General features: G+C 43.6%; 5 protein-coding genes across 24 annotated transcripts in view; 4 read left to right on the top strand and 1 right to left on the bottom strand.

The window, feature by feature from the left end:
* Positions 1-3,522, top strand: part of ZNF84 (zinc finger protein 84) — a 49,665-nt gene extending 46,143 nt beyond the window's left edge. Inside the window, exon 11 of the mRNA XM_046641010.1 lies at positions 1-3,522. This exon is cut by the window's left edge and continues 1,705 nt beyond it. Coding sequence (XP_046496966.1) covers positions 1-280 — 280 coding nt within the window. The 3' untranslated portion in view covers positions 281-3,522.
* Positions 3,523-12,442: 8,920 nt separating this feature from the next.
* ZNF140 (zinc finger protein 140) lies at positions 12,443-30,699 on the top strand. 6 transcript variants are annotated; one of them, XM_046639125.1, is made up of 6 exons: positions 12,443-12,851; positions 14,132-14,258; positions 14,498-14,596; positions 24,596-25,614; positions 27,912-27,960; positions 30,362-30,699. In XM_046639125.1, the coding sequence occupies exons 1-5, from the start codon at positions 12,843-12,845 to the stop codon at positions 27,954-27,956; spliced, it is 1,299 nt and encodes a 432-aa protein (XP_046495081.1). In that variant the 5' UTR covers positions 12,443-12,842; the 3' UTR covers positions 27,957-27,960; positions 30,362-30,699. The 6 variants fall into 6 exon arrangements, with proteins under 6 accessions (XP_046495081.1, XP_046495080.1, XP_046495082.1 ...); XM_046639124.1 differs by having other exon boundaries at positions 27,908-27,960; XM_046639126.1 differs by lacking the exon at positions 27,912-27,960.
* On the bottom strand, positions 17,910-48,633 carry ZNF891 (zinc finger protein 891). Of its 5 annotated transcripts, none has more exons than XR_006885233.1 (4): positions 48,421-48,633; positions 46,650-46,771; positions 34,349-40,410; positions 17,910-19,001 (listed from the first exon to the last, which is right to left on the bottom strand). XR_006885233.1 is itself a non-coding variant. In XM_046639117.1 (3 exons), exon 3 carries the CDS (start codon positions 40,293-40,295, stop codon positions 38,409-38,411), a length of 1,887 nt encoding a protein of 628 aa, XP_046495073.1. In that variant the 5' UTR covers positions 40,296-40,410; positions 46,650-46,771; positions 48,421-48,633; the 3' UTR covers positions 32,234-38,408. The 5 variants fall into 5 exon arrangements, 1 of the variants encoding a protein (XP_046495073.1); XR_006885235.1 differs by having other exon boundaries at positions 34,349-34,410; positions 48,421-48,614; XR_006885232.1 differs by lacking the exon at positions 17,910-19,001 and adding an exon at positions 31,238-31,918.
* A 106-nt stretch (positions 48,634-48,739) lies between these two features.
* Positions 48,740-70,946, top strand: ZNF10 (zinc finger protein 10). Of its 3 annotated transcripts, XM_046639120.1 has the most exons (6): positions 54,877-54,910; positions 55,297-55,336; positions 58,511-58,599; positions 60,376-60,502; positions 60,852-60,947; positions 64,601-70,946. In XM_046639120.1, the coding sequence occupies exons 3-6, from the start codon at positions 58,567-58,569 to the stop codon at positions 66,064-66,066; spliced, it is 1,722 nt and encodes a 573-aa protein (XP_046495076.1). In that variant the 5' UTR covers positions 54,877-54,910; positions 55,297-55,336; positions 58,511-58,566; the 3' UTR covers positions 66,067-70,946. The 3 variants fall into 3 exon arrangements, with proteins under 3 accessions (XP_046495074.1, XP_046495076.1, XP_046495075.1); XM_046639118.1 differs by lacking the exons at positions 54,877-54,910; positions 55,297-55,336 and adding an exon at positions 48,740-48,922; XM_046639119.1 differs by lacking the exons at positions 54,877-54,910; positions 55,297-55,336 and adding an exon at positions 55,376-55,830.
* Positions 70,947-82,793: 11,847 nt separating this feature from the next.
* On the top strand, positions 82,794-141,907 carry ZNF268 (zinc finger protein 268). 9 transcript variants are annotated; one of them, XM_046639099.1, is made up of 10 exons: positions 83,270-83,379; positions 127,893-128,162; positions 130,459-130,586; positions 132,653-132,776; positions 133,949-134,162; positions 134,587-134,707; positions 135,849-136,141; positions 139,567-139,714; positions 141,469-141,553; positions 141,821-141,907. In XM_046639099.1, exons 2-10 carry the CDS (start codon positions 127,914-127,916, stop codon positions 141,905-141,907), a joined length of 1,449 nt encoding a protein of 482 aa, XP_046495055.1. In that variant the 5' UTR covers positions 83,270-83,379; positions 127,893-127,913. The 9 variants fall into 9 exon arrangements, with proteins under 9 accessions (XP_046495048.1, XP_046495049.1, XP_046495046.1 ...); XM_046639092.1 differs by lacking the exons at positions 127,893-128,162; positions 130,459-130,586; positions 132,653-132,776; ... (4 more) ...; positions 141,469-141,553; positions 141,821-141,907 and adding exons at positions 82,794-83,069; positions 94,886-95,086; positions 99,987-100,113; positions 100,647-100,742; positions 107,530-111,494 and having other exon boundaries at positions 83,298-83,379; XM_046639094.1 differs by lacking the exons at positions 127,893-128,162; positions 130,459-130,586; positions 132,653-132,776; ... (4 more) ...; positions 141,469-141,553; positions 141,821-141,907 and adding exons at positions 86,100-86,243; positions 94,886-95,086; positions 99,987-100,113; positions 100,647-100,742; positions 107,530-111,494 and having other exon boundaries at positions 83,267-83,379.
* The last annotated feature ends 782 nt before the right edge of the window (positions 141,908-142,689 follow it).

Genomic DNA, 142,689 nt, shown 5'->3' with positions numbered 1-142,689 from the left:
GAGAACACACACAGGAGAGAAGCCCTTCGAATGCAGGGAGTGTGGCAAGGCATTCTCTCGGAAATCACACCTCATCCCACATCAGAGGACACACACAGGAGAGAAGCCCTACGGGTGCAGCGAGTGTAGGAAGGCCTTCTCTCAGAAGTCACAGCTTGTCAATCATCAGAGAATTCACACCGGAGAGAAGCCTTATCAATGCACCGAATGTGGGAAGGCCTTTTCCCAGAAGTCACAGCTCATTAACCATCAGAGAACTCACACAGGAAAGAAGTCCTAGGCATGGAGTTAACATGAGTCTCTGAGGGAGATCTTGCCTCATTGTGCCTGAGAAAAGGCAGTTGTGCTAAGTCAGATGACAGTCATATCTCCCTGTCTGTCTGGGGACGTTACGGTAGGAACTCTGAGTGAGGTTCTGTAGGGAACGCTTACAGCAGATGTTTGTACCTGTTTGTATCAGAATTCATAGAGTAGAATGAGCCTATGAAATGCAGTGGATTTCAGAAACCTCTCCAACCTTATACAGTAGAAAATGAACAGCAAAGAGGCACTGTGGACTATGGACATCAGAAAGCCTTCCAGCAGTCAGGGCTCATTAGCTTTTGGAGATATTCCCACTGGAGGTAAACCCTAGTCCAGTGAGGGAAGAAAACCCATGAATGCAGCAAGTGACATGTTTTCATCCAGAAATGACAGTTCATTGTACGTAAGAAAATGCCCTCAGGAATGAAACGCTATGAACATACTAAATATGGGACAATCTTTAGCAAGTAATTCAACTGTATTAGATTTTGGAGAATTCGTATTGTGGGTAAACCTAATTTAATGTCATTGGAAATATGTGTCCCTAGAAATAATGCTACAAAGGGAAGGCATACAGTTTTTATAAACATGGGTACCAAGATATCCTATTTAAATGGTTGATGGATGTTCACTTTGAAGTATGAAGTTTTTAAAATATGTGAATAAATTGAATCATTGAAACATCTAAATAAGAAATTTCTCAGTGGTATTTATGGCTTGTTTTCCTGTGTCACATAATGTGTATTTTGGAATTGTATATGATGATGTAATTGGGAGCATGAAATGTATGTGGCCTTGTAGTGCCCCTGATGTCTGTGAAGACACAACACATGCAGCCGGTTTTTCTATTATAATGATACTATAAAAATGGCAACTGATATAACATGTCTTATTGCTAAATGAGTAGCTTAAGTAATAACACCACATCTCTTTTTTCCTTACGGTTTGTTGGCATATAAAAGGGGTCTGTTGTTACTTTCTCTTCAGTAACAAAAGCCAAGCTTGTGTAAAGTCTTGTGCATCCTCAGAGTCTGAGAAACAGTTTCTATAAAACCTAGTTAACAAGTATTCAAAGCAGGAGCCACACAACAGCACTCTGCCCTGACACACTGAGTGAGCCGAAGGAGGCGGGCGAGAACTGTGACTTGGCACTCAGGCCACACCGAGGCAGCGCCGGGCGCAGCCTGTCCCCCAAGAAGGCCTCCATGCTGCACGCCAGGTGCAGTGCTGTGTAACGCGAGTGCAGCTTAGACTGCAGTGCACTGTGACAGAATGTCGTGCGTGCTGAGTGCTGCTGCTGCATGTTTGATATTTCATAAAATACCTTGTAAAAAATTAGATGGAGAAACCAATTATTTAACAGTCACTCTTCAGAAAGTGTAAAATATAGAGAATTTTGTGGTGAGGAATATATTTTTGATGTATTCAAGGAAGCCTGTTTTGCCTTCCAGCAAATTTCTGTGACTACTGGACGAGTATTAGGAAACGGGAGTTTCATTATTTCATCATTTGAAATATTTGTGTCTCCTTCCTTCACAGTTGCATCATCCACACGAGAGACAAACAAACAGTTACAGGGTGATATTTTACTTTGTGTTTTTTCCCCTTTTTTTCTTGCCATCTATCATGATTCTCTTCCCTAGTCCCAGAGATTGATTAATTAGGTCTTGGACTGAGCTCAGGAGTCTGGTCTAAAAGTTTCCTAATTTTGCTCACTCCAGTTCTAGATTATTCCATTAACCAGTTAAACCTAGTATTTTCTTCACTGGATAATGGAACTTCGGCACTAGCCTATTGATTGAATACCCTAGAGCAGGATCTTTTTCTAAGGGTCGGCTGTTAGTCATGGGGAGGGCTGACACTCCAGCTGAGGTCCAGTTTATCAGAAGGCCTGACGAGGAGACCCAGGCATGTGTAGGACTCACTGGGAGCATTCTGTTCTGAAGTGTCATGAGAGGACTCTGATTCTGAAATTAGAGATTTTTAGTGTCCGTTTTTTAAATTACCTTGGTAAATCCCCCAAAATGTGTCCCCACATTTCCCCTCTTGATTCCTACCACAAACCCCACATCAAGAAGAAAACTAGTTTTAAAGTTAGGCCGGATTTACATACGGTTTCCTGGAGCCCGTGGGGTGCGCTGAGGGAGAGCACTCAAGGAGACAGAGACGAGTCCCCACCTTTGCTTTCCTCTCAGTACCCAGGGCCTTCCACTCTCCCGGAGACAGTTCAACAGGGACAGTTTCTGCTGTGTTCTTTGACTAAGCAGTGGGTTTTTTGGAGGTGCAGTCTGAATTTTGGGGCCTGTCCCAGGAGTGCCTTCCGTTCAGCTTTTCTCTGTGGGCTTTGATATCTTCTGACATAGTTATGTCTGTATGGATCCATGTGTTCCTGGTATTTTGGTTTCGGGAACATCACTTGTCAATGCTGAGATGAAGTGAACCCAGAGAATACCAGATTTATCTCACAATGTCTGCGTTAAATAGCAAAATGTGGATCAATAGGCATTTGGAATCTACACTTGAGACCTCAGCCATCTGGTCATTCATTCCAGCAGTCGGTGCCAGGGTGTCAGTTTCAGGGGGCTTGTTAGTCCTCAAGTACGGCCCCAATCAGCCTTCAGACACTCAGCACCTTGTCCAGCCTGAGAGCTGGCGACCGAGCTCAGCCGTGACCCTGCAGCTGTGTGCACACTTTTTGCACCTTGCCTTCATTCTTTCTTAGTCCATTTTTCACACTTACACATAGTAGTTATTTTAAGATGCAATTCTGATTCCAAACCTGTGTGTTGAAATAATTGTGGACTTAAGAAAGTGTGGTATCATGGTATTGAGGACTTTCATACAAATCCATGCCTCTCCATCATTTCTGAATACTTTAACTTTCCTCCCACACATTTTTTTGGCCTTCTTGAACTACTCACAGTTCTTTGAGATTTCTACAATCTCTCATCTTATGCTTTTTGCAAATCTATGGAAATGCCCTTTTTCCTTGTTAATGCCTACCCAACCTGTATGAACCTGTACATGTGTTTGTGACTGTGATAATATAATCATTTCATGTTTTATCTTTTCCACTAGAAAGCTTCTGGGAAGCTGGGACTGTCTTGTTTGTCTATATAATTTTAACAATTGAAGCTGAAATACATACATGTGGGGGCTATCAGTGGCTGTGTTTTCTACCACTTGGAGAAGCAGAGTCTGCACTGGGAGAGAAGAATGAAGCCTTCACAGAAGCAAAGTCAAAGGACAGTCCTGACTGAGTCCCAGTTTCTGGTTTTTCTTGTCTTGCTGTCCAGATTCATCTCTGCCCTCTCCATGCCTTGATTGTTGGGTTCTTCTGTGAGATATCGCACATATCCTAATAAAGTTCCATGTTTGCTCCGTCTGGTTCAAGTTGTGTTTGTTACTTACAACCTGATACCCCTCACTAACAGAGCAAGTCCGGCTGTGTCGTAAATTGGGTTCTCTGGAAGCAGATACTGAGATGAAGTTTGGGGTGCAGGAGGTTTATTGAGGATCAGCGGCTGTGATGTGATGGGAGAAAAATTAGGAAAGGGTTGCTCAGAGGAAGAAGTCAGACTCCGTTGTGGGTTGTTGAGACCTTAGCCACACCGTGAGGAGCTCTGCAGCAAGGATTGCTCGTGGAGCGTCTCCTGTCAGGCCCAGCCGGTCAGGCCTCCACAGCCGTGAGTTGCTCCGTCAACAGAGGCGGGCGAGCGGCCTTGGGAGGGGAGTGAGCGCAGGTGCAGCAGCTCTTCAGCTGGAAAGGCTGACACTGGAGGTGGTCTGCTGACCCTCTGCCTGCAAAGTGTGTCCTTGAAGAGGGCCTGGGTGACACATGGAGACTACACAGTCCATCCCTTCCACTGTTTAGATCCATTTTCCCAATATTAGGTCTCTCTGAGGACAGACTACAGCCCCTACTGTTGGACTTGTTTTCCCTCACCTAATATCCATTCCAGGTTTTCCTCACACAGTTACCCCCTCTGCTGGCATCCATGGCTCTCTTTTTTCATTTTGTTTTGTTTCTTTCTTTTTTTTTTTAATTTTTACTGGGTTAATGATAGGTTACAATCTTGTGAAATTTCAGTTGTACATTATTGTTTGTCAGTCGTGTTGTAGGTGCACCCCTTCACCCTTTGTGTCCACCCCCCACCCGACCTTTCCCCTGATAGCCACTAATCTGTTCTCTTTGTCTACATTTTTAAATTCCTCATATGAGTGGAGTCATACAGAGATTGTCCCTCTCTATCTGGCTTATTTCACTTAACATAATTCCCTCAAGCTCCATCCATGTTGTTGCAAATGGGACGATTTTGTTTTTTTTTACTGCTGAGTAGTAGTCTATTGTATATATATATATACCACATCTTCTTTATCCAATCATCTGCTGATGGGCATTTAGGTTGCTTCCACGTCTTGGCTGTTGTAAATATGCTGCAGTGAACATTGGGGTGCATAGGACTTTTCATTGTGGCTCTCTTGATGGCATTATGCAGACTCTCATTCCTGAGGACATCAGCCCTGGTCACCATACCCTTCAGACTTGAGTTGATGTAATTCCATTACCATCACAGCTGGTCAAGGACGTCCCAAGGAGCACCTCAGTGGATCACCCGAATCCACTCCTGTGCCTCCCCCACCCTGTTGTGTAACAGCTGCCCTGCTTGCTCCTCCTCATGTGTCAAATGCCCTGCAAGGACAGTGACACCTCCCCTGACCTGCTGGCCCCTAGACACGGGGAGCACAGTTCCCATGTCCTATCTGTAGCTTACAATTAAGTCCCTTGGTGAAAAGTGTGTCCCCTTTGGGGATGAAGACCTCTAACTCCACTGAGCCCACAGTTGTGGATACAGGAAGCACACAATGCCATGGAGGGTCATTGGTAATGGCGGTTGGTGACGCCATTCCTGCTTCCACACAGTGGTCCCTAGACCCGTGTATCCTTCCATCTTGGGGACACAGCACCATGTAAAGGTCTTTCATCTAGTACATATGCTGCATCTGAAAGATGGCACCCTTTTCTGAGGACGTTGCTTCTGAGCTGGGGCTTCAGCTGTGCCGTCACTAGGCCATTCCAATGCTCTCTTGCACCAGCAGCTGCTGTAAGGTGAGGCGTGTGAAATTCCCAGTGCGCCCTTTTGTACTGGGCGTATTCCTGCATCCGCTTTGCTGCAAAGACCCCCTCTGGTCTGATGCAGTATGTGTGGGCTCCCATACCGGTTGATGAGACATTTTTAAGCCTTTGGATAGTGGTGCTTGCTGAGGCCCTGTGGACAGGAGAGAAAACCCATACCTGGAATACGTGTTTGTTGTTTCCTGTGAGAGCAAACACTAGCCTTTTCAAGGCCAAAATAGTCAAATTGACACCAAGTGCCAGTTGGTCTTCTCAAGGAATGATGCCATGTTGGGGCTCAGCCTCCATCTCTTGTTATGGACATTTGGTGGTGGCAGTAGCCAGATCAGCCCTGGAGAGAGATTCTGTGCTGCTGGACGGGATCGACGTTCTGGGCAGTCAGTCACCTCTGCGTCAGATCACTGGTCTTTGGTTAAGGGCCACCATAGTGGGGAAGGCTAGATGGAAGGCTCTGCAACTTACCCCCCAGGTAAGATAGTAAATAAAAGACAATACTCCATTCAGGGGAGGGGAGTGAGGGAGGGAGGCGGAGATTCGTGCTATTCCTACAAGATGCAGTGGTGGTGGTCCTACCACAGCCCTGTTTCATTCAGGAGTAAAGACCTTGTAGAAGCCCAACGACTCCTGGTGAATGATTCTAGACCAGACACAAGCTCAGCCAATAGTAGCTTCACTTGCAGACATAGCATTGTTTCTAAAGCAGATTTATATGCCCTCGGGTACATGGTATGCAGCATTCCTTTTGACAAATGCATTCTTTTTATCCGACTCAGGAAAAAAGATCAGAGAAGGTTTGCATTAACACGGAGCAGACATTATACTCTCACAGTTTTACCCAAGGGCTGTCGTGATACAGTCTGAAGAGATACAGACTATCGGACCTTCCACCGAACATCACAGTGACCCATCACAGCAGTGAAATCACTCTGGTCAAGCAGGATGAGCAAGAGGTGGCTGGCATGTTGGAGACCCTGACACCCTACATGTGTTCCAGGGGATGGGCAACAAGCCCTGTAAAGGTTTAGCAACTTACCACAAGAGGTAGCACATGGTTCCGATTTTTGCATTATATATTTCCTTTATATATTATTTAGGAAGTTTTGGTAGGCTGTTTCTCTAGTTATTTATATATTTATTGACTTCAAATTATACATGTTTTCTTATTAATTTTGGAATATTTTCTGTATCTAGTTATGTTGAATTTTTCATTATAATATTTATTGGTACATTCTGTTTTATTCTTTCATCTTGGCAGAAGTTTGTCTATTAGCTTTTACAGTGAACAGGATGATGATTTTGTTGATCTGTCAGTATCATTGTTTGTTTAGTTGATTAGCTGAAAGCTGGACTTGACAGAAGCCGATACTAAGATGTCAGAAATTCCTTGGTATAATATAGAAATTTAAGGAAATATGATTGTTGATATAGATTTGTCATGAGTAATCCACTCACCAATTCCCTCAATTTTGACCTCCAATGGGGGCCAGAAGACACTTCTTTTACCAGGGCATTGAGAAATTCCTGGGTGAGGGGATCACCAGCATCCTGTAAAAATGTGCTTATGGGGGCTGGCCCTGTGGTACGGTGGTTAAGTTCCGTGCACTCTGCTTCGGAGGCCTGGGTTCACAGGTTCAGATCCCAGATGCAGACCTACACCACTCGTCAGCCATGCTGTGGAGGTGTCCCACGTACAAAGTCAAGGAAGACTGGCACAGATGTTAGCTCAGGGCAAATCTTCCTCACACATGTACAAAAAATACAGGAACTGGATCTTCTTGAGGATAGACCCTGTAATTGGCTCACTACTGTAAAACTTAGGAACCACCCACAGGCCATTTTACCACTCTGTCAGGCTGACTGCTTCTGAGTAAGCAAATAAATGTTAATACCAGTGGTCTTAACCACGATCACGATCCCATTGTTACGCTTTCTTTGCCTTAAAATGGGTCATTGGACCTGAAGCTAGCTGACACGCATGGGATGACTCGCACTGTCCTCCGTGTGCTTTCCCTCCTCTTCTCGGTGTTACTGTGAGACGTGAGAGTCCACGCACTTTATGTCCACCACCAACATACAGAGTTCAACCACATCACCTTCTCCTCAAACTTCCTTGTCCCTGATGTTCCAGTTTTGTTCCCATCAGGAGCCTAACAAGCAGCCAAGTCAGTTACCTATGTCAAGTTAGTGTCTATTCACATTTCCAGCCATCCCAGCTTCCATATGAAGTAAATTTCCAAGGGTACCTAGCTGTGACCACTGGGAAAGTTTCCCTCTGACTGTCCTTTAGGGTCTTCACAAAATGAGGGGCTAACATGTATCAGCGGTCCTTTCCGGATGGCTCTGATGCCTCTGTGAACTGGGCCTGAGTTGTTTCCTGTGCTGCCGGGTGGTTGTAGGGAAGCCCAGGAGGCCTAACTGCCTGCTGAAGGGAAGGCTGCACGCATCTGGACTCCCGTTCACGCCTTCACTCAGGCTCTCTGGGCTTTCCAAGGCCTGATCCCAGAACAGGGAGTCGCAGCAGCAGTCAGTGAGCCTGATGATGTCTCGTGACAGCTCACAGCAGCCACGTGCCACGTGGTGGGCCAGTGTTCCGTGTCTGAGGGGCCTGCAGTGTGCCAGAATCCATTTTTCAAATGTGTCCTCTGCCACAGAAGCCAGGGCCTCACTACAGAATCCCAGAACCCTCTAGCTCTCCCAGCGGTTGAAGTGGACTCCACGCGGCATCCTTACCTGCCTCAGAGGCGTCTCCCTCAGCCGTCTGCTGCACCGTGTGGCCTTGCGTGTGGGATATCCTGCACGCGCCCTGAGCCTGCTGCAGAGCCCAAAACTGGAAGCCTTCCAAGCTACCCAAGAAATTGGTCAGAGAGGAATTTCCATACTGTGTGTTCCATACTGCCTTCCAAATGCAGAGAGGTCCACCAAGCCGTGTACCTCTTTCTGGTGTGGGGTGTGAATTTTAATAACTTGTCCCTTACCTTGGAGGGATGTCCTAGCATTCCTTAGTTCACTAAACTTCTAAAAACGTCACTGTTACGAGGCCCCTAAATTTTGGTGGGGTTCACCTCGCACCTTCTGGCACATGTGTGTGTTATCCTGGTGCTTGCTGCTGCTTGCACAGAAGTTACAGACCCGCCCTCCACAGGGCCCAGGCCCCAGGCCAGCATCTCTGACCAATTTCTGCCTGCTATGGGGTTATGCCTGCTGGTGACAGATTCTTACTTTTCCTTCATCTGAAGGTCATCATCGGGACGTCTCTGTTTCTCCTTCATTTCTGAAGAGTATTTTTGCTAGATAGAGAATTAAGCATTTACAGGTTTTTTTTCAGCACTTGGAAAATGTGTCACCTCATTCTGGCCTCCATGGTTTCAGATGAGAAATCCACTGTCACTTAATTGTTCCCCTATAGGGAATGTATTGTTTCTCTCTTCAAATCGAACAGTCACAATTGAATTTCTAATGAATTTTGTATAGGGAATTTGACAGTATTATTCTAAAATTTATCTAGAAAGGCAAACTCATAAGAATAACCTAGAAAAATTAGAGAAGGAAGAATAAGAGGGGTCATGCCCTACCAGAAAGCTATAGTAATTAAAACAGTGTGATACTGGTACATGGATAGATCAGATTAGTGGGACAAAACAGAGGACACTGAAAGAGACCCCAATCTAAGGGAATTTAGTATTAGAAAAGTATAGGATACATTTTAAAACTTGGTATGTGGATACCCTCTCTAAACAAGAGAAGTTCAAAAGCCAAATGGGAAAAGACTGATAGATTTGACCGAATAAAAATTTCAAAGCACACACCTGCACCACTGCACTGCATACAAAAGGAAAATACATTCCGAGGGAAAAAATGACTTGTGAGAATATGCTGTATCTGCAACAGTTATATTTATAGAGACAGAAAATCCCACCACACAAAGAGCCCCTTCAAATCACTCATAAAGATACAGGGATCCTAATAGGAAAATGAGCAAAGGGTATGAACAGGTATTTCACAGAAGATAAATAAGAACTAGTCAATAAGCAAAGTTACTTATTCTCACACAAAGTAAGTTGAACCAAGTTTTTTAACTCACCATATGACAAAAATTAAATTTTGATACTATCCATTGGTCATTCAGTGAATAAATTCGTTGAACCCTTGCTCTGTGTCAAGCATATGCTAGTTAAGGGCATAATGACAAGCAGAACAGTCAGTCTCTGGACTCAGTGCTTTTAGTCTAGTGAGGGTGACAATTACTAACAAAATACACAGATGCCCATATATAATTACAAACATAATTGCAAATTATGTAAACACTAGAGAGAATTAAGCATAGAAATCAGTGAGAGTGCACAATCAAATGGACCTTACTCAGAGATCGCAATGGGATCAGCGAACACTGCTCTGAGGAAGAGTTGTCTGAGATGAAATATAAAGGATGAAATCAAATGAACGAATGAAATTATGGTGTGAAGGGACCGATAGCCTTTTCAGGTAGAGCAAATTAACATGCTCAAAGGTCCTGAGATGTGTGGCTTTTGGGGAAAGGAGGTTAGCACAGTCAGAGGAGGAGAGTAATGTAAGAGCTTGAACAGACAGATGCAGCGTTGTGGACCATGTTAAGGACTTTGCCTTTACTTCAGGGCAATCAAAGGCCATCAAATTGTGTTAAGCAGAGGAATATGTTTGTAAGTGGTTTTATAAACATCAGGCTGAATTGCGTGTGAATAAAAGATTTGGGGAAATGGATGTGGTGAAGTTATAGCAAGATTCCAAGTGAGAAAAAAATAGTTTGAACAAGATTAGTAGTTGAGATTAAACAGGATACATGTCAATCTCATCATGTCCCAAAATAAACTCGTTTCTTCTCTCCTAAATTTTTTTGTGTTTCCCTGTCTTCATCATCTTAGTGATTTTTTAAAGTGATGTTCCAAAAGATATGGGCAAGTTGTCTGTGGTATAAGTGGAAGTTGAAGTCATGAGAGTGGCTAATATAGTGCTCCAAGAGGTTTTAAAGAATGAACCTCTAGAAACATTTCACCCAAGCAAGAAACCTAGCTCCTCCTTCTCTCCCATCTACCATATCCATGTCATTACTTAGATTCTTCCTTTAAATTGTTTCTTGAATCGGTCTCCCCTAACCCCCATGCACTAGTTCTGATCAGTCTCCAGAAGACAGAGCTACTATTTCACCTTCATTGGCCTTCCTGGCTCAAGTCCTCCTTCTCTTCAATTTACCCTTAACACCGGGCACTAGAACGCAAATATGACTATATCTTACCCCTCCTTACGACTTCAATGTCTGCTCATTGCACAACATGCCAAGTCTTTCACAAGGCCTTGCTTGCTTTTTCAGTTTTATCTCTTTTTGCACTAATACCAGCTCAGCACCAGGTTGACATAAGGGAAACCATATTGTAGAAAAGAAACCATATTGTAAGTGTGAATGACTGCTGATTGACTAACCCAGCTGGATACCACCCTCCCCTCTGGGAGATCCACCTGCTCTGTAGATTTTATGGCCCCTCCCAGCTGTGATGAGTTGGTAACTTTGTTCTGAGTTCCTTAGGAATGTGATGACCCCAGGCAGAGTCTATGCTGACAGCCATCATCAATGACAACTGAAAGATCTGGTGTGGTGACTCTGGCAATTCTTTATAATTAAATTGGGGATCAAGAGTGTCTAAACTGTATGCATCAGTGACTCAACAGCCCCCTCTCCAGAGTCATGGGGGCAAAACAGAAGTGACTCTGATTCATTCCATGGTCCCCCTCCGTGAACCCCATTCAGCAGGAAGTAGCCAGACAAGACGACCCTATTCTCCTTAACAGCAGATGATTATGCTAGGTTACAACTGACAGTGGGGAGTCATTGGTGCCACTCACGTAGACAGTAATCTTTACTATACATATTAAAGATTTTATTATTATCTTTAAATCAGGGTATAGGGCATTGCTCTGATCTTTGATGCATATCCAGTGAAACAAAAGATTATCAGGAACTAAGAACGGATGTTTGCCCCATCCGGAGACCTGCCCCTATCTAAGTGGCCCGTAGTCTTTGTCGTGTAAGACATTCTTGCAGACATCAGCTATCTTCTCGCTTGCTAGCATCTGTAATCAAGCCCTTACTACCACCTGGCCTCTCCACTGCTGCGTCTTGAGGCGGGCATACGACTCCCCTTGGGCGGTGACACCATCTCTTCCTTGCCTTCTTTCCACCAGGCCAGTGAATTTCTTTCTTTTTACCGTCTTCCAGTTTTTACAATGGGCCATTTTTCTTTCCTGCCTCCAAGTCCTGTTCTCGCAAACTGTTCCCTCCACCTGGAGTAATCTTCCCTGATTGAGTGGGCCGACTCTTTCCTAACCGCTTCGTTTCAGTACAAGCTTTGTCGCCCCGCCTCCCGCCCACTCAGACTCCGAGCTCTCCGCCGGCAGGGAGGGGTCCTACTCGCTCCCCAGACCCCCGCCGTGTCCCGGGACAGCGTCCCGCGCACCAAGGCGAAAGGCGCCCTCGGGTCACTCGTCGCGCAGCCGTTCTAGCTGCTCTTTCCGCAGGGCTTCAGGGCGGGTCAGAGCCCGGGAGCGTGAGGAGCCGGGGCTGCCCTCGGGGCTGTGTTCCCTCAGCCCGAGGGTCTGCGACAACTGCATCTCGTTAGGACAATTGTCGGAGGCTGCGGGTGTCCGATGGAAGTGCCACGGCCGCAGTCGGTCCTGGGAATTGTAGTTGTTTGAGGGTGGACCTCTTGGTCTCAGGCTGAGGGGCGTTCTGGGAGTTGTAGTTACCTGAGGTCAATGGCCTTTGTCTCAAGGCGTCATGAGCTCCGGCGCGGGGCATTTTGGGAGTTGTAGTGTGTGTGGGGGGGGGGCGGGGGGGGGGGTGGGGGGGGGGAAGCACTTCCTTCCCGCGCAAGCCGCAGGGGATCCGGCAAGTGCAGCGTCTGAGCCGGCGGTCGCCGTCTCGCGCCGTGGCACGGCGTGGGCGCGGGGCGTTCTGGGAATTGCAGTGTCTACGTGGGGAGCCCTTCCTTCCCTGCGGAGGCCGCAGTGGGTCCTGGGAAGTGCAGCGTCTGAGCCCGGCGGTCGCTGTCTCGGGCACCGTGGGCGTGGGCGTGGGGCGTTCTGGGAATTGTAGTGTGTGTGAGGGGAGTCCTTCCTTCCCCGCGGAGGCCGCGGTGGGTCCGGGAAGTGTAGGCTCTGAGGCCTGCGGCCGGGTACACGGGTCGGTCCTTGCGGCTCCGGAAGGCGCGGTTTGCGCGACGCGAGCGGCAGATCCGCAGACGCAGAGCCGAGTCGGGTTAGGGAGCGCCGAGGGCCGGAGGCGGCGGGCCCGGCGCCCGGAGCGCTCGGCGGGCGTTCTGCGGGGAGGGAGCCCCTGCGCCGAGGCCGTCTCCCCCACCGCCCTCCGGGCGCCATGTCTCAGGTAAGCGGCCCGGCCCGCTTTCTCGCGCGCCACCGCGTCTGCGGACGTGGGGACGCCGGCCGTCCGCCCGCAGGCTCGCGGGGGCCGAGGCTGACCGACGACCAGGGAGGCCGGGGCGCCCTCGTGGAGGACGGGGCTCGCTGGGCCTGCCCGGCCGCGCCTGTTGTTTTCCCGGCGTCCGCGTGCGGCGCCTCCGTCGTGGCCTCAGGCGCGACCCGAGACCAGCGGCCCAGGCGTCGCCTGAGGACCTGCCGGCAGGGGGCTCCCGGCCCGCGGTGTCCGCCCGCGGCCCTCTGGGTGGCTCGCGCCCACACAGGACGGCGCCCTCGGCGGGGAGGCTCGGGCTCGGCGCAGTCGTGGGCCCGGCGGCGGCGCGAGGCCGGCCGCCCGCCAGTGCCTGCGGTTAGGTCCGCGTCTCGCTCCCGCGCTTGCCCTGCTGGTCTTGAAGCTCCGAGGCTCTCCGGCTCTTGCTGGGGCGTCTGTTCCACCTGTGCTGCAGATCCCACTGTTTACGAGACAGCTTCCTTTATTAGTCAATAGTCTTTATTAAAAAAATTTAAACTGTAAAATAAGACTCTGCCCTACGTGTGGTCTGGGACCTTCTAAAATTCATGGCCATGTCTAGCGTGCTGTGGATCATTCAAGTGGTGCAAAACCCGGCTGCAGAGCAGCGGCTTATTATCCGCGTAACCTTGCGGGGAAAGCTTAGGCTCCGTCCCGGGGGGCGCTCGCCCCTTTTGGAGAGCGCCTGGGACTGCGCTGTTGCTGCGGTTGCCGCTAAGTGTCCCAGTTCTGCCTACAGCAATGGGGACGGGGGCGATCAACTCGAGCGCGGAGCTGCCGTTATCTGCTACAGCCAGTTGTTACCGTGAAAAATTCTTGCCAAGTCGTATTAAAACAGGCTAGTATTCAGAAAAATATACATCGTCTGTTAAACATGAATGGTCTTTACTATTCATAAAGTATTCTAATATCTTAAGAATTTTTACAACCAAAGCCAGAAATCCATGTTGTTCACATGTATGATCCTTTATCTTTCACAAAATTGTAAGTTATCTCAGGACAAATCACGTGTTTTCTCCTTTTCTCCAGCTGTACAACAAAACCAAACAGCTAGGCTCTTAGTAATACTCTCAATAATTACTCAGAATTCTGAAAACTCCCATTGCCACTGCTGACATACCACTGTCCACCCTCCACAGTGGGCCTCGTCTCACCCCTTGGTCAGGGCCTTTGGGAGCGCGGGTGCTGGTTGTGCAGATGTCTGCATGTTCTCCCAGGGGTCGGTGACATTCGGAGATGTGGCCATAGACTTCTCCCGGGAGGAGTGGGAGTGGCTTCAGCCTGCTCAGAGAGATCTGTACAGGATTGTCATGCTGGAGAACTACGGCCACCTGGTCTCCCTGGGTAAGTACTCATCTCCCCTCAGTCAGAATCTGACCCTTAGGGTGGCTGTTGTGAATCTTGATTATCAGGCTGAATATTCCCAAGGGAGGTGTGTTTTTGTTTTTTTAGTTTTTAAGATGGAGATTACAACTTCACCTGATCTTTAGACATCTTTCATACTTGCATCTGGCATTTCTTTTAATGGCCCCCTTTTCTGAGGATTTAAGGACTGATTTTGAATTTATTTCATTTTCTGTAAGCAGGTCTTAACATTTCTAAGCCAGATGTGGTTTCCTTATTGGAGCAAGGGAAAGAGCCTTGGTTGGGGAATGGAGATGTGAGAAGAGATCTCTTTTCAGGTGAGTGAGTTAGATGCTGGTGGGGAAGATTTTTAAAATAACAACTAGTCAATGAGAAAGCAATATTTTTTTATATGTTGGTTGGAAAGTTTTCCCTTAAAGATACTAGAGATACAGGGACTGTGAAGTCTTGCCCACAGCTCCTAAGGGACCACTTCACACCCACTTGCCAGTCTGCCTTCAGTTCTCATCTTATCCTTTCCCCACTTTCTCACAGACAGATGTGTCCTTTCTTTGCATTGTTAGCTCTGTCTGGGTGCTGAACTTCATTTCTTTTTGATTTCTCCTTTCTTAAAATTGATGTATGTTTCTATTGCCTAAATTAAAAGGTATATTGTTTTTTTATATTGCTGTTCTATTTAATCATCTTGGAAAGGTTAATCCAATACCCTTTGATTAACCGATGGCTTCATTCATTCATTCATATATTCACTTAACAATACTTATTGAAATTTTAATCTCGTCAAGACTTTTTCTTAGGTGCTACAGAGACTATAAGTCATACAAAAGTGTAATAACTGTCAAGGAAGTTATGGCCTAGTGAGATAAAATGGGTCTGTAAATGACTTTGTTAGAGTTGGCAGTTCAGCAGTGAGAAAAAAAGAATTTCCAAGTGGTGTTTTAGGCCTGGATAATTTGGATAGGGATTATAGTAACAGAAACACAAGAGATGGGAACAGGGTTGGTTTTGTAGAAAAGGTGATGAATTAGTTTGAGATATGCTTGATGTGAGTAGAGGATGATATTCCCAAGTTAAGATGTGCAACACACTGTTGGAATATATCTTAGAAAAAATGCAAATTAAAGATGTAGGTGTGGGAATCTTATATTAAGAAGCAAAAATTGAAGCCATGAGGTTGAGAAGTGCTCTGAAAGCCTTTTTCACCTTAGGTGGACAATAGAATTGCTGGTGAAGCTCTTTAAAAATAAATATGGCCACCCCCCCACCCTTGCAGATTTTGACATGGAAGATCTCTGGAATTTATATGTATTTATGAAAAGTTCCAAAAGTTCTATAGTTGCTTCTGAAGCAAACTTCCAGCGGAGGCATCCTGGCCTCTAGTGGTCCTGTTGAAACAGCAGGAGGAAAGCTTACAGGGAAGCAGCAGCCTGGAAGGCCTGCTGAGGGACCAGGAGAAGGTGCCACGAAAACTGAGCGCTGGCTTTAAGGGGAGACCTGCAGGAGGACACAGCAGAGGACGTGGAAGGAAAGGACTGATGGGGGCTGAAGTCACGAGGGGGAACGAGGGCAGGGAGACTTCATTTAATGTTTGAGTGGAAGAAAAATGTCCTTTTCTCAATGTTTTTAAAATAATAAAACCAATAAAACTATGTACAGAGGAAGTGAGGTAAAGGACAAATGGAAAAATTGTTTCTAATTCTATGACTGTAATACAGCTCTCGCAGTCTGTATTCCTTCCAGTACTGTTTTTGGAAGGTGAAATGTCATACAAATATTGCATAAAACATAAATGTGCAGCTTTCAAAATTATTAACAGACACCTATGTAACTGCCACTCAGGTCAGTAAACAGAACACTGCCAGGTCCCTAAGAGCTTTCTGTGTGTCCTCGCCAGTCATCACTCCCCCCCGGCCCAAAGGGCATGGTCTCCTTACTTTAATGCTAGTAACTTCCTTGGTTTTCTTTAGAGCTTTATCAGCTGTTTGTATATCTGATCACTACAGTTTGGATTTGTATGTTTGTGAACTTTATATAGAGGGGCTTATAATGTATCTATTGTGATTTGCTTCTCAAGATTATTTTAAGATTTATGCATTTTGCATATTGCTCTAGCAGTTTGGTTCATTGTACAAGTACACCCCAATTTACCCATTCTATTATTGAAGGCTTTCTTGGTTTGTTTGCAATTTCGGGCTGTTTGCAAGCAGTGTTGCTGTTGTCCCTGTATCCTGGCACATACCGGCACAGGTTTCTAGGACTGGAATTGCTGGGTCAGAGGCTCATGCACCTCTTCCCCATCATTAGGATAATGCTGAAATGTTTCCAAAGTGCTTTTACTGACTTACACTCCCACAAGCACAGGAAGTGCGCTCCCCACACTCACACTGTGCAGTACTGTCAGGCACTGTTTATTCACCTCTCAGAAGAGTGTGCAGTGCCGGCTTATTGTGGTTTTAACTTGAATTTTTCTGACTACTGATGAGGTTGAGCACCTCTTCATGTGTTTATTGGACATTGAGACACCCTCATTTGTGTAGCACCTCTTGAAGGTTTTGCTCATTTATCTACTGGATTCTCTTGTCTTCTCTTATTTGTAGGAGTTACATATTTTGGATACAAATCCTTTGTTGATTATATTCATTGAAAATATCTTCTCTCATATGTGGCTTACTTTTCCCCTTAATACTGTCGTTTGATGAACCAAAATTCTTTAGTATAGTCAGATTTATGAGTCTTTCTCTTTATGATTAGTATTTTTTGACCTGTTTAAGAAATTTTTCCCTACCGTGAAGTCATGATGAAAACATTTTCCTAGATTTTCTCTTTAAAAAGCCTAGTCATTTTGCCATTCACATTTAGACCCATGGTCCACTTGCAATTTATTTTTGTTTGTCATGTGAGTTAGTGGTCAATTTTGATCTCTTCTGTGTAGAGATCCAGTTATCATGGCACCATTTATTGACATGCCTGTCCTTTCCCTCACTGTTTTAAGTTTGTTTTATGAGTTAAACGTCAATTTTTGTGTCTTTCTGGGTTCTGTATTCATTTTTGTCTGTTTTTCTATCTTTGCATAAATTTGCACAGTCTTAGCTATGGATTTAATAATGGATAATATTTTACAGTATTTGCCTCACCCCACTCCTTTTTTTGCTGAGTAATTTAAAGTGAATTACAGATATCTTGATATTTCACTGCACAGTGCTTCACTATCATGTATAAAGTGTAGGGTCATTTTCTACCTATCGAAATACCATTTTCATACTAAAAGAACAGTTTTGCCTAGTATTTTTTTAATGCACTGTCCATATATACACGCTTCATAAATCTGTTTTATATAGCTGGATAGTCTTTTTCCTGTGGGGTGATGAAATTTTCCTGTTTCTCTGTATGTCCTATAACTTTGGACTGTAATCTATTCATTTTGATACTTTAAGACTTTGCTTCTTGTTTAAATCCTGTTGAGATGTTAACTTTATTTAAGCAGGCTGTTGATATGGACAAGTTGAGGCCACAAGTTCTAACCTGTCTTTTACCAAAGCCTTTGTATGCCGGAGTCCTGCTCCAGCCGAGTCCAGGTTCCTGAGGGAGGGACGGAGTCGGCGCAGTGAAGGAAGAGACGTGAGACTTGAGTCGGTGTAATCAAGTCTGTCTTTACTGTGCACAAGTGTCGTTTTTATATTTTTCAGGATTAGTACAGAAATAGCTCTACAAATATTCTCAGAGAGATAAGGAGATACAAAGCGAGCACAAGAATATTTATTAGCATTCCATTCTATAGAGCGTAAGGTTAATGATCGTCTTCTCTGCGATTAACTATTGTTTATTTTCTCTAAACGAAAAGAGATAGGTACCTTGACATCTGTTGTAATTCATGGTAAAGTTAAAGAGAGACGGTCCAGACCTGTGGTCAGGACAGCATTGCGTCTGTTCACGTCCTGGGGGAGCTACCCCTGCCTCCATCAATCGTCCACGCCATTAGTCTAGATGGTTAATGGGAACAAAAGGCAATTCCCAGGGCTACATGCGTTCTCAGCGGGTAGTTAAAAATTCTTTACATTACCCTTATTTACCCTTTATTATTACCCCATTATTTACCCTTAGGGGGTGAAAGCATTCCTTTGTCTTTCAAGGGGTAGGGCTAATTGTCCTTTGAGCACACTGCCCGGAGAAAATATCATTTTGCTAGTAAGGCTGAAAAGCTAAGTTAAACTATATATATATCTTCAAGAATAAAAAGCAGAAACAAGTATAGTCATAACCTTGATAGAAAGCATGTATACATTTCAGAAAATATCAGGGGTGTTGGCCGGCCATTCTTCACCGAGGGGCGTCCCCGCGCCCCTCGGCCCTTCTCAGCCCGGGCCCTGTCAGACGGCTGTATAGGCGTTGGTAACACGGCTCCCGGCATTTGTAGGTCTACTGTATTTGTCCCACACATGCACCTCCTAGTGGTCTTCCTGGAACTTGGGCAGTGGGTCCCCCTGTGATTCAGTTCTCACAGCTTTTATTATGTTATTTAGGGTCAGATCCATGCATGCTCAACTCAGGGATGAGCTCAGGATTTCATACACAACTTTATGGGATCACCTTCTTGAGCGCCTTTCTTCACAATCTCCCCTACCCTTTTTGGCTCCCAGGGTCCCTTTTTCTTCAAGTCGTCTGGATAGAAAGCCAGACCTTTAGTTTCTCCTCTGCTTTGTACTTCTGCAACTGTGTCTCCCTCTGCAGCCAAGCAACAAGCAACAAGGGGACAGGGGGAAAGAAAAAAAAAAAAGGTTATTACCCCTGTGCTCTTGGGACCCTACATTTTTCTGCTAAGAGAAAGGTTACTCTGCCTTAGAGTTTTAATTGTCTGTGTGGCCACGACTGCTGCAGGATGCCTTGGGGTTGGGCAGGAGAGAATGGGAAATGAACAAACAAAAAATAAGGTTTCTCTGACCAGTATAGACCCTCTTCCCCATTCCTCAGACCAGAAAAAGAGGCTTCTCTTGGAGCTCTTTCTCCTCACACCTGCTGCACAGTTCTTGCTTTCAGGCTGCCTTTGGATTTAGGCCTGGAGAGACTGGAGGGGGCAAAAAACCCAAGAAAATCACCACCAGTCAGTGTTAGAGTTCTGGTTTCCTTCCCCAGTCAGCTTGCTACCACTGTTCAGTCCTCAGATAGCTGCTCTACGCGTTCTGTCCACGGTTTTTACTTGCATTCAGTGGGACAGAGCGGTAGGTGTGTACTTACTCCATCTTTGTAGGACTAGAACAACTCATCCTGTATTCTATAAGTGAAAAACACAAAATTACAGCATGTACAAAGATCACGCTGATAAAATGAAAATATAAGGTTCAGTATAGAGTGAGCAAAAGTATAACATGTAAGGAGGAGATGGTGGGAATTCAAGACAGTTATGGAAAGCACTGGCAGATCATGCAAGCACTTTACAAGTCACGCTAATGAACTCAGAGTTCATCCCTAGGCTAATAGGGAGTCATTAAAAGATTTTAGGCAGGTGAGCATTTTGTAAGGTCATTCTGGCTTCTAGGAGTTTTATAGTTTTGTGTTTTACATTTAGGTCTATGATCCATTTTGAATTAATTTTTGTGAAGAGTGTAAAGTCTGTGTCTAGATTCGTTTTTATGCATGTGGATGTCCAGTTGTTCCAGTACCATTTGTTGAAAAGACTATCTTTGCTCCCTTTTGTTGTCTGCTCCTTTGTCAAAGATCACTTGCCTTTAATTATGCAGGTGTATTTCTGAGTTCTCTACTCTGTTCCATTGATCTACTGTCTAGTCTTTCAACAATACCACACTGTCTTGATTAATGTAGCTTTACAGTATAGTCTTGAAGTCAGGTATCAATCCCCTGACTTTGTTCATCTCCTTTAGTATTGTGTTAGATAATCTAGGTCTTTTGCTTCTCCATATAAACCTTAGAATCAGTTTGTTGAGATGTATAAAATAACGTGCTGGGATTTTGATTGGAAATTTGTTGAATCTATAGATCAAGTTGGGAAGAATTGACATCTTGACAATGTTGAGTCTTGCTAACCATGAACATGGCATATCTCTCCATTTAGTTCTTCCTTGATATCTTTCATCAGAGTTTTGTAGTTTTCCTCATATAAATCTTGTATGTTTTGTTAGGTATATACCTAAGTATTTCATTTTTGGGGGGTGCTAATGTAAATGGTAATGTGTGTTTAATTTCAACATCCATTTATATAGGAAAGTGATTGACTTTTTGTACATTAACTGTGTATCCTGCAGTCTTGCTATAATCACTTATTAGTTCTAGGAATTCTGTAAATTTTTTTGGATTCTCTGCATAGACAATCTGTCATCTGCAAACAGAAAGTTTTATTTCTTCCTTGCAAGTCTGTATACCTTTTACTTCCTTTTCTTGTCTTATTGCATTAGCTAAGAATTACAGTAGGATAGTGAAAAGCATTGGTGAGAAGGGACATCCTTCCCTTGTTCTCAGTCTTAGTGGGAGAGCTTCAAATCTCTCACCATTAAGTATGATGTTAGTTGTAGGTTTTTTGTAGATGTTCTTTACAAGTTGAGGGAGTTTCACTCTATTCCTTGTTTGTTGAGTTTTTTTCATGAATGGCTGTTGGATCTTGCAAGGCAGATATACTGGTAACAAGTTTCCTCAATTTTTGTTAGAGAAAACCTTTATTTCTCCTTTACTTTTGAAGGATAATTTCTCAGGGTAGAGAATTCTAGGTTGGTGGTTTTTTTCTCTCAATATTTTAAGTTTTTCACTTCACTCTCTTGTGTGGTTTCGGAGAAGTCAAATTGAATTCTTTGCTCACATATAGGTAAAGTGTTTTTTTCCTCTGGCTTCTTTCAGGATTTTTTCTTTACCTTTGGTTTTCTGAAATTTGATTATGATATGTCTAGTTGTAGTTTTTTTTTGGTGTTTGTCTTACTTGGTATGCTGTGAGCTTCCTGGATCTGTGGTTTGGTGTCTGATATTAATTTGGGGAAATTCTCAGTCATTATTGCTTCAAATACTGCTTCTGTTTCTTTCTCTCTTCTCCTGGTATTCCCATTATGTGTATGTTACACCTTTTGTAGTTACCTCACAGTTTTTGGATATTTGTTCTGCTTTTTTTTTAGTCTTTTTTCCTTTGCTTTCTAGTTTTGCAAGTTTTCATTGACATATTGTCTGCCTCAGAGATTCCTTCCTTAGATGAGTCCAGACTACTGAGCCCATCAAAGACATTCTTCACTTCTGTTACAGAGTTTTTGGTCTCTAGCATTTTTTTTAATTGTGACATTATTTTTTAGAGCAGGTTCATTGCAAAATTGAATGGTACAAAGATTTCCCATATATCCCCGACCCCTACACATGCACAGCCTCTCCCATTATCAACATCCCCCACCAGAGTGGTACATTCATTACAACTGATGAACTACATTGACATCATAAACAAAGTCCATAGTTTACATTAGCATTTCTTTGACTCTTTCTTAGAATTTTCTTCTCTCTGCTCATATTATTCATTTATTCTTGCATGTTATCGACTTTTTCCATTAAAGCCCTTAGCATATTAATCATAGCTTTTAAAAATTCCTGATCTGATAATCCCAACATTCCTGCCATATCTAACTCTGGTTCTGATACTTGTTCAGTCTCTTCAGACTTTTTTTTCTTTTAATATGCTTTGTAATTTTTGTTTAAAGGTGGACGTGAGGTACTGGGTAAACAGGCCTTTAGCAATGTAGTGGTGAGTTGTGGGGGGCGGGGAAGCGATCTGTAGCTCTCTGATTAAGTCTCAGTTTGTGGTGAGCCTATGCACTGTGACCTTCACTAGTGCTTCTCAGTTTTTCCCACGTAGGTGGGGCAGGATGACTAGCAGGAGCCAGAGCTGAGTTCTTCTCTTCTCCCAGGCTCTGGTAAAGTAGTTTCTCCTGAGAGCACCTCGTTAATGAGAACAGAGTGCTCTGGCATACCTCAGGATGGCTCCTTTTCTCCTCCTCTGCTGGAAGCATGAGGGGCTTTTTCTTCAACATTCACTATGAAGACCTGGTAGAACTACTGAAGGTAAAACAAAAGTGTGATGGGGGCCTCTGTGACTGGGTCCCCCTGGAGTTTTTAACTCACAGACTTATCAGTAGTGAGCCTCTAGCTGTGCGTCAGTAACAGTTCTGGTTTTCCTGTCCTGGCACTGGTTCCTCCAGGGGCTTCTGCTCTAGTAAGTTGTGACTCTCTGTATCCTCCTATCTGTTTCTCCAATCTTGGGGGCAGCAGTTTGCCCTGTGACCTCACTTGTCTGACGGATCTAAGGAGGGTTGTTGGTCTCTCAGTTCAGCTTTTTCCTTGTTGTTAGGACAGAGTGGAGTGGCGACTTACAAGCTTCTTACACGCAGGACCAGAAACCAGAAGTCTCTCTGTAAGGATTTCTAAAATCTTGTTTTCCAAAATTTGTTTTCTTCTTGTATTTCTACTATAGTAAGTACTTCTCACTGACCTTAATACTGGTGATAGAGGATATTTTTGTTTTTTCATAAGAGTGTAAACATCTAAAAATTTTGCTTTGCGTATATTAGTTGGTGATTTATCGTAGGAATCCTTTGTTACATAAGAATGAGTCCTTGTATCCCTGTAGGCTTTTGATAAGGATAAGTGCCAAGTTTTCTCAAATCCATTTGGCATCTACCAAAAAGAGTATCAGCATAGTAGGCGATGGGAGGAGGTGAGGTGACTTTGAGGGAGGGAAGAGGGGTTTTGGATTTATAATTAGCATTCTACTCATATCTTGAACCTGGTTTTCTTGGTTGTGCTTTTTACTCTCACTGGTTTGGGAAATCATACGGCAAATAGTATAGTAATCTAGGCAGCTAACTCCAGCAGCTCTTTCTAATAGCAGTAAATGTCCAGAACCACCTGGTGTATGCCATACTGTGTTTCAGTTTCCAACTACTTTCCTCAGTGAGGCCTTTCTAGATGAAGCCTTTCTTTATCTGTTGTAGTGAATTTTTATGTCTTGTCTCTGAGCCTTTATACAATTTTTACTCTAAGTATAATGAACTTACTCTCATTTCTTATATCATTGTTTTTTCCTGTGTCCTCTTTATCTCCCTATTTATATTCTCAGCTCCTGAAGAGAATTATTGAGTTTATCCCCAGGGCTCTTACTGAGGTGCTCAGTAGGTATGGAACTGGTTTATAGAAGAGTCAGGAGAGTAATTTAATGTTTTCTCTTTACTGAGATCATCATTTTCTTAACAGCTATTTCACTGCCTCCCCATCCTAATCTTTCATTTTTATTTGCCTATCTCTCGATTCATTCCTTAGATATGTGTTAAAGAAATATGAGGTCTATTTACTTTTCCCTAGAAGCTTACAGTCAGTGGTAATAAAAGATAGCATTTCCCCCAAACAAAATAAATGTCAAAGTGTGTTTTATGAAAAATGCATTTTTTAATGTATTTGGAAGGAATTTTAAACTTCCAAAAAAGTTGCAGGAATCGTACAAAGAATACCCATATGCCCTTTACTCACATCTACCTATTGCTAACATTTTGCCCCATTTGCTTTATCATTTGCTATGTAGTTTTTTTCCTGAAACATGTGAGAATGAGTCTTATACATCATGGCCTTTTACCCCTATTTCCTAAGAACAAGGATATAAGAATATGTTTTTAAAAAACCTTCATATTATCATAAAATTCTGTTCCCCAATACATGATAAAGTCCCTTCCTAAAATTTAGCCTAGAGAAAAATCAGGGCCTGTGTTTATCTATCAAAAGCCTTTGATGGAAAGAGGCTGTATACCAAAGTTGAGCTTCAGATACCAGTTTGGAAAGTAGAGTTAGAGTGAGGAGCTTAGAAGACAGCTTTCAGACAAGCCTTTATTTATTTATTTAGAATAAGTTACTGTAAGATGTTCCAAAGGCATAAGTGAATAGAGTCTGGTGTCTTTGCAGGACCTTGAGGAACACTTGTAGTTTATTAGCAGCATTATGAAATTGCCATTTTCAAGTCATTCTGGCAGTAAATAAAGTTTAAATGGAGGTGAGGAAGACTGGCAACCTATGCTGCTCAAATATGTATCTTCCTTATAGTTCAATTTTACCCTCACCTTCAGTTACTTATATTTAGTCTTTCTCCCTATCCACTTACATCTCTCCTCTGTCTGATGTCTTCTGAATTTCTGGGCATACTGCTCAGATTTTAGAGTCATATATGACAACAATGAAAGCCATGCAATACTAAGATTTTTTTTTTCCCATTCAGTTCTCTCATTTATAAAAGGAGGAGTGGCTTATATTTTACTCAATACATAAAAAAAGAAACATTTGCTTTGTCTTTTCAGTTTCAGAGTCAAATGGTGAGATCAAAGTGTTGTCTCCAAAAAAAGTCATATACGAAGATGACTCATCTCAGTATTTGATAATGGAAAGAATTCTAAGCCAAGGCCCTGAGTCTTCTCGTTTTAAAGGGGGCTGGAAATATGAGGATGCTACTGAGATGCTGCAAGGAAATCAAGGATGTATTAGGCGAGTGACAGTCTCTCATCAAGAAGCCCTGTCTCAACACATGAGTATCAATACTGTGGAGAGGCCCCATGGATGCCATGAATGTGGAAAAACTTTCAGTCGGCGCTTTTCCCTTGTGTTACATCAGAGAACTCATACTGGAGAGAAACCATATGTGTGTAAGGAATGTGGCAAAACCTTTAGCCAGATCTCAAACCTTGTGAAACATCAAATGATACATACTGGAAAGAAACCCCATGAGTGTAAGGACTGTAATAAAACATTTAGTTACCTTTCATTTCTCATTGAACACCAGAGGACACATACTGGGGAGAAACCATATGAATGCACTGAATGTGGAAAGGCCTTTAGCCGTGCCTCAAACCTCACTCGACATCAGAGAATTCACATAGGAAAGAAACAATATATATGTAGGAAATGTGGGAAGGCCTTTAGCAGTGGCTCAGAACTCATTCGTCATCAGATTACACACACTGGAGAGAAGCCTTATGAATGCATTGAATGTGGGAAGGCATTTCGCCGTTCTTCACATCTTACTCGACATCAGACCATCCATACTACCAAAACCCCCTATGAATGCAACGAATGTAGGAAAGCCTTCCGCTGCCACTCATTCCTGATTAAACACCAGAGAATTCATGCTGGAGAAAAGCTCTATGAATGTGAGGAATGTGGTAAAGTTTTCACATGGCATGCATCCCTTACGCAACATATGAAAATTCATACTGGAGAAAAACCCTATGCATGTACTGAATGTGACAAAACCTTTAGTCGGAGCTTTTCCCTCATTCTACATCAGATAACTCATACTGGGGAGAAACCCTATGTATGTAAGGTATGTAATAAATCCTTCAGCTGGAGCTCAAACCTTGCTAAACATCAGAGAACACACACTCTGGAGAACCCCTATGAATATGAAAATTCATTTAATTACCACTCATTCCTTACTGAACACCAGGGAATTCACACTGTCGAGGAAACCTAAGAATGTATAGATTAAAAAAAAAAAAAGTAGCTAATGCCTTACTTTGACTTCAGATAACTCTTAGTATGTAGAATGTGAAGAAATGTGATCCGTGCTTTATTCAACATCCTGGAGAAAAATCCAGGAATTTGTGGGAAAGCCATTACTAGCTGCTTGTTCTTTTTGTAATATCAGAAGATAACATCAATCAATATTGAGAAGGCTCTTCATCTGGTGGGATTCCTTTACCCTGCATTTGTAAATTCCTCCTGGGAAAGGACACATGTCCAATAAATGTGAGAAAGCTGTTAATTAGATACTGGCGCTCATTCTGCATCTGTCAGCTCAAGCAGGACAGAATACATGATGGGTAAAGGGTGCATTTTTTCATGGACATCAGAAAATTCCTAATGAAGCAAAGGCATAAAAACAGTGATTTGAGAATGGCTTTGTGTACCACCCAATACTTAGTAAATTTTAAAATACTCTTCTAAAGAGAAAAAGCAGCTCTGTAAATGAACTGAATATAGGGTGACTGTGCAGTATTTCAAACCAACAGAATTAAATGGGAAAAAACTACCATTGTAATTAAATGAGTGTGCCAAAATCTTAGAGTTCTGAGAAGTCATACTGGAGGGAATCAGTTTGGGGAATTTTTTTTTTTTTTTTTTTTTTTAAAGATTGGCACCTGAACTAACAACTCTTGCCAATCTTTTTTTTTCTTTTCTGCTTTTTCTCCCCAAGTACCCCCAGTACATAGTTGTATATTTTAGTTGTGGGTCCTTCTGGTTGTGCCATGTTGGACACTGCCTCAGTGTGGCCTGATGAGCAGTGCCATGTCCACGCCCAGGATCCAAACCAGTTAAACCCTGGGCCACCGAAGTGAAGTGTGTGAACTTAACCACTCGGCCACGGGGCCAGCCCCCTGGGGAAGTTTTTTTTTGGGGGGGGGGGGCGGGTTTAGCAAATTCAGAAAAGAAAGCTATGAATAAATCTTTTGATTTATAGTAAATTAACCTGTTACTTGCTGAGTTTATTTCCACAGTGTATGTGATTCTGAAAATCCAACCACCACAGTATTTTCAATAATGAAGAGGAGTGTGCTTTTGTAGAAATATCATACAAATGTAACTATAGAAACATTTTTACGTATCTTAGGGTTTTAACTTTGAGATAGAGTTTGGGTTTAAGGTTATACTAACTCATGTTTATCCTTGAATCTGACTAGACATGTCTTAGTCTGACATACTTGTACATAAGGTACACCACAGGAAAATGCCAAGGCAGTCTTTCTCTTTTCCATTTACAGTGAGAACCCTGCTTTTGTAAGCACATATTTGTCAAAATAAATCAGATTATGTTTTGCCTTGTACACCTTGCCCATTTTTTAATGTCCCAGTTAAAGGTTTATCCTTGAAGCATCTACCTACCTCCTTTTAAGAACTTCCTTTGCATTTAGTGTATGTAATATGCATTTTAGCACTTGAATAAGTGCCTCATTGAAGTATATTTTTTCATGTATATATAGATTTTCGTTCACAAAATGAAAGGCTGGCATTTTTATTTCCCACTCAATGTGACATCAGAACACACAGCTCCTGCCTAACAATTACTTTCTAGAATTACTCAAAGCCTCAAACTCCACCAGCACCTCTCCGGTGCACAAATCCTCCCTTTCCCAGAGTGTGGCCAGCATCCTTACTTTCCCCAGCACGTGGGGGCCTTTGGTGAACAAGAGTGTATCTGTCATTTCAGAGGTTTGTATCACTCAGGGATGTGGCCATACACTTCTCTGAGGAGGAATGGGGCTGACTGGACCCTGCCCCCCAAATTTACATGGAAGTGTAATGATGGAGAACTATGGGAAGCTGGTCTGAGCAGGTCACTGAATTTAGGTATCTGCTTTCTCCATAGGAGATACTGGGGTGGGCTTCAAACTGCCTGGCTGAATTCCTACTCCATATTCTTGAGGAAATGATTTAAAATCAGTGGAAGTGGGAAGTGCCTTGCAGTCTTTCTCCTGCTATTGTTCTTGTAATAGTTTCTTTTCCCTTTACTAAGAGATTGGGTCTGGATCTAGGAAAAACCATAATATTTTGAAGTATTTTGTCACTCTTGTAAGCAGGACTCTATTTCTAAACCAAATGTGACTTTCTTTTTGGAGCAAGGGAGAGTCAACGATGATGGAGAAAAAAGCAACAAGAGGCGTATGATCAGGTAAGTGAGGGGCAGTCAGGCAGGGAGTCCCTTTGCAGGTAGTAGTCCACCCCACCAGATATATTACCTGAATCATGTTATCAAAACAAGAACTTTCCCCTAAAATCCCCTTCATGCAACGTCACTCTGAATTATGTAACTCATCGAACAGTCCTCTCATTAACTTGTGGTAAAATATTTCAGAAAATAAGAACTATGCTATTATTTTCAACCAAATTAAAATTCCTAGAGTATATAGTAAAGGAGATGTCAAAACACTCATGAATAGTTTGGATATTTTTGTTTATTCAGTATGCTTTGTTACAGCAAGAAGGTGCTGGCAAGGTTCATGGTTGCTTTCTTCCACTCAATTTTAGCACATAAATCTGTTACATCTTTCCATATTTAACATAATAATCATTTTTTGTAAGCTGTGGTGCTTTCTAGAGGTAGCTGACTAAAAAAATGTTGCCTGTTTTTCAAGAGGAAATTCGGTTACAATAGCCAGACATATTAAGATCTAAAAGCAAACAGGAGAAAAGTATATAATACCACACTTTAAATTACTTGTATAGCAAAACATTATTGCAGTCTTAATTGGTACTGTTGAGACAGAGAAACAATGGTGATATACATGTAACCATCTCAATTATGTGAAGGGGTAAACAGCCAGTTTGAATATTTTGATCTATGTAGTGTAAGAATTTGTATTTCAGATACAATTTTCTTAGGTTTGTATTTAAGATGTGTGAAATTTATGGGAAGCACTCAGGAATGCAACCATTATTTATACCTCTGTGACAGTTAAAATATTTTTATTACTCTGTTGTCATGATTATTCAATTATCCATACATTATAAAAGCATCATACTCCCAATGAACATGTCTATCCTTTATGGAAGAGCACTCTTCACATAACATGTGCAATCTTTTCTGGAATATGACTCCCTATATAATACTGTCTGTGTGAAACCTTTTCTGAATTAATTTGAGCTTACCTTCTGAATAATTCTCTTGCTTACAATCAAGTGTACAGCTGAGGGACTATCAACCTCTGGCCACTCCTAGATGCACTGTCTTGCAGTTGTGCATGTCAGATATGGTTATATCTCTTTTAACTGTTATCCCTTCAACTGAATGCAATGTTGTTACTATGCAATAGAGTTTAACTGCTATTTACATCTTCAAAAGGCTGCTTCTAGATAGGATGCAGTATGGTAGCAACAACCAGATAAAGAAGATTAATTATAAAAATCATATTTTTAAAGGCATCCTAGAGCTGTGGAAGCAATAAGGACTAGATGAATCAAAATTCCAAAGAGAGGACAACCCTTCTGTGGGGATCTGAGAATCACAGGCAATTTTTTTCCCCTTGTAAACATTTACTGATTTTGGACGTGGGCTGAAGATTGGGCTTGGCCCAGGCAAAGGGCCTTTGCTGGGGGAAGGAGAATCACAAAAGTTATAGTGGTCACTTGAGGTTGAGCTGGCAGATTAGAAACTTGAGAAGCTTCAATTGCACAGCTGGTTCTCCCCCGTGGGATGCTTGCTGGGCTTTAGGGCTGTGCAGGAGGTAGGGAGCTAGACTTACAGGTTCTAAAAGGCAGAGTCAAGTGTCTGCAGTGTCTGTGGTACTTGGGAATGAAAAACCCACCAGTGAAGGGTAACTACTTAAATACATGGCCAGTCTCTTTCTCAAGCCATTTGTCAAATTTTGAAGCTGCATGGGGCAGGAGGTTAAGGAGGCTAGGACCTACTAAGCCCTCAGATTTAAAGTTTATGAGAGGCATATCCAAAGTACAAAGGCTAAATAGAGGTAAACTGAGTCTTACTAAAAATTCAAACTAGCTCTGACCCAGCTCAATCTGTGGTTGTACAGGTATGATGAGCGCCTCAAACCGTAAGACAGGAAAAGAGAAACTCTCTGGTAGAAGGTAACGTCACCTGGGGCCCCTAGGGTTCTTTTAAACATGTCTAGCATACAATAAAAATTACTAAGCGTGTGAAGAACAGGATTATACAATCAATAACTAAGAGAGAGAAAGACAAGGATTTAAATATAAGTATGGTTAATATACTAAAGAAAATACAGAAAAGGATGGAAGAAAAAGGCAAAAATACTGAAGAATTTCCACTGGTAAGTAGAATCTATAAAAAATAAGCACTTAACTCCTCAAATATTTCTCATATGTCATCCTCTTCGCTCAGACTCTAATTACACATGTTAGAACGTTTGAGTATGTCCTAAATGTCTATGTCTCTTACGCTTTCATCCTCTCTCATTCCCCTCACCCCCACTCTCTGTTTCAGTATTTTTTTATTGACTTGCCTTCCAGTTCACTGATCTTTTGTTACGCTGTGCTCAGTTTGCTGTTAAGTCCATCTATTAAACGCTTAATTTCAGATGTGTTTTCAATTTCAGTTTGAAGAGTTAATCAAGAACCTTACAAAATGATGAAAGATATCAACCTACAGATCCAAGCTCAGCAAATTCCAAGCAGGCTCAATAGAAAGATCACAACTCTGCACACCACAATAAAAGAGAAAACCTGGTTACTAGAAGCCAAAGGGGGAAACACACGACCTCACAGGAGCAACACTGAGACTGAGAGCTTCCTTCTCATATGAAATGATGGAAGTCAGAAGATGATGAAATGGCACCTTTAAAGTGCTGAAAGGAAAAAAACACCTCCGCCAATCTAGATTTCTATACCAAGCTAAAAATCCTCTGGAAATAAAGATGTTTCAGATAAAAATGGAGAGAATTTGTGGTAGCATGCCTATGCCAGAAAAAATATTAAGATGAGTTCTTTAGGCAGTATGAAATGATCCAAGATGGACACTTTGCAGTGCAGGAGTAATGAAGAACACTGGAGGTAAATATGTTGGTAAATATAAGTATTGGGAAACCATGGCCTATTGGCCAGATCAGGGCCTCTGAGCTAAGAATGGTTTTCACATTTTTAAATAATTGTTTGAAAAACGAAGAATATGCAACTATATATGGCCTGCAAAGCCTAAAATATTCCTATGTGAGCCTTTACAGAGGAAGTTTGCAAGCCTTGACATAAATGAATATTAACACAGTAATGGTACCTGGTGGAGTTTAAAATATACATGAAGTTTTAAAAGGTATGACGGGCCAGCCTGGTGGTGTAGCAGTTAAGTTCACGCACTTGGGCTTTGGTGGCCAGGTTTCACCAGTTCAGATCCTGGGCACAAACCTACACACTGTTCATCAAGCCATGCTGTAGTGGCATCCCACATACAAAATAGAGGAAGCTGGGCACAGATGTTAGTTCAGGGCCAGTTTTTCTCAGCAAAAAGAGGACTGGCAGCAGATGTTAGCTCAGGGCTAATCTTTCCTCAAAAAAATAAATAAATAAAAACATATAAAAGCTTGACTGTAACAGATAACCTGAGGGGATAAAAAGAGTAGAACAAGTGTAAGATCCCAGCAACACTGGGGAAGTGGTGAAAGCACTAATTTGGCTCTCTCTTGCTCTACAAGCTGGCTAAAGAAGTGTATTCTATTTGGGGGAACCCACTAAGCGGTACACATTTCTCTATGTATTGTCATGCTTTGATAAAAAAAAGTTTTTAGAAGTCTCTCAAAAGATTATTACACTAAGCTTCAGCATTAAAACAAGAAGTTACCATGAATGTAGAGCAACAGGTACATTCAATATTAGTAAAGTAAATAGTTGTTGCAACAATCACCAAAATTCCATACTTTTTGGAAAACAAAACCCAAATGCTTTAGAGGATTTAAAATAAGACACCACGAATAGCTGGGTCAGGTAATGTTACTGAGAAATGCCATCAAAGAATTTCCTATCATATATGAAACAATGCACTAAGGACAGGAAACGTGTGAAATCCCTCTGAAGAGATGGAAGGAATCTCAGAGCAGAGAGGCAGCAAAACTTGCAGATGTGACTTGGAAGAAAGAGTCCAAATCTTCAGCAACACTTTCAGTCTTTAAAGAGTAGGAGAGAAAAAGGTAGTAAAGAAAAGGTAAACAAATTATTCATCTGGTGTCTAAAAAATTCCTTTAAGAAATGAATTTTAAGAAAAGAATTCTTTTAAGAAATTCTGCGGGGCTGGCCCCATGGCAGAGTGGTTAAGTTTGTGCGCTCCGCTGCAGGTGGCCCAGTGTTTCGTTGGTTTGAAGCCTGGGCGCGGACATGGCACTGCTCGTCAGACCACGCTGAGGCAGCGTCCTGCATGCCACAACTAGAAGGACCCACAACGAAGAATATACAACTATGTACTGGGGGGCTTTGGGGAGAAAAAGGAAAAACATAAAATCTTAAAAAAAAAAAAAAGACAAAATTCTGCATCACCAATACCCTCAATATCATGGAGGACAACATATTATGTAGAAAAATGCAAAGTGATCAGAAAATATTTTAGAAATGTCAGACTCAAGGTGAAGTTTTGCCAATACATGAAAAGTATTTTATCTGATATGCATTTCTTAAATTACAGGTGAGTTTAAGTCATGACATATAATAGTCTGAGTTTCCTGTTTATGTTAAACAAATGTCTTATTTTATTGTCTTAAAAGAACTCTATATGCTAAGGAAATGACACCATTTTCAGTCATTCAAATTTCATATATGAACTACTAAAGTAGCCTCCTAGTCTCCCAAGACTTTATACAACAGCCAGTGTGATCTTTTTAAAACAAATAATTTCAATCTCTTATCAAAGATCCCGAAAGAGTTTCTCATAGCTCTTCAAATAAAAATATAAACTCCTGCCATAGGTGGTCTTTTGTGATCTGGCCTACTTTCCCACCTGGTTTCACATACTCTTTTCCTTACCCCCTTGCCTAACAGTGTTCCTGCTACTGCCTATAATTTTTTTTCCCCACAAATACACCAAGGTCTAAATGAGGACTTTCACTCTTGCTGTCCTACTTAGAAAGCTCTTCTGTTCCTCCACTCCCCCATGCCCCATGGATGACTCCTTAATTTCCCTCAGATTTCAGCTTAAATGTGCCCTCATGCAGGCCTTTCCTGATGGCCTTGTCTAACATAGGTCCCCCTATACTTATAGCACCTTATTTGTTTCCCTCAGATTTTGAAAGTTGCCTAGAGGTAATTTATACATCAAGTTTAAAAAGAGCCCATGCCCTATAGCAACACTCAAAAAGCTGCCTTTAAAAAGTTGGAGACAGAAAAGGTGGTTTTAAAAATGTTAAAAAAAATTATGACATTTAAAAAAATGGGTAGAATCTATATATCCAAGAACAAGGCTAAGCAAATCTATTTACAACTTTGAAGATATTAAAATCATTGTTTTGGAAATTATTTATTAAGAAGTTCATATGGAAATGCTTACTTAAAAAAATAGACAACTTAGGTTTGTTTCCTATGTAAACTAGAAAACTTAACACACAAGTAAAAGAAGAAAATTATGACTCAGAAATAACCACTGGTGACATTTTGGTTTATATGCTTCCAGGATATTTTCAGTGCACACATATATATATATATTTACAATATATTTTTTAATAAAAACATGTTCACACTCTGATGTGTAATTGTATTTAAAAATCACACTATATTACATACATCCACATCAATAAATATATAATTACATTTTAATGACTGCATTATATTCCATTTTATGGACATACATAATTTTTAAAACCAATTAGCTATTATTATGAATTTAGGAATTTTCCAGTTTTTCATTACAGCATAAAACTGAGAAGACTATGTTACTTATACATGCTTGAATGCAGTTCTTTTATAAAAGCTCAGAAAAAACTGTTAGGTTAAAGGTTATGAATAGTCTCACTTCGGACACACATTGCTTACATGTCCCCCAGACAGGCTGTATTAATTTACGCTTCCATCAGAAGCCTAAAAGAACACTGCACCCTCACCAACACTGGGTCATTCCACTCCTTTTAATATAATATACAATGTAGCAACAAATGAACACTGACCACACAAAAGAAACTAACGGGCTTGTGCTGGGGAGTGGGAGAGGGAATGAGAGAGGGAGGGAATGTGAACAAACCTTAAGCTGCAGTTCTCTCAACAGTGTTAGTCTCTGCATGCCTGTCCTGGTAGAACACCTGCAATACTGAGCGTGACTCTAGTGCTTACAAAAAAATACTGACTCCATGCAATTTTTGCCTTATACAATCATTTAAAACCCAGCCCTTATTTTAAGTTAAGCCTACAATGAAATGCCAAGCAAAAAAGAAAAGGCACAAAATTTATTGAAAAACCTTAAACATTTAAATGAATACCTACTATGGGTCAAGTACTAGGAGTAAAACACTCAACAACTTAAAGTTCCCACCTTACAGTTTAGAAGATACATAATTAAACAGGCAATACTGTGAAAGTGTGAAAAGCGTTGTTAAAGCAGATATGGGATACAATACCTAAAGGATGCATACGCCAGGTTAAGGTCCAGAGAGTGAAGAGTAGCAGCAAGAGGTGTGGCCTGAAAGACAGTTAAGAGTTTGAACATGAAAGGTCTTGTAAAAAGATTTTATCTTAAAGGAGGAAAAAGGCAGTGGAGAATTTAAAAGTCAAATGTAATATAATCAGCTTAGTACTCTCAATGGATCACCCTGGGAGCACTGTGGAGAACAGAGGAAAGGAAAGCAAGCTATATAAACAGTATCGTTCACTGCGTTATTGCTGCTTGTTACAAAACACCTGGAGAGGAAAATGGATGAAACAGGTTATGGTACATCCATATGATCAAACACTAAGCAGCTATTAAGAACGAAATAGAACTACATATGCTGACATAGAAAGATATGTTTAAAAAAAGATATGGAATGAAAGGTATGACAACTTTTATGAAAAGAAAACAGTATATTTGTATGTACACAGAACAAAGTCTGACAGAAGGTTCACTTGTCCAGTGTTAAATTTCTACGGCAGCAGAATCTGGGAATGAGGAAAGGCTTTCCCTTCTCTTGTGTAGGACAGAGGTTTACAGTTTTTTTCTCGCATGCGGTAGTTTTATAATTAAAAGCTACCAACAAGAAGAATAAAAAATAATAGGAGGGTACTGTGGTAGCTGCATACAAAACATTGGAACAAAGTAAGATTTGAGTCAGGGAAACGAGTCATGAGGCCATTGCAGTAAAATCCAGGTGCAGTCCTCTGGGTGAGACTGAGAGTCCACAGCTGCTGGTGTGCCAAAATTAGTACATAAATTCCAATCCCCAACCAAGCAGAGCACAACCCCCCTTTCTGAGTACCACTTAAGATGATCCCCTCATGCAAGGACCACGTGCACTTGGGATCACTTTCCAGCTGGTGCCTGCTACTGCTATACCCTTGAGGGCTGCTAATCCTAACAGACCAAAGGAATACTTGCATCCACAGCATGACTGCAGGCTCTCCTTTCCAAGCCATACATGAATCGTATTAGACCCAAGTGTCCATCGTCTTCTTAGAACCTGCTGGGATTTCATCCATCCTCCCTCCAAACTGTTTTGACTGGTCACAGGCGAAAGTCTCAGCCAACCCCCAGCTCTGATCTTAGTTTCTCTCTCAGTACTGTCATCATGACAATCTTCTGTATTCCTCATGCCCCATCCAGACACCCCAAATTCCTGCCCTTCTGGAAACCGTTACCATGGTGCACTCTGAGATTCCCGAGTGACAAGCTCTTTGATGTCCTCGACAACTTCCCTAAACTTTCCCTTCATTGCCTCGCATTAACTTAAACTTGGCTATGCCCTGGAAAAAACCTACTTGACAACAATCATCAAAGAAGGGCTGTTTATTTCCACTCACACTGTGGCCCCCATGCTCTCCAGTATTGCTTCTAACAACCGCAGCCTCTCATAAAACCCCTGCTTTGAGGCTCCTTATCCCAGCTGGCATCCCACTCTCCGTCTTTCTTCCTTGTTGCGGTCTCTATTCCACTGGACCCTCCTTCCTACACTGTGCTGTTTGCTTTGCTTCCTCCCCACTAGAGGCCCACTGCTAACCAGACAGGACTTTCACATGCATGAGCATCTTCTTCACTAAAACCTCTGAGAGGTCGTTCATCCATTTTACTCTCAGCAGACAATCTTACCACAAAACTTCCAATCTCATGTCTATATTTTACTAGCTAGCAACAGGGGGAAGGGCTACTCTTGGCCAGGGAGGCTTGGGGGAGGAGTTGTCTAAGTGGACATGCTGCTACTCTAAGCAAAACTGGGGTTCTATTAGTTAAGGAGGAGGAGGAAATGTGTATCAGGTTAGCAACCAGCAGTGTCTGATCACTCGGCCAGAAAGCAGCTCTTAAGAAACCAAACAAACAGCACTGTATGGATCAGATGCTCTGGGGACAGCTCGATTAACTTACATATAAGGAAACAGGTAATTAAAACTAACCCATCCATTCCTCCTTTTCTTCTGAATGGTGGAAGCAGCCCTTCTTATAGCAAACATCAACCCTTCTATCTGTGTTCCAGGTACCTCCACCCCCTCCTCAAGAACATTATGGTATCGCCTGTACCTCTTCTAGGCCTGCATATTTAGCCTCTCCATACCGCATACATCACATTAGAATTTAAACATGTTCTAGTTCCTCATCGTTTTAAATATATTTTCCCTTGACCAAATCACTCTCCAGCTACTACGCTATCTTTCTCCTACTATTCAGACTTATCTATATTCAGTCTTTACTTCTTTGTGGTTTACTGATTCCTAAACTCATACCAACCTACCACCCATCCTCAACATGTCATTATCACCAACTAGGGTCAACAATAATCTTCACATTGCTAAATGATGTGTTCACTTTCCAAGACTTCATCTAATTTGACCTCACACAGCATTTAAAACAACTGACTTTACCTTCCTTCTCAAAACACGTTTGTCTCGGTTTGGTAAAACTCCAGTCTTTCTGGTTTTCCTCTTATCCACTAAGGTTCCTTGTTTTATCCTACTGTTAAATATAGGCGGTCTTCATGGTCAGTGGTAGACATTCTCTTTTCACACCATCCATTTTCCCTATGAAATCTCAGTCACCTCCACAAAGCCTATCTTACTGGTGTTGCTGAAATATGTATCTTTATCCCAGACACCTCCTCAGGTCCAGAACTGCATTATCGGCCTGTTCGTCTGGATGTCTCAGAATTCTGTATAAAGTTAACATTGCTAAAACTGCAACTACTACCTTCTTCTTCCATCATAGGCTCCTCCTTCCATATTTTGCTTTTTAACAAAACTAACCTGGTCAGCATCTGTAAGAGCAAGTAGCAAAATCTCAAGGGCTTCATTCAGCATTTAAAATTGGTAACTTCCCCTCTATCTGAAAACTCTCTCGGTTTCTAATACTGAAATGTTGGGATTTCCTTCTTGCTTCTCTGATCACCTGTTTTCAGTGACCTCAGCTCCATCATCTCCAACCTAAGCAAAAAAGTTCTGTCAACATTCCTCCCTATTCTATGTTCCTATCCAAATTTGTACATCCAACATAAAACATTTAACTCTACATACCTCTGTGGTCTTCTCCTTTTTCTTAGACAAGGTTACTAGATTGACTGTATTCATACACTGCTTTTAAAGAGGTCAATAAGCTTATTTTTCTCACATAAAAAGATATCCAGATGTAAGCAGTACAGTGCTGGTACAGCCATTTAAAGATGTCTCTGGGGAACCAGGATCTATTTCTTCTATAACATGCTAAGGCCACGGTTATCATTCTCCTGGTCACAAAATGGGTCCTTCAGTTTTAGAAATGGAAAATTCAGAGAGAGAATAGGGAAGGCAGAAAGGCAAAGTGCAAAACAGACAGAGAAAAAACCAGCTGAGTCACTTCCCAGTGATCTACTTTTGATTACTGGAGAATGAGGTGTATGACTACACTGGGCTGCAAGGAGGCTGACAAGAGTTACATAACTAGACACATTGGTGCTGTGAGCTAAAAGACGGTTGTCAGTAGGGAAGCATGAGCTGGTTGTTCGATTGGCTACTAGCAATATCTGCCACACCAGGCCTGAAAGTAACTCTCAAGACAATACCAATAAAGTACTACTGTATAGTCCAGATACTCTGGACATAATGCAATTAACTTAGAAATCAATAATAAGAAGGTAGCTGAAAATCTTACCCCACACATTAAAAACTGACAATTCTAAATAGCAAAAAACATCAATAATTAGACAACATTTAGAATTAAACAAGATAAATTAACAGAGCTGTGTTATGTAGCTATAAGAGACTATTTAGAGGACTATTTATAGCTTTAATGCTTATTTTAAAGAACAAAGACTAATACGATAAGCTTGGAGCCCACCTTAAGACAATGCAAAAAGCAATTCTACTTTCCCAACTCTTACAGGGTTTGTCTCTCAGTCAGAATTCTCTTGTGTGTAGTAAGTGAGGAATTCTGACGAAGGTTTTTCTGCATCGGTTACATTCATAGGATTTCTCTCCCATATGAGGGATGAGCAACCACTAAAAACTTTCCCAGAGTCACTGCCTTCATAGGGACTCTCTGATGTGTATTTTCTTGTGGGCTTTAAGTTGAGAGCTTGTGTTGAAGGCTTTTCCACAGTCACCGCACTCATGGAGTTTCTTCCCAGTGTGTATTCTCTTGTGCACTATAAGGTAAGAACTTGTGCCAAAGGATTTCCCACAGTGATTACACTCATAAGGTTTCTCTCCAGTGTGAGTTCTCACATGAGCCTTAAGAGACGTTTTTTGACTAAAAGCTTTTCCACATTGGTTACATTCATAGGGTTTCTCACCAGTGTGAGTTCTTACATGTCTCCTTAGGGTTGAGGAATCATGGACGACCTTCCCACATTCTTTGCATTCATATTGTTTCTCACCCTTGTGACTTCTCTTGTGCAAAGTAAGATAAGAAATCCTTTTAAAGGCTTTTCCACACTGATTGCACTCATAATGTTTCTCTGCAGAAAGAGTTCGCACATGCATTCTAAGGGATGAGCGACCACTAAAACCTTTCCCATAGTCACTGCATTTATAAAGATTCTCCCCAGTGTGTATTTTCCTGTGGACCTTAAGATGAGAGCTTGTGTAGAAGGCTTTTCCACAGTCACTGCACTCATGGAGTTTCTCCCCAGTGTGTATTCTCTTGTGCACTATAAGGTAAGAACTTGTGCCAAAGGATTTCCCACAATGATTACATTCATAAGGTTTCTCTCCAGTGTGAGTTCTCACATGAGCCTTAAGAGACGTTTTTTGACTAAAAGCTTTTCCACATTGGTTACATTCATAGGGTTTCTCACCAGTGTGAGTTCTTGCATGTCTCCTTAGGGTTGAGGAATCATGGAAGACTTTCCCACATTCTTTACATTCATATTGTTTCTCACTCTTGTGATTTCTCTTGTGCAAAATAAGATTAGAAATCCTTTTGAAGGCTTTTCCACACTGATTACATTCATGTTTCTCTCTAGTAGAAGTCTGCTCCTGTTGCTTACAGGATGAACGATGACAAAAGGTTTTGTTTTTATTACATTTGTAGGAATCCTCCACCACATGAAAATTGTTACATAGAGGAGGCAAATTATGTTTGAAGTGTATACCATGTTTGGAGCACGTGGACTCTTTTTGTGCTGTTCGAGTTCTTTCAAGATGCCACAGGGCACCATCATATTCATAACTTTCACAGAGCTTCTCACTTACAGAGTTTTTCTTATAATTGTTTAGCATCAAATTATGTTTTAAACACTCAATATCTAAGTAACATTTATGGCAATGTTTACTGGTGGAAACTCTCTTTGAAAAAACAAGTTTTGATCTAAGTTTAGAGTTTTCCTCTAATTCATGACAGTCACAGAGTCTCTCCTGAGATGCTGTTTTCTTTTGGCTAAATGTCACTTGCCTCAAACGTCCCTCTGGAATCTTGTGCTGTTTTCTGATCTTACAGCATTGCCAGTCTTCTCTGAATGTAGAGGACCAATCATCCACTGTGAATCTTATCATTTTCAATCCATTGGACAATTTGTCCCCCAAAATATTCTGCTTAGGAGTTGATTCTTTGGCTTTAAGTTGAATCTCCCAGTCTGAATAGGTGCCTTGGGGAATTCTCCTTTTTATAATTCTTATCTCTTCTTGACCCAACAGGGAGATCACAGTAGGCTTGCATAATTGATATTCCACTGAAATGAGATTTATATAGTTTTCCAACATCACATCTCTGTACATACTTCTCTGAGCAGAGTCGAGCATCAGCCACTCCTCCTGGGTGAACTCCACAGCCACATCTTTAAAGGTCACTGGTCCCTGTAACCACGTTGCCGGAAATCCAGCCCCCATCCTTTCCTCCTCAGATTTTCTCACACAGAAACAGGCAGAGTCCGGTGCAGGCAGAGACCATATGGGGGATAGGTCAGTGGCCGTCATCTTGAGAGTCTGAAAGTAACAGCTGCCCACACAATAGGGTAGAGAGATCAGGATGTTTCTTTTCTTGCTTCTCTGATCCAATCAGGGCTGGGATGCATTTCACTGGGTGTCCTCCCTGCAGCCAAAGAGGCAGGTTCAGGTAAAAGAAGAAAGGTGGAAACAGGGCCCCACTGGATGCAAGGTAAAAAAAATTGTAGGCCCTCTCACTTACCTCCCAGAAACATCTGATCAGTATAAACTCTTTACTGGGATTTGTACTAACATGCAATATAGTCACCCTTGGCCCCCTTCTAGACTGTCATCTTGGTTATTTATATTGGCTTCTCCTGCAGACTGCTTCTCAGCCCTCGGTGGAAAGAGCATGCGTTATTAAAAAAATAAAAATTAAAAGCTAATGAGAACCAGTCAAAAAAGGCATGGTTGTTTAATTAAATTTCATGAACATTTTTCAACTTTTAAAGTTAATTTTTTGGAATGGAAAAGTAATTTTCCTGCTAAACACAAACGTTTTAGGAAAATTTATTTGTCCTATATGTAACTTCATGTTTACCTGAATAACATCACATATGATTACTAGGGCTGATAATTTGGCTGCTACCCTACTGAGGAATTTTATTGGAGTTATTAAAAGTAGATATGAGACTTTGAAACAAATGTTCATTTGATTACCTCCAATTTAATCTCTCTCCCCAAAGTCTATATTTCCTTATGATAACTTATTCCATCTAAACCTGGACAGGAATCAACAAAGAAGCATGAACAACGTTCCAAGCTTTGGGAGTGAGGCTTTAGCCATATTAACAATATTAGACGTCAATTTTTTTTTTTGCTTTTTCTCCCCAAACCCCCCCCAGTACATAGTTGTGTATTTTTAGTTGTGGGTCCCTCTAGTTGTGGCATGTGGGATGCCACCTCAACATGACCTAATGAGTGGTGCCATGTCCACGCCCAAGATCTGAACTAGTGAAACCCTGGGCCGCCAAAGCAGAGCGTGCAAATGTAACCACTAGGCCACAGGGCCGGCCCCAAATGTCAATTTTTTTATGGCTGAATAATTTTTACAATGGCTTTAATATAAATAGCTAAACAACTCAGTGTAGATACAAAAGGTGAATACCTGCATACTTTAAAGATTACAACAAATCATAGCATAATTTATTATGCTAATATTTTTACAAGTCTCACTTTTTGAAAATTAAATAACCTTCAAATGCAAGCATTCTACCTCAGTATTATACTTCAGTAGAGTTCAGTTTTGATGGACAAAATTATACAATTTTTATTTATTTATTTATTTCCAAGGAAGATTAGTCCTGAGTTAACATCTGCCAATCTTCCTCTTTTTTTCTGAGGAAGACTGGCCCTGAGCTAACATCCGTGCCCATCCTCCTCTACGTTATATGTGGGACGCCTACCACACATGGCTTGCCACGCGCTGCCATGTCCACACCTGGGATCTGAACCAGCGAACCCCGGGCCACTGAAGCGGAACGTTCAAACTTAACCACTGTGCCACCGGGCTGGCCCCTACGATTTTTATTTAGACAAAGATCTTGGACAGGCGGATTGTATTCTGCCACTTTAGTATAAATCATATAGAAACAGATTTCTGTCTGATTTGCTCATTGCTGTATTCTGAGTACCTAGAACATTCCTCAGCACATGGCAGACACTCGACAAATATTTACTGAATAAACTGAATGAATCTATGGCAATTAAGGTTTTGTGGAGGAGCTACTTTTTCACATCCCTACGCTTCTTTCAGAAGGAAAACAAAATCAGAAAGTTAGACTTCCTCTTCAAAAGAAGGAAATGAGTTTGCTTTCTGGTTAGAGTTGTTAAGCTATGAACTGTATTATAGCATCATTCCTTCATTCCCCATAGGTTTTCTTTCTAGTTACAGAACTAATTACAAAAACTAAAAGACTTTACCAGACAACAGGAAAAGATATCTGAATAAATGGAGAGATCCACCATGCTCATGGATGGGAAGACTCAACATAATAAAGATTTCAAATTTTCTCGAATTAGAATTGCATTGGCAATTTCATTAATTTACACATCCAATAGAGATTTCTTGAAACATGACAATGTGATTTTAAAAGTTTTATAGAAAAATGAAGGCATATGAACAACAAGGCAGTTATTAAAACAATGATTTGCCCTATTATATTTCAAAACCCATTATAAATCTCTGGCAACTTAGAATGATAGTGGGGCAATAATAGAAAACAAAACAGACTAACTTCAGAAACAGATTCATGTGTAGCTAGACATTTAGCACATGATAAAGGCAGCATTTAAAATCAGTGGGAAAAGGATGAACTAGTCGTTAAACGGTATCAGGACAAACAGCTGTCTGTGAAAAACATAAACCCTACTTCACACATTCCCTTTCCCAGATGGATCAAAGACATAAATATCTAATAGGAATTTCAGAGGAGGATAGAAGGAATAGAAAAAAAGCAATATTAGAGATAATAGTTGTTTTTACCCCAAGCTGAAAGAAAGCTATAAGTCCTTGATCTTCAAATGTATATACCACAAACCATGCTGATTTTTTTTTTTGCTGAGGAACATTCGCCCTGAATTAATATCTGTGCCCATCTACCTCTATTTGTATGTGGACTGCTGCCACAGCATGGCTGCTGATGAGTGGTATAGGTCCATGCCCGGGAACTGAGCCCGGGCCAATGAATTGGAGTGTGCTGAACTTAACCACTAGGCCACGGGGCCGGCCCTGAATAGATTTTTAAAATCCACTGAACATAAACTGTAGAATGTCACAGATAATGAGTAAAATTTTAAAGTTACTGGGAAAAAAAAAAGCAAATTACCTACAAAGGAATACCAATCATACTGACTACAGACTTCTCAGCTGCAAAAGTAGACATCAAAAGACCACACAATATTTTTAAAGTATTAAAGGAAAACAATATCAACGTAGAATTTAATAGTGTGCTAAAGAGTGAGAGCAATATAAAAGACACTGATGTATTTCAAAGCAACAACAGCATCCTGAAAGATGCTCATAATAAGACAAACACACTTGAAACAACATTGAGATATAATTTCTCTAAGGCACACTTTAAATTAAAAGAGAATTAAAATTGCATGAACCTTATTTGGACCATGAGTCAAAGAAATTGTTAAAAAAAAATAAGCATTTAGGAAATGGAAACTTTGAATACTGCCTAGATATTTGATATTAAGAAATTATTGCTAATTTTGTAGGTGTGATAATAATGTCCTGGTTATGATTTTTAAAGGAGTCCTTATCATTCAGAGACAAATTATGAAACATTTACAAGTAATACATCATGTCCAAGATCTGCTTCAAAATACAGTGATGAACACTATTTCGCTTTTCTATGTTATGAAATTTCATGATAAAAATTTAAAAATCATCAGAGAAGTATTTCATTTGCAAAACATAAGTAGGATGTTATAGGATTTTTTTAAGTCAAATCACACTATAAGAGGCCTCATGAAATTTAACATTAATATAACAAAAAGCTAAAATAGGTAAAAAGGCTTACAGTTGAGGAACTCTTCCAGAAAGCAGAACCCCTCCATCCAAATAAAGGAATGAGAGCTCAAAGGTAAGAAAGTTATATGATCAATTTCAAAGGCCCCACACTAGATTATTCAGAGTTCCAGAAAGAAAGAGAAAACGGGAAGAAGCAAGAATCAAATAAATACGGGAAAAATTCCTAAAAATAACAGAGTATCTAAGGACTGATCTATCAAAATGGGTAATTTCTTTAAAAGATTGGAACTAAATATATCACCATAAAATTTTTGAATACCGAAGATAAACTGATAAACCTAAATGTTCCAAGAGATGATGAATTGTTTATATACAAAAGAATAGTAACAGGCACAGAATAGGACTTATCAACAGTAACACTGCTCCAATTTCTATCTAGCTTTGCCAGCTTTCTGAGGGAAAATAATTTCCTATCCAGGACTTCTATACTAGGCCAAAATACCAGTCAAATATGAAGACAAAATAATTTCTACTCATACACAACCTTAATCTATGTAACTCATACAGACCCTTTTTCAGGAAAGTAATAAGATTATAATCCACTAAAAAGGGAACAAAAACAAATTTCCAGAGGCCAGCTCGGTGGCATAGTGGTTAAGTTCACATGCTCTGCTTTGGGGACCTGGGGTTCACAGGTTTGGATCCCAGGCGCAGACTTACACCACTCAAGCCCTGCTGTGCCAGCACCCCACGTACAAAATAGAGGAAGACTGGCCCAGATGTTAGCTCAGGGACCATCTTCCTCACAAGAAAACAAAAAAGAAGTTTCCAGGAAACAGGAGATCCAACACAGAGATGAGGTGAGGATAAAAGGAAGACTTAGTAGACCAGTGTGTGGCGCACCTAGAGAACGTCTAGACTGTAGGAAGATGGAAGGCTCCTGGAGACAGGTGTTCAAAAAAAAGAGAGAAATGGTAAGATTATATGACAGCTTTGACCTTGAAGAAAACGGAAGAAAGGCATCTTACATAGGTTTAAGGAAGACAAAGCAAATGAATAAAAAAAGGCATTAAAAACAAGAAAAGTAAAATTTGTACAAGAAAGAAACTTCTTATGGCTCAGCAGTAAACACTATTTATATAGTCATCACAATAAAAACACTAAACATGCATTTAACCAAAATTTGTGAGAAAACATTACAATACTTGCAATATAATTACATTTTGATTTAAGGATGTAGGAAGGAAGGCAAAGTCTAAGAGTCAAAATTCTTGTTTAACACAATAAGAAATTGAAAAATGTCTCAAATTAAACAATTAAATTAAAAGACTGAAGACAATTCAAAGCTAGAACTGCTTAAAAATTTGAAAGTGGATGCCACTGAGAAGAAACGGGGGCCTCCTGTTTTATTATGAGCCTTTTAACATATTAGACTTTCAAAAATGTATATACCATCTCTTGGAAAGTAAGTGTAACTATAGGACCAGGAACAGAATTTGCCTCCCCAAAATGTGTCTCTTTGGCTTGATTATTCTGAATGAGTTATCACCACAGATAATTCTAACTGTAGTAGACAGGATGGCATCTAGCAAGGGCCATTTTATCAAAAGATCTCTTTCGGGTCTCATTGTCTATACATGGCCCAGCAAACATTTGCTTTTCTCCATGTGAACTGTCTTCCTCCCCGTTGAAGACCTAAACCACAACGACCAACAGCCTCTTGTCTTTAGCTGAAGATGGTGTTTAAGGTGATGGCTTTGGCCACTCTGGCAAGTTACTCAGTTTTCCCGGGTCTCTCCCATGTATACATGTTATTAAACTTTGTTTTATTTTCTACTGTTATTCTGTCTCATGTCGATTTAATTCTTAGACCAGGAAGAAGGACTTAGAGGATAGAAGAATTGTCTTCCTCCCCTATAGCTGATAAATAAATGAAAAACAATAGGATACATTGGAGTATATGAGGAAGCCATCTGGTTTAAAACTAATTCAGCCTGACCATGTTTTTTCAGAACAGCTGACATGACCTGTGGAGCACACACTGTACATCTGCTTTAAACATTCAGGATGTCCCAAAGACAAGAATGATGCCCTTAAAGATAAAGATGTACCTTAGCCCATATCGGCATTCCTTAAGGACGAGCATCTCTTCCTAAAAACTAAAGATTAATTACTGACCTGCTGTGCTCACCTTGTGACCTCTGACCTGCTGTGCCAGCAAAGCAGTCTCATGACTACTGTGAAAGGGACATTCCTATTGTACATGATGTACGCTCTTTATTGCCAGATAGTACACAACCACTCTGTACACCTTACTTCTTTGGTGCCCCTCCTTCCTGGGGAAGGAAGGCCCTGGGCTACAGTCCTCAAACCTGGTTCATAATAAACTCACCCCAATTTTGATTTATAGATTGATTATGGATTATTTGTGGGACATGGCTATTTTCAACTGATGATTATTAAAAAACAACAGACACAGGAAAAGCTCTGAACACCTAGTAGAACTTACCCTTTCGTAAGGGAAACCTACATCTACATAAGAGAAATCGCCATTTGTAAGTGCCTTCCTCTCTGTGCCAGGAAGAGAAGGATGACTATAAATCTCCAGAAACTTTTATCAATGGAGAAAGCAATGACTTAAATCTGCATTAACAACTTCATCCTTGCTTACTGTGCTTTTCCTGGTAAGCTCCCATAACTGACTCCATTTTAACGACAGGATGTTAAGGCTATTTTTCAGGGCCAGCGAGCCAGCCAGGAGCGTGCACAGAAGAGAAAATTTTGATCTGCCAATCGAGCCTCACCCTGCCAGTGCTTCCGCATGCCAGCCTGCCCTCCCTGCTCCCTTCAGCCTCACCCCTTACCTTGGACGGGTGAAGCAGATTTGAGAGCCTGGACTGTGCAATAAAGTCCTTCTTCTTTCAAAGACTGGTGTCAGCTTCTGTGCACATCAGGAGGCGAGCCCTTGCTCGGTGACATGAATAAACTACAGGAAAAACAAATGAACTAAGCAATCAAATCAAGAAATAGAAAAACAGCAACAAAGTAAAAGAAAATTTAAAAATAGAGAGCAAAAGTTACTCTAACAGAAAACCAAAATACAAAGAGATAAGACAAAACCAAAATACAGATCACAAAAACAATCCAAACCTGCTTCTTTGAAAAGATTACTGTAGATGCATATATAGTAAGACTAATAAAGAAACAAGAGATGGTGGCCTAGATAAAAGACCCAAAAAAGGAAAAATAGCTACAATCATGACAGCAATTTTAAAACATCACGAAAAAGCAGTTATTTAAAAAGTCAGCAAAAAATTACTATACCAGAATAGTGTGAACAATTTTATGCCAACAAACTTGAAAATTCAGATAAGATTAACAATTTTCTAGAAAAATGTGTCCACAATTGACTCAGTAAAAGCTACAAAACCTAAATCAATCAACTACCACTAAAAAAGTTGAATCAGAAGTCAAATATCTACTCCTAAAGATTTTAAGGCCAAAACATTCAAGTGAAAAACTATTTTGCAGAATAGGATATAGAAAAAAAGCTGTGCCTCCCATATTATTTGTGACACTTGTAAAATCTTCTAAGTATATCACAAAGAATGGTGCTGCAAGGAGAGTACAAAGGAAAAAGATTAAAGTGCAATCTTAATTCAGAACACTGAAAAATCCCTAAGGAAAAAGCTAGTAAATTGAATACAGCAGTACATTAAAGTAATAATATCACATTCAAGCAAGGTTTAACCAGGAATGCAAGAATGGTTGAAAGCAGAAAAACTATTACTGTTATTCTGACGTTAATAGTGTAATGAACACTCTTGTACCTATCACTATTCTGAAACATATCTAGGAATGATACTGTAAATATTTCAAAATTTACATGTGAATAAGAACTCTTCAAAAATCATAACCAGAATATTATCACACCAACAAAATTAGCAGTAATTCCTTAATATCAAATATTCAGGCAGTGTCCAAATTTTTCTATCTCATTTTTCTTTTGGCTGAAGAAGACTGGCCCTGAGCCAACACTTGTGCCAATCTCCCTCGCTTTACACGTGGGACGCCGCCAGGGCACGGCAGCCGAGCGCCGCAGGTCCGCGCCCGGGATCCGAACCGGCGAGCCCCCGCCCCCGAAGTGGAGCGAGCGGCACTGTAACCACTGGGCCGCGGGGCCAGCCCCTCCTAAGTGTTTTGTTTCATTAAAAAAAAAAAAAAAAACAGCAGTTTCTCTAACTCGTGATCCAAAGAAGGTGCATACAAGTCTCTAAACTTCGGTTGCCTCAGCAAGGCGGCGCCTCAGCCCGCGGCGCAGCCCCCGCCCCAGCCCTCCAGACAGGCGCAGGCCACAGCGGAGGGCTCGTCCGGGCGCCTGCTCCCTGCCCCGCTGCGGCCGCTCCCGCGGGGCAGAGGGCACTCGCCGGGCTCCGCGGAGCCGCAGCCTCCGGGACCCGCCGCCTCCGGGACCCGCCTCGGCCTTCGGGCCTGTCCCGGGCCGCCGCCGCTCGCACGGCCGCCCCTCTGCCCGCCATCACCGCCGGTCGGCGTGAGGGCTGGGCCGCCCACCGCCCTCCCCGCCACGTGTCCTCCCCCGCCACGCGCCCCACGCGCCGCCCTGTCCTCGGGTACCTGCTTCTCGGCCTCGAAGCTCCCGGGCCGCCGCGAGAAGGGAAAAGAGCGCGCCGGGGCGGGCGGCGGTGCCCAAGGCCCCGAAGCCGCGAGCTCTGTAGCCACTCCGACTCGAGCGGCGGGACTACATTTCCCAGCAGCACCTGCGCCGCCTCGCTTCGCCCCGCGGAGGGATTCTGGATTTCGCGTCCCTGCCGCGATTCTCAGCGGAGGGGCTCGAGCGGTGCGTGCGGCGTCCGAGACGTGCGTGCGCGTGTCGGGGCCGGTGCGCGTGCGTGAGGGGGCGGGGACGCGGAGGACGCGCGAGCGCGTGGGGTCGGACGCGGCGCGTGCGAGGGGGTGGCGGCGGGCAGGGCCGGGAGTGGGCTCCGAGCGGTCCGGGCCGCCCAGCCTGTGTGCCCAGCCACCTGTCCCGGAGGCACGGCTCGTCATTGATTTGCGGTTGGTGCTGCCATTGTGAGGGACTGCTTCCCCCATCGAACCTTCTAGGTGCTTACTGCAGGTACAGACGAAGGTGCTGGGTGTTGTGTCTTTGCTTCGTAGTGAGACGCGTCTTGATCCTGTTAGTAATGTTGCGGTTGTTTAGCCTCGTCGTTCTAGGTAGACGGTGATTTCATCAGCAAATAATTTTTGTTCCTAACTGTGATTTTTAGCCCTTGCGCGGTACTTCTTGAATTCAGGTCGCAGCGTTCCTAGCGGACGGCCCCGCTTGCGGAGAAAGATGACAATGCCCTAGTGTCTGAAGGTGCGGGGGAGATTTTGAACCAGATATTTTCGGTGATGCAAAATAAGATTTCTTCTATTCTTTTGGTAAGAGAAAGAGATAACGAGGCCATAGTCCACGCGACGGTTACCATGACCCCCTCAGGGCTGAGCTTTGGACGGAAATAAGGAAACTGCGTTTGACCTTGACCCCTGCCGGAGCGCAGCACGGCCTCGGGGTGGCGGGGTGAGGAAGGGCTGCCGGGGAGACCTGGCCTCGGGCCGCGGCGCTCCGTGCCCTTCAGCCCCGCCACCCCCGACGGAGGCGGCCTCACCGTCAGGTTGCGAGGGGAGATGTCCCTCCCCGGCTTGCAAACCTTTTTAATAAAGTCTCTCTTTTCTTTAAAACTTTACCTTTGCCTCGTGAAGCTGCACGTTTTGGTTGACACCTGCTTACTTTATCCCCCCCCCCCCCCAACTGGGACTAGATGTTTAAAATTTTGCATATGGCTTCTCTGCTGAAGTGATCATGCTCTTTTTTATTAGAGTAGGAAATTTCTTAGCAGTAAAAGTCTGACGTTCCTAGGAGAAATCCAACGTGGTTATTATACTGTTTTTAAAAAATATATACTACTGGATTCTGTTCGTGGATACCGTAGAGGTTGTATGCTAGAACCAGTGATGAGCTAGGTCTACTTTAATAAGTTCGATGGCCAAAAGGGCTGGATGGATTTCCAGTTCTTGGCGTAGTCTCAAGATACTCATTTTTTAAAAAAGCTTTTTACTTCCTATTAAAGTTATTTTGGCGGTTTTCCTCAAAATTGCATCTTATCAGTATTTTCAGTGTTTAAGATCAAACAGGTTTGTGTGTGGTCTTTTAAAAAAGCTATACATCTCTAGCTCCTAGCTTCCTGATCTTCAGTGTTGTGTGTATGTGTGTTTTTTATCAAATAGATTAAGTGGAGATGTGTATACGTTTAATCTAGTTTTATTTTTCAGAGACAGCTCAAAAATTTAATTAATTTATTTTTATTTTTCCTTGACATTAATCAAAATGATGTGTATCATGTAACATGTAGTATCAATGTCAAAGATAAGGTTAACATAAAAACTGTAGTTCCCATCTAAAGTGTATGGAGAAAGTGAAGAATTTCAGTTCTATGTATACCTTAATAGAATATACTGTTAAAAAAAAAAATAGAAAGTAAAAGGGAACACAGGATGTCATCCAGAATGCTAGCTAACAAATGTTAGTCTGGTTAGAAATGTTGATTGCGGTTAACTGTCTGTCTGGGAGATAGATAACGCAACTCTTCTACCCCTTTTTAAACCACCTCAACACTACTCTGACTTTTCTCTATAGCCTAACTAATCTACTCCTCTCTTGTTTCATTAAAATTGTCCCTCTGTCTTGCAGACTTCATCAGTCCATCTTTTTTCATTGCATTTCAAAGTTAATTGCAGACATCAGTATACTTTTTCTAGATACTGCAGAATCCATATGCATTACTAAGTAGAATTTAGCTTTTTCTTTTGATGTAGAATTTTACATTAAATGAAATGCACAAAATTAAAGCATACATTTGCTGAGTTTTCACAGATGCGTGATCTTTGCCTTTTGCGTCTTTAAATATGTCTCTGCTATCTCTGCTAGCCCCAGAGTTCTCACCCTTTGGCTGCTGGGTCCTTTTGCTGATCATTCCTTGCCCTTTGCAGATGCCAAATACTGATGAATTGATTCAGAAACCGAAGAGATCCTGTTCTCTTATATTAAGAAGTGTATATTCCGTATGCTCGAGTGAAACGCCGTCCCTGACAAGGTCTTGCATATCTCTGAGCGCTGGCCCTCAGGGACTGGGTATTCAAACAGACCTGAGGGCAGACACCTGGGGAAACAGACAAGTTATTGTGGTTGCTCATTAAATATTTGACAAATGCCAGTGTAAACGAATATGAAGTACAAGGCACTATGCTGGCCTTTTTCTGGGATTTAAATTGAGACTATCCCATTTCTCAAGTGTTTCATTATCTCTAAGGGAAGTGGACAGCTAAGTAGTGGTGGGGTAGGGCAGTGTGTTGAAACACTAGAGCATGGGCAAATGCTCCATGATTACTGGCCAGGGAGCCACTGATTCTCTGGGACAACAGGAAGGCTTCTCAGAAAAGGTGGCATTTAAGTGAAGCTTAGAGAACATGGGGCAAGTACAGTAGGAATTCAGATTGAAAGTTGTCGGGGCCCAGAATGTAGACGGTCATGAGCCTGTATACTCAGTACCTAATCAGAGCTGTGCTGTGGAAGCTTTCCTGCCTCAGATAGTGAATTTCGTAGCCTCCTTGTTGTTACTTGAAGCTGCTTCCAGCCCATCTCTGCCCTGGTGGTCGGCAGAACGGTGGCTCCCCAAAGAGAACTGTGTGCTAATCCCCAGAACCTGGGGTCTATCTCCTTTATCAGCCAGCTTTATTAAATCTTACCGTTTCTTAATGGGCTTTACAGGAACCGTGTCCTAGGATTGTTGGCAGGAATCTGTGGTCTCCCTTAGACTACTCTATCCATCTGCGTATGTCACCTGTATCTCATAGTCACACTCAAATCTGTGACAAAAGACCATTTCCTGCCTCTCAGGAAGTCCTGTTTGAGAATATAGCCAAGCAGTTTGGGGAGATACAGATAAAACAGAAATATAGAGGGCAGATGATACAGCTGGATAACCCTCACATCTAAATATGTGCTTCCAAATGTCCCTTCTCTGACCCTCTCATGTTCAAAACTAACCGCATCACCCCTCTAGTACCTGCTCCAACTGATACATTATTGTCTATTCAGTCATCCAGAAACTTGGGAGTCATCTTTACCCCTCATGCCGTCTTCACACCACATCCAGTCGAGTTCTAGGACATAGCAATCTCTCCAGAAGGTACCTGCTCTCCATTCCTACCCTCACCGATTCTGTTTTGTGTGCCGTCTTCTGGATTACAGTGTTAGCCTCCTGCCTGGTCTCTTTGCTGCTGTTATGTCTTCCCCTGGTCCATCACACAACTACCCCAAATGCAGAGAAGGCATTTTTAAGATGCAAATCTAGGATCGTTCCCTGGCTTAGATGTAGGAAAAAGTCAGCATTTCTGAGAATGGCATTCTGGGCCCTCTGTGACCTAGGCATGCCTCTGGCCTCCTTTCTGGCTGCTGCCTGCCGTTGACCATATGCACCAGCTGCACTGAGCTTTCTCTCCCTACACACCGTTGTCTTGGGGTTGGCCTTTGTTCACACGGTTGCCCACCCTCCATAGCTGCCTAACCAGCTCTGGACTGGACTAGCCTTGAAACCACCAGGTTGGGGTGCGGGCCGTCTTCTGTGCTCCACGACCCCTTGGGCATGCTGTTATCATAGCAGCAATCATCCTGCACAGTAGGTGTCCATTTTCAGTTTCTCCAACTAGACTCAGCTGCTTGAGGACAGGGAGAAATACTCTGTTCACGTTTTTACCCCCTGGGCCTAGTACAGAGCCAGGCACACAGTAAGTGTTCAGTAATGATTTATTAAAACAACAGAAGATCCAGATCTATAACATCAAGATAGTTACCATCAAGTTACAACTTACCAGCTGTTTCCTTAAGAAGAAATAAAACTCATCTCAGGATCCCTGCCCTGGAAATGACTGCTTTTGCTTTAGAGAAGTCACTTTTGGCCAGTTGCATAAAAAGATCCTGTGTGTATCTGGTGACTGATTAAAAGATCTGATTACCCCCAGAAATTGTAGAAATTGACAATTAAATAGATTAAATAATGGCTTAGATCAGTGGTTCTCAACCTTGGCTGCACATTAGAATCACCTACGGAGCTATTTAAAAAAAAGCCTGGCCCCGGCCCAGACAGTTAAACCAGAATCTCCTAGTGGGGAAGGGTGGCATGGGACCCAGGTCTCAATAATTTATAAATCTACCTGGCAATTCCAGTATGCAGTCAGGTTTGAAAACCACTGGTTTAGATAAAGGTTTGAGTAAGTTACCTAGAAGTGGAGGTTAAGGGAAGTTAGGATGAAGTGAGACTAATTGCAAGCTATTTGTATTTTAAATCATGAAACAGGAAAGTCGTTGGAACGGACCTTAGATATCCGTGTAAACTGGCAACTGTACTATAGTTTTTTTTTTTTAATAAGATCCTATTGAAAATTTATTAGTGATCAGAAATTGCCTGCCTCCTTAGGCAGCCTGTTCTATGTGCGGATGTCATTTGATTAACATTGTCTTATTATATTGACTTGTAATTAATTTCTTTGTGACTCTACCATTTCTCCTAATTCTGCCCTCTGGAACAACTCAGAATAAATATTATCCCTGTTCTACAGGACTTGTACATGTGTGAAGACCATTCTCTTGTTTCTCTCAAGTAATTTTTTTTTTTTTTAAAGATTGGCACCCGAGCTAACAACTGTTGCCAATCTTCTTTTTTTTTTTTTTTTGCTTTTTCTCCCCAAACCCCCCAGTACATAGTTGTATGTTTTACTTGTGAGTCCTTCTAGTTGTGGCATGTAGGACGCTACCTCAATATGACCTGACAAGCAGTGCCATGTCCGTGCCCAGGATCCAAACTGGCGAAGCCCTGGGCCACCAAAGCAGAGTGCATGAACTTAACCACTTGGCCATGGGGCTGGCCCTTAAGTAATTTCTTGCACAGGCTAAACATCCCTGGTTATTTCAACCTTTACTCATCTGACATTGAAAAGTAAGCTCCGTGAGGGCAGGGCCTATCTGAACAGCCACTGCTGTATTCTCGGCCCCTAGAATAAGACTTGGAATATTGTAAACACTCAGTTAATGTCTGGTGCAAAAAACAATGAATACAGGAACCATGTGCACTCATTCCACCTTTCTATCCTGCTAACTATGGCATTCTTACTCTTTAAAATAAATCTCGTGTTTTTCTAATAATATCCATACAAAGTACATATAGCATCCACATCTGTATCTTAATTCCCATATCTAGTATGTTCACTGCCTTTGTCAGGTACAGTTTATAACTGATCCTTACTCATGTTGCTGGGGAAAGGGTTGCAAAGCGCTAAGGAAGTGCCTGGTATTGGAGACCTCACTCCGTGTGGACATGACCCCTTGGTCAGCTAGCGGTGAGTCTCTCGCTGCACTTTTGTTTAGTCCGTGTTGCTTGCATTAGGGACTGTGGGAGTAAACAGGAAGAAACACTAAAACTTCCTGGGGAATTTGTCCCGGGAATTACACCAAAAGGGATGATGTTTGATCTTGAGGGTGGATAGAGTTTTGCTAAGAGGCAAGAAAGGGAAGAGCATTCCTGGCATAGGAATAGCATATGGAAACATGTTAGGGCAGTTCAAGTGGTTTAGCCTGGTTCTAGGGAAAAGTGTGGTAGTTTGATGGAACATTTAGGACGAGTGAGGTAGAAAAGGATCCTAAATCCATGCTGAGGACTTGGTCCATGTTCCTGTAAGTACTGTGAGACCAACAGAATTTTAATCAAGGAGTGAAACTTTTGTGTTTTATAGAAATGACACTGATGTGGCCACTCACTGGAGTAGGAGAGATCAAAGGCAGTGAGGGCCAAAACCGAGGCCATGGCAGTAGGAATCTAGAGGAAGAGATGGATGGGAGAGACATTTCCAGGTTGTGGTAAATGATTAGATGTTAAGAGGACATGTTACTGGGTCCCTAGATGTCATTTATTTTTTAAATTAACAAATAATCCTTACCATGTGTCAGGCACTGTTGCGTGTGCTTTACAAATATTGACTCATTTAATTCTTGTGATAACCCTATGAGGTGGGCGCTGTTTTATCCCCATTGTAAAGAAGAAGAGACTGAGATACTGAGAGGCTAGGAAACCGCCTAGGAAGTAACGGAGCAGGGGCTTGAACCCAGGCAGTCTGGCGGCAGAATCCGTCCTGTTAACCACGGGTGGAAATATGCACTTGAATTTAGGGAAAGAGAGGGGGATAGAGGACAGTGGTCTATTAATTCTAGCCAAAACACTTAGCCCTGTTGTGTCATGCCATGGTGCCATGGGATAGGCAGACGGTGGGGATAAAGTAAATAGATATGCTCTGTGTCCTGGAAGTGCCCGGGGGCCACTGAAAATGGAGACTGAGACTGAGGATGCAACAAAGGGAAACCTACATTTAAACTAATCTAATTTTTTAAATCATTAGAGACAACTAAGAAGTACCAAGATATACAGAGGAAAACCAGGTAAGGATGGAAGCAAAGTAAATAAAGAGCATCCGAGAGCAGTTGAGAGGCCAGCAATGCCCTCTCTAATAGATGTGGCTGATGAGAACCGTTTCAGTGTGGTAGCCAGAAGCTACGGTACTTTTATTTATGTAAGCGTGCCTAGAATTGAAGTGGAAATCCTTAAGATCTCCAGAAGACAAAAGGGGCAAACAATATGAAAGAAAACAAAACAAAATACAAAAGAACTATAAATATAAACATGGAAAATATTCAAACCCAGTATTTAAAAAGTGGAAATTAAAAATACTATCTATATTTAAAACAAATTAAAAGTGCAATGCTTATAGACTTCTGCTTCTGGCCAAAATGCAGTAATAGGGAGTGGATTTAGCCTCTTGCCCAAACAACATCAACAACAAAAAGACAGACAAAATACATGAACCAATCATTTCAAGACGCTGCATGTCAGACCACAAAGGCCAGTCATCCCTGAGAGATGGAGAACCAACGAGGTAAGCCCTGTGGTTGCCCCAGGTTATTGCTTCGAGAGAGTTTCCAGGTTAGGAAACAGCAGAGGGGACACTGAGGTGAAGTCCAGCAGACTGCTTGAGTCAAGGATCTGCAGCTGAGACTCTGGGAGGGCAGAGCAGCTGCACTTCACGGGACAGAGCACCAAGAGGAGAGGTCTGCAGAGGGTCTCCCTCCAGTCATCAGTGTAGCTCAGCACGTGTGTGACGGAACCACCCAAGGCCAGGGAAAGAATCGTCTAAGGATGGAGGGAATTGTATTTGACGTTCACATGGGGAATATTCCTTGTTACTGCTAGCCAGACTGGAAAACGCTTCTAATTCCCAGATCATTGGGAGGGGAGCTAAATCTATATATAAAACACTAAAAGGAAAAATGTCTACTTAGAATTCTATAGTCAGCAAAAATATCTTTCAACAACAAAGGTAAGACAACCTACGGAATGGGGGAAATATTAGGAAATCGTATAGCTGATAAGGGTTTAATATCCAGAATATGTAAAGAACTACAGCTCAACAACAAAAAGACAAATGACCCAATTTAAAAATCGGCAAAGGGGGGCTGGCCCTGTGGCCGAGTGGTTAAGTTCGTGCGCTCCGCTGCAGGCGGCCCAGTGTTTCATTGGTTCGAATCCTGGGCGCGGACATGGCACTGTTCATCAAACCATGCTGAGGCAGCGTCCCACATACCACAACTAGAAGGACCCACAATGAAGAATATACAACTATGTACCCGGGGCCTTTGGGGAGAAAAAGGAAAAAAATAAAATCTTAAAAAAAAAAAATCGGCAAAGGACTTGAACAGACATTTCTCCAAAGACATACAAATGTCCAATAAGTGCATGAAAATAATGCATATTAAAACCATAATCAAATATCACTTCACACCTACTAGGATTGCTGTAATAATTTAAAAAATGGAATAACCAGTGTTGGCAAGCACAAGGGGAAACTGCAACCCTTGTATATTGCTGGTGTGAATGTAAAATGAGGCAGCTGCTGTGGAAAACAGTTTAGTGGGTCCTCAAAACGCTAAACATAAACTTGCCATATGACTCGGCAATTTCCTTGGTGGGTACCCAAGGGAATTGAACACAGGGACTGGAGCAGATATTTGTGTGCCAGTGTTCATTGCAGCATTATTCACAACAGCCAATAGGTGGAAACAGCCCACATGTTCATCAACAGATGAATGGTTAAACAAGATGTGGTCTAGCTGTACAATGGAATATTATTCAGCCATTAAAAGTAATGAAGTTCTGATACACACTACAACGTGGATGAACCTTGAAAACATGCTAAATGGAATAAGCTAGACAGAAAAGAACAAATATTATATGATTCCACTTATATGAAATATCTAGCACAGTCAAATTTGTAGAGATAGAAATTAAATTACAGGTTATCAGAGTTTGAGGGGAGGGAGGAATAGGAAGTTAGTGCTTATTTGAGTGTTTCTGTTTAGGGTGATGAAAAAGTTTTGAAGTTAGTATTGATGGTTGCACAACATTTTGAATGTAATTAATGCCATGGAAATGTACACTTAGCATTGGTTAAAATGGTAAATTTTCTTACATATATTTTTACCGAAATTTAAAGATTAATAATGTAATATACCAAAAACCATTGAATTGTACACTTTAGGTTAATTGTATGGTGAGTTATATCTCAATAAAACTTAAACAAACAAAGGCAAAATAAAGACACTGTCTGACATAAAAAAGCTGAAAGAATCTGTTACCAGCAGAATTATTACCATAGTACAAGAAATGTTAGAAGATATCCTTCAGGGGGAAGGGAAATGAAACCAAATGGAAATTTGAATCTACCAAAAGCATTGGCAACGGTAACTACATAGGTAAATATAGAGCATTTGTCCTTAACATTTAAATATCTTTAAAAGATAATTGCCCATGTGTTAGTTTTCTGTTACTGAGTAGCAAGTTACCACAAACTTAGCAGCTTCAAACAGCACCACTTGTTAGCTGCCAGTTCTGAGGGTGGAAGTCTGACACAGTGTGGCTGGGTTTTCTGCTCAGATACCCAGCAGCTGATGGCAAGGTGTTGGCTGGCCCAACATCTCACCTGGAGGTTCCAGGGAGAGTCCACTTCCAAGCTCACTCTAACTGTTGGCAGAAGTCGGTTCCTGTGGCGATAGGCCCCTGGGCCCCGTCTCCTTGCTGGCTGTCGGCTGGGTTCTGCTCTTAGCTCTCACCGACTGCCCATGTTCCTTGCCACATGGCACCTTCCACCTTCAGGCCAGTAGTGGCACATCACATTTTTCTTGTGCTTCAAATTTCTGACTTCCCTTCTGTGATTAGCTGGAGAAAACACTTGTTTTCTTATTTGTAAATTGAGACTGTTATATTGGGTCAGGTTTTGTGGTTTTTGTTTTCCTCAGAAAAGGATTTGTATTCATTTTGATTCCAAATGAAATTTAGCATGAAACTCTAGAGATTAAGGGGGAAATGCAGTCTATGTAGCTCTTGTCTTCCTACTGCTGGGAATTTCAGGCACTGTAGATGTGTTTTTGGAACATCTGATACTCCTCTCTGTGCTGTGGGTGTTCGTGTCATACCCCGCTGGTGCGAGGCGGTCTAAGCTCATGATTTATGGCACCTCTGAGTCGCAGCAAACTGTCCTCACATTTCTTTCTTCTCCTCAGCTTGCCTTCCCAGCATCTTGCATTAACAAGAAAGTGTTACTGAGAGCAAGGAGGGCATGGAAGCCGAGTTACCCACTGCCCAGTCCCACGTAAGTTGGGCTGCCTTCTTTTTTCTTTGTTTTCCAACTGAGAATCCCTTATTGCTTAAGCTCTGAAGTTCCTTTGCGTAGGAACTTCAGAAATTGTAACTCAGGATACACTTCTCCAGGAGACCAGCACTGTCCTGTTTCTTTATTTGTAGTTGTAGGTTTATTTCCTTTCATATAAAAGAAACACAAGTTTAACAGTAACATGGGTGGGAGTCAAGTCAGGCGCTAGAAGGACTCTGATGGAACACTCTTGCATCCACGCTACGGAATTGAGCTCACAGCGGGCTTCCTCCCCCAAGGATGGTGTGAGAACTGGGAGTGCTGGTGCCCCTGGAGGGTTTCTCTGGTCCCAGTTGTCCTGGCTGTGGTGCAGGCTGTGTTAATTCCTCCATGAGGCGTGCTCTTTGAAGGAGCTCAGGGACAACTTACGTCATTATCGAGGGGCAGCTGCAGCCACAGCAGGAAGGTCTCGGCTGAGAAGGGAACCTCTGGGACCAGCATGACCTGAGAGCGTCCAGGTGGAGACTGGGCTCCTCACACCTCCTTCAGCTGCTTCCCCTGGAGGGTCCCTCGCATGTCACCTCTGCTTGTACTGAAAACCCCACCAGAACGTGTTGTAGTTTGTGCTTTCAATTGTCCTACATATTTTGGAGGATTTAATAGAAGAAAATTGGTCTATTTACCCAAATATTACTGTTTTTGTTGCTCATCCTTCACTCCAGAGATTTAAAGTTTCTCTCTGGCATCATTTCCCGTCTACCTCAAGAGCTACCTTTAGCACGTCTTCTAGAACGGCTCTGCTAGTAACCAGTTCTGTTAACTTTACTTCATTTAAGAATGTATTTTGTATAATTCCTCAAAGGTATTTTCACTTTATATAGAAATTCTGGCTTGACAGTTCTTTTCTTTCAGTTCTTTTTGTTTTCTTAAAAAACATTCGCTGTGTTTTGACCTTCATGGTCTTTGTTCAAGTTTTTTTTTTTTCTATGTGTAATTAATATTTCTTTTTGATATGGCTAAAGGCCTTGCTTCTGTATCTATTCTTTGTGAAATTGTTTTGCTGTTATTAAAATAAAATCTCTTCTCCGTTTTCTTGATGCCTACCAATGTTTAGGAAGAATGTTTTGGATAATTATTTTGGCCACAAACATGGCTAGCTTGGTCTCTTAAGTATTAGGTTGTTCTTGAACTCAAGACTGTTTTCTCCTCTTTTCATGCGTTGAATTAGGTTTTTTATTTCACATAATAGAAATGTAGATTGACTTTTGGTGTCTGATTTTCCTTGCTATAACTGTTTATAACAAACTTGAGTTAAATAAAAGTGCTTGTAGGGCTGGCCCTGTGGACAAGTGGTTAAAATTCCATGCGTTCCGCTTCAGTGGCCCAGGTTCACAGGTTTGGATCTGAGGCGCAGACCTTCTCCACTCAGCAACCATGCTGTGGAGGCATCCCACATACAAAAAATAGAGGAAGATTGGCACAGATGTTAGCTCAGGGCTAATCTTCCTTAGGGGGGAAAAAGTGCTTCTGACAGTTTCTAAACCTAAAGCATAACATGGAACTGGTTTTTGTACAGTAGGTACCTGTACCTGATAGCCATTCCTTTTAGGAATTAACCCAGATCCAAAATAAATGCTAAATGCTCCTAGCATGATTCTGCTTCATCCTCTTTCCCTACTCCAGTGCTATCCACCTAATCTCTCTCTCTGTCAGTGTTTAGGAAAGGGAGGGCAAGGAGATACATCTGGCTTAATATAGGTTTTTTTCATGTTGTAGACACTGGTGACCTTCAAGGATATACTTGTGAACTTCAACAGGGAGGAGTGGAAGCTACTGAACGCTGCTCAGCAGATCATGTACAAAGATGTGATGCTGGAGAACTATGAGAACCTGGTTTCCTTGGGTAAGACTAACCTCTGTGTGTGGAGATGTACTCCCTGGGACGATTTTGGTTCTTCGTTGATTGAAAGGTATGGAAACCCTGAAGCATATATCAGAGTGTGACCTTGGGGTCAGGGACCCAATTTCTTTAAGGCATAGATCAGTGTTTTTGTACTCCTTCTGCTTTAGTGCAAAAAATTATTTTGATTGGTCAGATTTTTAAAAATGCATATTTTGCTGCCTCTGGAGCCTCACCTTGTCTACTGTGCAGAGTGCCCCCAGGACTATGAAGGGTTCAACTGGGGTGTTTTTTTGTGTCCAGCCCAGATTCCCCAACCTTTGCCGAATTCTTGATCTCTCCCTGTGAACAGGGCATCAGCTTCCCAAGCCAGATGTGATCCTCCGGTTGGAGAAAGGGCAAGAGCCGTGGCTGGCAGAGAGAGGGATCCACCAGGAGACCCATCCAGGTGAGGATCAGACAGGAGGTGTTGCAGGCAGTTTCCAGATGACCTGTCAGGGGCTAGAATCCTGGCAGATGGTGGTCACTAGTCCTCATTTCCAAGAAGACTGAGTTTATTTACCTGCTGTTTCCCCCTTGTGAATCTTCTTTCTCCGATCTGCTCACACTTCATCTGCATTCAGAGACAAGGCTGTTTTTCTGCTTCGTTGAAATTATCTTTCTCTTGATGTGCTTGGGTTCAGCCCTGTCCATATTGCTGTCCTGGTTGTTAGCTCTAACTCTAGCATCCCCGTTCTCTCATTTTTCATAGAATCGTTTCTTTGGTCTTTGCCTGTCTTTTTGCTTTCACGTGGCGCCTTCCCACAGCCTCAGTTCTGCCTGTTTGGTAAGCTCTGTGGTGAGTCCCCATGCTGCCCCTCTCCGGTGTTTTCGGCCAGTTGGAAAACTGCCCCAGAGGGCTCACCAGCTCCTGTTGGCTTAACCCTTCTTCCCTTCCAGAATTGCTGCTCAAAAACGCCTGTTTTCTAACCATACATAGCTCTTTATTTCATGTTTTTTCAATTTATACCTATTTCACTTTAATCTTAATATCTCTAAAATGTCCTAACATCATTCCTTTCCCAACTTCCCTGTGTATAAAAAAACCCAGCCTTCTAGGTTAAGAAGTAGAAAGTAGTCTTTCATGTTTCTCCTCCTTTAGTCTCTCTAAGACATCTTTTCCCTGACCTTTGTTTCCAAGCTCAATTCTTGACTTCTCTCTCCTCAGCCATCTTGAGCTTGCTGTCTGAGGCATACTGCAGTAGTCTCCTTGGCATGGTGCAGCACAGCGGGGCGCTGGCCAGTGACTGACTCCGGGTGGGCTCGGCCAGACACGTGGCTTCCCAAGTCCAGTGTACTCTAGGCAGGTTGTAGCAACCTACAGTTGTTTCTGTCTGGGGCCCAAAGTCCATGTGCATCAGGCATTTCCCTGCATCTCAGGCTTTGAGTATGATGTAAATAAGATCTGTCAGAGTCTTGGTTGTCTGGTAATTGGCACCTCAAGACCTTTCTCTGTGAAACCTTTTATGATTTTCAATTCTCTGTAAAGAGCTTGATCAGTCAGTGCTTTGGGGCCATGGGAGGGAAGATTGTTCTCTCTTTTCTTTCATTTTTTTATTACTTGCTTTATTTTTTCCATTCATGTGTTTGTTCATTTAGCAAGCTTTCCTGGATGTTTGTTGGAAAGTATCCAAAAGTAACTGACTAGATGCAGCAGTTTAGATTTTTATTAAGACTTTGTTGTCAAAAGAAATACTGAAACTTCCTGTGCTTAAACACATGAAATTTAAGGGAAGCTACACAGGTATGTGAACTTCATTATCAAAGTGAAAAGTATAATGAGTGATGGCTTTAAAAATTCATGGATGCTACAGATTTTGAAGATAATTTGCTTGAGTGGGTATGTTACATAATACATGGGAGATTTTTAGGATTTTGATAAAGAGAAGCACCCCATTCATGTATTCAAACACTCTGCTCCGAGTTTTTCTCTGTCAGTGCTCAGCCTCCAGTTCTCATCACGCATGTTCATTTTAGAAGTTTTCAGTTGGCATTTGTAGTTTGAAAATCTTCTACGATGGGATTCTGATGGGAGACGATGGTGTATTTCCTATAAAAAATCATCAAGGTGGCAGTATATACATACAGTGGCATATTATTCAGCCTTAAAAAGGAAGGAAATTCTACAATATGCTACAACATGGATGAACTTTGAAGATATGCTAAGTGAAATAAGGCAGTCACAAAAGGACAAATAGTGCATGATTCCAATTATATGAGGTACTTAAAGTTGTCAGAATCATAAAGACAGAAAGTAGAATGGTGGTTGCCAGGGGCTAAGTTGAAGGGAGAATGGGGAATTACTGTTGACTAGGTATAGGGTTTCAGTTTTACAAGATGAAAAGGGTTCTGGAGATGGATGGTGGTGATGGCTGCATGATAATGTCAATGTACTTAATGCCACTGAACCAAACACTTAAAAATGGATAACATGGTAAACTTTATGTTATGTGTATTTTACTACAATAAAAAGAAAAATAAATAAGGCTGGGGAAGAAATGAGTATCTAACAAAGTTGTAAATGAAGATAGGACTGGTAGGGGTTGGGTTGTACAAAGAAAGCAGTTAGAAGCCTGGCAGGGGCTGTTCACCCTGTGTGTTAGTTTCTTGGGCCAAAACAAAGTTCCTCGGGCTCGGTGGCTTAAAACAACAGAACCTCTTGTCTCGCAGTTGTAGAGGCCAGATTCTGAATGGAGGTGTCGCGTGGCCGTGCTCCCTCTGGAGTCTGGCAGAGGATCCTTCCTGCCTCCTCCAGCTTTGGTGGCCCCAGCTGTTCTAGCTTGTAAATGCGTCACTCCAGTCAGCCTTCATCTTCACGAGGCATTTTCCTGTGTGTCTTTCTGTGTGTCTCCTCTCCTCTTCCTACGAGAACACCAGTTGTATTGTATTGGGGCCCACCCTTCATCTGATTATATCTGCAATGATCCCATTTCCAAATACAGTCACATTCTGAAATATTGGGGGTTAGGACTTCAACATACTTTCTTTGGGAGACAAAATGCAACCCATACACCAGGTAAGAGTAGACTATCACCCCACTTACGTAGGGAGAGGTGGTAAACAGTGGAGTTTTTCCTTGGTTCAGAACTAAACATTCTACCTGAAAGGCATTGAAAAACAAACGTCGACTCTTAGAAGGGAGACTAATTTGCAGTAATATCTGTGGGTATAAGCAGAAGGGCAAAAAGTTCAGGAGAATATAAGTTAGCATGCATGTTCTGAGTTAGTGTCTTGTGGTGCTAGCCCTGTCAGTTGTTAAGTCTTGATGTCTCAGAACAAAGTACTCACAATAGGAGATAGGAATAGTAATTACTATAAATGGTATCACTTTGACCATACATGTGTCAGAGACTGTGATGAGCTCACACCTTATATAATACTTACAATAATCTTACATGACAAATACTGTCATCCTTAGATTACAGATAAGCAAAATGATTTTTGAAAAGTCTAACAGCTTGTTCGAGTTAACCAGTAGTGGTGGTACAGCTTACATTAGAACCTGTATCTGGGTGACTTCCGTGCTCCTGCTCTTCCAGCCCGTCACATGGCCATTCTGAGAGGTTTGTTGTGTCCGTCATCTGGGCATGACTCTGTAGTGCTTTGGTGATGTAGATAAAAGGCATTGCCTGACATGTGGCTGCATTCATGGTTTAGGAATATTGCCTTGGCAGTAGTGTGAAGAATGCATATCAGGGGAAGGGCCTGGCAACAAGTAGACACTTTAGGTTCTTGTCTGAGTAGTGCTGGGATTAGATAAGGGGGTGAAGTCCTTTCTATGGGCTTCCCTTATTGCCACACTACCCTGCATATCCTGATCCCATGTGTCATGCCCAGTCTGTGGCTTTACTCTCTTTGCTCCTTTTATGTCTTTTATGTACCACATACCTGACGCATTTCCTGCTTACTGCTCTGTTCCTCCGTTTCTCTTTCTCCACTGAGGTTACAAAACTATACTGGAAAGCAACGCTGCACAGCTTACATGCTTTGTCTTCACGTACATCCCACCATTCTGACCTTAATACTTTTTTTAGTTATGCAAAGCTTTTTCTTTTCTTTCAGATTTGGAGACTGCAGGTGAAATTAAATCATCAGTTTCCAGTAAGAGCATTTCTAAAGATAAACAGTCCTGTGACATTAAAATGGAAGGAATGGCAAAGAATGATCTCTGGTGTTTGTCATTAGAAGAAGTCTGGAGATGTGAAGACCAATTGGACAAGTATCAAGAAAGCCAGGAGAGACATTTGAGGCAAGTGGCATTTACCCAAAAGAAAGTACTTACTCAGGAGAGAGTCTGTGAAAATGGTAAATATGGGGGGAACTGTCTTCTTCCTGCTCAGCTAATCCTGAGAGAGTATTTCCATAAACATGACTCATGTACTAAAAGTTTAAAACATGATTTAGTTTTTAGTGGTCATGAGGAGAGCTATTCAAATAATAGTAAGGACTGTGGTCAAACCTTCTGTCAAAACATTCACCTTATTCAATTTTCAAGAACTCAAACGGTAGATAAATCCTACAAATGCCCCGATAATGATAGCTCTCTTACTCACGGTACATCCCTTGGTATATCAAAGGGTATACACAGAGAGAAACCCTATGAATGTAAGGAATGTGGAAAGTTCTTCAGCTGGCGCTCTAATCTTACCAGGCACCGGCTTATTCATACCGGAGAAAAGCCCTATGAATGTAAAGAATGTGGAAAATCTTTCAGCCGGAGTTCTCATCTCATTGGACATCAAAAGACTCATACTGGTGAAGAACCCTATGAATGTAAAGAATGTGGAAAATCCTTCAGCTGGTTCTCTCACCTTGTTACCCATCAGAGAACTCATACGGGAGACAAACTGTACACATGTAATCAGTGCGGGAAATCTTTTGTTCATAGCTCCAGGCTTATTAGGCATCAGAGAACCCATACTGGAGAGAAACCTTATGAATGTCCTGAATGTGGGAAATCTTTCAGACAGAACACACATCTCATTCTGCATCAAAGAACTCATGTCAGAGTGAGGCCCTATGAATGTAATGAATGTGGGAAGTCTTACAGCCAAAGATCTCACCTCGTTGTACATCACAGAACCCACACTGGACTAAAACCCTTCGAATGTAAAGACTGTGGAAAATGCTTTAGTCGAAGCTCTCACCTTTATTCACATCAGAGAACCCATACCAGAGAGAAGCCATATGAATGCCGTGCTTGTGGAAAATCCTTCAGCCAGAGTTCTGCCCTCATTGTGCATCAGAGAATTCATACTGGGGAGAAACCATATGAATGTTGTCAGTGTGGAAAAGCCTTCATTCGGAAGAATGACCTTATTAAGCACCAGAGGATTCATACTGGAGAAGAGACCTATAAATGTAATCAGTGTGGAGTTGTCTTCAGCCAGAACTCTCCATTTATAGTACATCAAATAGCTCACACTGGAGAGCAAATCTTAACGTGTCATCAGTGTGGGACAGCACTTGTCAGTAGCTCTAACCTTATTAGATACCAGACAAACCATCTTACAGAAAATACTTACTAACATAGTGAATATGGAAAATTCTTCACAAAGAGCAATAGCTTTATTTTGCATTGGAGGACTCCTGGAGAGAAGCTGTACAGATGTAATCTATGTGGAAAAGCTTTCAATCCTGTTACCACCCTTTTGTGCCCTAGAGAAACGGTCCTAAAGGGGGAAAAAAACCCCACAAATTTTATTTTAGTACACAAATATGTCAGATTTTCTCCTTTCCACAAATTCCTACAAAAGTTAGTTGACCTGGGAGCATTCTTGACCAAGCCTTAAATGCTAAAATCTGAAAAGGAAACATTAAGTAGGTGAGTTGTTGAGAGATGATCCAGCTGTGTTACCTCCTTCAAAAAAGAAATAAATGAACATGCTACTTCAATAGGATAAATAGAGGAGAGTTGTTGCTGAGAAGAATAAAAAATTGGTATTGTAACAAAAGATGCAAAATAATATTCCAGGGAATTAATAAGCCATTTTTTACTTGATTGTCCCTGTTTTCTGGGACGCTTAGTCTGCTTTATGTGTCTGATATGAACTGTGTTTTGGTTAGCAGCGGGGAAGATGCTTATAATGTAAAGCAGGAAAAGAACAATACATTTACTTGTGGTACCCATTTTAAAATATATTTGCATGTGGACAAGAATTGAAAAAGTATGGATAAATGGGCAGAACTGATTTGTGAGATAGTGGGGTAATGAGTTCGTTTTATAGTCTAATCGTTGTTACTGTAATAATTATTTGAAGATGTTTTTAAATATTAAAAAAGGATATCTAGTTTCTCTATTCTACCATCAAGGAAGCTTGAGAACCACCTGCCAGCACACTTCCTATTAATTCCTAAGTTGTTTGGGTCACAGTTAGAGGTGTATCTTTGAGACATGGTGCTAAAGGTTCCTAGGAATTTAAAAACACAGTGATTCTCTGGACATTGGGACTTAGAGGAACACTGGGTATTTGAACACGTCAGGGAGGGTCTTCATTTGAGTGGGAGCAGGTACCTGGGCAAGACTTAGAGCAAGTATGCTCATGAAATAAACAGCACTGGCCAAAGCCACCCTCTTTGCAAGGCAGTCTTTTGTCTTTATAAAGAGACTTAGGAGCATAACTCTTAGCTAGCCTTCCCGAATTGAAATCCCACCTCTGTCCTTAGCTTGCTGGTGAACTTGGGCATGCTGCCTAGCTGTTCTGTGCCTGATTTACAGGTATCCTCTGTAAATTAGGGATAAGATCACTTACCTCTTCAGATTGTGATATTAAATGAGTAAATGTATAAACAGTTTAGAATAGTGCCTGACCTATGTTAAGTACTTTATCATTATTAGCTGTGATTATTAATATTACTGCTATTGCGTCACCCTGGTGTCTGTCATTTAATTTACACCTGCTTGAGTGCTAGTAAAATCACACTGAGTTCTCACTTCCCTTTCAGTCATACGTGTTTCTCTTTTTACCTACATCAGAACTTGGCAGCCTGAGGGAATTACCCAGAGTAGGTTTATGGACTCATTTGCGAGGATCAGTAAACAACTGTTAATATTGTATGCAAATTTATTTTCTTTGTACAAAGGTTTTTCCTTCTAGGGGGAGGATCCTAATCTTGAGAGTCACTGGTAAGTCCATGACCCAAAAAAGATTGATAAAGAGAATCTGTTTTAATTCTCCTTCATTCTATAAATGGATCTGTGTGTAGGGACTGATCATTATTTGCCATTTTCTGGCAAACAAGATATATATTAGGTGCTCAGTGGTTGATTTTTGAATGATAAATAAATATTGCTGAGACCAGCAGGACAAAGCTCTTGGTGTCTCTCCGGGAAAATCTAGAAATGATTGTTTAAATTGTGAGACTTGAGACTACAGGGAGCATGAGACCGTATCACTTGTACTCTTCACTTGCAGTTGAGATGAGGGGAGCTGGCACAGGTCTCACGTCTTGAATGAAGTCCAACCCAGAACTGGATCCCAGTTGCTGCTCTTCTCGGTGCTTACATGCCATTCATATGCATGACATACTCCTGTCAGAAATGGTTTTCTTCATAAGCAGTGGTTCTTTATGGGAGTAGAAGAGCAGCCCCTCAGTTGAGCCTCTTAGCATTTCTCATAACTTATGACTTAATTTTCCTCAACTGTGTAATGGGGATGCTGCTAGTATCTCCCTCGGAGGGCTGTTGTGGAGACGAAGTGAGATAGTGTGTATAGAGTACTTAAAACAGTGCCTGGCACATAGTAAGTACTATATGTGTTAGCTGTTAGTAATTATATTACTATTATTCGTACCCTAAGGAATGTGAGAAGAGATAGATGTCTACGGATGATCACGGAAACATTACTTATAATAGTGCAAAATTTTCGATATGTAAAAATGTATAATAGCAAAATGATTGTAGCATATCAGTGTAATAGAATAGTATGCAAACATTAAAATTATGCAAACAGAAAGTTTGATAATAAAAAATTTTGATGCTGTCAAGTGTTATAAAAAAAGCATGATAAATAGTAGTCAATATAGAGTAAGGTCAAATATGTAAAAATAAATGAATTTTTTAAAAAATGAATCTTGCTCAAAACTGTAAGGAAATTTCTCAAAAGATTAATAGCAGTTAACCTACATATTGGGAGAATTGGTATTTGCTTTTATATTTTTTTTGTACTTTTCTGTTCTTTGCACTCTCTTCAAAGAATATATATTACTTTTAGGATCAGGAAAACAGTCTCTGCAGTGATGGAATATATTCTCTTCAAAAGTTCTTATCTACAAAAAGCTACTAGAACTTTAAGGGAATTTGTGAAAGTCACAGGATACAAGATCAATATACAAAAATTGATTTCATTACTATGTAGTAGCAGGGAACAATTTGGAAATGAAATCAGAAATACAGTCCCATTTAGAATGATACAAAAATATGAAATGCTTGGATAAGTTTGATGAAATGAGCAAGATCTGTACAGTGAAAAGTATAAAATATTGCTGAAAGAATTTCAAGAACACGTAAAAAATACATAATGAACAGAGAAATGTATCATGATCAGGAGTGGGAAAACTCAATATTGGTTAATTGACAGTCCTCCCCAAATTAATCTTTAGGTTCAGAGGTATTCATGTGGAAATTGACAAACTAATCAAAGATGTAGATGGAAATGCAAAAGTCATAAAATATCCAAAGCAATTTTTTTAGAAGAACAATGTTAGAGGGCTTATACTACCTAATTTCAAAGTTTACTATAGAACTACATTAATAAAATGTTGGCATGAGGATAAATATAGAGCAGTAAAAGAGGACAGAGTCCAGAAATTGACCTACACATGTTGTCAATTAGATTTTTGATAGAAGTGCCAAAATAATTCAATGTGGAAAAGAGTCTTTTAAACAAATGATGGTGTAACAACTGGATATTTGTATGGAAAAAAACAACCCTCCCCTTACCTCATTGCATACAAAAAATAACTCAAAATGCATCGCAAACCTAAATGGAAAAGCTGAAACTTTTAAATATCTAGAAGAAAACAGAAAAAATGTTCATGGCCCTGAGCTAGGCAGAGATTTCTTATAGCACAAAAAGCATGAGTCATAAAAGAAAAATGATAAATTGGACTTAATAAAAATTAAAAACTCCAGCTCTTTTGAAAACACTATTAATAACATAAAAAGGCAAGCCATGGACTAGTATACATTCACAGCGTGTGCATCTGACAAAGACTTGTATCCAGAATACGAAGAACCCTTGTAAATTGTAAATAAGACCAACCAATAAAAAGAAAAATGTGCAAAGTATTTTACCAGATGCTTCACAAAAGAATACATATGAATGGCCAGGAAACCTATGTCAAGATGCTCAACATCTTTAGTCGTTAGGGAAATGCAAGTCAAAACCATGAGGAGATAGCACTTCACATCCAGTAGCATGACTAAGACAAAAAAGATAGTAACAAATGTTAATGAGGATTGGAGAGATTAGAACCCTCTTACATCACTGGTGGGTATAAAATATTACAGCCACTTTGGAAAACAGTTTACCATGTCTTCACAATGCTAAACAGGGCTGGCCCCGTGGCCAAGCGGTTAAGTTCATGCACTCCGCTTCAGCGGCCCAGGGTTTCGCTGTTTTGGATCCTGGGCACAGACGTGGCACTGCTCATCAAGCCATGCTGAGGTGGCGTCCCACATGCCACAACTCGAAGGACCCACAACTAAAATATACGACTGTGTACCAGGGGGCTTTGGGGAGAAAGAGGAAAAATAAAATCTTTAAAAAAAAATGCTAAACATACGGTTACCATGTGAGCCATCAGTTCCATTCCTAGGTATATACCCAAGAGAATTGAAAACATGTCCATACAAAAACATGCCCACGAATGTTCAGCATTATTCATAGTAGCCTGAGACTGGAACAAACACAAATATAATCAACACAACAGATACCATGTATAATAATTCACAAAATGTGAATGGATAGACAAATTGTAGTATTTCCATATAATGGAGCAATAAAAGGTAATAAACTAATGATATACCCAACAGCTTGGTTAAATCTCAAAAACATTCTAAGTAAAAGAAGTCAGACACAAAAGAGTACACACTGTGTGACTCCCATTTATAAAACTTTAGAAAACGTAATCTATAATGACCACTGATGAATCTGTGGTTGCCTGTGGCTAAGGGTTGGAGAGCAACTGACTGAAAATAGGGCCATAGGGAACTATTGGAATGATCTGTATTGTGTTTGTGGTGATGGTTCCATGACTATTCTTTTGTTAAAGTCATCAAACTATACAGTTGAAATGGATCCAGTTTGTTGTATGTAAATTTTGCTTCAATAAAGTTGATTTTTTTTAAATAAATTTATTTTTTTGTTGAGGAAGATTTGCCCTGAGCTAATATCTGTTCACAATCTTCCTCTTTTTTTTGCTTGAGGAAGATTAGCCCTGAGCTAACATCTGTGCCAATCTTCCCCCTACTTTTTTGTATGTGGGATGCTGCCACAGCATGGCTGATAAGTGAAGTGGGTCTGAGCCTGGGATTCGAACTCATGAACCTGGGATGCCAAACCACTTGGCCATGGGGCCAGCCCTCTAAAGTTGATTTTTTAAAAATATTTGGAAAACCAGGTATTTCTGGGAAATGAGAAAATTTCCAGCTCCAAGTGAATGCTAATAACAATAGTAGTAGTAATTGGTGCTTTTTGTAACTTATCTTCATTTATAGACGTGTTAATAGGAAGTAGCCAATCTGCTAAGCCCTTTAATGCATTATTTCTATCTATAACTCTATGTAGAATATAATATTATCCCCCCCAATAGTTAACAGAACTAGAGTTTGGAAATTTTAAGTAATTTTCCCAAATTCACATGGCTAGTAAATTTTGAAGCTTTATTTGAAAGATAACTAGCGAGTGTGGCAGATCTCAAATGGGATAATGTCTGGCATATAGTAGAGGGTCTTATAAAATTAGCTATTCTAATATTAAAAAATAAATACAAACCACAATTGTTATTCTCTTCAGAGACAAATTCACTCAGACCTCCCTCAAACAATGTCCTCTCCCTCTTTATATTGTCATTGTTGTCATGTCATATCTTAAAATGAAGCAGCTACTAAGTGGAAATTAGGATCTACGGGGAAGAAAGGAAACTAGTTACGTTAAAACGAGTTAGGTGGCATGTGAGCTACATGCACCGTCTCATTTAGTTTTCACACTAATTCTGTTAATGAGTATTACTTCTTCCATTTTCTGAGTTCAAAGTGACTTGTCCCAGGTTTCACAGTAAGAAGTGGAGGAGCCAGGCTTCACACCCAGGTCACTTTGGCTCCCGCATCTGCAGATGTTCTGCTACTCCTTGCTGCCTGTGCATCTGTCTAAGCATCTTGGCGCTATCCTAAGGGTAGTGGGAAACACTGAAGACTTTTAAGAAAGGCCCCAGCATCTCCATGACCAACGCTATAGGCACATGGGGAATCAGAAAGTGTTGTCTTAGCATTCATCCATGAATTAAGCACAGATTGATTAAATCTGTGGAGTTGGCTTTCCTGTTACATGGCAAGAAGTGAAAAAAAATTGACTTAGTTACAAGCTGACCATGTGCCCAGTGTCTCATCAGCTGTAGAGGAATTGGTGGAAGAGGATCAAAGTGGGGGTGGTTGTAAACAGCTGTTGGTTGAGGTTGGCAAGATGGATGAGATGAATTTAGGAGATAGATGGTAAGGGAGTAGCAGTTCCACAGATTTGGGCTTCAAAGGGCTGGAAAAGCCAACTGCTTTTTGGCTCAATGCATTCGGAACTAAGTTTTAGATATTTTAGTCAACAAAGTTCTCTTATTGCAGAGCCCTATGGAAAAAGATTAGAGTTAGGGTGTGTTACCTTACAAATGAATTCTGCCCTCACTGCCTATTAGGGATTGAATTGTGTCTTCCCAAAATTCATGTGTTGAAGTTGGATCATCCGGTACCAGAATGTGACCTTATTTGGGAGGAAAGGGGCTCCGTACAGGATCACCTGTATGGAGCTGATGAAGTTAGAGTGAAGTCGTTAGAGTGAGCTCTAATGCAATACCACTGGTGTCCTTATATCAAAAAGGAGGGGGATTTGGACACAGATACATATAGAGGGAAGGTGATGTGAAGAGACACAGAAGACAGGTCTGTGAGTCCAGAAGGGAGGCCTATTACATCCTGCCCTCACAGCCCTCAGAAGGAGCCAGTCCTACCAACACCTTGATTTTGGACTTCTGCCGCCAGAACTGTTGAGACAGTAAATTTCTGTTGTTTAAGCCCACACTCCATGGTACTTTGTTACCTCAACCTTAGGAAACTGAGACACTGCTTGATTTTAAATGGCAGCCACCTCACTGGCACTGCTGATGCCCTTTACACCATCCTTTTTATTTTTTCCATAGTATTGTCACCTTTTAATCAACATCTATCTGTCTGTCTACCTACCTACCTATGTATCTATCTACCCACCTACGTGTGTGTGTACGTACATATGTATCTATCATCTATCTGATGTTTGTTAACTGTCTTTCCCTGCTGAATTGAATGCTTCACAATGGATCTTAATTTTAATTATTGAGGTATCCTCTGCACCTAATACAGTGGCTGGCTCATAGTAGGCATTTGACAAATATTTGTGTGAATCGATGAAGAAATCAATATTCATCCACTGAATCTAGATAGGAAGATGCCATAAACTTATGGCCAACCAATACCTATATATATATATAGCGTTCTTTTAGCAAAGAAGGAGAGAGAATAGTTACTGGATAATGAAGTGGCAGTCCTTGCCACCTGGAGATACCCCCTAACAGGTATCACAATTTATAAAGGGTTTTACATGGAACTTGGGAATCAAAGCCTAAAATGTGTATGCAAGACCAAAGGAATAAAAATAATCAGGACTATTTTGAAGAACAACAAAAAGACCTTTGATCTACTGCTCATCAGGTCTTACTGTAGTGATATAATAACAAGATGATGTGCTGGGCTCTTGTAGACCGGGAAGTGGAAAACAATGGACCAGAGGCCAAATCTGGCCTGCTGCCTGCTTTCGTGATTAAAGTTTTACTGGAACACAACCATGTTCCTTCATTTATGTATAACGTATGGCTGCTTTTGTGCTACAATGGCTGAGTCCAGCAGCTGTGACAGACTGTGGCCCACAGAACCTAAAATATTTACTTACTGATTGTTAGGGGCTGAATTGTGTCCCCCAAAATTTCTGTGTTGAAGTCCCAATCCCCAGTAACTTAGAATGTGACTGTTTAAGGTCTTTAAACATTTTAAGTTAAAGTGAAGATATTAGCATGGGCCCTAATCCAGTATGACTAATGTCCTTGTTATAAGAAGAGGAGATTAGGACACAGACACATGGAGGGAAGACGATGCGAGGACACCGGGAGAAGACGACGTCTACAAGCCAAGGAGAGAGGCCTCAGAGGAAACCAATTCTGTTGATGTCGGACTTCCAGCCTCCAGGACTGTGAGAAAATTATGTTGCTCAAGTCACTCAGTCTGTGGTACTTTATTATGGCAACCCTTGCAAACTAGTACAATGGCCTTTTACGAAAAAAAGTTTGCACACCCCCATTGTAGGCAAATATCAATGGAACAAAATAAAGAGACCAGAAACAGTCTCACATGTGTATGTGGTAGACAAAATACTTTTGTGGTAGACAAAATATATGTGGTAGACAAAAGACTCCTGAAAGATGTCCACATCCTAATCCTGGAACCTATGAATATATTATCTCACACGGCAGAGGGGAATTTAGTTTGCTAATCAGCTGACCTTAAAGTAGAAAGATTTTCCTGGATTATCCAAGTATTCCCAATATGATCACACTAGTCTTTAAAAGTGGAAGAGGAGAGGCTGGCCCAGTGGCGCAGCAGTTAAGTGCACACCTTCTGCTTTGGTGGCCCGGGGTTCGCCAGTTCGGATCCCGGGTGCAGACATGGCACCGCTTGGCAAGCCATGCTGTGCTAGGCGTCCCACATATAAAGTAGAGGAAGATGGGCACGGATGTTACCTCAGGGCCAGTCTTCCTCAGCAAAAAGAGGAGGATTGGCAGCAGTTAGCTCAGGGCTGATCTTCCTAAAAAAAGTGGAAGAGGAGGCCAGAGGGATGCAATGTGAGTAGGACTCAACCATCTGTTGCTGATTTTGAACTTGGAGGAAAGGGGCCATGAGCCAATGAACGCAGGTGACCTCTAGAATCTGGAAAAGTTAAGGAAAATGTTTCTTCCCACAAGCCTCCAGAAAGGAATGCAGCCCTGCCAACATCTGGATTTAGCTCAGCCAAGACCTGTGTCGAACTTCTGACCTACAGAACTGTAAGATAAATTTGTGTTGTTTTAAGCCACTCAGTTTGTGGTAATTTGTTATAGCAGCATAGAAAACTAACAATATGAGAAGTTAGTATATAACAGAGATTGTCTAACAAATCAGTGGGCAAAGGATGCTAACTCTGCCTTTCAGTCTAAAACTTTTAGAACCTTCCTTTCCGCATTTAGTAGTTTATCTAAGATTTATTTTAAATATATTGTGAGACAACAATCTTTTTTCTATTATTGTATAGCTATCTCATTGTTCCTGCACAGTTTATTAGAAAGTTTGTCTTTTCTACAATATTTTCCCCCGATATTTTATTATGAAAATTTTCAAACATAGAGAAAAGCTGAAAGACTTTTGCTATGAACACTGATGTCCCCAAATTTAAGATGTTATTTACTGTGTTGAATTTGCACTGATGGTGCCAAAGCAATAGTAGGTAAATATCGGCATTCAGCGTGCATCACAGAAATGGCTCTGAAGTGAAATTATTAGTAGCCATTGTAGTCTTCATTATGATATTCACAGTTTTAAAAAAATGGGACCAGTTTTACTTCAGGATGTCCTTGATGGAGCAGTAAAAAATAATTTGATTAAATCTCAACTCTTGAGTACATATCTTTTTAAGATCTGTGCAACAAATAATCTGTGCTACATACTGAAGTTCCGGAATTGTCTTCAGTAAAAGCACTTGTGTGATTGGTTGAACTTTGGATGAAAGAAGGCCTGAGAAACAAGGCAGACTTGGGGTTGTGGCAGACGTTTTCTCAAAAATAAACCAAGTGAGGGGCCGGCTCCATGGCCGAGTGGTTAAGTTCACGTGCTCCACTGCGGCAGCCCAGGGTTCGGATCCTGGGCACGGACATGGCACCACTCGTCAGGCCACGATGAGGTGGCGTCCCACATTCCACAACTAGAAGGACCTGCAACTGAGATATACAGCTGTGTACAGTGGGGGTTTGGGGAGATAAAGCAGGGGGAAAAAAAAAAAGATTGGCAATAGTTGTTAGCCCAGGTGCCCATCTTTAAAAAAGTAAAAAAATTAAAAAAAAAAGGAAGATTGGCAACAGTTGTTAGCTCGGGTGCCAATCTTTAAAAAATAAATAAATAAATAAACCAAGTGGGCTTGTCACTTCAAGGGAAGCAAATAAGAGTATATTTTTGCCAATATGAAATTAGAGTTTTCACATGAAAAATAGAGTGTTAGGAAACTTGTATCTGCCACTGTGAACTTCACAGCTTCCCAGTACTTAAGATCAATGATGATATTAATTGTAGGGGCACAAGCCTGCATGCCCTTTAAGAGCTGTGCATCCTTGAAGCCCCTTGTCTGCGCTACATGCCAGCAGTCGTGATGATAACAGGCCTGGGTTTGGCCAATTCAGCTGTTTTCTTGTGGGAGAGTTAGCACAAAGACCATCATGGTCTGAGGGAACACGGAGGCCCCCCCCAGGGCGTGGGGCTCTGGTCCTTGGAATGCAGCTTGTACAGGGACAGTGCCCCTGGGCAAGCATGCAGCCTTTGTTCCTCTGCCTGCTTAAGCCAGCTTCTCTCAGGGGGCGGTATTGGGTGCACACTGTGTCCAGCAACTGCCTCTGGACCTTCCCTGTAAGTGACTCCCAATAAACCTGTATGTCTCATTCGCTGTCTCTGGGTCTTTTCTTCAGTCTCTCCATGACGAGGCCTGCACTACTCACCCAACCGGACGTGCGGCCCAACACCTGGCAAGCCACCAGATCAAAGAAACCCCCGTGAGCACCGAGACTGAGGGATAGGAAGGGGTAATCCTGGGTTGGCTGGTGTCCTTGATATGGGGGCAGTTGTCACCATCCTTGATGGTTGGGGCAGGGCTCACCATGCAAGTATAGGGATGCACTGAAAATGCCAAAGGGCCTGGGGGAAGTCCTGGGCATGAGAGAAGCCAGGCCATTGCTATAGCCATGAGATGGCCCTTCCTCACTGTGGGATGGCTTGCAATGAATGCAGGGGAAGTCCTGGGTGTGATAAATGACTAGAGAAAGAAATCAAAAGCCTGGGCAGTAAAAACGGCTGTGAGGTTGCCCCTCCCCACCATGGGACAGCTTACAACAGAAGTGGAGATGGAAACAAAAGCAAAAAGTAAAGTACAGAAGAGTTGCTGGCTCTGACCTCGCTCCGGCTCCAGGGTGCGTGCAGGAGTGAAGGCAGGCCTGGAACACGCAGGAACTGCCTTTGGGCGCAGGGAGAGCGTGGCGATCGTGTGGTCCAGCAGCCACAGCACCCAGCATGGAGGCAGAGCGAAGCAGGACACCAAGTCAGAAAACGCTCCTTAGGAAAAAATTAATAAGTAACTAAACACTCTGGTGGCTTTGACAGCGCCTCCAGTGAGCCTGGGAACACCCTTGACTAGGGGGAGTGCCAAGGGACCTCGACCCATCCCTGCAGCACTGTGCAGGTGGCTTGGGTCCTGGGGGACTGGAGGCCACATGTGGAAATGACAATAGTCTTAGCAATCGTGGACACTGGAGCAGAAGGAATTTTGTTGTCAGGGATGGAAGTGAGCAAAATGGCTCCCTCACATCTCACCCTACCCTGTGGCCACGCGTCTGCAGCACCACCGGGTGGACAAAAGCCCTGATGTCGCCTTACCCTCCAAGTCTTTCCAGACCTCCAGGGAGCCTCCCGCTCCCTTGTTGCTCACATTCGCCAGCGAGGACGGTGGTGAACCGACGACAAAGCACAAGGGCTGGGTTTGTCTGTCAGATACCTGGGTGCTGTCTGGTCGGGGAGACACCGTGGTTCCTGCTGCTGTTACAGGCAGGATAAAGGGTGCCATCTGGGACTGGGGGACCACCGAGCAGGAGCCCTGACCCAGGCCAAAATAGCAGTGAAACAAATCCAGTCCTTGGGTGTGTTAACTCAAGGACAGCTGTGTGAACTGGACGTTCCAGTCACCCAGAGGGGTTTGGATGGGGTCTTTGGCAGAGGCAAGGCAACAAACGAGGGCCCCTCGGCTTCTGGCCCCAGCTGTGGAAAGGGGCTGAAAACCGGTATAGCACCTGGAACAGCTGTGTGCTGCTGACCAGGCCCTGCAGCAGGTGGAGCCCACAACCCGTCCCCTGCCTGTCACCGTCCGCACTCATCTGCCCTCTCGGGGTGGCTGTGGGAGGCTTTCCAGAAAGCCCCACTTGGAGCAGCCAAAACACAGACACTGGTGAAGTGACATGCACACTTACACAACGAGGGACCCTGGCCAGTAGTCCCCTCAGCGCAGAACTGCATGTCATCCTGGGGTCAGTGACAAACACCACAGAAGAAACAACCCCGTTAGACCAGGTGCCCATGCCTGAAACCCTGCCAAATGTAGGAGAAGGAGTAGGGCCAATCAGAGGCCTGGTCAGGTGGCTGCACGAGGGACAACCGCCCCAGTGGACGGCACTGGCCATCCAGCCTTCGACCGACGGCATGCGGTTAGACTCTGGCTCTGGGAACGGTGGTCAGTGGGCTGAGCTGCGGGCCGCCTGGACAGTGCTGACTCGTGAGCCTGATCCAATATGTCTGTGCGTGGATGGGTGGGCAGTCTGTAAGGGCTCACCCTTCGGAGGGCCCAGTGGGCATGACATGTTAATGGTTGCCCGCTGTAGGGGGCAGAGCTCTGGGGTGACATCTGGCAGTGGGTCTGGGGAATGACCTTAACAGTGCACCACATGTCTGCACATCAGGTGAGAACGCTGTCAGGAAACCAGCAGGCGGATGAGTTAGCTCAGATCCCTCTCCTGGAAGAAGTGCCAATTGAGAGAGCGGCAGAGTGGCTACATGAGAAGACTGGACATAAAGGACGAAGGATCCTATGGGCTGTTGCCAAGGCCTGGGCCTCCCCCTGCGCTATGCGGACGTGGTGCAGGTCTGTCAGGAGTGCCCTTCTTGTTCCTTGCAGAGACCCAGGCCATTCCCCGGGACACAGGCCAAATCACCAGAGGCAACCGGCCCGCTCAGCGCTGGCAGGTGGACTGTATTGGGCCCTTCCTCTTTCTGGTGGCTGCCGGTATGCGCTTCCATGCGTGGACACGTACACAGGACTGCTGCAGGCATACCCCAGCAAGAGGCCCACACAGAAGGCCACCATGAGAGGCCTGGGACACCTCTGCAGTGTGTATGGCGTTCCCACAGACATCAACAGTGACCCAGGTACACGTTTTACTGGCCACCAGGTACAGACGTGGGCTGATCAAATGGACGTACCTTGGCATTTTCACCACTCATACAGCCCCACAGCTGCGGGGCTGGTGGAACAAATGAGTGGCTTGCTGAAACAACTGAGGACAGAAGACAGGACCCTGGCCCATTGGATGAGACGCCTGACAACGGCAATACGTCAGCTGAATGAACGTGAGAGCCGCGCCCGACCCAGTGCCTCTCAGAAGTTGACATGAGGACCTGACCCGACAGCACGTCTACAGACAAGAGCTCATCGAGGAGAGAAACTACAACCACAGATGGGCACTTGGAAACTTACTATGGCCTCTGCCACAAGAACTCCCACCCAGGACCCACGTGGTCATTTGGCCCTGGGATTGGTAGGTGGGGCCAGCTGATCTGGTCTCTTAGCCCCTTGGGGGACAGGCTTAGAACAGGATATCACAGTGACACCCTTCATTGTGGGGAGGCCACCCAAAACCTCCAAACTTACTAACCCAGGGCCTCTAATTCCGCAAGGTACATTCATCCTCTCCCTCTGGTGTGTTGTTGTCCCTCCCTTATCTTATACCATGGGTCCCTGCGGTGCCCACACCACTGGACAAACAGTGTGGCATTGCCAGCCTGGTCTGAAACCACAGGCCAGTACCATACTGACTCAAGACACTGCACCTGCGTGTTTCTTGCTAGATGGTCATGACCTCCCTCTTCTAGTCCCCTCTGAACATCTTACTTTTCATCCTTAGGACAATGTCTGCCAACCTCTTCGCTGTGTGGGCACACACTGTTGCTGACATACAAAATTGCTCCAACTGTATGCAGCGAGCTGCCTCTCTCCTCAGCCACAGGGTCACCATGGCATCTCCAAGCCGCCCATGCCTCCGACTGGAGCGCCCTCCGAGAGTGGAGGAACTCTGCCCACTTTCCCATTTCTCCTCCCCTCCCACCAAGTGACCTGGTCCTTGCCCTCTTATGCTGCCTCTTGAAAGTATATCTTCCAGCTGTGCGTGAGCAGGTTAATATAGCCCCAAGGGTGGGTACTCTGTTTTTGATGGCATATGATGGTTAACTGCTGTACAAACAGAATTGAGGTTCCCTTCCCTGCTGCACAGAACATCACAATAACTCCACACCACCAAATGAAAGCATCTCAAAAACTGTGGGGTGGACACCTAAAGCAATGTGCAACCAAACAATACTCATCACTGCTGATATGTGGTTGGGAGACAAAATAACACCATCAAAGGAGCCTGTGCCTCTCCTCGGGGGTGGTTGTGGGCTTGTGGCACCCACAGCTGGCCCTGTCTGCCTTATAATTGGACCAGCAGATGCACATGGGGGCCCCTACATCCCTGCACGAATCCCGTCTTCCCTTCAACAGCTTCTTTCTAATTGGGAGGCAGTCCGTACGCGCCATCGTGTGCAACACACCGCAGGGTGGTTTTACCCCCTCACTATCTTTTCCCCACTGGCTGCAGCCATTGATGCAGAATGGGAAGTGTTTGCCCCAGCCCAACGTGTGGCAACCGCTCTGATCACACCAGACACGCAAAACTCTACTAAATGAAGAAACTTCCCAAATGAGGCAGGTAGTGTTGCAAAATAGGATGGATTTGGACATGCCTACCACAGCCTAAGGGGGAACCTGTGCCCTGACCAAAGTGGAATGCCATTGACAACCTGTGCACTGACCCGGTATCCGCTTGGATACAATCCCTCCCCTCCTCCTGGAGACGTGTTTTCTTTGGTGTCCTTGCTTTTTTACTACTTCTTTTATTTTCACGTTGTGCTCTCTATTGCCATTGTGGTCTCTGGCTACAGTGCTCCCCTCTGTGTCTGGCTTGAGGGAAACCGCAGGAGACTGGCATGATGACATTGTAAGGGCCATTCGGACACCTGGCAGGTGGAGCGTAGGGGCACCAGCCTGCATGCCCTTTAGGAGCTATGCTCCTTTGAAGCCCCTTGTCTGGGCTACATGCCAGCACTCACGATGATAACAGTCCTGGCCTTGGCCAACCCAGTTGCTGTCTCATGGGAGAGTTAGCACAAAGACCATCTCAGTCTGAGGGAACACAGAAGCCCTCCGGGGGGGCTCTGGTCCTTGGAATGCAGGTTGTACAGGGACAGTGCCCCTGGGCAAGCACGCAGCCTTGGTTTCTCTGCCTACTTAAGCCAGCTTCTCTCAGGGGGCGGTAGCAAGTGCACACTTCCATCCAGCAGCCGCCACTGGACATTCCCTGTAACTCCCAATAAACTATATGTCTCATTCGCTGTCTCTGGGTCTTTTCTTCAGTCTCTCCACAACCTGTCCCACTGCTCACTCAACTGGTGTGCAGCCCAACAATAATAAATACAGTTTTTCATATTGTATAGTGAAACATGTCCACATTTGGAAGATCATAAGTTAGTGAACCATTATTTTCCAAATGACCAGTGCATGATGTAACAAAATCACGCATGATAAAACTATCCATTCAAAGTGCAAGACAGACCAATGGATTTTACTGTAATAGAGTAGAAAAAGTTCACCTGTATGGTTTTAGATTGTGTACTGCAACTAAACTATCCCGTGTTCAGCTTGTACTATCTAAGAAGAATATACACAATTATCTGATAAGTATATTAAAATACCCTGTCCTTTTCCAACTATACATACACCTGTGTGAGGCCGGCTTTTCTTTATATGCTTCCACAAAAACAACACATCCAACAGATTGAATGCAGAAGCAAATATGACAATCCAGCTGTTTCCTGTTAAACCAGACATTTGAAATATTGTCCCCACCCCACCTCAAAAGTAAAACAATGCCACTCCTTGCTATTTGTTTTGGAAAGTAAATTTAATTTTCATAAAAATGTTACCGAACACACACACAGCTTCATTTACCCGCTGCACAGGAGGGCCAATAACTGGGAAGCCAGGCTTGTGGCAAGGAAAGAGGTTTACTATTGAAAGGCAGCCAGACGAGGAGATGGGAATTAGAACTCAGATCCATCTCCTGGAAGGGAAAAAGGTAGGGGTTTTTATCTGGGATTTTAGGGGAGGGGGAGCATGTGGCCGTGCTGGTTGGCGCCTTCCCACCAGCCTGCATTTGGCCTTGACGACCAAATTTCTTTTCCCTTGCCTCTCTGGACTTTTCTGGTTAGTTCTCATCTTCAGCCTGCGTTTGGCCTTGTGAGGCTGAATCTTGACGTTTGGACCTTGAATTCCCGGGAAAGACAGCTCACTCACATACCGGGGAGGGACAGACTTGCTTAGTTTTGAACGACGGCTGATTATGCTGAGTATGCACAGCTGCAGCTAGCAAAGATTATCTCAAAGCTTTTTTCCTCTTCTTCTACCCCAGGGAAGATTTTTTAACCTCTCTGTCCTCAGTTTCAAAAATGTTATTTATGTTAACATGTTATCGTGAATCTTTGAGTTATTGAAGTGTAAATTAGGACTTTCACCATTTCAGAAAAGCAAGGACCTTAGAATACTTTTAACTCAATTTATACCACTCCAGCCTTTGTGCTATTGCTGTCAATTATTTTAATTCCCAGATCATTTAAAGCCGGCAGCGTGCGCGCCCAAGGGCTGGAGAGCTTGAGCATCCCAGACGCAGCACAACCCCTCCCAGCGGCCCTCGGCTGCAGCCCGCCCAGCGCGGGAGGAACTCCCGCAGAGCCTTCTGGGAGTTGTAGTTCATTCTGCCTTCGGGTGGCACAGACGCATTTCCTGTGCGCCCCTAATGGCCGCCATCGGCTCGGCTCCGGCTGGGCGAGCCTTGTTCCGCGGTCGGCGTCTATCAGGCCCCGCGGTGACCCGAGCTGCAGTGCGCTGACCTCGTCTGCCTCGAGAGCTGTGGCCGAAGCACGCGGTGCTGGCGCCGCAAAGTCAGGAGCGAGGACGGAGGCGATGTGGCTGCAGATCCGGGAGATGGAGGCAGCCAGTCTCCCCCGAGTCCCCGCGCCGCCCATTCATGGGCTGGAGCAGCCGGACGTGCCGAATCCGTCCAGTTTGAAGAAAGCGGGACGGTACAGACTAGTCCGGCCTCACTCCCTCCTACCCGCCCCGAGCAGCGTCCTCACCGGACCGCGTGTGTTGGGAGCTGGGGTCCGCCGGGGCTGCGGAGGTTCGGCGTCTCCGCTGGGGGAGGGCGGGCGCCGGTCCTTGGACCCTCCCCCTGCGGGGTCGGACGGGTCCCTGCGTGGGGGTGAGGCGGCGGGGAGACCGTTTCCCTCGCGTTCTCTCTTCTCCCGCAGCCCTCCGGTCCTGCCACCGCCCGCGGGGCGCACACAACCGACCGTGGGGACGGCCGCCAGGGTCCGGACGGCTGCCGTCTGGGTGAGTAGGGGTTTCGCCGTTGTCTCTGAAAAGCTGTCCTCGAACATCGGCGCGTGCACTTTCCCTCTCTTCCAGGGCGGAGCTTGTCGTGAACTCCCTCTTCCCACCGCTCGTCGAAGCCCCTGGGCCTCTTTTAGGGAATATTAGGCCGTCCTTAAATGCTTCTTGTCATCAGACTTTTAATTTACTCTTTCTCTCAGTGCCTTTTCTGTCAGTCTTGTACCCCGAATTCTTGAATTAAAGCAAGGGGTAATCATCCATGTTTCACTTTTTTCAACTCATGTTTACTCTTTGTCTTCTGTGTCTGAGATCTTGGGGCCTCATTTGGGAAATTATGCACTTGTTTATTCAGTTATTCAACAGTTTTGTTTATTGTTTTTTGTTTGCTGGACTCTGGGGCAGATGCTAAGAGTGCAAACATAAGTTGTTCATGGTTCCTGCTTTGGAAGAGCAGTGGTCTGATGGGGATGCTGGACAAGAAGACGTATAGGGACAGTGACAAGTTAGTAGGTTCTCTGAGAGCAGGCAGTGGAAGTGCATGGGGGACACACAGTAGAGGGTCCGTTTTGGAAGTAGGGACACTGCAAGAAATGCTTCAGAGATTAATCAGAGATTCTTAAACTGAGGTTTGAAAGTGAGTGAGGTGAACGAGGGACTGAAAGTCAGCCTAGGGAGAGGAATCCTGTGCACATTTAAGAGGCTTGAAATGACCCAGTGTGTTGGTGAACTGTGAACACTTTACGATTGCTGAAATGTAGAGTTTGGAGGTTTGTAGGTGTGGTGATGAAGAGTGTATATTAAGAAGTGAGGCCAGAGCCATAGGTAGAGACCAGATAGATCATAGAGAGCTTTGAGGATCACATTAAAAACTTGGAGTTTTAGGGGCTGGCCAATGGCATAATGGTTAAGTTTATGTGCTCTGCTTTGGTGACCCGGGGTTCACGGGTTTGGATCCTGGACATGGACCTACACAGTGCTCATTAAGCCATGATGTGGCAGCATCCCACATACAAAAAATAGAGGAAGATTGGCACAGGTGTTGGCTCAGGGCCGATCTTCCTCACCAAAGAAAGAAAAAGAAAAAAATGTGGATTTTTATCCTGTAGAGGAGACAGACTTATTGAAGTGTTTTCCCAAAGGATTTTTGGTTGGAACAGTCAGCAGCAGACAAGAGAAGACAAAGGTTTAAGTAAACTAGTGGTTTTGAGAAAAGAGAGGTGATAAAGAGGCAGAAGCAACTGGATTTCGTAACTAGTTGGGTGTGGGTAGTGAGGACGCTGGAAGAGCCAGAGTGACTGCCAGAGTTCTGCTCTGGGCCAGGTTGGGAGTGGTCCATTCCCTGAGTCGGGAGAGACCATCTAAGTCGTTACTGGGTGTGGGTGGAGATTTCAGCTTTATGTGGATTGGACCCTCCAGGTGCCGGTGGTTGGGTGAGTAGGCATGTGTCTCAAGAGAGAAGTCTGGACAGATTACACTGATTAGGTATCATTGGTTCGCAAACTGGTCCCGTCACAGGAGGGCAAGGAGAGACTGAAGAAAGAGGCAGACCACTCCAGGTTGACAGGTGGAAGTTTTAATAAACAAGGAAACTTCCGAGGCTTGTCTTGGGCAGCCGAAAGACAAGCAGATCTCCCCACATCCTTGCCAAATCTTAAAAGTTTATGTACAGATTTTAACTGGGTTCAGTCATGCCTACCATCCAGGTGGTCTCAACAATACCTTACTCTATGGAGGCTGTGTCCTTGGAACGGCTCCCACTGTGGGAACAGTAGGCAGAGCATACATTCCAAGGACAGGGGAGGGTAAGGAGCCTCTGATTGCCCACGTCAACTGGCAGTCACATCCTCTCCATCTCCTCCAACAGGCATGGCCAAATTAGCTCAAGGAGAGTGTGTGCCGTGAGAAGAGGACTGAGGGCCATGCTCAGGGAACTGACAAAGGAAGGCAGTGGAGGAGGAGCTGGACATTGAGATGGAGCTCAATAGAGATGAGAGAAGAGGAGAGACTTGTGTTTCAGAGTTAAAGAAAAAGAAACCTCAAAATTGCTTGCCATGTGAGATGCTCCAGGAAGGTCAAGTAATATTAGATTATAAAAGTGTAAACTGGATTTAGTGGTGATGGTAGTCATGGGTGTTGCTGGTAATATTTCCAGAGCAGAATGTGAGAGAGTGTGTGTGTGTGTGTGGGGCAGGGGAGGAAGGTGAAGGAGTTGGGTAGTGGGGACAGCAGTTGGCTGCAGAAATGTGAATGAGGCAGGAGGACAGTGATAGAGACAATCAAGGTGCTCTGTTGTGAGGGGAAGATAATGGTAGCTTGAGGAGAATCCACTGAGGTACCTTGGTACAGTCTAAAAATTAATAGGTTTCTTATTTGTAAATAGTATCTACTTATAAAATATAATGCAAGAAATTGTCCTATTTACACTGGCAATAAAAAAGGTAAAATAACTAACAAACCTAAGAAATGCAGAGGACTTATATAAGGAAGGCTTTACAACTTCAATAATGCCAGTTGTTAATGTTTATATAGCGTTTACTATGCCCCAGCCACGGCTCTAAGCACGTTACAGATGCAAACTTTAACCCTCACAGCGGCCTCATGAGGAAGGTACCATGGTAGCTCCGTTTTAAAGATGAGGAAAGTATGACAGAAATCTGTCATAGATCACACAGCATGTAAGTGTACATTTAAAAACTGCATTGTATATTATATCCTTTCAGCTTTCAGCTCATCCCTGAGTGAAGTCACCTACAGTTAGGAAAAAACTCAGTTTCTGTCATTCCTGGAGACTCGGCCACATCCACCCATTCTGCCCAGGGCACAGGAAGGTACCTAACTGGTGATCTGTCAAGATCATCCAGCATGTAAGTAGCAGAAGTCAGAATTCAAACCCAGGAGTCAGGCTCCTGGCTCTGAGTTCTTAACACGACGATATATACTCTCACAAGATAAAGAGTATCCTAATAGATGATTTTTGAAACATTCGTTCATTTTTTCATTCTCCAGATATTTATTGAGCACCCACTGTGTGCCAGGCCCCCTTCAGGTCCGGCCTGTGGTGGTAAACAAGACCAACAGAATCCACGCCCTTGGGGAGTTTGCATTCTGGTGAAGGGAGACAGATGACAAATAAACGATGAAGAAACTACTCACAAGTGAAAAGAAAATGTCAGAGTTGTGCTATACATAGCATTAAAATTGATTACTGTGAAAGATTGGGTGCTTGGGGAAAGCCCCACTAAGGAAGTGACATTTAAGCCAAGGTCTGAGTTATGAGAGTGGGCCAGCCTTGGGAAGAGCAGGTGGAAGAACATCCACCATGGGAGTAGCCGTTGCCGGGGGCGTGGGGTGGGAGAGCGCCTTTGTGACAGGGGAGGGACACCTGTGGCTGGGGTGTCGGGGGCGAGGGAGCAGAGACAGAGGTGGCCACAGGCCAGATGAGGCTGGGAAGCTATTGTTTTAAGAAACTTGAACAAGACCTGCTTAGGGCTTTCAAAGACCCTTCTGGCTGCTGAGTAAAGAATGGGCTGTTTTTAGATGGATAAGACTAGACACAGGAGAGGGTAGGACACAGGTGGCCGGCCAACTGATGGCTACAATGGTTCAGACAAGAAGTGGTGGAGGTTCCGTCTAGGGCAATAGAAATGGAGAAACTGGACAGAATTGGGGGATGTTTGAAAGTAGAGTGCTCTTTTCTGAGAACCAGCTTATGCTTTTCATCTAGTTGATTGTCTTTTTAAAAATTTATTTTATTTTTTAAATTTTTTTTTTTTGAGGAAGATTAGCCCTGAGCTAACATCTGCTGCCAATCCTCCTCTTTTTGCTGAGGAAGTCTGGCCCTGAGCTAACATCCATGCCCATCTTCCTCTACTTTATATGTGGGACGCCTACCACAGCACGGCTTGCCAAGCGGTGCCATGTCTGCACCCAGGATCTGAACCGGCGAACCCTGGGCCGCCGAAGCAGAACGTGCGAACTTAACTGCTGCACCACCGGGTCGGCCCCTGATTGTCTTTTTTTAGAGTGGTTTATTTTCTTTAAGTAGTCCTGTATTTTTTATCATTCCAACCAAATGTTAATGCTCAGTGTTTACTCTGTGTGAGGATCCGTTCTAGATCTGTCTAGGTATTGATTAATGCCTTCTGTTGGGAGTCTGGTCACACCACTAGTCAGTGCAGAGCCAGGGTTTGAACCCAGCTTGTGTGGCTCTACACCCTTTTCCCTGGCCAGTGTACTCAGCTACCTCAGGATGTAGGTTGAGAATTTTTCAAGAGACAGAGATTCCAGCGTCCTGGGCCCTAATAGTGGTTAGTGTTTACCCACGGAGGACAGCTTGTCAGCTCCTTGGACCCAGGTGAAAGGGACAAAAGCAGGACCAGTTAGATACCTTGCTGTGCCCTGGGCAGAGTGGGTGGATGTGGCCTGGTCTCTGGGGAATGATAGAAACTGGGTTTTTTCCTAAATGTAGATGACCCCACTCAGGGATGGGCTGAAAGCTGAAAGGATATAATACACAAAGCAGTTTTTAAATGTACAACTGAGGGGCCTGTTTCCCATGACAAATATACTCGGCCCGTATTCTGGGTGTCCCCCCTAGGTATTAAGGGTGATACCTAGTGATTAGAAGGCTCTACGGTGAGTGTGAATTCAGAGCAGAGGGAGGCAAGCCCTGGAAGGGGTACTTCACTGAGGCCTGTGAGCCCCTCAGTCTCTGGCTCTTTCTTCTGAGGATGCTGAGCACTTACTGGCAGGTTTTGCTTTTCACTTGCTTTTGTCATTTGACTACTTTCTGCCATTGACACTTGCCCCCCAAGTGTGTTATCACAAATTCATTTACAGTGAAGCTGCATGCCTAGGGGCTTGGGAGGATTTTCCGTCTCCTCTCATATAGGGGTTGACTGATTTGTATCAGCAAACCTTATTCCCTCTGTCTCCAGCACATGGGCAGGCCTCTGCTCCCATGGACCGCTGTCAAACACTGTCACCGTCAAGGCATGCTAGTAGCAGTTTGTGGTGGAGTGAGTTGGGGTTCAAGTCTGATGTGAGATGCTGCCTTGGGGAGGGAAGGGAATCGTGCTAGAAAGGGGCTTTTCTGAGAAAGGTCGGCCAGTGTTCCTGTGCCTACCACAGTGTATGTCTTCAGCTTTCCCCAAATTGACCCTCTTGGGGAATTACAGGTTAAAATGATAATTCTCTGTTAAAATTTAACTGGTGTTCATTCACCAGTTACTTGTTCAGAACTAACAACCCCTATTAAACGCTTGTTCATGTATTCCGGGTATTGGTTAGGCACTGAGGATGCGACGTCAAAGATGGCCCTGGCCCCAGAGAGTGCACGTCTTCAGGAAGTTCAGAGAAGGAGCAGAAGGGCGGTGCAGGTGGCCATGGGATTAGAACTGGGGCACAGGAAGCCTGGGAAATGATATTGGCGGTGTCTGCTCTCCAGGGGTCTACAGAATTCGCCTGTGAAGGGGAGGAGAAGACTGCGGCAGAGGGAGCAGCTTGTGCCTGCAGGTGCAGCGGGGAGGAGGGGAGTGGCAGGGATGGTCCGGGGAGCATAGGCAAGCCCCCAGTGCTCTTGGGCCAGGCTTTGCCCTCAGCCGGAGCAGCTTGGGGAGGGAGCTGAGGCCACCTGGGGCCAGTTGGGATCTCAGCCCAGCCCTCGTTGGCTGACCTTGGGCAGGCTACTTATCCTCTCCGAACAAGCTTAGATTACATTTTTCTGATGAGTTGAGCCTTTAATGATTGTGAAGCCACCTTTATTTCCAGACATTCTTTTTAGCTTTAAAGTCTGTTTTATGTTCATATAGCTATAGGAGCTTCCTTTTGGTTAATTGCTTTTTATATCTTTAGCTTTTAACCTTTTTGTATCTTTATATTTTAGATGCGTCTTTTTTAAAGAACATCATTTTCTTTAATGTCTGTCAATCTTTGTATTTTAACTGGAATACTTTATGATTAATATTTATGATTAACATAATTACTGATGTGTTTGGGTTTTAAATCTACCATATTACTGTGTACTTTCTATTTGATGTACCTGATCTGTTTTTTTTTCTTCTTCTCTCTTGACTTCTTTTTGACTGATAATTTTTTTTTTTGAGGAAGATTAGCCCTGAGCTAACTGCTGCCAATCCTCCTCTTTTTGCTGAGGATGACTGGCCCTGAGCTAACACCCATGCCCATCTTCCTCTACTTTATACGTGGGATGCCTCCCACAGCATGGCTTTTGCCAAGCGGTGCCATGTCTGCACCCGGGATCCGAACCGGCAAACCCCGGGCCGCCAAGAATCGGAACTTAACTTAATCAGAACGTGCGAACTTAACTGCAGCGCCACTGGGCCGGCCCCTTGACTGATAATTTTTTATTCTTTTCCTCTCTCTACAGAGGTTTGGGAGTTATACCCACTATTTATTGCTTAAAATTTTTTTTAATTAAACTTTTTATTTAGACATAATTTTAGACCTTAGAAAAGTTACAAGAATAATACAAAAAATCTTTCTATACCTTTTACCCAGATTCCCCAAATATTAATAGTTGACTACATTTGCTTTATCATTTTCTCTTTCGCTTTCCATTCCCTGCTCCCTGCCTTTTTCACTTGACACACACATATGCATGCGTGTGCAGACACACACATTTTTTTCTTGACCGTTTGAAACTGATTTGCAGACATCATGTTCCTTTACCCCTAAATACTGCAGTAAATCTTAAAAACAAGAACAGTCTTTTACATAACTGCTGAATCAGGAAATCAGCATCAGTACAATGCTGTTATTTCATCTACAGTTCTTATTTAGGTTTTGCCAATTGCTCCTTTATAGGAATTTAGGGAGTATTACCCTTTACAGGAAAAGAATAGCTTGAATCATGCATTGTAGTGGGTTGTCCTGGCTCGTACAGTTCCTCAGTCTTTTAGTCTTTCGTGACATAATGTTTTGGAGAGCACAAGCCATTTTGTGGGTTGTTCCCCAGTTGGGTTGTGTGGTGTTCCTTCTGATCAGTTTCGGAAGTGATGCCTTCTTTGCGTTGCATCAAGGGGCACGTGATGTCATTTGTCTCATGGCTGCTGAGGTGGACTTGATTCTCTTGGTGATGGTGGTGTCTGCACTGTCACCACTGTGAAGTGACTCTGTCTTCTCTTGTAAGTAAGTATCTGAGGGGAGATACCTTGAGCCTAAATACAGAAATACTTCTTACTCTTCTTACTCCTCAAACTTTCACCCACTCGTTTAGCACCACATGGATGATTCTTGTCTGAATCACTTTTTATAATGCTGGTTGACAGATGAGCTTTATCTAATTCTCTTATTCCGTCTGCATTTATTAGACAGCTGTCTGCTGTAAGAAAGCTGTTCCTTTCCCCCTCATTTTTTTATTTGCTTTCTTGTTTCTTCTCAGACTCCAGTGAAGCTTATGATAGACCTTCTCAGTCTGTCTTTACGTTATCTACTCTCTTCTGTATTTGCCATCTTTTTATCTCTCCATGCTACTTTCTAGATAATTTTTTCTACTTTGTCTTTAAATTTACTCATTCTAACTTGCTGTTAAACATATTTTTGTTAGTCATTTTTTTCATTTCTAAAATTCATTTCTAAAATTCTTTTTAGTTCTTTTTAAAATATGCTTGCTAAGTCATTTGTCCAAATTCCTTGCCTTTTTCTCCTTGAATGTAGTAAGATATTTGCGTTATAATCAGTGTCCATTCGTTCCAGCGTCTGTTGTCTTTGAGGTTTTCTTTCTGTTGCTTGTTCTTTCATTAGTTCTTGTTCATGTCATCTTGTTTTCTGAAACCTTTCTTATCTTGTGGGCCACTTACTGTACTTGAAAAATTCTTCAAAGGAAAAATTTAAGGCATAGGATGAAGGTACCTTATTCCAAATGTGCATGTAGTTTTGAATTTTTTTCTGTCTATTTTTGAGTACTATCAGTCCAGGACGAATTTCTTCCCATTTTAGGGGTTGGATATGAGCCCAGGCTGCAGGACTGCATGGGGTTGGCTGACATTTGCTTCACTCTGATCCTGAACTTGAAGTGTGCTGGCGTCCTGGCTTTTTGGAGAAAGAGTGTTATGTTAGATGTAGCATTCTTGCCTGGCATTGGATTTTGATTTTGTTTTTTCCATGCTACAAGGTGATCAGAATAGAAGTTCATATTTTGTAAAATGAACATTAACTGCAGGACAAAAGTAGCTCCCGTGCTTTCTTGCTTCTCTGAGGGTCCAGTCTTTCTTAGGTTTTGACTTGATTATTTTATTACTGAATTGTCAACTCTGTTACCTTTTAGAAGATTTTTTAAATTCTATCACCAGGATCTTTAGTTGTTTTCAACAGGAGGCTTGGTTTGAACAGCCCAGCCAGCCATTTCTGGACATGCAGTCTGCGTCAGTGTTCAGAGGTGTGCTCAGACTTCAGCTCCGTTGGTTATAGAGCAAATTTCCTTTTTATTTTTGAGGAAGGTTAGCCCCAAGCTAGCATCTGCCGCCAATCCTCCTCTTTTTGCTGAGGAAGACTGGCCCTGAGCTAACATCTGTACCCATCCTCCTCTACTTTATATGTGGGACGCCTGCCACAGCGTGGCTTGACAAGCCACACCCGGAATCCCAACCAGTGAACCCCAGGCCACTGAAGCAGAATGTGCAAACTTAACTGCTGCGCCACCAGGCTGGCCCTATAGAGCAAGTTTCTTAATTTGTCCAAATCTTGACTTCCCCTCTCCCATGGAAACCATTAACCTACTCTGTGTTTTAATAAATTTACCTGTTCTGACATTTCATATAAATAGAATCATACTATATGTAGCCTTTTGTATCTGGCTCCTTTCATTTAGCATAGTGTTTTCAGCGTTGCTTTGTGTTGGTCTCAGGTTATCAGTAACGATGCTCTCAACTGGGGATACCTGGGTCACTCACCTGGGCCCTAATACTTCTGAGCCCCCACAGACATTTCCCTGCCTGGAGCCAGTGTTGTGGCCGGACTGGCCCTAGTGTTCTTAGTATGATTGCAAGATGCACCTCAGCAGCAGCCATCAGAGAACTTTGAAAAAAACAAGGTTTATTCCTCACAGGTCCTGGAGAGTACGCGGCACACCCTGTGCCACACAGCGAGGTCATAGGGAGAGAGAGCGAGCACGCATGTGCATGCGCGGACCTGGGGTTCTGCCTTCAGTGGGGTCGAGGGTGGGGTGCCTTGGGTTTCTCAGGTTCACTTTTATTGGTGAATTTAAAATATACAGGCAGTAATTAAGGCACAGGAAGGGAAAAGCAGGTCACTCAGGCGAGCAGTTATCCAGGCCATCCAGGGCTTTCTCCAAGGGGAACTTCCTGGGTGGGCAGCTTGGCACTTTACCTAGTTGTGTAGCTGGCAATATATTTATGTGGAATGGATGTCTTTGAAATGGATGCCTTGTCAATCAAAAGCTGAATGTCAGGCACTTACATTAAATAAAGAAACTAATAGTCAGGTACTTTTACCACAAAAAGTTCACCCGTATGGTAGCATTTATGAGTACTTCATTCCTTTTTATGGCTGAATAACATGGCTTTGTGTAGATATCCCACATTTTGCTTATCCATTCATCCATTGATAGACACTTGGGTTGTTTCCATTTTTTGGCTCTTATGAATAATGCTGTTAGGAACATTTGTGTCCAAGTGTTTGTATGGACATGTATATGCTTTTGATTCTCTTTGGCAAATACCTGAGAATGGAATTGCCAGGCAATAACAGCAGTTCTGTGTTTAGCTTTATGAGGAACTGCCAAACTGGTTCCAGAGTGGTTGCTCCATTTTACATTCCTCACAGCAGTGTATGAGGCTTAAAAACGTTACTCTTGCATCTTTTTGTCATATGCTGGATATCTTGGTTCTTAACAACAGTAATATAACTATCATGTCCTACAGTATCCATGAAATGGTTTTAAAATAACAATTTATTGCTAACAAGGATACTAAATGATGTTCAATATGTCTTTATAGCTCATTTTATCCAAAGAATACACCAATAACACGTTAAGGTCAGTTAGAAAAATTATTGTCTCTTGTAGTTTTGTTCCCAATTTGATAAATGTATTCGTTGACATATATTTTCAACTTTAGAGACTGCCCTCCCTGCTTTTTTTCATCGTGTGGAATATTTACATGATTCAAAAGTAGAACCTGGGTAATGGTGCATTCAGACAAGCCTTCCTTCCATCCGTTCTGCCCTGTCCTTCCCTCCTCCAGAGGTAACTGTTTTTACAGTTTCTAGTTCATCTTCTCAGTGATTCTTTTGGACGTATAAGGGAACACACTCACACCTGACCTGACTCAGCACTAAACCTGGTCAGGAAGTCTTGTGTTTCCCAGAGTTCAACACACCTTGTCTTCTCATGTGTTTCACGTTTACATCTTGTATTTTCTTGTGAAAATAATTTCTGGAAGAAGGTTCCTCTGGACCTTCCCTCTTACTGTCTAATAGCCTCTCTCTCCTCCCTCTCATTCTATGAATCTGCTCTCTCTCCCATCCCTCTCAGTGGCTGAGTCTTTTTTCCTTCTTTCTGTGCTGAACAGTTGGGTCTCTGTTTCCAGCAGCTTTCCCTCACAGTGAACGTCTGTGCTTCTGGAAGTGGGTCTTTGCCAATTATTTCTCAGATCCTCATGTTCTTAAGTGGCCACAGCACGTTAGGTCTCTTGGTGACTTTGGGAGTATATTTTATAGTCCCCTGCAACTCTGAGCCTCAGAGGCATTGCTCAGATTCCACTCGGGGGGAGGTGCTCCCCTGCTGGGGGTGCACATTGCTTGGTGACTTTGGAGACGCGCAGCTTGTGGCCCACCAGAATCTTCCCCTACTTCCTACACATCCTCTGATGGGAACTACCCTAGGCAGTTGGGTCACATCTGCCTGGATCATGAGGTTTCTGAGGAGACCCTACCATGTAGGTTTTGTGTGCTTGTTGTAGATGTCTATGGCCTTGTTCTTTTCCTATTCTGGTAGATCTGTTGGTTTCATTGGGAGTTTTTGGGAGGTTAAAAAACTACACTACTACCCTGATCTCATCCTATGCCCAATGTTTGACAACAACAAAAAGTAAGACCCAGTGAGAGAGATTTAGCAACTTGTTCACGGACATCTAAGTAGTGAGAGAAGAAGCTCTAACAGAAATGGAGACAGTTGGATTCAAACTCTGTTACTCGTGTTCACCCCGCCTAAAACAGTTGTTTCCTCCTTAGTATCTGGCACTGTGTTCTTCTTTAAGTGGCGGCCTGAAGCTGTTTAAATCTCAGGGTAGTTGCTGCACTTTTGGGGTTCCTGGGGGCCGATGCAGGGTCTGGAGGGGGGGACTGTCGTCAGTGTGCTGGGCTCCCCATTGGTATTTCGTTGTGCTTCTCCCCTGCAGTGGCACTGACCACAGTCTGCAGAGCACGCAGCCTGGCCTTGTGTGAGTATGTTTACTAGCAGAAGAAACCAAGGTTGGGGCCCAGAGGAAATGTGCTCACTAAAGTGAGTTTGCTCTTGAGTCTACAGGTCCCACCTCTCCAAGAACAAGACAGTTCATGCAATAGCATCAGAAAACTCCAAGGTCAGGAATCCATCCCGGGTCAAGGGACTGCTGACCAGAGGCCTCTCCCTGGAGGACCCTGGCAGACGCACAAGAGACACAGGACAGAGCAGGTTCTAGAGTGGCTGCTTATTTCCCAGGAGCAGCCCCAAACCACCAAGTCCTGGGTAAGCTGCTTATTTATTTATTCCCACTTCTTTCTTTATTACTTTTTTTTTTTTTTTTGGCAAGGAGAGGGATGGGGGATCCTCAGACCTCACCTCAATCCTGTTATATCAGACTCTTCATTTTAACAAGATTCAGGGATTCATGCACATTAAAGTTTAAAACAAACCTGATACCAAATCCATATTCAGATTTTGCCTGGGGTGTTTCTTTTACTTCTGATATTTTGTTATGAAAATTTTCAAGCACAGGGCAACATTAGAATTATTTTACAGTGAACATCTGTATACCCATCGCCTAGAATTTACTGTTAACATTTAACCACACTTTTTATAGCATTATCCATCTTTCCATCCCTCTATGCATCCATTAACCCATCTTATTTTTGGTACATTTCTTGATCTATTCCAGACATCAGCATGCCTCCCTCTAAATATTTCAGTATGCATCGCATTAACTTACTGTTCACTGTTTGTTTACTTTTTTTTAATTGCAGTAACCTTGGTTTATAACATTTTATAAATTTCAGGTGTACATCGTTATTTATTTCCACTTCAGTGTAGATTACATCATGTTCACCACCCAACACCACACACGTGCCGAATCACCCTTTCACCCTCCTCCCTCCCCCTTCCCCTCTGGTAACCACCATCCAATCTCTGTTTCTATGTTTGTTTGTTGTCGCTTTTATCTTCTACTTATGAGTGAGATCATACGGTATTTGACTTTCTCCTTCTGACTTATTTCACTTAGCATAATACTCTCAAGGTCCATCCTTACATTTTTTTTTTGACTTGCGTTTTCATTCCATTAATGCTGTCTTTTGATAACAGATATTTATAGTTTTGACTTATTCTGGTTTATAATTTTTCCTCTTTTACTGCTGGTGCTTTTTGTGTCTAATTTAAGAACTTTTGTTTTCTTAACCTGAAGCTCGTGAATTAATTTTTCTTTGTTATTATTTTACCTCTTGCATTTAGATTTAGAGTACATCTAGAATTAATTTTTATGTTTGGTGTAGTAGGAGTCAAGATTTATTTTTTTTCATAGCGTTATCTGATTGTCCCAGTCCCACTGAAGTGATTGACCTCTACCTATAACTCTGCAGTGCCCCCTTTGTCATATATTGAAGATCCATATAGTTTGGTTTTATAACTCTTTATTCTGTTCTCTTGGCATACTTTTCTCTCTTTATGCCAGTACCACACTGTATTTATAATAAGTCTTGATATCCAGATGCTTCCAGTTTTTGGTGAGTATGAATGCTATCAACATTCATGTATGGGTTTTTGTGTGGAAATGAGTTTTCAGATCAGTTGGGTAAACCTAGGAGCATTGTTACTGGATTGTATGGTAAGAGTATGTTTAGCTTTGTGAAAAACTGTCTCCCAAAGTGTGTATGCAATTTTGCATTCCCACCAGCAGTGAATGAGGGTCCCTGCTGCTCCTCATCCTGGGCAGGGCTTGGTATTGTTAGGTTTTTAAAATTTTTGCCATCCTCATAGATGTGAGGTGGTATTTCATTGTGGTTTTAAGTTGGATTTCTCTAATGGCTTGTATTATTGAGTATCTTTTCATATGTGATTTACTCTCTGTTTATCTTTGGTGATGCATCTATTCAGATCTTTTCCCCATTTTTTAATTGGGTGGTTTTCTTGTCATTGATTTTTAAGAGTCCTTTACATATTCTCGATTCTAGTCCTTCAACAGAAAAGTGATTTGTAAATATTTTCTCCCAGTCTCTGGCTTGTCTATCCATTTCATAACATAGTTTTCACAGAGCAAACTGTTTTATTTTACTTTTTATTTTTTGTTTGTTTTTTTTTTTGCTGGGGAGGATTCACCCTAAGCTAACAACTGTTGCCAGTCTTTTTATTTTTTCCTGCTTTATCTCCCCAAATCCCCCCTGTACATAGTTGTATATCTTAGTTGCAGGTCCTTCTAGTTGTGCCATGTGGGACACCGCCTCAACGTGGCCTGACGAGTGGTGCCGTGTCCATGCCCAGGATCTGAACCAGTGAAACCCTGGGCCGCTGCAGTGGACCGCACGAGCTTAACCACTCGGCCACGGGGCCGGCCCCAGTTTCGTTCTTTTTAAAGATTGTTTTGGTTATTTGGAGTCCCTTCAGACTCCATATGAATTTTAGGATGGGTTTTTCTATTTCTGCAAAAAGTGTCATTGGGGTTTTTACAGGGATTGCACTGAAAATGTGGGTCACTTTGGTGGCATTCACATCTTGTGGTTAAGTCTTCCAATCCATGAACGTGGGCTAGGTTTCCATTTATTTACATCTTCTTCAGTTTTTCTCAGCAAGCTTTTCCAGTTTTCATGCTACAAGTCATTTACCTCCTTGGTTAAGCTATTAATTCTTTAGTATTTTATTCTTTTTGATTCTGTCATAACTGGAATTGTTTTCATAGTTTGCTTTCCAGATTGATCATTGTTACTGTATAGAAATGCAACTGAGTTTTGTGTCTTGACTTGTATCCTGCTGCTTGGCTTAGTTATTTGTTAGTTCTAACTGGCTTTTGTGTGTATGGAATCCTTAAGGTTTTCTACGTAGAGGATCGTGTCCTCTGTGAGCAGAGGTAATTTTACTTCTTCCTTCCCAGTTTGGATGCCTTCTTTTTTCTTGCCTAATTGCTCTGACTAGAACTTCCTTTGTTGAATAAAAGTGGTGAAAGCAGACATCCTTGCCTTGTTTCTGATCTTAGAGGCAAAGGTTTCAGTCTTTCACCATTGAGAATGATGTTCTTTGTGGGTTTTTAGTATGTGGCTTTTATTATCTCAAGGTACTTTCCTTCTATTCCTGGTTTGAGTGTTTTTTATCATGAAAGGGTGTTGAATTTTGTCAAACGCTTTTTCTGTATCAACTGACATAATCATTTTTTTTTTAAACTTCATTCTATTAGTGTGATGTATTCACTGATTGATTTTTTAATGTTGAACCATCCTTGCATTCCAGGAATAAATCCCATTTAGTCATAGTGTATAATCTTTTTAGTATGCTGCTGAATTTGATTTGCTAGTATTTTTTTGAGGATTTTTGAATCTATATTCATAAGGGATATTCGTCTGTAGTTTTCTTATAGTGTCTTTGGCTTTAGTATCAGGGTAATGCTGGCTTCGTAGAATGACTTCAGAAGTGTTCTCCCCTCTTCAGCTTTTTGGAAAAGTTTGAGAAAGATTGATGTTAATACTTCCTTAAATATTTGGTAAAATTCACCAGTGAAGCCATCAGGTTCTGGGCTTTTCTTTTGGGGACTTTTTTTTGGGGGATGGGGGGAGATTTTTGATTACCTATTCAATCTCCTTATTAGTTATAGGTCTGTTCAGATGTTCTATTTCTTTGTGATTTAGTCTTGATAGGTTTTGTGTTTCTAGGAATTTATCCATTTCAACTAGGGTATCCAATTTGTTGGTGGACAGTTGTTCATACTACTCTCCAGTAATCCTTTTTATTTCTGTAGAATCAGTAGTACAATTGTCCCCCCTTCTCCGCAGTTTTGCTTTCCATGGTTTCAGTTACCCACAGTCAACTGAAGTCCGAAAATATTAAATGGAAAATTCCAGAAATAAACAATTCTTAAGTTTTAAATTGTGTGCCATTCTGAGTAGTGTGATGAAATCTTGCACCATCCTGCCCTGTCCCATCCAGAACATGAATCATCCCTTTGTCCAGCATATCCATGCTGTATACACTACCCACCTGGTAGTCGCTTAGTAGCTGTCTCAGTTATCAGATCAACTGTTGCGATAGCACAGTGCTTGTGTTCAAATAACCCTTATTTTACTTATAATGGCCCCAAAGTGCAAGAGTAGTGATGCTGGCAATTCAGATATACCAAAGAGAAGCTGTAAAGTGCTTCCTTTAAGTGAAATGGTGAAAGTTCTCAATAATGAAAGAAAAAATATGATATGCTGAGGTTGCTAAGATCTATGGTAACTTTTATTACAGTATTTTGTTATAATGTTCTATTTTATTATTAGTTGTTGTTAATCTCTTACTGTGCCTAATTTATAAATTAAGTTTTATCATAGGTATGTACGTATAGGAAAAAACATAGTATATGTGAAGTTAGGTGCTATACACAGTTTCAGGCATCCACTGGGGGTCTTGGAATGTATCCCCCACAGATAAGGGGGCACGACTGTAATGTCCCACTTTCATTTCTGATTTTAGTAATTTGAGTCTTTCTTTTTTTCTTAGTCCATACCTGAAGGTTTAGCAATTTTTTTGATATTTTCAAAGAACCAACCTTTGGTTTTACTGATTTTTCTCTGTTGTTTTTCTAGTTTACATTTTGTTTATTTCTATTCTGATTTTTATTATTTCCTTCTTTCTCTAGCTTTGAGTTTAGTTCTTTTCCTGATTTCTTAAGTTAGATTGTTAATTTGAGTTGTTTCTTGGTTTTTAATATAAATGTTTATAGCTATAAATTTTTCCCTCAACACTACTTTTGCTGCCTCCCATAAATTTTGGTATGTTGTGTTTTGTTTTCATTCATTTCTAAGTATTACTAATTTCCCTTTTGATTTTCTACTTTCTCCTTTGTGCCCATGTTGTACTCTCTGTGTTCTTTCATCTTGGCTTCTTTGACTGCCTATTACATTTGCATGTCTTTAATTTTGCTTTCCTCTGCAATGCTAAACGCTTCTTGTGGGCAGGAGTGTGTTTCATCCATTTTTAATCACCTGCACCTAGCTGAATACCTGGCACCTGGTATTCTCATATGTTGAGTGAAAGACTGACTGATTTAATGCACATTGATGGGATATTTTCAGTAAGTTTTTACTTTTCTCACAAAGTAGAATGTAAATAATGGACGCCTTATGCAGCCTGTTGTTTCCTACAAACTTAGTAAAATAACTTGAGATCGAGTGGGAATATGCTATTTCAGGGACCATTCTCATTCACGGATGTGTTTGTGGACTTTACCTGGGAAGAGTGGCGGCTGCTGGATGTAGCTCAGAAGCACCTGTACAGGAGAGTGATGCTGGAGAACTATAGCAACCTGGTGTCCCTGGGTGAGTGCTGCCTTCCTGAGAGGAATGTGCATAATTTCCAGGCTTCCCCTTCTTGGTTGCTGAAAGCTGGGGTCTTTTGTAAACTACTTAGAGATTTTGGACTTAGATTTAGAGGTCAGATTTTCTTAGTCTCCCTTTGGCATCAGAATATGCTAGTTGAATGGTCTTTACTTTGCCAAAGTGCAGAAGGGCAGCTTCATCATGCCGCCTCTAAACTGAATCTCTCCCATTCTTTTTTTTTTTTTTTTTAAGATTTTCTTTTTTCTTTTTTTTCCCCAAAGCACCCTGGTACACAGTTGCATATTTTTAGTTGTGGGTCCTTCTAGTTGTGGCATGTGGGATGCCGCCTCAGCATGGCCTGATGAGCGGTGCCATGTCTGTGCCCAGGATCCGAACCAGTGAAACCCTGGGCTGCCGAAGCTGAGCACACGAACTTAACCACTTGGCCACGGGGCAGGCCTCTCTCCCATTCTTTAGAATCTCTGAATCTAGGCAGTTTTGGGTCAGGTTGTCTGTGATTTTTCCATTCACAGGGCATCAGCACACCAAACCTGATATCATCCTCAAGTTGGAACGAGGAGAAGAGCTGTGGATGATGCAGGCCCAAAGCCCAAGTCAGGGCCGTCCAGGTGAGGGACAGGACATTAGATCTTTTCCTCCTCATTCAGAACTGGTGTGAGTTCTGATGTGATGCGCACCTCATGTTTGTACTTTTATCTCATCATAACCGTTCTCTGTTAGTTGATCTCCTTCTCTTTGGCATTCTCAGTTTCCTCCTTACTTTCCCATGGTAATAGACTCATCTCAATATGCATTTCAGCATGCTTTTCCTCTTTACCTCATTTGATGTGACTTTCACACCTCTTCTACTTCCTATTTTTTTATTTGTATTTTTAAGTCCCTTACACTTGTACTCAACAACCGCACTCCCAAATTCCTTCCTTCCCCTTGAAACCCACTAGTAGATTCTACCCTTCCATGTTTCTGCATGCTAATCAGTTTAATGTCATTACTGTCCTTTCTCAGTGCATTCCTGCGTCACTTGGTAATACCAGTTATCCTGCCTGAAGCCTTCCTTCCTCCCCCTTATTCAAGTGACAACCTGTTGACCCCACTCGCCCTGCATGATGAAGTGATCATTCTCCTCATGCTTCACTGGCTTGTCTTGCTCTTCCCTCTGAATCAAAGGGATCTTTTTTATATTCTGCACTCTCCTTGTATATTGTAACTTTTAAGACTTCCGTTCTGAAGATTTAATCTCATTCTTTCTCTATTGATAATTCACAACCCCATCCTTCTTTTGTCTGCCCTTTGGGTACTGGGTTTGATTGCTCCACAGGGCATCTTCACTGCATGTGCCACTCCCTTGTCTCATTTTTAGAACCTGGAATTGTCTCTCCCTCTGCTCCGTAGCCACATCATACCTTCTTCTCACTTTTCTGATTGTTCGTTTTGCTGTGCTTCTAGTTCTTTTTTCTGGTACTGGGGAGTCAGCCTAAATCTCCTTTATATGCAGTTCTCCTCACTAGTGTTGCTATAGTGTTAGTATTTTGGTCCTTTAAAAAGAAATCTTTTAAGGCCCCTATCTTCTCCATTCCCACCCAAAACCAAGCCAATATTATCTCATTTCTCTTTTTTTCTTTTTTTTTTCCTGCTTTTTCTCCTCAAATCCCCCCAGTACATAGTTGTATATTTTAGTTGTGGGTCCTTCTAGTTGTGACATGTGGGACAGACACCTCCTCAGCGTGGCCTGATGAGCGGTGCCTTGTCCACGCCCAGGATTTGAACCAGTGAAACCCTGGGCCACCAAAGCAGGGTGTGTTAACTTAACCACTTGGCCACAGGGCCGGCCCCTATCTCATTTCTTGATTGTTCTAGTCATTAGCCAAGTTTATTCATTTTTCTCTTTTTGTATTAGTTCATCTTGATATTAGTGTCAGGTATGTTTCCTTAAGCACCTGTTTATTTTATTTATTTATTTTAAGATTTTATTTTTTTCCTTTTTCTCCCCAAAGCCCCCTGGTACATAGTTGGATATATTCTTTGTTGTGGGTCCTTCTAGTTGTGGCATGTGGGATGCTCCCTCAGCATGGTTTGATGAGCAGTGCCATGTCCACACCCAGGATTTGAACCAACGAAACACTGGGCTGCCTGTAGCGAAGTGCGCAAACTTAACCACTCGGCCATGGGGCCAGCCCCAAGCACCTGTTTATTTTGTCACAAGCATGGAAAGATAAATCAAGTTGGTCTTTGTATCATTAAGATTCTTTCAGCTGTAAGTTTATATTAATCCTGAATCTGCCTATTTAAGCGGAAGTGATTTAGTGCCACATCTCACCAAAAGTCCTGAAGTGGAGCAGCTCTGGGGTTGACTGAGTGATTGGTTTAGTACATCACCAAAGGCCCATCTCTACCCTGCCATTCTAAGTACGTCAGCATTTTCCTCAGGGTACCGCCCCTCATGGTCATCAGATGGCAATGACAGTTCCTGCCGACACCTACTGATATATCAGTGGCTGGTGGAATAAGAAAGACTGTCTCTTCCCACATGACTCTCTTTATCAGCAGTAAAACCTATCACAGGAGCCCCCAGCAGGCTTACTACGTTCAGCTGGCTAGATTTCATCACATAACTCTGCCTGAGGAAGACTCTGGTAAGGGAAATGGGACCATCATTGTTGGCTCAAATAAATCGTGCTTCCTTCTCTTGGGATGAGGATGGGGGTAGGGATGGAGATGGGTCTCCTTTTTCCCTGTCTGAAGCACATCAACTTAAGGATGGGAGTGGGGAAAAGACAGGATTTTGCCAGCCAGGAAAAGAGCAGCAGAATTGTTGGGTAGGCAGCACTGTCCACCTTCATCTGCCTTTTTGGGTAGGTAGCATCCAGTCACATCCTTCTTCCCATTCATGCATCTTCAAAAATATTCCACTACTTCTGTTTTAATTCTCTCTTTTTTAAGGAAGATTAGCCCTGAGCTAACATCCGCTGCCAGTCCTCCTCTTTTTGCTGAGGAAGGCTGGCCCTGAGCTAACATCCATGCCCATCTTCCTCTACTTTATATGTGGGACACCTACCACAGTGTGGCCTGACAAGCAGTGTGTAGGTCTGCACCTAGGATCCGGGAAACCCTGGGCTGCTGAAGCAGAAAATGCAAACTTAACCACTGCACCACCGGGCCAGCCCCTGTTTTAATTCTTGTACTGCATTAATGCAAGTCTAAGATCCTTGGTCCCACTCAGACCTGGTGGTAGTTCTTTATGGTCTGGTGATCTATAATTAAAGATAAGTTACCCACAAACAACCAGCCAGACACATGCAGAGTGGCAGAGAGAAGTGCAGGGTAGGTACAGCAGGAATCCCCCTTCTGGGAGAGCAGTCGCAGTGAACACCATGTGGAAGTCATTGGTTTGCAGTGCACTGGGGTCCTGGTTGGGCAGTCTGTGCCAGGACTTCCTGCTGCGGCAGTGGCCCACTGAGCCCCTGGTTCTTCTCTCTGAGTATAGTTTCATTTTTCATTGTCTTCTGTGGCTAAACTCACTATAGTCACTGGGGAGAATGCTTTTCTGTAGCTTCAGAATCACAATTCTGTTGGTGCGAGTTGGCGTCCCAGGGATTGCCTTCAGACCACAGCCAGTAGTCGTATTTAATGTAGTCTTGAGTCATCTTTAAATGATTTTTAAACTTAATAATTTCTGTCTGGAAAAACAAAAGACCCCAAATAGCCAAAGGATTCCTGAGAAAAAAGAACAAAGCTGGAGGTATCACACTCCCTGATTTCAAATTATACTACAAAGCCATAGTAACCAAAACAGCATGGTACTGGCACAAAAACAGACACACAGATCAATAGAACAAAATTGAGAGCCCAGAAGTAAACCCACACGTTTATGGACAGCTAATATTCGACAAGGGAGCCAAGAGCATACGATGGAGAACAGAGAGTCTCTTCAATAAATGGTGTTGGGAAAACTGGACAGCCACATGCAAAAGAATGAAAGTAGACCATTCCCTTACACCATGCACAAAAATCAACTCAAAATGGATTAAAGACTTGAATGTAAGACCGGAAACCATGAGACTTCTAGAAGAAAACGTAGGCAGTACGCTCTATGACATTGGTCTGAGCAGCATATTTTCAAGTCCCATGTCTGACCGGGCAAGGGAAACAAAAGAAAAAATGAACAAATGGGACTACATCAAACTAAAAATCTTCTGCACAGCAAAGGAAACCATCAACAAAATGAAAAGACAACCTAACAATTGGGAGAAGATATTTGCAAACCACATATCAGATAAGGGGTTAATATCCAAAATATACAAAGAACTAATACAGCTCAACAAGAAAAAAACCAACAATCCAATTAGAAAATGGGCAAAAGATCTGAACAGAGATTTCTCCAAAGAAGATATACAGATGGCCAACAGGCATATGAAAAGATGCTCAACATCATTAGCTATGAGGGAAATGCAAATCAAAACTACAGTGAGGTATCACCTCCAGTCAGAATGGCTATAATTAACAAGACAGGAAACAACAAATGTTGGAGAGGGTATGGAGAGAAGGGAATCCTTGTTCACTGCTGGTGGCAGTGCAAACTGGTGCAGCCACTATGGAAAGCAGTTTGGAGTGTCCTCAGAAAATTAAGGATAGATCTACCATATGATCCAGCTATTCCACTGCTGGGTATTTATCCAAAGAACTTGAAAACACAGAGGCATAAAGATACTTGCACCCCTATGTTCATTGCAGCATTATACACAATAGCCAAGACTTGGAAGCAACTTAGGTGCCCATCAAGGGACGAATGGATAAAGAAGATGTGCTATTTATACATGATGGACTACTACTCAGCCATAAGAAATGATGAAATCTGGCCATTTGTGACAACATGGATGGACCTTGAGGGTATTATGCTGAGTGAAATAAGTCAGAGGGAGAAAGTCAAATACCATATGATCTCACTCATAATTAGAAGATAAAAACGACAAAAAAAATCACATAGCATTGGAGATTGGACTGGTGGTTACCATTGGGGAAGGGGGGTGGGGGAGGGCAAAAGGGGTGATTAGGATCACATGTGAGGGGATGCACTATAATTAGTGTTCGGGTGGTGAACGTGATGTATACAGAATTTGAAATATGATGTACCTCCGAAAAAAAGAATTAAAAACAAACAAATGAAAAATATAAAGAATTTCTGTCTTCTTGTCTCTGGCCTTGGTATTCTTTACTGATTTCTTTGAACTTTACCTTGAGATACCAACCATAATCTTATTTTTTGCCATTATTGTTGCAAAGAGAATGCTCAACAGAAAACACAGTAGATTTCCTGGGAAATCAAATGAAGGAAGTCTGAGAGGTGGGAACCAAGGAAAACTAAGGATGGTAGAGTACAGTACCAGCAACAGAAACATCCGAAGGGTGAAGTATAGGAATTGATAGTAAGGACAGATTCAGTATCCGTGAACTCTGAAAGTCTGCAGGGACAATGCTGATGGCCAAACACGCGAGCAAATCTGATTCTAGGGCAAAGATTAATTACTGACTGGCCTATTTTCTTCTTGATGGACACGTTTCTGACTTTAGGACCATATAATAGCCAGTAACACCCCCTCCCAAACCATTGTGGTAATCAGAAGTGCCCATATTTATTTCTCAGTACATCCTGGGGAAGGTACTGACCCAGTTGGGAATTGACATTTGGGAAAATAAAATTTTAAGGTTGTGTACAAAATGAATAAGGTTGTGTACAAAATGTGTACAAAATGAATCAGATTTAGGAGGTAGGGAAACCTGGAATGAGGTATTGAGGCACTCTGGTCTGCCATCTGCAAACTGGACTTGCTGCTGTGTTCTCTTAATACCCCTTTCTGTTCACTGCCTTGGTCAGCATGTGACTTTGGGACATCCTGATCAGCTCTACACATTCTCTCTTGAATCCAGCCTTCAAATGTTTGTCATTGTGCCTGAATACTTAGTCCTGCGTCGTCTTCGCTGTCTACTTTGTATCTTTGGCTTTAGGGGTTTTATTATGTTTAAACAGCCTTCTGTCCACCCTGCCCCCTCCTTGTTTTCCATTCTCCCCTAAGAAAACCACTTCCATCTCTTTTAGCTGTTGCTTATGGCATTTACCTCCCTATTTCTAAGTAAACAGCTTCTTCTACTGCACCTTGATTCCCCCACTCCCAATGATGATGACTCAGTATGGAAGGGTGGGAATTTAATTCTCTTTCACCCTCCTCCCTTCATACTCCCCAAGAAATACACACTGTCTCTTCCCATACCCCACCATCCTAATAAAGTTATTTCATACTTTTGGTTAAATCAGTCTTCGGTCTTTACATCTTTATGACTGTAATTTCCATTCATAGGTAAATCATGCAAGTATACACAGTTAATTTTTGTTCATAAATCATTTTTTTCTCTTCAGTTGTTTTATTTGCCTGCCCATTTTCTCTGTCCTTATCTTTAATGTATTTATCATCAATTTAACCCCAGACTCTTCTTCACATGTCTAAATATTCTTTTGGTACATTCAACCAAATGAGTTATGCTGTCAGTTTCATCTTCCATGCCTTTGACTTGCTGCAGCGTAACCTAGTTTTTCACAAGACCTGGTTATACAGTCTTTATCCTGGAATTTAATTTCAGATTTTATTTTTTATACCTATTCTGTGTCATCTTTTTTCTTGGTTTGTTTTGTTGGAGCACTTCTTCCATTAGCTTCCTGTGAAGAGGTGCATGTGATATAAGTTTTGATACTTTTACTCCTGCATGCTCTGTTTTCTATTCTCTAGTCATACTAATGAGAGGTCAGATGCCATTTCTAAACTTTGATCCATTATATGAAACTTTGTGTTTTTGGTATTTCTGGAGGCTTTTACTGGGTGCTTCTTTTCCTCAGTGTTCTGAAACATTGTGATGATGTTTCTTGTGAGTTTGTTTTCCTCTGTTTGTCTTGGTATTCAATGGAACTTTATTCTCAAGGGGACTGTTAACTAAGTTTTTAGTTTTCTGCTATTTCTTCTGATCTTAGCACAGTGTTTGGCACATAATAGTCATTCAACAATTATTTGTTGAATGAATTTAATGCTGCACTCCCCTCCAACCTCTTTATATTTTGTTCATTTTTCCTTGTACCTATTTTGCCTTCTTTACCCATTATATAAAAATTTTAAATTCAAAACCATCTGTATTCATTGTCAGTGTCCTATGCCTGTCTTCATTTTTTTAGTTTTGCTTTGTTTTCCCCAGTGTCCAGAAGTATGTACATTTACTCTTGAGATTTTATTTAATTCAGATCTTATATGTGAAAATAAATGAATAACTTCATGACATGGTATTTTTAAGGCGATTTTATGCTATTCCAGGATCATGTTGTTATTTATAACATATGTTTATTTTCATTTCTAGGCAAAGTCTGGGAAATTGATGATCATATGAAAGGGCATCAAGAAAATGAAGGCAAGCTGGAAAGGATGGCAGAAGGCTATGAATGTACTGCATTTGGAAAACTGTGTTTTGTTGGTACAAATCATGTTTCTTCAAGACAAAAGCTTCATAACTGTGGTACACATGGAAAGAGTTTGAAATATAATATAGATTTCAATGTTAATTATGTTGGAAAGACTCCTAATGAGTTTCATCCACGTAGGGAATCATTCCTCTGTTCTGAACATGAGCAAACTGTTATTGGAATAAAATACTGTGAAAGTAAAGAATCTAGGGAAACTGTCAACAGGAAGTCACCACTCATATGCCAACAGATATGTATGGGAGGAAAACCCTTCAAATGCAGTTACTGTCGGAAGGCTTTCAGCAGCAACTCATACCTTGTAGTGCATCAGCGAACTCACGTGGAGGAGAAACCCCACGAATGTAATGGATGTGGGGAAGACTGCAGCAGTAAGTCCTACCTCATGCTACATCAGAGATCTCATACAGGAGAGAAATGCCATGAGGGCAGTGAATGTGGGAAAACTTTTAGTTTCAATTCACAACTTGTTATACATCAGAGAATTCACACAGGTGAGAATCCCTATGAATGCTGTGAATGTGGAAAAGTCTTTAGCAGGAAGGACCAGCTTGTTTCACACCAGAGAACTCATTCAGGACAGAAACCCTATGGGTGTAGTGAATGTGGGAAAGCTTTTGGTTTGAAATCACAGCTCATTATACATCAAAGAATTCATACAGGAGAGAAACCCTATGAATGTGGTGAATGTCAGAAAGCCTTTAATACAAAGTCAAACCTTATGGTACATCAAAGAACCCACACAGGGGAGAAACCGTATGGTTGTAGTGAGTGTGGGAAAGCCTTCACTTTCAAGTCACAGCTCACTGTACATCAGGGAGTTCACACAGGAGTAAAGCCCTATGGGTGCATTCAGTGTGGGAAAGCCTTCAGTCTGAAGTCCCAGCTTATTGTACATCAGAGAAGTCACACAGGAATGAAACCTTATGTATGCAGTGAATGTGGCAAAGCTTTCAGGAGCAAGTCCTACCTCATTATACATGTGAGGACTCATACAGGAGAGAAACTCCATGAATGCAGTGAATGTGGGAAAGCCTTCAGTTTCAATTCGCAACTCATTATACATCAGAGGATTCACACAGGAGAGAGCCCGTATGAATGCCATGAATGTGGGAAAGCCTTCAGTCGGAAATATCAGCTCATTTCACACCAGAGAACTCATGCAGGGGAGAAGCCCTATGAATGCAGTGACTGTGGAAAAACTTTTGGTTTGAAGTCACAGCTTGTTATACATCAGAGAACTCATACAGGAGAGAAACCCTTTGAATGCAGTGAATGTAGCAAAGCCTTTAATACAAAGTCAAATCTTATTGTACACCAGAGGACACACACAGGAGAGAAACCTTATGGTTGTAGTGAGTGTGGGAAAGCCTTCACTTTCAAGTCACAGCTCACTGTACATCAGGGGGTTCACACAGGAGTAAAGCCCTATGGATGTAATCAGTGTGGGAAAGCCTTCAGTCTGAAGTCCCAGCTCATTGTACATCAGAGAAGTCACACAGGAGTGAAGCCCTATGGGTGCAGTGAATGTGGGAAAGCCTTCAGGAGCAAGTCCTATCTCCTTATACACATGAGAACTCATACAGGAGAGAAGCCACATGAATGCAATGAATGTGGGAAATCCTTCAGTTTCAATTCACAACTCATCGTACATCAGAGAATTCACACAGGAGAAAATCCGTATGACTGCAGTGAATGTGGGAAAGCCTTTAATAGGAAAGATCAGCTCATTTCACATCAGAGAACTCATGCAGGGGAAAAACCTTATGGGTGCAGTGACTGCGGGAAAGCCTTTAGTAGCAAGTCATACCTCATTATACACATGAGAACTCATTCAGGAGCGAAGCCATATGAATGTAACAAATGTGGGAAAGCCTTCATTTGGAAGTCTCTACTCATTGTACATGAACGAACTCATGCAGGGGAAAACCCTTATAAGTGCAGTCAATGTGAGAAATCCTTCAGTGGAAAATTACGGCTGATTGTACATCAGAGAATGCACACAAGAGAGAAACCGTATGAATGCAGTGAATGTGATAAAGCCTTCATCAGGAAATCTCAGCTCATTGTACATCAGAGAACTCATTCAGGGGAGAAACCCTATGGATGTAATGAGTGTGGGAAAACCTTCTCTCAGAAATCAATTCTGAGTGCACATCAGAGGACTCACACAGGAGAGAAACCTTGTAAATGCACTGAGTGTGGGAAAGCCTTTTGTTGGAAGTCACAGCTCATTATGCATCAGAGAACTCATGCAGATGAGAAACATATTGATGATTTAAATGTAAGAAACTTTCTCTCAAAAGTCAGTTCGCAGGAAATACCAGCTAACTCCTATAGAAGAGAAATTCTATAAATGGAATCATCTCTTACCCCAGAAAACTCACGCTGAATGGAACTAACCTTATGAACATATAGCATGTAGAAGAGCATCTGCAGAAAGCTGTATTTTATACATTAAAAAAACATCAGTCAATGCACACAGGAACCTTGTGAATTCAGTGTACTCTATGAAAATTTTCAGCACATCATACCGTTTTAGGTTTATAAGGTGAAGAACCATATGAATGAAATTAATGTTAGTCCTTTTTAATTATAAAACTCACAAAGAGGAAATTCCATAAAGCTAATGAATATAGAGTACAGTCATTTGAAGTTCATAGTTTTTTAAACATTAGGATTTTAATGAGAAAATATAAGACCAATGAATGGCAGAATTATCAGAATTACAAACACTTGAGGTATCAGAAGCTCATACTTTGGAGAAATGATGCTATAAGTTAGGGAAATTCTTCATCTAGAAATGACAAAGTTCTAGCAAAAAAAAATATGATGATCTTCAAATGTGTCAAATGGGATAAAGCCTCACTAGGAGGGTTCCCTTTGTTATTATTTTGATTAATTTGGAAAAATAATGTCCTTTACAAATTGTTTAAGGGTTGCAGATGTTCCAAACTTTTAGGAAAAGATTGGAGAAAATATTCAACTAAAAATGATAGGCATGTTATAATAGAATATAAAGATTTTTTTAGCATGTAAGTAAGTGTAATAGTCATGTGTCACTTAAGGACAGGGACATGTTCTGAGGAATGCGTTGTTAGACAATGTCGTGTGAACATCACAGAGTGTAGTTACAACTAGATGGTAGTTATGGTACTAATCTTATGGGACCACTGTCATATATGTGGTCCATCATTGACTGAAACATTGTTATGCAGTTCATGATGGTAATCAGGATAACAATAAGAAATACATCATAAGATCTTCAGGGATATTTAGATGTTACCCTCCTCTCTGTACTATATGAGTCTTGTATAGTTTGGCATTTTGCTTGTGAATGCCACATATGATAGGTTAGATAGTACATAAGCATTTCCCAGGCATTTCTACTCTGCATAGCAGCATTCTTCTTAACAAATACAACTTGTTATTAGAATAATATGACTTATTAAAAATATATTTTGATAGTACAGACCTTTCTTATTATTTTGTACCCTTTTTTAAGGCCTGGCAGGTACCTCTTTAGTTATATATGTCAATATAGTGCACATTTCATGTGTTTGTGTAGCTGGAATCTTCTGCCCTCACTGGTTAGAACATCCTGATATCCTTTAAGAGAAATAATCCTTCCCCATGTATGCAGTCAAGTAGTCTGAGATACTGTGCACTTTAAATTGTTAATGGACTCTTTATGTACAGAAAAGCAAAATGAGCCTTTGTTTTCTGGTACCATCTTGCTTCAATTATTAATTCATTCCTTGTACATAGGTTACCCAGAATAGTCTTATGGTTATCTTTTTTTTTTTTTTTTTTTTGAGGACGATTAGCCCTGAGCTAACTGCTGCCAATCCTCCCCTTTTTGCCAAGGAAGACTGGCCCTCAGCTAACATACGTGTGCATCTTCCTCTGTTTTATACATGGGACGCCTACCACAGCATGGCTTGCCAAGCCGTGCCATGTCCGCACCTGCAAACCCTGGGCTGCCGAAGTGGAACGTGCAAACTTAACTGCAGCACCACTGGGCCGGCCCTTTATGGTCATCTTTTAATTCTAGTTCACTTGTAATCTGAGCTATCTGATATCCATTTAACACATTTATGTGATCCTGCTGATCTGTGTACATGTAAATGTTACTGTAGCTGTAGTCAGGGTGGTGACAGATGATTCTGTTAATTAATTACTTACAAAGTCAGTTTCCTTCACAACCTCACCAGTTTCCTGACATGAATGAGCATTAATCTGGAAAGAGCTGGGACCCTGGCAGTTAGATTGGGCTGTCTTGGAGGTATATATGGGGACTCAAAACTGCAACTATTTCTGAAACACCCTCCACTTTATACTCTAGTTCAGAACAGAATCCCATTTCTTACTTAAAGAAACTGTTCTTTCCTTGAAGGAGATAAATGATTTCTGAATGCCTAAGCCTCATTATGTTCAGCTCATTACACAGGATCTAGTCTCAGGATGCCTGAGGTGAAGAATGACAATTCACAGAAGGGAAAAGAAGGCTTGCATAAAGAAAGAACTTCAGATATTTGCTAAAGTGTATCCCCTCAATCTGGAAAATATCATGAATATGTATTTCACTGTTCCAAGGAAGATACACAATAAAAAGTAAACACAGAAAGTATTCTATTTACTATTACCCAGGGTCAATTAGGTTTTAAAGGTTGCTGTATTGTGTGAGGCAAATCCACATGCCACCTTGCTCAGTAGAAACCAGAAATGTTGACATAATGTTGAAGATAGGATAATGCTGGGTTACGTCTTAGTCTTAAATGAAATGGAAAATTTACCAGATAGATGAAACTTAACAAATGAATAGATCTACAGCCAGTAAACAGAAAAGTTAAGAATTGAATCTCTGGGTCGAAAAATCTACCTAGTCCCTCTAGCCCTGCCCCAGCCCCCTAAAACAAAGAGGCTCCAGAGACTTTTCAGTAATAGTTGACAATTTTCAGGAGAGGTCAAGGAAAGCTAATTCCAACGTTTTACAAGACTTCCCAGAAAATAGACATTTGGGGGGAAAATGACTTGCAAATCATGTTTAAGAACTTAGATTTAAAAAGTCCTAAATTGGAAATTATAGCAAAATGCATCTAATGTAGAGTTCTTTTTAAAAAAGTCATGACATTCTCAAGTGTAGCAGTGGTGGACCCACTATCCCTTCAATACCAACAGAATCTCTAGTTTGCATAATGGTTACATGCCCAGCTAAAAAGCTACATCTCTCCATTTTCTTTGTAGCTCAGTGTGATCATGGTACTAAATTCTGAGTAATGAAATATAAATAGAAGTTGCTGAGAGTCTAATGGGAAAGTTCTTCCAAAAGAAAACAACTAGGAAAGCCCCCTGCTGTCCTTTAATCTTACCTTTCTTTAATATGCAGCACACGTGATGGAGAATTAGCAGCCATCTAGAACCTGAATTCATCCTGAGGGTGGAAGCCATCTGCCAGGGTGCAGTGGGAAGCTAAGAGTGCCTGGATGGAGCTGTTACGACAGCCTTTGACTACCAACATCTGGGCATATTTTACACAAAAGAGAAGTGACTGTCTTGTTTAAGACGCCTTTTCTTTGAATGGAGTAAGAGCTGGTTCTGTAATATGGCCCTAATTGAAACACAGTAGGATGTTTGGAAGATTTAATATTAGAAAATCTTTTTATAAAATTAACCACACTACCAGGTAAAAGAAAAGCCATAAGATTATCTCAATATATGTAGATAAGTCATTTGATGGAATTTAATACCCATAGATGAATTTAAAATATTGCTAGGAGTAGAAATTAACTCCTTTAACTGCAAGAAGTAGGTTTCAAAAACTGACAAATGTACTTAATGGTACAATAGTAGATATTTACATTTAAATTAAGAAAATTACAAGAATGCTCATTACTTTTATAGAACAGTATAAAACGGCAGTTCTAGCCAAGGTATGAAAACAAAAGATTTTAAGGAATTGGGAGTGAGGGCAAAAATAACAATTACATTGTAGAGGTGACTGTCTATTAGGAAAATCAAAATAAACTACAGGCAAGTATTTAGAATTACAAATAGAGTAAGAAGTGTACTGGATATATATCCAGTTTTCAACAGTTGTGTTCTGCTTCTGGTTAAACTGGATAAGCTACAAAATCAGAAAACAGAAGACAAAGAAACCCATATGAACAAAACACTAGAAAGTAAGGAACACTTTATGTAAGAAAAGAATGTTGCTGTGCTCATCCTCAGTGGAACCACAGACAGAGGAGAGGTCCCGCAGAGAGTAAGGGGAAGCAAGGCGAGCTAAACAGCAGTTGTCTGAACAGAGAGCCCCCACCACAGGGGTTTCCAGCCAACTCTCCCATAGGTCATCATGAACCCTTAGAGATAGTATGACAAGTGTGATATTGGTGGAGAAAGCTTAAAAAAAAAAAAAAAGATCCTGCTGAGATGGTCAGGTCCTCTCCTAAGTGCAGGGCAGATACTATCTGAAGGCAGGAAGGTGGACAGGCAAGAGTAGAGAGATTCTGAGGGCAGAATCTGATCCTGCACTCAAAATATTTGAGAAAGCAGTTGTGAACTAAATCAACCAAAAGCTGCAGCAAACCCCAGAGCAGCTTAAATACAGGTCAGATTGATTCAGTCCCACCCTATCTTCCAATCTAACAGCTGACGTTAGAAAACAGCCTTTTTGGAAGTAAATATATATCCAGAGCAAAGAAAATTACTAAGAATAAAGAGGAATTTATATAATGATAAAGCATCATTTCACCAAAAAGAAATCCTGAATGTGCATGCACTTCACAATGAAGCTTCAGATCATACAAAAACTGAGAGCTGAAAGAAATATACTCCACTATCTTAGTTAACACTTCAACATTTGTTTCTCAGTAACATAACCTGGAAACCAAAATTCAGCAAGTTATGCCATCATCAACAAACTGGATCTAGAAGACATTTCTAGAACATCCAACAGCAGAATACACATTCTTTTCAATTGCACATGAAGCATTCACCAATATAGGTCATGTCCTGGGTCATAAAATAAATGCTAAATGTTTAAAAATGATTGTAATCATACAAAATGTCTTCAAATTATAATGCAGTTTAAGAAGAAACCAACAGCAAAAAGAACAGGAAAATCTCTAAACACTTGGAAATTAAGCAACACAATTCCAAACAATCCATGGTTCAGAAAAATTTCAAGAAAAAAATGGAAAGGATTTTGAATTGAACAAGAAATTAAAATATAACATGTCAAAATTTTTGAGATGCAGAAAAACCAGTGTTTAGAAGGAAATTTGTAGCATTAAATGCTCATATTAGAAAAGAATAAAGGTCTCATATCAATAACCTAAACTTCTAGTTTATGAAAGGAGAAAAAGAGTAAAATAAGCCCAAAGTAAACAAGAATGAAATAAAAAGGATAAGATCAGAAACCAATGAAGTAAAAAACCAAAAAAAAGAGTAGAAGGAAATATTATAAACAACACTACAGACATAAATTTGACAACTTTGATGAAATAGACAATTCTTAAAAGACACAAACTACCAAAGCTCACTCAAGAAGTGGAGACCCTGACTAGCCCTCCATTTACTAAAAACATAAATTCATAAAAAGCTTCCAGCAAAGAGAGATTCAAGCTCAGATCATTTCACTGGTGACTTCTATCAAACATTTAAGAAAGAATTTCAATCTTATATAAACTTCCAGAAAATAGAAGATGAGGAATACTTCTTAGCTCATATTATGAGGTCAGCATTACACTGATAACAAAACCAGACAGAGGTATTACAAATAAAAAAAATGTTCCTCATGAAAATAGATGCAAAAATCCTCAACAAAATGCTAGTTAATTTAATCCAGCAATATAGAAAAAGGTAATACATTAAGGGAAATTGGAGTTTACCTTGGGAATGCGAAGCTGAGGCTGATTCAATATTCAAAATCCAATCACTAACTCACACTGACTGACTAAAGAATAAAAACCATACGATCATCTCAATAGGGGTAGTAAAAGCATTTGTTCAAATTCCACAGCATTCATGATAAAAACCTCAGCAAAGTAAGAATAGGAAGTAGCTTCCTCAAACTCAAAGAACATCTTAAAAACGTCCTCAGTTAACATCATAGTGGTGAAAGACTGAGTTGCTTCCCCTAAGACAACAAGTCAAAGATGTCCCCCTCACCATTTTAATTCAATGTTGTTCTAGAAGACCTAGCTGGACCCATAAGGCAAGAAAAAAAAAAAGGAAACAGATTGGAAGGGAAGAAAGACAAGCTTCTCTATTCAGAGACAACATGATTGCCTTAATTGAAAATCGTTATCAAATTTACCCAAGAAAAGCCACAATAACAAACAACTCAGTTGAGCAAGATAGCAGAATATAAAATCAATATTCAAAGGCAGTTCTATTTCTATATATTTGCAATGTCTGGTTGGAAATTTAGATTAAAATGCACCTACTATTCATGGTAGCCCCCCCAAACATAAAATAAGTATAAATCAAATAAAATATATGCCAAGAACAACAATTAAGGGAATAAAAGTGCCCTAAATAACTTGAGGATATGCCACATTAATTGATTCACTAGTAAAGTGTTGATGTTCTCCGAGTTGATTTATAGATTCAATATCTTTTCAATCAAAATCCCAGAAAGATTTTCTGTAGAAATTGACAAGCTAATTCTGAAATTTACGTGGAATAGCAAAGTAACTAGAATACAATTTTGAAAAGGTAAAAGAAAGTTGCAAGGCATATCCTATTTGATTTTAAGACCTATGGTTAAGCTACAGTAGCTAAGACAGTGTGGTATGAGTGAAGAGATAGACATAGATTGATGAAACAGAATAGAGTCCTGAATAAAACTACACACTATACGGTCAACTGAATTTTGTCAAAGATGCAAAAACAATTCATTGGAAAGAACCTGGTCTTTTCAAAAACATGGTGCTGGAACACTTGCAGATCTGTATGGAAAAAAAAAATAGTCTTGATCTAGACTTATACCATACACAAAAAAATAACTTTTTGAGGAATATACTAGAGGTGGAGCTTCATCCAGCTAAAGGGCTGATGGTGACCATGTAACATGTTTAATTTCAGATCTAAGACTAAAATGAGAGTTGAGTAAGGATGGAAGAATACTGTATAAATATATTTTCTGATAAAGTAGGAAGAAGGTAAGTAAGCATGGGAGAAGTGAGAGGGTTGGGGGGAGTAAGATAATACTGATTTTAGGAGAAAATCAGATACCATTTCATCTGATAGGCTGATAATAAAAGATTAAGAAAAATGGGACTCAGGGCACTATAAAAAGATATAAAAGTAACAACTAGAACATAAATAAGAAACTTCATAAATTATAAAAGAAATTATATGAAAGAGCAAAGAACCATATAGAACAAAAAAGTAAATATAATAAATATGTTGCACTGAAATAACAGAAGAGTGAAGAGGAAAACCCCTTTATGACAGTAGAATTCCAAATGATAACTGTAAAAGAAATGATGAAATTAGAAAATCACTATTTGGAACCACTACAGTCTGGATTGTTTCAGGCAGAAATTATTAATGGATGCTAAAACTTCTCAGCAAAAATGTTAATGAGGACCAAATATTACAGTCTTAAAGTATCTTCCCCCAAGATACTTCTGAATTACAAAAATATTAACTTTAGAGTGAGAAAATAGACAATATTTTTACATAAATGATAGTGAAATACAATGCTAGAAAGGTTTTGAAGGAAAATGTATAGCTTGAAATTAATATATTAGGAGAGAAAAGGTTGAAAATCAATTATCTAGCCTTCTTTTTCAGGAAGCTAGAAAAGAAGAGCAAAGCAAGTTAAACTCAGAGAAAAGAGGAAGGGAATAATGAGGAGCAGAAATTGATTAAATAGAAACAAATGGGGGCTGGCCCCGTGGCCGAGTGGTTAAGTTCACATGCTCCGGTTCAGTGGCCCAGGGTTTCGCTGGTTCGGATCCTGGGCGTGGACACGGCACTGCTCATCAGGCCACGCTGAGGCAGCATCCCACATGCCACAACTAGAAGGACCCACAACTAAAAACATATACAACTATGTATGGGGGGGCTTTGGGGAGAAAAAAGAAAAAATCTTAAAAAAAAAAAAGAAATGTACAACAGAAAGTAATACCACTAGCAGTCAGTACTTTGGTAAGATTAATAAAATTCATTTCTGATCAAGAAAAAGCAAGAAAGAGAAAAAGTACATTGCCAGTATCCAGAATGAAAATGCGGCTATCACAATAAATTTTACATGAAAATAAATGAATGATACATAAATTAATATAAAAGATAAATGAAAGTAAAAGAAGGTTAAGTAATAGGCAAACACATTTGACACTTTAGATGATATGGACAGATTCCTTGAAAAACACAGCTTAAAACTGACACAAGAAGAAACTGAAAAATTAATTATTCCTAAATCTATTGAAGACATTGAATCCAAAATTAAAAACCTTTCCACGAAGAAAGCTTGAAGCCTAGATGACTTCACTAGTAAATTCTTCCTGACATTTAAGAAATAATTGGAAGAAATAATTCCAATCCTATAAAAATTTCCAGAGAAGAGACAGAATACTTCCCAGTACTTTTTATGAGACTAGTGTAACTTTGGTGCCAAAATCCAGCAACATATTGGAAGAAATGAAAGTGTAGATGTAATTCTTTTTTATGAACAGAGATGCAAAAATCCTAAACAAAAAATTAGCAGACTGAATCTAGTGATATGTAAAAATCACATCATGATCAAATATGGCTTATTCTATTCATGCAAGAATGGTTTAATGTAAAAAAAAATCAGGGGGCTGCCCTGTGGCCGAGTGGTTAAGTTCCCGCACTCCGCTTAGCAGCCCAGGGTTTCACCGGTTCAGATCCTGGGCACCAACACGGCACTGCTCATCAGGCCATGTTGAGGCAGGGTCCCACGTGCCACAACTAGAAGGACCCACAACTAAAATATACAACCATGTACTGGGGGGATTTGGGGAGAAAACGCAAAAAAAAAGATTGGCAACAGTTGTTAGCTCAGGTGCCAATCTTCAAAAAAAAAAACATTCTAGAAAAAAAAAAATCAACCACTGTAATCCACCATCTTTTCAGATTAAAGGAGAAAAACCAACTCAAGAGATGTGGGGAAAAAAGTTGATGAAATTAAACAAGTATTCACTGCAAAATCTCTTAAAACTAGCAGTAGAGACCAACTTCTTTAATCTGATCAGGGGCATCTACAAAAGAAATCTACTGCAAACACTTACTGATGCAAAGACATCATGTTGTCCCCTCATGGTGAAGTATTTAATGCTCTCTCCTTGCACAAATAGGAAAAATTACAGCCATTACCTCTTGTATTCCACATTGAATAGTGGTGGTCCTAGGCAGTGCAATTTTTTTAAAGTGTATAGATTGGAAAGAAAGAAATAGAACTTGTCACCCCTACACGATATGTGCTTGGGAAAATCCAAAAGCATCCACAGATAAACTGTTAGCATTAATAAGTGAATTTATCATAATTACCAGATAGAATGTCAATATACAAAAATCAATTGCATTTCTATATATTAGAAAAACACTTAGAAAATAGGACTAAATGTACCATTGTCCATAGCATCAAAAACATTTAAATGGTTAGACCTATAAGTCTAAAGAGAGGTGTGAAAAGCTTCTGCACAGAAAACTACAAAGTATTGCTTGAAATTAAATAAATTGAGATCTAGTTCACATTCATGGATTGGAAGACTCAACATTGTTCTCAAACACTTCCCAAATTGATCTGTAGATTCAATGCAATCTCAAGTAAAGTCCTAATAGAAACAGTTTTGTGAAAATTAACAAGCTGATTCTAAAATTTATTTGGAAAGGCAAAGGGTAAATAATAGCCCAAAGAGGGAGAAAATTGAAGGATATACACTGAATATCAAGACTTAGACTATGATTAAAATAGTATAGTTTGTGTAAAGCTAGACAAATAAAAGAATGGAACAGATGAGAGAACCCAGAAACAGACCCAAACATGTACCATCATCTGATTTAAGACAAAAACTGCACTGCAATGTGTGGTGAAGATCCTCTTCAATACGTGGGCTGGTCATTGGATATTCATTTGGAAAAAAGGAAACACTGACACCCATTCCTCATACCATAGGTTAAAATTACCTCCAGATGAATTGTACACCTAAATGTAAAGGGGAAAAAATAGAACTTCTAGAAGGTTACATGGGGACAAAAACGTATGGCATTTGAGAAGGCAGAATTACTAAATAGAATATAAAAGTGTCAACCATAAAAGATAAATCTGATTTCATTAAACCAAGATTTTTTTCTAACGCCATATGTAAGAGAATGAAAACATGAGCTACTGTCTGGGAAAGATACTTTCATTATACAAATATGAAAACAACTTAGATCCAAAATTTATAAAGAACTCCTACAAATCAGAAAGAAAAAGTAAGACAAGCCAATATAAAACGGGCAAAGAACTTGAGCAAGCTTTTCACACAAAAGGGTAACCCAATGGACAATATGCATATAAAAATATGCTCATCATCCTTAGTCATTAGGGAATACAAATAAAAACCATGAGGATGTATCACTATATACCCTCCAGAATAGATTAAATGAAGACTGACAATATCAAGTATTGGCAAGGAAGTGGAGGAACTGGAACTCTCATATGTTGCTAGTGGGAGTGTAAATTTGTATAGTTTCTTTGGAACACTGTTTGGCAGTTTCTTTTAAAACTAAACATATGCCTATACTATAATTCAGCATTTTCACTCCTAGGTGTATACCCAAGAGAAATGAGTGCATGCGTACACTCTAAAATGTCACAAGAATATTCATGGCATCTTGTTGATGATATACGAACTGCAAACAATTCAAATACCCAATAGTTGAATGGAGAAACAAGTTGTGGTAGATTCAAACCATAGAATTCTACACCACAATGAAAAGTAATGAACTACTGATATATGCAACAACATGGATGAATCTTAGAACACTGTTCAGCAAAAGAAGCCAGACTCAAAAGAGTACATACATACTTTATACGAAATTTCAGAAAAGGCAAAATTAATCTATGGCAATGGACGCCAAAACAGTGATTGTCTTTGGGACATACTGACCGGAAGGGTCACAATAATGTCTGTTAGGGTGCTAAGAATATGCCCTCTCTTGATCTGAGTGTTGGTCTTCCATTTATATCAAGTGCAAAAACAGGCAAAGCTAATCTCTGGTGACTTAAATCAGAAGAGTACTTACCCTGGGGGGGTACTGACTGGAAAGGATGATGAGAAACCGTCAAGTGTGGCAATGACACAAGTATATACATATATTGAAAAAACAGAGGTATACCCTTAAGATTTGTATAACTTAAGATATGTAAGTTATACCTCAATAGAAAAAAATACAGAATCAAAATCATTAAGAACTTTCACAATGTACTTTCATTTTCTTGGACTTACATTTCTATTCAACTTTTCACATGTAATATTAAGCTAATTTTAAAATGGTTTTGGTTAAATATCTTTTTTAAACAATAAAAATACATAAATAGATTGATTTCTTCCTGCCCTACCTAGAGCAGGCAATCCACAACTCTTTTTGGAGGGGATGGATTCCTCAAATGCAGGGACTTACTCATCTCTGATGTCAGTGCCAAGCGTGGGCTGGAGCATAAGGAGCATCAGGAAAGTGTGCCGAGTAAGGACAGAATGTAGCTTACACTGAGACGTCCCGCCTCCCTCCCACCCTCCCATTCCCTGTGCTGCTGGATGACATGAAAACACAGATGACACCAGAGCCTTCTGCCTCCAGGAGGCGGTACTCATAGTAGAAAGCCTATGTCCCATAGGCAAGTGGGTCATGTTGAAAAAATAACACACACTTTCGAGCCAGATGAGTGTAGGTTAACTTTGAAACCACCCTCTACCAGTTATGTGACTCTAGACCAGTGACTTAACCTCCCTGATGGGCATCTTGTCATTTGGAAATGATGGCAAAATACCCAACTCACAGAGTCCTTATGTGTGCTGTCTGGCACACACGCTCAGTCAATAGTACTTGGCTCTGAGTCCCTGCCCCCACCCTGCACTTGACCCACGACCGAGGGAAAGAACATTTGCAGCAGGTGAAGGGGGCCTTATTGGGCCACACCACTGCCCAGCCACCTTTGAACGTGAGGCAAAAGGAAGAAATCAGTAATACTTGTCTTTTTAAATAATTTTGATATTTTGTTCATCGTGGATTCTCTGGCATCAATTTTTATTTTAAAAAATATTATTTATCTTGATTAATGAGTTTTTTGATGCCTCACTCGCCTCACCCTAGTCCAAGCCTTATTTGGAAAATAAAGTACTGTGGGACATGGCCTGGGCCTTGTAGACTGAGACTCCAGGGAGTGTTGGGCCCACCTACCTGCTGGGTCATTGCTCTGAGTGGTGAAGCTGGAACCCAGGGTGACGATGGAAGCACACCATGGGGGGCCCGGACCCTGACCCAGAGTGGGGCAGTGCAGGGCTTTCACCAGGGCAAGATCTTCAGGTGGATGTGCAACTTGTCAGTCATCTGAGTTTGTAAAAGAACACGGTCTAACCCTCCAGCAATGCTGTTGGTCCAAATAGCTTCTGTCACAGCAAAAAAAGGAGCCATTCCTAATGCGCTCTGGGTCAGTACATTGGGAGAGAGCTTAAAATAGAAGGTCCTGTTTTCCTGGTCCCTGCCCCCAACCACGTCTACTTCCCAGAAAGGAAGGATGGCTGAAGCAGTCTCGCGAGCTCTTGCTTATGTTCCCTCTGTCCTTCACAGAGTCCCACCCAGGACATCAGACTCCCTCTGTCTTTCTCTGTCAGGCATCTGTTTCCCAGGGTGTCCCCAGAAGACCACCGGCTCCTGGTAGTTCTGTGAACCCAGCCAAGAGACCCAAAGGACTGGGCTCCAACAGCTTGGAGCCCCTCAGTATGCAAACAGACATCTACCAATCTGACAAATCTCCCTAGAGGTACTCACCCAGGGGCCATCCAGAAGGCTCCACGGGGCAGTGTGGCCGAGGCAGGTACTCCCTCCGTAGAGCCCCTGGTGAGGAGGGCAATTCCCCAGAGGGAGGAAAGGGGTTCATGGTGAAGCAGAGGTTCTTAGGAGGCCAGTCTCCAGGGGCTGCCGGGCTTCCACGCATCAGGGATCTTAACAGATGTGTTCAGCTAAATTATAATGCTGAAAGTACAAGAATCACCAACAAATTTCTGAAAACGAAAAACAATAAGGGGGAATTTACCTTACCAGGTTTCTAACGTGTTAAAAATAAACAATGTACATAAGAAACACGATGATGATGAAGAAGATAGCACTTTTTGAGTATTAACTCGTTTAATTATCTCAATCCCACACAGATAGATGTCCTATCATTAGCCTCATTTTACCAAAGAGGAGAGAAGGTACAGAGAGGGTCAGTGACTTGCTCAAGGTCACACAGCTATTCAGTAATCGAACTAAGAGTCCACCCCAGGTAGCCGGGTCCAGGAGAGAACAGAAAATGTAGACAAAGCAGGTAAGTATGCTTTCGAATGTGTCCTGTGCTAATGACTGCATCTCCCGTTAGAGAGCAGGGAGGAAGAGAGCAGCCTGCAGTTACCACGGGCATCGGTTAATGAGATGTCGGCAGTACCTTTTGTTGGAAGATCAGGCCTCCATTAAAAGTGAACCTTTAGAACAGTTATTCCTGATTTAGAATACTTACAAATGGTTATGTGCTAAAGTTAAGACTAGGCTTTTGAGTCTGACGGTTCAAGGAGGCCACTTATTGGTGGAGGGCCTCTGGAAAGTGTTTTAAAATTCACTGTATCTATTCGTCCTTAGTAACAAGGGAATAACCATAGCTCAGAGGGGGATAGGGAGGCTCAAATAAGACAGTGTTTGTAAATAATAACATCTTACCTGGGACATGTTGAGTGTTTAGCAAATGGTAACCAAAAAGAGTAAATTATTTTATAATAATGAATTATGATCATAAAATTTGTTGAATTATATTTAAATTTAATTTAATAAGGTACATACTTTGACATTTTAGGTTCCACTGACTTTTAGAATTCATTGGTGCTTAATAGGTGGAAAGGACCAGGAATATTTTCCCTGAGCGCAGAGTGCATCCTAGAGCAGGGCCTACGGTGGCCCTCCCAGAGGGGCCCCTGTGAGGGGGTTTTGCTGCGGCGAGCCTGCTCCTGCCTCTTCACCCAGTCCGGGTGCCTTAGCCTCAGGACACTTGGTCATCGGGATTGCTTCCCCCAACCCTGGCGTCTATCTTTTCTCTTTCCACTCCTTGAAAAGAACTTTAAAAATAGAAAAAGAGAAAATTATCTTAAAAAAAATTTTTTTTTTTGAGGAAGATTAGCTCTGAGCTAACATCTGCTGCCAATCCTCCTCTTTTTGCTGAGGAAGGCTGGCCCTGAGCTAACATCCACGCCCATCTTCCTCTACTTTATATGTGGGATGCCTGCCACAGCATGGTGTGCCAAGCGGTGCCACATCCGCACCCAGGATGTGAACACGCAAATCCCGGGCCGCCGAAGTGGAATGTGTGCACTTAACCGCTGTGCCACTGGGCTGGCCCCGAAATTATCTTTTTTAAAATTAGAAAACATAAATAAGCAAAAGGAAGAAAATTAAAATGCCTAATACAAATAATAAACGGGGGCCGGCCTGTGGCCTAGTGGGTAAGTTTGGCACACTCCACTTTGGTGGCCTGGGTTCCAATCCGGCTGGATACCTATACCACTCACCAAAAGCCATGCTGTGGCGGCTACCCACATACAAAATAGAGGAAGACTGGCACAGATATTAGCTCAGGGCAAATCTTCCTCAGAAAAAAAAATAATAATAAAGCAATAATTCTATCACCCAGGGGCAACCAGGGTTTACCAGTGAGGCCTCCATCACTTTACATGTGTTCTTTCCAGAGGGGGTCCTATCACTCAAACTGTCTTGTAACAGCTGTTTTACTGTACAATGTGTTGTGATCACCGCTTGGGTCAGGCAGCGTTCTTCCTCAGCATAATTACTAATAACCTTCCAGGAGCCCATCCTCTTTCCCGAGTGTAATTTATTTATCGAATCTTCCACCAGACGCTTGGATAGTTCCCAGATTCTCACTTGAACAAACGCTGAAATGTTTATCTTTTTGCTGAAGTCTTTTGCATAAGCTTATGCATAAGCTTTGACGGCAGAGAATTTTTTTGTTTCCAATAAGACCTTGACCACCCTTTAAAAACCAACTTGAAGGTCTCTTGGTCTCTCATTTCTAGAGCACCTTCCAGCTTTCTGTGTAAAACAACTCACAAAACTGAACTGCACGAGGGGAGAGGCTGGGCTGCCCGAGCCAGGTCGCTGGCGGTTTAGCGACGTCCCATCCGTCTTCTGACCAGGGCAGCGGGCCCACCCTGCTCGCGAAGGTCTCTCCATCACGCCCTGGAGGTCGGCCCCTGGGGGCTCTGGCCGCTCTCAGGGCCCCGCTTCGTGGCGCCCCCTCCTGGGCGCCGCGGCCCCGCGGGTCTGGATCCGAGCCCCATGCGCTCTCCAGGGGCCTCCGACCCGGTCTCCTAGGGTCCGGGTGTGAAGGCACCCTCCTCCCGCGGGGTCGGGGTGGGGTGCGGGTCTCAGAGAGCACGGGATGGGTGTCTGCGTCACGGCCGCGACCCCACTCGGGCTTAGGCTTCGCTGTGCACCAGGACGTGTGGCGCGGGGTTAGCCAGGGGTCACAGCTTCTTCCTGCCCCCACCCCCCCCCCCCCCCCCGCAGGGGAGTGGGAGTCGCGCAGCCCTCTCCTCCACCGCCGGCCTGTCTCCGCAGCCCACGACCCCCAGGACCCCCGCCCCGGTCCTGCTGGGGCCTGAGGACGGGCGGAGCCAAGCTTCACAGCGCCTCGGAACCCCCCCCCCCGCCCAGCCCCCCGCGAACCTTTGGGATCCCCTGCAGTCCCTCGGATCGCACAGACCCTCAGAACCCTGGGGCCTCCCGAACCTCTCCGATCCCCTGCAGCCCCCGGGATCCCACAGACCGCAGGAACCCTTGGCCCCGCAGAACCTCTCGGCTGCCCCAGAACCCGCCCCAACCCTCCAGACCCCCCGGCCTCAAGCGCGCGGGGGAGAAGGCCCCGAGGTCCGGGTCGCCGGGTGGGGCCCTCGCTGGGATTGGCCGCGTCCTCGATACTTTGTAGCGACCTCGCCTTCCTCGCTGCCCGGCCGCCGCCGCGGCGCCTCCTCCCGAGGTGCGGGCCGAGCACGTGCGCGCCGAGCGCGGAAGTGGGGAGAGGGCGCGGGCGAGGGTGAGTCGGGGGCGCGGGGCGGGGGGCGCGGGGCTGGGGGCCTGGGTGGGCCCCGCGGCGCCGAGAGCGGAGCCGCCGGGGCAGACATCTCGGCCTCCGCGGGGGAGCATCGCCCCGAAAGGTACGCGGGCTCCAGGCCAGGGCCAGGCGGGGGGTGCCTGAGTCAGGCCGCCCGGCAGAGCCACCTGTCCCCGCTCGTCACCCCCGTCCCTGCCCAGGGCCGGATGCCCTCAGTGTCCGGGGTACCCCCCAGGAACCCACTTACTTCCTGAACTCCTGGGTCTGGTCTGCATGGACCTGGCCCTTAGCCTCCTTCCCGCCCTCTCTGGAGCCGGTGGGGGGTCGGCCCTGGAAGAACCTGGGGTCCTGAGAGGAGCCCTTCTCTCGCCGCGTGATTGAAGCCCTGGAGCCTCTGCCCCCTCGGGGGACGCGGGGTGCGGGACCTCCTGCCCGGCGGGACGGGGAGAAACGCGGGGCCCCGAGTCAGGATTCGGTGACACGGCACTAAAGCTGGGAAGTGGCTGCATAGACGGGAGCGCGGCCCCCTGGACCGGACAGGAGGGGCGGGGCTGAAAGAACTGGAAGCTGAGGCCAGCTCTTGTCAGGGGGCGCTCACGGGCCGGTCCCCAGCATCCTGGCACGCAGATTCTCACCACCTTTGCGGAAAGCAGTTTGGCAGCCTGTACTAAACACGGAGAGGTCCTATAGCACTGCCCTTAACCTCGCTCCCAGGGGTCTGTTCCATAGAAGGAAGAGTAATGGCGAACCAAAGGTGTTATGTTTGAAAAACCAGTGTCTAGCCTGCTGCCTCAGTTCCACGGGTAGGGAGGTGTTTAAACGAGCTACGGCGCCTCCTTTCACGGGATGCTCTGCAGGTCCGTGCGTGTGGACTAGGAAGTATGCTGTGGTACTAGCCAGAGTAAGTGTAGGCATAAGCAGTCTCTCTCTGCTGCTAGAAATTGGCGCATGTACACATAGTCAGATTGGTATAAAAAAGGAAAATTCACAAAGCCTTCGAGTCCAACTTGCCATAGCTTACACGTGTGGGGGGGGGGGCAGAGTAGATGGACCATAGCAGAGTGGGATTTGGGGATGTAATGGATCAGTACTCCCTGCTTGGACACTGAAGCCAGCCCGCTGGGGTCCCCACTCTGGACCTTGAGGGTTGCCACCCCTCTCAGCCTTGTCTTCGCCTGGCAGAGGGGAACAGCTCAGTTTGAAGGTGGAGGTGCCTCCCCTCAGTGGAACCAGGCACAGGGAGGCCCAGCAGTCTTCATTCCTCTACATAGTTTTTTTTTTTTTTAATTTGTGGCATTAGGGCAACCTTTAAATCTTTGTGTTTTTCAAATACAAGTTTTGGTTTTTTTTTTTTTTTTTCCAAGATTAAAACAGCTAAAACCAGGTGGTGCTGCTCCTGCTCCCTCAGGCCCCATGGCCCCTCTTTGCAGGAATGCAAACAGTCTGCCCAGGGCACCTCCTGAGTGCTCTGTGAGGCCTTGGCATCCATCTGGCAAAGGCCGGGGAAATCTGATGACCCTAACGTCCACAGTCCCTGCCCTACTGGGCCCCAAGAAGGAGAGATACAGAATGTGATTACCTTGTGTGTAAGAACATGGCGGATGTCAGAGGACCTGGGTGGGGCCTGTGGGAATTCCCGGGGCACTGGGAATCCATGGAAGGTCCAGAGGAGTGAGGGGGGACTGCTGTAGTGATGGCACCTGGCTCAGTCTGGGCACACAACCAGGGACTAACAGGAAATTTTGGTGAGCCTCTGATGCCCCCCGCCTTTTCCGGGGTGAGTTCTTACTATTGCCATGTTACAAGGGCCTGTGGCAGGAGGGACCTTGTGGGGTTGGTCTGAAGATTGACGCATCAGCCTGTGGTGAGTGCTGGCTGTTGTCATGACTGCCCTCTTGTTTGCAGAGGGGCCCAACCTGACTCGGGATGCAGAGCTTCCTGAACCTGCTGAGGGGGAGTGAGGGCTCCGGCCCTCCCTTGGCAGAGCTGGTGACCCTCGCAGGCAGGCTGTGCCGTGACCTCCAGGATGACCCCGCCCAGGTGCAGCCCTTGGTCTCAGCCCTGCTGGACAGCCAGCTCCGCCTGTACTTGCTGGACAACGCGGATGTGGCCCTGGTGTGCGCCCGCGTGCTGGCCCAGCAGGAGCAGCACCAGGACGCCTGCCGGCTGCTGGAGGTAGGACTGGTCTCGGGGGGTGCACAGAGACAGGCAGCTGCTGCCATCCCACACGATGGGAATGCCTGGAAGTCAGCAACAGCCTGGCGAGGGGTGCTGTGCACCGAGTGGGGTGGTCCACTCTCACTTGACTAAGTCTGACTAGGCTGGTAGTATCCACTTGTCGAGACCAAAGTATCCACTTGTCGAATCCATATGGAGTGGGGGTCCTGGCTTGGAGAACTGGCATCTAAGTCAGCGAGACAGACAGTCAGACCCAGATCTCAGCCCCTTAGCTGCAGGTCGGCCATCAAGAACTTTGACAGGAAAAGTCTTTGTCACTCATCTGGTGGTACTTGGAACCTCAACTCATTTGACCTCAAAACCTGACCTGCATTGATGTGAAGCTATTTATGGTCTTTATTTATTCCCTTAATGTGACTGTGGTACATCTGGCTTCCTAAATACTGGTATGTTTGATTCTGCGGTGCTGCCTGCCCCAGATTACACTGGTGCGGTGCATACTATGTAGTACATACCAGTACTTCCTAAAATCTGAGAAGTTCTGAATTCCAAAATACTTCTGGCTCAAAGGTTTTCAAATAAGGGATTTATGGGCGAGTTTTTCCCTCTTTCACCCCATATTACAGTCCATGCTGAGTTTACAAGATACTCAATTCTTTCCAGTTCTTTTTATTTCCACTCCTCACCCCCCCCAAGCCATGTGATGTCCTCTTGACCACTCTCCCTATGTCCTCTCCTGCTCCCTTGATCTGTTCCTCACCTATCAGCCAGAGGGAGTTTTAAAACTGCAGATGGGACCACGGTGTGCGCTTACCTGCGATCTGAGTCTGCCTGCTCCACAGGCTCATCTCCAGACTCAGCCCCGGCTTCCTCCACAGTGACTGTGCCAGCTTCCTTGCTGTTCCTAGAACACCTGAGATATTTCTTTGTCTCAGGACCTTTGCATGTGCCATTCCCTCTGCCAGAGGCTGGTGCTTGGCTCTTTGTGTGGCTGGTGCCTTCTTACCTTTCTGGTTTCTTCTTTAAAGGTCACCCTGTCTAGGCACTGCTCCCTTATTCTCCAGTACAGCCCCTCGTTCCTCCCTCTGTTGCTCCTTCCTCAGTTCATAATTAGAAGCCTATTTATTTGTCAGCCTGTGTTTCGTGTGCCTCCTGGTTCTGTACCGCAGGCCCCATTGATGGAGGAGCCGCCTTGGTTTGGCTCATTACAGGATTCTCAACACCCAACGTGACACATGCAACATAAGAGGGGCTTGGTTTTTCAAATCCATCAAAATAAATGGATGAAGTGAACAAACAAGGGAACACACAGCTGGAGTCGTAATACCTGCTGTGAAGGCAGTCGGTGATGAAGTGTGTGAATGACACCAGCGATGAAAACTCCCAGGAGAGGGTACAAACTCAGTCAGGATGATCCAGAAGTCTCTGAGGAGGTGACGTGTGGCTGAGACCTGAGTGATATGATGGGCCACCACACCAAGAAAGGGCATCTTTGGCTCAGGGCCAAGTCCCGTGGGCAGGGAGGGTCCCGTATGGGTTCCTTGACCTGTGCCCTCGGCCAATGGCTGCATCCAGGCTGGAGATGGCAAGCCGCAGCCCAGCACAGTGGGTTTTGTCTGATGCTGTGGAGAGAAAGCTAGATGATTCCCAGTACCTCCCTCCACAAGATGGTTCTGGGAACACTGGAGTTAAAGGCAAGAACCACACACACTGACCACAGGGTCTGTGTCCCAGGGGAGGCCAGTGCTGGGTGTCCTTGGCCATCTCCAAAGTCTGGGCATAGGAATAAGTCACAGTGGATCGGTGAGCTGTCACCGGGCACAGACCTGGACCCCTCCATCCCACTTGGCTCAGAATGCGCTCGCTGAGCACCTAGGGGCTCAGCCCTGCTTGGTGGGAGAAAAAGGTCATTCACGTAAGACATGGGTCAATCTTCAGACCCTCAAATCTGACTGTGTGGTTCTAATCGCAGCTCTGCCTCTCTGTTCTGTGTGGCCACAGGCCAGTTACTGGCCTTCCCCTTGCCTCGTGCCCCTCACCTGTAGGGAGTGACTGAGAGCTGTGCCGACCTCATGTGCTTCGTGGGAGGGTTGAAGGGCAGAGGTGAGTGGGTGGCCGGTGGGGCCACCAGGGTCACTATGGAACCTGGTGGGGATTGGCATGCTGGTCATATGGCTCCTGCCCTTATGGCTTGGCGCATCAATGAGCAGCTCCTCCCAGGGTCAGGTTGGGTCAGATGCCAGTACTTCAGGGTGGGCGAGGGTGGCCAGGTCTCAGGAGGCTTTCTCGGTAGGGTTGCCGGGTGCCAGGAGGCAGCCAGGAGCTGGTGCAGCTCTGGAATGACATTCACTACCGTCTAGTCATGAAGAGGCTGGGTGTGGCCACGCTGACCCCGGTGCAGAAGTTCCGCTGCAGGAAGAGGTACACTGCTGGCCTTCATTTGTGCTTATTCTCTGCGGCTCCCAAGGGATGTGCTGTCCAAAACCACAGAAGGGCTGAGGCGAGATAGAGGAAGGGAGATCAGGGCCAGAAAAGTCAGATGAAGCAGTAACAGTCAAAAGGTAACAGGCTCACCTGCTGCCAGCGTGCCCGACTCGGAGCCATGCTCTCCACCTCTCAGCCGGCCGTGGCCTATTCCTGCCTGCACCTCTGGGGCAAGGAGAGCCAGCCGTTCCCAGGAGCGAGGCAGAGTTCCAGCTGTAGCAGGAGCCACTGCCCACCAGTGAGGCCTCCAGGGAGGGAGTCAGTGAGTGGGCACCTCACCTCACTCTCGTCTTGTCTCCTCCTCCCGTGGGAGCCACCCAGCACATGTGCCTCAGGGCATCTAGTCCCCACTGTCAGGCTCTGCAGGTGGCCCAGCCTGAATTCCAGCACTGCCCCTCAGGGCTGCAGGACCTTTTAAAGAGAGATAAAGATGAGAGTGCTGCAAGCATTAGATGAGATACATGCCTGGCATGTGATGGATGCTGAACAGATGTTAATACTAATTACCACCATGACCATTTTCAGCACTGAGTAAGCAGTGTGACTACTAATTATTATTATTACTGTCATTACCAGTCATGGATGAGGAAACTGAGGCATAGAAAGGTTAGTAACTTGCCTAAGGTTGCATACGGGAGAGATGCAAACCCAGCACTCCAGCCCAGACACTGAGATGGTAGAGCCTTTGTTGTTGATCTTGGGTGTTCCCCACTGGCCAGGAGGGGCTTCAGATCTTGCTTTGAGCTCCTGACAGCTCAAGCGGCAGAGGATTCCTGAGCCATGAGCCCTGGTTGATGGCCTGGTTACTGGGAGAAAAAGAGATGGATTTCTTTTGGACCAGATAGAGTGAGATATGTCCTGGAAGCCTGGAAGCTAATCAGCATTGGGGTCTTCAGGGATGCAATCATGTCCCTCCATTTGGTGCTGACGGCCTGCCAGAGTGCAATTTAGCAAAGTCAATGATTTGGGGACCAGCATGCAGAGTTTGTGGAGAGGTCCCTGATTGCTGGGTGCCACTGGAGGTGTTGGTGATATAGACTGGGGCCTGCTCTCCTGGAGCTGACGTTGGGTGTGGATGATGGACTGTAGACAAGGAAACAAGGGAGGTCCCATAATTCAGAGTGAGGAGCGCTAGACGGAGAATGCATTCAGAAGAGGACTGTGACTCATTGCTCCTTTGCTCTGGGGAAGGGGCTGCAGCACAGGTCTGTCCCAGCTTTGGAGGAGAGGCCTGAGCACAGACGGCAGTCCCTGGGGTCATAAAGAGGGAGTGACATGGGAGTTACAGCAAATGCTCAGTGCAGGAGCAGAGGCAGGAAGTTCTTGGCATCTCTGGGAGTGGCCAGAGAGGGGTTGTGTCGGGACAGATTTTGGAGTATTTGCTGATGCGTTGGATGTATTGGAGGAGGTAAGACAGAATGAAGCTGGACTCCAGGGCTCCTGGCTTGACTGGCTGGAACGTGGTGGTTTGTCACCGAGATACACAGCATGTGGGCTGGGGCAAGATCTGGAGAGTCGGGGACCGAGCTCCATTTGGTTTGTGGGTGTGTGGCATGTATTTTTGACATCCATGGGGATTTGTTCAGTTGGTGTTTGGATATCAAGTTTTGTATGGATAGGTGCTATTTGTTTATATGTCACTTTTTTCTTTTGGAAAAATTCAAATATACACAACAGTAAAGAGAATAGCATAAGCAACCTCAACATTCTCATCATCCAGTTTCAACAGTTATTGGCCATTGGTTAGCTTTGGCATCTCAGTGAGTGGTCCTGGAAACCCTGGTGAGACCGCTGTGAGAGTGTGGAGCACAGTACGGGCTGAGCTGACGCTGGGCCCCTCCCTTGTTCAGGGGACAGACCCCTGGGCTTTGTAGCACACAGCCAGGCAAGGAGGAGTGGCTAGTGAGACGTGAGGCAGTCCAGGGAGCGTGGTGTTTGGGAGCACATGAACTGCATCCAGGAGAAGGGGTGTCTGTAACCACCTCCTCACTGTCCTCATCCAGGAACCCACCGCCCCCCTCCCTCTGTCCGGGCGGCCTGAAGAGCCGGAACTTTCCCAGAGAGGTTCGCCAGAAGCTGCATGATTTCGCTTCGGGAGTGAGCGCTAACCCCAGTAAGGCTGAGCGGGTAAGAGCCGACAAGAGGGAGGCCAGCTAACCCTCCCCTTAGCTGCCACTCCATCCTTAAGGGACCCTCCACCCTCAGTTGTCCCCTCACCCTTAGGTGACACTCCACTCTTAGGGGACACCATCGTTAGGAGACACCACCACCCTTAGGTGACAGTCCCTTAGGCAACACCAGCCTTACCCCCGCCCCCGGCCTCCCGAGTGGTCTGTCTGCCGGGGCGCTGGTGGTCTCCGCCTCTCCTTGAACTCTCATGGGGACAGGAGCTCGTTGGCGTGCAGCCCCTGGCCGTCCAGCCTGCAGACGTAAAGCCTTTTGTTTCCTCACGTGGGGTCATAATATCCCCAGTCGGTGCGGCTTCAACAGATGTTCACTGAACACCCACTGCGGCCAGGCCCGGGTACCAGGGTGAGAAGAGTCGAGTATCTGCCTCCGTGGAGCTTCCCGCGTCTGGCAGGCAGATGGCCGCGGAGCCCAGTGCCTGCCGAGGCTCGTGGGCGCCGTCCCCGGTCCCTGAAAGGAGGAGGGATGCGCGGGGTGGGGTAAGGTCGCGAGAAGAGGCCAGGTGGGCAGGCGGGAATTTTGCGGGGTTCAGAAATCTGGGCCCGCTCTTTTCACCGGCGTCTTTGCGCTGTCTAATCAGCGCGGCTCTTCTGTGTTTGCTCCACCCACTTCTCTCCCCATCCAATCAGCAGAGCTTTCCCAAGTGATCGCTCCGCCCACTTCCGGTACTTGTCAAATCAAGAGGGCTCGCCTTTTGCTTGCTCCACCTACGTTGTTCCCTGTCCAGTCAGCAGAGCTGTCCTAGCGATCGCCCCTCCCGCGTCTCCCTACTGTCCAATCGGCATGGTTCTCCTAGTAGTCACCCCGCCCACCTTTCTCAGCCCTCCAATCCAGCGCTCTGCGCCGTGGGCAGTGGACGGCTGGGGGTGGGGCTGTTTCTTGAGAAGGTTGAAGGCGCAGTGTGCTCGAGGCGATCGCGGGCCGGCGCGCCCACGTGGTCTGGGTGCTGGCGGCGGGAAGCTCCGGCTCCGCCGGTCCTGCCCGAGCCCCCCTTCTCTGGGTGGCCGTCTGCGGGGGCCGTCGGCGCCCGCCCGCTCTCTGTCCCCGGTCCGCGGAGAGCCTTCCCCGTGGGGCCGCCGGGAGCGGGTCTAGAGGCCGTGTCGTTCGGGCAGGAGAGGCTGGCCTCGGAGACGAGCCTGAGCGCGGAGCAGGTCTACAACTGGTTCGCCAATTACCGGCGGCGCCAGCGGGCCCTTCTCCAGCGCGCGGAGCCAGCCCCGGACGTGGCCGCAGACGCCGGCGCGGGGGCGAGGGGCCCGGTCGCCCCGCGGCCGTCAAGTTGCCCCGACCTGGGTTCCGGACGTGGGGACCGGCCTCTGTGGTCAGGTGAGTGGCCCGAGGGCCCCAGCACCCTCTCAGGTCTGGGGCCAGGCCTAGGTAGGGTCCCTCTGGTGCAGGGGCAGTCCCCCCACCCCAGTCTGCACGTTCGGCTTTCAGCCTGTCCGGAGTGAGACCGCTGAAGCAGAGGCTCGGATTGGGCTCAGGGTGGGCCCAGGCGGGGCTGCGGCCGCCCTTTCGCGTTTAGAGGTTACTTTGGGGCCAGGGCCACAAGTCAGTGAGTAGACTTAGGAAGTGAGCCAAACATCAGGCTTTAGGGTGTCCTGGGTTCAGATCAAGGGACAAACAAAGAATTTTGGGATGCTTGGGTGGCGACACCGTTTTCAGGCCAGCGGGGCTGCTCTTAACCTCCTGGGCAGGCGGCTGGGGCTCGAGCATCGCAGAGCCCCGCTCCCATCTGATTGGCTTTCAGGAGGACGCGAAGAAAATGGGCCTGTACAGTCCCCGGAGACCACCCAAGAGCCGTGGGAGCCGCTGGCCCTGTCCCTGGACTTTTCTGGAGATGAGACTATGCCAAAGCCACTGGCTTCCAGGTACTGCCATTCCCACAGGCTGTGTGACCATCTCTTTGTTCAGCTCCCCCATCCTCGGTCAGAGACCTGGCCTGGCGTGGAATTGCTGGGGCACACACTGGGACCAGGTCAGTGACAGCTGAGCGCAGACAGCTGTGACCCCAGGGTAGTGGGGCCACTGGCAAGGAACCTACTTCAGGGACCTGCACACTTCTTCCTTGGAGCCTGTTTCACAGCCTGGCTTCATGTATATTTTGGAGAATGGAGAAGACAGACTAGGAAAATGTGCAGATCTGCCTCCTGAAGGCAAGTTCAGCTGTCTTTGTGGTTTGTCTATTTCTAGTATTTTCTGTGGTTTGTATTTCTTGAGTTCCTCCTATCTACCAGGCACTGTCCAAATGCTTTCCCTTGCTCTACAAGGCACAAACCTGGTGCAAGGGTAAGGCAAGTGCCGGCCAGCAGCAGGACTAGGGGCCAGGCCCAGGCTTGTGTAACCATCAAGCTGTGCACTCTTTTTCTACTTAGTGCTGTGATATCAGCTTCTCTTGTGACAGTACTGGGGCCTGGCACCTCACATCCAGGCTGGCTCTGCCCTGGTGTGTGACCTCAGACAGATTCCTGTAACCTCACAGTGCCTCGCTTCTTTCACCTGTGAAATGGGGCTAGCGATAGGACCTGCCCTGCAGGTTGTTGATAAGATTATAGGGGTGGTGGTAGGGAGATGTTGACAAAAGACAAGGGCACTATCGGAGACACAGTGAGCATTTGTGGAATGTTAATTCTTTAAATTATTATCAACTGCTGCCTCATACTCCTTTAGATAGTCATTATCTATTCATTCCACTGTTAGGCTTAGCCTATTCATTTTCAGCTTTCAATATTGTTGAACAATGCTTTATTGAAGGTCCTTGTACATAAACTGCTAACGTATCATAGGTTTCCAGTAATAGTGTTCTTTAGGTGTCTCTAGAACCCTTGCAGCTACAGGGAGAACAGTGAAGGCAGCGTGACTAGGGATGTGCTGGGTGATTAGGGATGTCAGTTGCTGAACTGATTCAGGAACCCAGATTTCCAAACTGGGCTGGAGTCTCCTCCCAGGCCCCACTGCCCTGGCCTGAGGAGCCTCTGCCCACCAAGGGATGGTGTCCACTGTGTTCCCCAGGTCTCTGCAGGGTGCTGAAATATACCAGGAGGGGCCTGGCCACGGTCCTGCCAGTCTCCCCACCGTCTGCCCTGGCTCTGGCCTCTGCCCTCTGGCTGCCAGCAGTGACATGCTGGACCCCTCGCTGGCTGCCCCTGAGTCATGGCTGATGTCCCTTGCACTGGCGTCCTCCAAGGAAGTTTCCTTCCAGACTGGGCAGCTGGTCCACGGTCACGGGCTGGACTTCATGATGCGCCCTGCAGATGCTGCCGTGTCTGTGTCCATCGCTGCCCTCAGTGAGCCCAGCCCCACAGGTGGGTCCACTCCAGACAGACCATGAGTTTCTGCACCAGACGCTACAGCTACTTGTGTCTCATTTGAGGGGGCAGAAGTGCGCAAGGGTCAGAACTTTCTGCTTGAATCCCATGCGTTTGATTCAGGTCAGAACTTTCCACTTGATCCCACAACCAGTGCAGTTAGAACAGAAGCTCGTCCTGCAAACATCCCAGATACTTCTCGTTATTTTATTTTGCAAAATAAGATATACACGTCTGGAAAATAAGACAGTGAGGAAAGAGCTAATGAAATGAACCAGCTGCCACCCCTGCACTTTCCAGTCTAGTCCACCTCTCTCGCCGTCCCCGTGGCTGCAGCTGAGGAGAGCTGAGCTGCTTAGCTCTCCCTCCTCCACTCATCTCGTTTCATGGTGCAAATATTTTAATTTCTCTCTTAGTTATCATAGTAGATATAAACACCTTTAAAGAATACATGTTTAGATATGTATTTCATCCACCAAATACAGTAACATCTTGTGACATCCCACTGAGCTAACATCTGTTGCCAATCTTCCTCTTTTTGCTTTAGGAAGATTGGCCCTGAGCTAAGCTCTGTGCCAGTCTTCTTCTATTTTGTATGTGAGTCGCCGCCACAGCATGGCTTGACAAGTGGTGGAGGTCCAAGCCTGGAATCCGAACCAGTGAGCCCAGGCCACTGAAGTGGAGTGCTCCAGGCTTAACCACTGTGCCACAGGGCTCACCCCAACATCCCACCTTTTAGTGAGGATATTGGCACTATGAAGTCAGCCTTTCACCAAGATTTCCTAGTCTTCTATGGTAATATATATGTTGTCTTAGAGTTTCCAGTTGCCTTTTTTTCTTACATTGTCTGCTTTTATCACATCCGTCAGTCCCCTCTGAAGACTTGCTGCTGGGAGCGCTCCTTCCCCATTGAGTGATGTCTCCCTGGGTCTGGGACGGAGCTGTCATCCCAGAGCTCATTGAATCGCTTCCCTGGGTTTGCTCCAGTGTTTCCTGAATTGCAGATCTTGTTCTTTCTTGACTCCTGTTAAATTGGAGAATGCCTTCAATTAACTTTGCAAGAAAGGGTGCCTGTAAGATAAATTTTCTGAGTCCTTTCATGTTCTGAAATTGTCTTTTATCTGCCCTCACATTTGATTAACAGTTTGCTAGGGACAGAATTCTGAGTTTAAAATACTGTTTCCCTTCGCACTTTGAAGGCATCATGTCAGCGTGGCGTCCAGTGTTGTGGAGAAGTCACACTTTCCCTGGTGCTTACTCCTTTACAGGTTGCCTGGGTTTTCTTTCCTGGAGTTTTTTTTTTTAAGTCTTGGCGTTCTGAAATTTCATAGTGATGGTCCTAGGTGTGAGTTTTTTTAAATTCGCTGTGCTGTTAAGCCTTTCAATTTAAAGAACAAGAGAACAAGTTCTCCTTTAAGCTGTGTGCATTTGTTATAATATTCTTTGATAGTTTCTTTGATAATTTTCTCCCTCCATGTTCTCAGTTTTCTTTTTAGAGCCCGGACGTTATTTGGATGTTGGAAATCCTAGACCAATCTCCCCAAATGCTTTTTTTTCTTATATTTTACTTTCCTTTTTATTGTATGTGTTTTTGGTTTTCATTTATTTGTGAGGTTTTTTGCTGAGGAAGATTTGCCCTGAGCTAACATCTGCTGCCACTCTTCCTCTTTTTGTATGTGAGTGACTGCCGCAGCCTGGCCAGTGATGGACGAGTGGTGTAGGTCCACGCCCAGGAACCGAACCTGGGCCACCAAAGTGGAGTGCACCGAACTTAACCACTAGGCCACTGGGGCTGACCCTGGGGGAGTATTTCTTAAACTCTATCTTCCAGTATTTTATTTTGTTTTAACACCTTTGTTTTGACAGTTATATATTCTAAGAAAATTCTAAGCTGTCATCTCTGAATTTTCCTTTCTTAATAGATCTTGTTACTTTTTATAGATGCAATATCTTATATTTCTCTGAGTATCTTAATTAGATGTTTCAAAAAACTATGCTATGTTGTCTGAAGGCAGGAGTATTGGGGCCATGGATGTTGGCCTTTCCTTACATAGGGCAGGTGAGGGGCCACAGAGAGGAAGGAACCTGGGGACTCGTCTTCTGGGGCAGCTTTTCAGTGTGACCACATTGGTCTTTCGTTTCTTGCTGCCCATTTTTTTTTCGCTCTCAGAGACTCATATTTGCTTGTCCGTATTTGCTGACAAGGCTGGAGTGGGGACACTCAGGGGCCGACTGGCACTGGGACGAGGGGAGCTGGTCTTCACACCAGGTGCGGCCTCTGGGCAGGGTGGTGCTCTCTGGGAATTGGCGAGCTTCCCTGCCGACTGCCTGAGCACCAGGACGGAGCCTGCTCACCCTCACTGCTCCCTCCCTCCCTTGAGGCTCGTCAGCCCCTGCCCTGCGTTCACATGCCCTACCATCATGGGACTGTACTTGTCCCTGAGTCTGCAGGACTGGACACACCCAGCTGCTAATTACCCCCCCATCGTGACGCTCCCTTTGTTCTTAGCTTGTGGCTTTTTACTTCTCTTTCTTTTGATGAAGAAACTATAACCCATTGGTCTATTATGTTTAAACCAGAAATGTTCAAATTAGCACTTGAGCTGTGTTTCATGTGCCTCACATTATCTCTAGAGTTCTGCAGGAAGGAGGACACAGCAGAAAGTGGAGGTAGAGTCACATAGCAAATGGCCAGGAAGGCTCCCTGGTCTGAGAAGATTTGGGCAGCTGGCCGGCAGGAGGGAGGGCAGTGTGAGCCTGACCTGCTCGCCTGTGATTCTGGCTCTGAGGTCAGGGACTCTTAGGTTAGGTTTACCACCTGGTAGGCCCAGCGCAGAAAAGAACCTTCCTTCTCAGCTCACTTTGCTCCTAAATGTCTGTCAACCCAGAACTGATCAAATCCACAGTGGCTTGTCTTTAAAAGTGTAAGGCATTCTGAGATATTCTCTGAAACGTCTTAAGTTGAGAGAGTGAAATGAGGTAGTGACACCTTGCACCTCAGTGAAATCATGGTGAAACCTAAGAGAAAAGCTAAAAATGAAAACAGCCAAGGGCTGGCAGCCCAGCCTTTGATGAACCAGCACGAGAGATCCTGAGAGAAGTGGACTGTGCCCGCCCCGTCCTCAATGGCAGCAGCGGTGTGGGCAGATGTGAGTTCCCAGTGTTTGCTGCTGGGGGCCGGTGTGAGGTCTGGAATGACAAAGGAAAATTGGAAGTCAGCAAAATTTGACTTCGTTTTGGTCTCTGGAAGCCTGAGGAGGCCACTGAGGTCAGCAGTAGTGGCTGTTCCCTTCTCGGAGAAGGAGGCTGAGGCCTGGGGCTGGGAGGCTGGACGCTGCCTCTCTGGGCAGGTCTTGGTCAGGCTGCATGTGGGCTGTGCTAGCTCCTCCCAGCATTGGGATATGAAATTTCTTCCCATTCAGGATTTGCGGCCCCGCCCAGTGGCAATCCCCAGAGCATGTACCTGGAGGAGTGTCCAGGCACGAGTGGTGGCCAAGCAGAACGACAGGAGGGCAGCTTCCTGGTGACACAGCCACCACCACCGGCTCCTGAATTCATCCTCACCCAGAGGTAAGCCCCACACAGCCACCGGGCTCTGGCGAAACTTTCTGCGGTTTCTTTTTCTGTGGTAAGGGTAGTAGCTGGTTTATAGACTCACCGTCTCAGACGGTGCAGATTGAGTCCCTTCCTTCTCGGTTTCTGGACACTACACAGTTCCCCTGGCCTGCATCTACCAAAAGAAGAGGGTGGTTTTCCCCTTAGACAGAAGAACACCTGCAAACATCAGAGCAGACATGGGCCTCCATCTGGGGATGCTGTTCAGGCCTCGCTTCTTCCCTAAGATCTCCCTGGTCCCCAGCAGCCTCTTTCTAGCATTTTCTTTTTCTCAGACAAAGGATTTCAGAGTTTCTGAGCAGCATAAAGATCCTGATTTTATATTCCACGTTGTGGTTTTGAAGGGGCTTGGAAGGGCTTGAACAGCCTACGTGCTATGGACTGTGGTCTGTGGGGACCAGGACAACAGGCCAGGAGACTGCAGAGGCAGAGAGGAGGGACGGAGGAGCGTGACAGGTCCTCTGGTGGAAAGGGACTCTCCGTAGGGGCCACCAGGACCAGGTCCCCAGGGTTCAGGGTCTCCCTAATCTGGGAGCTGAAGGCCAGGTGCCTAGTGAGGGGAGAATTACAGGGGACTTGCCAGAGGCAGGGGGCAGTCCCCCGGCACAGGCTCTGCTGAAACAGCCAGACGGCGAGAAAGTCCAGGCCGGGCAGATGGACTCGCTTCTCCATTTGTGACCGGGAGCCGTGACGGAGCACATTGCACCACAGGGTCCCCTCGTGGCTTGCTTGGCCTTCACTGGCCGTCCCACCCTTGGACTCTGATGCCCCAGCCCATCTTTGCTCTGATCTGATGACCTTGATTTTTTCTTTAAAAACAGCTTCATTGAGGTGTAATTGTATACAGTAAACCAGCATGTTTAGATGGTACAAATGATGGTTTTCTGAAACCATAACGGTGCTGAAGGTCATGAGCCACGTAGGTCGTTCCCACCCCCCTCAACCCTCCACCCCCAGGACCACGGATCTAATTTTTTTAGCTGCATTTTCCAGAATTTTGTATGGACGAAATCAGACAGTAGGTACCCTTTTTCAGTCTGGCTCCTCTCGCTTGGCCTTGCTGCTTTGAGGTTCACCCCTGGAGCTGCGTGTACCCGCAGTTCTCCCTCTTACTGCTGAGTCCTGTTCACTGAGGTGGAGGGACCACAGTTTGTCGACCCTTCAGCTGTTGGCGGCCTTTTGGGAGTTCCAGTTTTGGCTGCTGTGAGCACTCCTGGACACGTGTCAGTCTGCATGTTTGCCGTCATGTCCCTGGGCACGTGTACACCTAGGAGTGGACTGGCTGGCCTTTGCCTTTTTTGAGGAACTGCCACTGTTGCCCTGAGTGGCTGCACCTGTCACCTTTCCTGCTCTCCCTGCTCCTCCCCCTGATTTGGTCCTAATGGCCTCTTGTCTCCTTTACATCCCAGGCCTGTCCCTTCTTTGTGGCCTTTCTTCCTTCACGTTTGTGCTTCCTGTCCCCTTCTCTGTGAGTCTGCTCTGACATGCTCTCTGACCCACCTGAGCCACCTGCTCGAGGTGTCACACCGGCCCCTCGAGCAGCCTGCATACCTGAGGGCCCTGCGGGAGGAGACAGTTTCTGAAGAGTGTCCAGTGCCTGCAAGGGCTCCTGATGTGCACAGAGCTCTCAGGTCATGTTGTCCAGTAAGTGGACAGTGTGACCTGGTACTCCCTTGAAACGGCCCAGCCATGACATGTCCCTTTTCCAGCCCCCCAGAGCTGACACCGGCCCCGTCCACCTTCCTTGGCCCTGTGTCCGCCACGGAGCTGAGCCAGCCCCTGCCCTCCAGCCAGGTGAGGCCCTCCTGTGACCGTGGGTTTCCCTCCTAAGTACTGGATCCTCAGCTGGTGCCTTTGGAGTGAGTAAATCAGGCAGAGATGAGCAGGCGGCAGGGATGCCTCGAGGCTGGACGAGTGGAATGGGAGCTGCAGGGCAGGTGTCTGGGGCAGTGTTTCTTACTGAGTCCAGAGGTGGTGCGTCCCAGGGTCAGAGGTGCCCCGGTGGGAAGGCGGGGCCAGGCAGAGTGTGCCTCCATGTATAACGCTATGTTGGCTTTCCAGGTGCAGTGGCCCGATGGCCAGGCCTCCAGCGATGCCTTCTGGGGAGCCAGGGTGCTACTTGAGCTCTCAGGGGGCAGCCTGGGCTGAGCTGCCCCTCGGGAGCCCAGCCACTGCCCCAGGGGAGCAGGTGTAACATCCAGCCGTTCAACACAAGTTAGAGAGTTTTATCCAGACTGAAAAAAGGAGGTCCCCCAGAGTTCCCTTGGGGTTCTGCTGAGAAGCACTGAGGGCTGTGTAGCCCCTTGCCATGTTCGAATAGTTTGGTTGTCAGAGGAAGCATTTGAGAAATGTTCATGAGATGAGGAGTGAATGGTGGGTCTGCTCCCCTCAGGCCGCGCAGATCACAGGGTCCAGCTCCTGGGCAGGTTCTGAGCAGTGGGGCCTTTCTAGAGAGAGGAAGATGTGCCACTGCTGGCCGCCTCCCCCTGTCCTGTGACAGGCTAAACTCCCCCAAGTTAACTTGGTGAGTGAGGCCTGGGCAGCGTTCTGACATTTCTGTGTCTGGGGAGCTTCTACCAAGAGGTGGAAGTGGCTGCAGATGGGCCAGGCGGGGTGGGCCAGGGTGCACGTCCCTCAGATTGTCATCCATTTTGTTTGCCAGACAGATGTTGTATTCAATTAAAGTTTATGTTCTGATCTCCCCCTTTTTATTCACTTACTTATGTCCTGGACACCCACCCCCGTCAGTCGCTGGCCAGCATTTCACAGCGTGCGTGTGCAGTAACCGATGCATCAGTAGCATTGTTTCTAATGTCTCCATTGTGTAAGGAGACTTCTCCGCCATCTGCTTTTTATCTAGTTATTTTGTTGTGGGAACAAGGAATTGCCCTGGTGGTGAAATGGTTCTGCCCAAGCCCACAGTGCCCCGG

The sequence above is a fragment of the Equus quagga genome, chromosome 15 (genome assembly GCF_021613505.1).
Source record: "Equus quagga isolate Etosha38 chromosome 15, UCLA_HA_Equagga_1.0, whole genome shotgun sequence".
NCBI classification, from domain to species: Eukaryota; Metazoa; Chordata; class Mammalia; order Perissodactyla; family Equidae; genus Equus; species Equus quagga.
The sequence above is the reverse complement of the archived record's forward strand: the minus strand, read 5'-3'. Positions and strand labels throughout refer to the sequence as shown.

Coding starts and splice junctions, on each gene's coding strand:
- ZNF268 (XM_046639090.1), top strand. CDS start 82,951: ATGTGGCTGCAGATCCGGGAGATGGAGGCAGCCAGTCTCCCCCGAGTC. Junction 83,380..94,885: donor TCCGGACGGCTGCCGTCTGG/GTGAGTAGGGGT, acceptor TTGAGTCTACAG/GTCCCACCTCTCCAAGAACA. Junction 100,114..100,646: donor TAGCAACCTGGTGTCCCTGG/GTGAGTGCTGCC, acceptor TTCCATTCACAG/GGCATCAGCACACCAAACCT.
- ZNF10 (XM_046639118.1), top strand. CDS start 58,567: ATGGAAGCCGAGTTACCCACTGCCCAGTCCCAC. Junction 60,503..60,851: donor TGAGAACCTGGTTTCCTTGG/GTAAGACTAACC, acceptor CCCTGTGAACAG/GGCATCAGCTTCCCAAGCCA. Junction 60,948..64,600: donor CCACCAGGAGACCCATCCAG/GTGAGGATCAGA, acceptor CTTTTCTTTCAG/ATTTGGAGACTGCAGGTGAA.
- ZNF891 (XM_046639117.1), bottom strand. CDS start 40,295: ATGACGGCCACTGACCTATCCCCCATATGGTCTCTGCCTGCACCGGAC.
- ZNF140 (XM_046639121.1), top strand. Junction 14,259..14,497: donor CGGCCACCTGGTCTCCCTGG/GTAAGTACTCAT, acceptor ATTTTCTGTAAG/CAGGTCTTAACATTTCTAAG. Junction 14,597..24,595: donor GAGAAGAGATCTCTTTTCAG/GTGAGTGAGTTA, acceptor TTGTCTTTTCAG/TTTCAGAGTCAAATGGTGAG.